The sequence below is a fragment of the Labrus mixtus genome, chromosome 14 (assembly GCF_963584025.1).
Source record: "Labrus mixtus chromosome 14, fLabMix1.1, whole genome shotgun sequence".
Classification (NCBI taxonomy): Eukaryota; Metazoa; Chordata; class Actinopteri; order Labriformes; family Labridae; genus Labrus; species Labrus mixtus.
In genome coordinates, this window is record NC_083625.1 from 19,423,223 (window position 1) to 19,547,460 (window position 124,238).

Below are 124,238 nucleotides of genomic sequence, written 5' to 3' on the forward strand. Positions count from 1 at the left end.
ACAGCATTTCTGTTTTGATGATATTCATTTTCCTGTTCAGGCATCAGCATCAATCGCGGCCTTTTATGTCTGGGTAATGTGATCAGCGCCTTGGGGGATGAAAGCAAGAAAAACACCTTTGTTCCCTACAGAGACTCCAAGCTCACCCGCCTGCTACAAGGTACGCTTTGATTTAGATGTTCAAGAGTTACTTTGTGGTCATGCAGGCTGCTTCAGATACCATTCAAACCCTCAAACATGAGCACAATAATATGTAGAAAGCACAGAGTAGGCATCCTGCTTCCTTACATCTCTTCTGTTGCCACCAAACTAAACTTTAATGCTGATGTGGAGGCTCTAGCTATTGCTAACTTTTAATTCATTGCCACATTGGCAGCATTACTGGTTAAGGCAGATCCAAACAGACAGATGTTCAGAGCAGCAACAAGATGTTGACGAATTTCACTAAATGCTTGTTGTGAACTTGTTTTCTTCTGTTTGTTTCATCAGATTCTTTGGGAGGAAACAGCCACACTCTGATGATTGCCTGCGTCAGTCCTGCAGACTCAAACATGGAGGAGACCATCAACACGCTGCGATACGCCGACAGAGCTCGCAAGATTAAAAACAAACCAATAGTCAATGTTGACCCCAGAGCAGCAGAGATGAACCGACTGAAACAACAGGTACTTGAGTCTATCTCAGACTCCGATCATTAACTGTCTTTGACCATTCAGTTACCCCCTAAAAACTGGATCATAATCTGTATCGACTCGTGGTTACTGATGCAAAGCTCACTTCTGCGATTTATAGAATTTGGTGTATACTATAATATTACGTGGATAAACTTTGTTTAGGTTCAGGAGCTGCAGGTGATGCTGCTTCATGCTCGTGGAGGAGTCGCTCCGGTGCTCTCTGGGTAAGGCATAAAACTCACACAGAGTGTAAGATAAGTGTCCCCTGGGTAAATATAACCCATAACAAAAGGCTTTAACAGTTACTCAGGCCCTGTGTTACAGGCCAGAGTCAACGGAGAAAGTGACTAAGCTGTTGGAAAGGAACCGCGCTCTGCAGGACGAGAACAATAAGCTGAGCCGAGAGCTGAGCGAAGCGGCGGGACAGACGGCCTTCATGTTTGAGAGGATCATTATGGTGAGAGAGACCTGAGCCAGAGAACATTAAGTAATCCTTCTTTACAGTCATTGTTTAGAGCTGATGGGAAAACCGTTACTTTAAGTAATGAGTTCATTCGTAGCATTGGAAAGGGAAAAAGCCCGGAGAATTGTAATTGGCATTTAAATAAAATATGAAGTGAAAAAAAAAGATGTATTAAAAAACCTGTCTAGATTTGTTTCTCTTTTAAATCTTCATTTCACTGTTTGCAATTCTAATGTTTGTCACATTGTTTGTTTTATAGACGGAACAAGCAAATGAGAAACTACAGAGCAAAATGGAACAACTGCGGCACCACGCGGCGTAAGTACACAACTTGATAGATGCGAGCGGGGCTTCAGGGTGAGTCTGAGAAAGCTTAAAGGGGACAAATAATTCTTAGTTCATTACAAACTATCAATAAAAGCTTAAAGACCAGGAGTGCAGTTTGTGGGAAAGGAAAAGAAGGCCGTATCTGTGTCTCTCAGACCACTTGAATTTCAAAATACCAAACGGCTATTATGGGATGTTTGAACAGTGAGCCATAAAAATACAAACAATAACACTTCAAGCTTGAGTTGTGTTCCTGATTCAGTTTTTTCCAGTGTTGACCTCTACAACTGTGATCATATCTCTGTGATGATATGGAGCATCACTCCTTTTGACCCTTCTTACAGCTGTACAGTGGATCTGGAGAAAGTGCTGGAGACATTGGAAGACCAGGAGTTAAAGGAGAATGTTGAGGTGATGAGGAGCCTGCAGGATGTCATCCTGGAGCTCAAGGTACACAAGTCGGCTCATATCAGACTCCAGTTAAATACAGCCGTGTGTTAGAAGGTTCAAAAGCAGTGCACACTCTATTTGAAAATATTTATTCATCAAAAGTCAGTATCAAAAATGTTCAAGACTACTGTAGAAAGAAGAACAAATTTGAATCTAGCACTGTTACTAGATGTCTCGTTTACTTTTTCCCCCCGTCAGAATGAGAGCGCAGGAATCGCTGCTTCCATTGATGCTATGGCTGCGGGCGAGGATGCACCTGATGTGTCTGGGAATGGCAGTAAAAATTCAGAAGATGGGTCCCCATCGGTACGTTGTCAATTTTGCTGTCTTAATGTTTATGAGATAATGGATACAATGTTGTACCCTTCTAAATCAAATAATGATATTCATTGTTTTCAGTTGGATCAAACTGTCTGTAGTGACATCATTCTTCTCCAGCACAGACTAATTGATGAAAGCACAAAGACTGTCCTTCTAATAGCATGTTTCCCACCTCTAACATGTGTAACAGGATGTCACAGCCATGGGTGATAAGGACTCCCCAGAAGCCTTCACGACCCATCATGCACTGCGGCAGGCCCAGCTCTCCAAGGAGCTGATTGAGCTGAACAAAGTGCTGAGCCTGAAGGAAGCTTTTGTTAGGAAAATGTGTGAGAATGACACCCAGCTGGAGCCCATGCAGTCAGAGCACCAGGTAAGAAGGAGATAAAACCATTTGTGACTGACAGTAATTTTAAAGTGCGTAGATTTAATTAATTTAATTACCAGGTAGATGATTCATATTTCAATTTTTGTCATAATTGTTTGGAGATTTGTATTTGTTCTTAACTGGCCGGTTTGTGGTGTTCATGAATATACGGACTTACTGTATGTGTTGAGATACAGTGTGTGTTTGAGAATTGTAAATATTTATTCCCAAGATTTTATTCATTTTTTATTTTTTTGGATAAAAATTTTAAAAAATTAAATTTCATCCAACAGAAAAATGTGAACAGTCTCCAGTCTGCAGTGGATTCGCTGCAGAAGGAGAAAGAAGATCTTGTTTTTGCACTTCAGTCAGCAAAAAAAGACACCAACCATGCAAAGTATGAGCTCTGTTGTCTTTTTGGATATGATCTAGATGTGCTTATAGTAGATTTTTGCCAACTTTTAATGTGAAAATGTTATGAATTTAGAGAAAAATAATCTAATGAGCCTTCGATCTTTCTTCTACATCTGATATACACGGTGTTCTTCTTCAGGCTCAGTGAGCAGCGCAGGAAGAGGCTGCAGGAGCTGGAGGGTCAGCTTGGAGACATGAAGAAGAAACTTCTTGAGCAGTCCAAACTGCTGAAACTCAAAGAGTCCTCCGTCCAGAAAGTTAGCAAGCTGGTGCATGAAATCCAGGTAACCAGGACTTTTCTTTCATCGTGCATGTTAAATGTAAACCTGCTCTTCTACTATTCTAAAGGATATCCACTTTCCTATATCTGTACGGCTATCTTGATTGAGGTTTGAGTTTTGTGTCTTTAAATGTTATATAAATTAATTTCATGATTTTATCACACATGCCTTGGCCCATCATGGGATTATATAACACCTTTCCAAACTATCTGTGTTTACATCACAGCTGATAAATGCACACTTATGTAAAGGAGCAATATGTAAGATAGCTACTGATTTAAATCATGAAATGACCTTACTATATCATCAGACATTAAGGAAACATGCTGTGTTGAAGTGCTGGCTTCTCCGACATCAATGAAGCAGCTAGTATGTCCTCCTAAGTTTCGATTCCGGACTGAAATGGTCTGTATTTGTTTTGACCAGATATGGTAGGTGGTTTTAAGGCACCCCCACACAGCAGTTTTGGATGCCCTTCGGTTTGCCAGGCAAACGACAAACCAGCAGGTGTTGCAGCAACGGAAGAGGGCAAGCGAACTGGTTCAGATAGAAGTGATTCTACCCGAAATAAAAAGCCTCAGCATTTTTCTAAAAAGCTCCCCGAGCGGAAGCGTGGTAAAACTAGGATATTTATTGGAGATGCTTTTAAAATGCAGAGGTTAGAATGGAGAAAGGTTTACACTGAAGCTTCTGTGTCTGTGACATGGCAACCTGCGTGCACATCGACTCTTGGGAGGAGGGGAAAGGGTGAGACGCCTCTCTCCAATGTTTTGAATTTGGACTGCAGTACCAACAGTTAGTTAGTCAGTTACATATCGCTCCTTTAATGTAAACTGCACCATTTAGGTCAAACGACTGTCTCCAAGGCAAATACCCTGCTGAGCTTTAAATACCAGAATTTATCAGAAGATGCAAGTTTATTTAAAAAGGCAAAACATCAAATCATTTTCTTTTTTCACATGGCATCATGTGCACTGAGTTGACCACAGATGCTAAATTGGTGCACAGTAACACTGTTGTTCTCGCAGGCGATGAAGACACAGCGCACACAGCTGATGAGGCAGATGAGGGATGACTCTGAGAAGTTCAGAAACTGGAAGAGCAAGAAGGACCGGGAGGTGCTGCAGCTGAAGGAGAAGGTACTGCAGGACATTTCCTTTATTCATGAGGGCTCACTAAATCAAAGCATGCTGTTAAATCCATTGTAGCTTTTTATGTATTATATTATGTTCTTTGGCATCCTGAACTCCTTAATTCATTTCTGATCTGCTTCACAGGATCGTAAACGCCAGTATGAGCTGCTTAAACTAGAGAGGGATTTCCAGAAACAGGCCAACGTTCTGCGTCGTAAAACTGAGGAGGTGAGGCCTCTTGGTCTTGCTTTGCAATTTCTTTTATGTTATCTGTAACTAAATATTCTTTAAACGTTGCATACATGACACTACATCACAAACCTGAGTCGCCTCCATGTTTCTCAAATGTCAAACTGATCAAGTTAATTGTTGAAATGATGAAAAGTAGCTTGTTTTTTTTATTGTTTTCTCTTACAGGCTGCAGCTGCAAACAAGCGACTGAAAGATGCCCTACAGAAGAGAAGCGAGGTAGCAGATAAACGCAAAGATGTCCACAGTAGAGGAATGGAGGGAGCTGCTGCAAGAGTTAAGGTAGGAAGTTCATTTTGCTGTGAGAAAATATGAAAAACAATCAACAAATGAAAATACCTGATGTAAAAATATCAAAGTACTGTTTTTAAATGAGAATATAGCCATCATGATGAAACACTGATCAGCTGTGATTTGCTCCCTTGACTCTGTGACTGTGTTTCTGTGATCAGACGTGGCTTCTCAATGAAGTGGAGGTGTTGGTCAGCACAGAGGAGGCCAGGCGTCACCTTAATGATCTGCTGGACGACAGAAAGGTTTTAGCTCAGGAGATCAACCACCTCAAACAGCAGATGGAGGCAGGAGAGCGACCTGCTGCCAAAATCAGGGTGAGGTGGAAATTCTCTGTTGTAAACCATGAACAAATGCTAAAATACACACAAACAATAATCAGAAAAGGGGACATCCAGTGTACCAGCAAAAGTAGAAAGGATACAAAGATTCACCTCGTTTCTTTTTGCGTCCTTCTGTGCAGCGCCGGACACTGATCATCTCTGAGCTGGAGAGCCAGGGGGCGCTAGAGACACCTCTGACCAAACAGGTGGAGAACCTGGAGACAGAGATGAGCCTCAGGTGAGTCTGACAACACCGCTCTGACTCTGCCTTTAAATATTCTACAAACATGATCTTAATTTTCAACCAGCACACACTGCTTCTTCTATCAGTTAAAGAACACTCGACACAAGCAGAAACACAACACATATTTTACAGCTAAACTTTCTATCAGATCACTGCTGTGAAAATGTGGTGACTTTTCAAACTGTTATAAAGTGCTGATGAAAGAATGCAGAATAATTAAAGTTTCTGATTGATCTAATCAGGAATGCCCAGATAGCCGACCTGCAGCAGAAGGTTCTTGTCGCAGAGGGCGAGGGCCGTTTGAAGCAGCGTATAGACGCCATCACAAGCATAGTGGATGCAAAGTGTGCCTTAAGGCTCCTCATGTCTGAGGTGAGAAATGCTCATTAGTCGTTTTATATTTACTATTGAGAACTGTTTGAAATGTAAGAGCTGAACTGTTTACACGTTTCCCTTTTCTACCTAGCATGTGTCTGCCAAAACAGCCAACTCAAAGCTGGAGAGCGAGTTGACACAGGAGAAAGGGAACTTACAAGATTTAAGAAAGATGCTGGCTGATGAGAGAACTGTGATGTCCACCATGGACATGGAGCATCAGCAGCAGCTGGTGGAGCTGGAGCAGAGGCATCAAGAGAAGGTGATCAAAGTCTTACCCTCTTCTAAGAAGGATGCATGTTAAAGGCTTAATATGTGATTTTTCACACTTAGATGTAATAGAAATCAAGTTTATCCTCTGAAAATAACTCTGTGAGTCATGACTGTCTACAATGAGTGTAACACCCGAGTCCCGCTGTCTGTTATGCTTTCAGAGCTTTCCTAGCCGTCGCTTCACTTTGTTTACATCACCCGGACAGCCGGCCGGCTCATCCCCTCGCGTATAAAAGGTGTTTAATTGAGGGACTAGATAAAAGAAGAATAACATACTGTACTCACTGCTTAATTGAATGTCACGTAAGCGATTCTAGATTACGGTCGTTTCGGCTAAATTTACAAATAAATAAAGATCGATAGCATTGGCTTAACAATGCAGCGGAAGTTATTTTGGTTTCATGCTGGTGCTCAAGGGCGACATCTGCTGGATCAAAAAAATCGCATATTCTGCCTTTAATGAAATAAACTGTTTTATTGATTTATTTTCATCTTTGCACAGGTCCTTTACCTGCTCAACCAGCTACAGAGCAAACCCATCTGTGAAGAGTCGCACGAGTCAAAGAAAGAAGAGGAGAGTTCTAAAGAGAAGGAGCTGCTGCAGCGCCTCAAACTTCAGGTTCATCCCTTCTCACTAAAAAGATATAAACATTTGATTCCAATGTGTTTCCCTTGTTACAAAATTAACCATTTGTTGATTTTTATTTTTTTTACCATCATTCAGGAAGAGGAGCTTGAAAAGCTGCGGGAATTAAGTGAGCAGAATCAGAAACTGCTGGAGCAGAATGAGCAGTACAGACAGGTAAGCTCATATATTGAGTTTTTTTATTTTTTCTACATTTTGAATTGTAGATGATTTCCATGCTCATACTGCAGCATAATAAACTCCATCATGGCTATGCTTTCCTCCACAGAAACTCTCATTGCTCCAGCTGGCCAGTGGACAAAAAATAATTTTGCCTCCCGTCAATGAAAATAACCAAGATGACTCTTTTGATTATGTTCCTCCAAAGGTTAGTCCTCCTGTTGTTAATCAAAGATATGTAGTTCAGGGCATAAAGTGAAGGACAGCATGGCACCAAGAATAGAGACTCTGTGAACAGTATTCTGATTTGATTAATTACCAAGGCCTCACAGCGTTAATCCTAATAATGACAATTAAGATGCCATTTTCTTGTCTAAGTGTGTAAATGTTTCTTTGTATCCTCCCCCATGAAAGCCTAAAGTGAAGCGAGTCACCACAGCTAAAGCCCCTCTGAATAAGGCCATCAACGTTGAGGAGCTGATGTCTCACAGTGAGGATGAGAATGACGACGAAGCTGATGTGTGGCGTCCTGAGAAACCCGAGAAAGGACGCAGAGTTACAAGGAAACCAAAAGCGACAGGGGTAAGAGTGGGAGAAGGACTGGATTCAGTTTTAGACTGCTCACTGTAGTAAACATGATCATTATATAGTAAAGTTTGAAATGTCTCTAAAGGAAGGTAGGCAATGAACCTGTGTACTGAGTCAAAATAGTCTGTCTTTTTTTTTACCCGAGTCCTGAAGCTGCTTGAACTAGCTGGTAATGTTTTCTTAAGGTTCAGGATGGTTTGATCAGACATGTGAGATAAAACATGTCATATTGAAAACCTCGCTTCTCTTCTTTAGTGTGCATGTAAAGGACGCTGCAGCAACAGGCAGTGCAGATGTCGCAAAGGAAAGATGACGTGTGGAGAGAACTGCCAGTGTGATCATGACAAATGTCGAAACATGGATAACTCGGGGCCTGCTGAGGTAAGATATTGAATCCATCTTAAACAGACACGTCGTACATGTGGGCATGATTTGCTGCTGTGGTCTGTATTTAACTATTACCACACACTTTCATTTATTCACTTTTTACTATGATGTGTTTTTAAAACGTTAAACAGATAGAAACTTTTATTTATAAATATATATAGATTTATTTTTTCTTTTTTTCTTTTTGGAGACTTTGTTGAATGTAATGACTGTGCAGTATAGAGTTATTTCATTTAGAATGAAATGTTCCAACACCTACATTTTGACACTGATTATAAAATTGGTACGATAGGAACTCTGAAATATTTCTCCTTATAGAGTCGGTGTTGTAAACCACAGTAAAGTGACTCTTCAAGCAGATAATTCTGTAATCTGGCCTTAATTAACTCAGACATGTTTGACTGTAGAGTCATATAAGTTTGATGATATTTATTTGTGCAAAAACAAAATACAGACCAAAAACAATTTTGACTTCTTTTTTATTTTATTTATTTCTTTTACTTCATTTCAGGACGCAAGTCAGGCAGAGAGTGTTTCCAGAGAGTCTGTGTCTCTTCAGGACACTACAACCATGAGCCCTGAAAACGCCACCTTCTTCAAGCCACCATCTTGTACACCCACCAAAAAGGTAAGCTGCCTCTAAAGACTGAGCAATAAGGGATGTAGTAATCTATGTTCATATGGGACCTTGAGAATGACTGGCAGACATGCTGAAGATATGCTGTACTTAAGACTTACTAAAACATGCTACATGCTAATTTTGGATCCTTTGCCTTAGTTAAGTTGCTAAAACGCTCACACCATTAGTGCGTAGTGTCAAGTGTATGAGGAATGAAAGTGTTACTGTTAGCAAATATCCTTTAAGCTGGTGTACCGATGTGCTCTATTGTAGGTGCTGAAAGAAATTGGAGACATGGGACATGGCTCTGCAGACCTGAAGTTGGCCAGGAAGCCCGATTTCACAGAGGAAGAGGAGGAGGAGGAATACGATGAGGACAGGACGACAGTCAGCTTCCTCAAGAAGAAGAAGAGAATCCTGACTAGTTTTCAGAACAGTTTTTTCTCCGGGTGCACTCCGATCAGAGAGGAGTCTTAGTCAGGACTGAGAGTAGACTTGAATGTTTTGTCCATGTCTCTTTTATACGTGATCAAACGTTTGTGCACTGTAACTTGAAAGTAACTGTTGATTCTAATGTGCTTTGTTTTCAGGGGAGGGGTAAGATAGGGACTGTGAATAGTATTACATTTTTTACTGGAAGTCACAATGAGATGATCAGGAAGCATGTACATAGTGTTTTAGTTTAATGTAGCTTGTGATTTTTCCCCCATAAAGTAAGACTCAATTTACTTTGATTCTGTTAAATCCTTTTCTCATCTGCAGCCAGAAATTAAACATCACCATTTTTAAACCCACCATTGTAACCTGGGGATTAACCTTTTGGTATTTCAATGTGTTTTTAATGTCAGAGTTGAATAAAGTCTTACAGTCAAATCTGGTTTTTAAAGCACAAACAAAAAATCCCAGTGTGGTTACTTGATCAAAAATAATTTATTTGATTCATTAGTTTAATGGCTCATGTTTTAATCTGACTCACTTCAGCTGTTTTGTTTTTAGCAGCACTGAAGTGGATTTTTTTTCTTTTACAGCTAGTTTAAAAATAAACATTAACATTGCATCAATTTGTTTTCAGTTTGTTCTTTTGGTAGGAGTTACTTTTGTCCCGTCATGAATTGCACTGAGCAGTTTTCAAACTGTTTACATATGTATATAAGAGCAGTATTTCTCAATGCTGAGTAAAACAATTTACAAAACTCATCAGGTTTTGAAACACTTTTTGCTGCTACATTTTTGTGTTTTCATCCTATTATGTGAAATGTAATGGCTGTGAAAGAAGCAGCAGGAAATAAGTCTGAGCCCATGGCCTTGGTTAAAAATGAAAAAAAAAATAGAGACTAATGAGCGCTTCATACTGGAGCAGTTATAACTTGCTTTTTTATAACTTTTTGTGGGTTGTAAATTATAGGATAAAGCTTAAACATCTGAAATCCCCAGTGTCTTCTAGAAATGTTAAAAACAGAAATACAAACTAATGAAGGGAAATGGATTTGAGCTTGTATAGTGTTTTTCTAGTCTTCTGCTACTCAAAGCGTTTTTCAGACACTGCCACAGTGATAAAGTGTCTTTCCCAAGGACACATCAGACATGAAGCTGGGGATCAAAGCCCCAACCTTTGGAATGAGAGACGGCTGACTCTACCACTGAGCCACAGCTGCCCCTTAGTTAGCAGTTGTATCTCATAGCGCCCTGAGATCTTCTTGAAGATGTTGCATTTCTAGCTTCCAGCCTGTACTATATTTTGGAACAATAGATTTCTCGACCTGCTGGCATTTTAAATCACTGCCAGTTCTCCGGATCTTCCCGAAAAACACACACACCTGATTAAGAACACATTACAGTGCTCTGAGCATGGAACCGTTTGGGAACTGATGGCCACGTCCCAAACCTGGAACAAAGAGGTATTGTTTGACTGAACAACTTGTTTATAGATTTCTCAGATTGAACACATTCAGAGTAGGCCACATCCAGACTGGAAGAAAAACATTAGAAATATTTGACCCCTCCAAAAAATATGAAGGTGAAGTAATACATGAGGAAATAATAAAGATTAAAGGAAAAAACATTTATATCTACATGATGAGAAAGCAGCCCGGCATATCTCGTACAAGAGGGGAAAGATGTCATCGGGCCTAAATGAAATTGGTTATGAAAGCTCCCCAGGATTAAAGAAGATATTCATATTGAGGAAATAACAGCATCAGAGCTTTGGCAGGGGGATAAAGGGCAAATGAGAGGTTGTTTTTTTTTAAACAGGAGCGCTGAGCAGACAAAGGCTTTGTTTACCATTTTAATAAAAGTCCCTGTAGAAAGACTACTGCAAAACAAGGGGTCTGCTGCTGTTGTTGCAGGGTATTGTGTTCCCCACTAGAGGGCAAAAGAGGTCAGAATAGTTCTTTCTGTAGGCTGAATCAAATTCATGTTCTGGGCCAGTGATTTTGATTCCCATGTTTGTATTTGTGTTATAAGATCCATGCAGACCCCCTTTGCATCAGTTTGACAGGACTTAATGTGTGGTACAAGTGTTTACATCCAAGAACCCAATAGATTTATTGACAATCAAACTTATATGTATCAGGATAAATAAGCAACTGACTCGAGCAACAATGAGATCATATCAAAAATGAATCAGAGATGATGTCTGAGCGGAGTGGAGCAATGGCTTGGTCCTCACTTTTTCTCATTTGAACGTCTGGACAGGGAAAAGCATCTGAGGCTACTCATTTGTATCAAATTGAATTGAAAATAACATTTCATTGTGAATGTAAAGCTTGCCGTGCTCTTTGTTAATTCATAAAAATGTTAAAGATGTTTCAAATAAACTTCTTTGCATCGTTCCCAAGAGCAACACACACAACAACGTTTCTCATAAAAGTGTTCTTGTATTTTTGTAAACCCACTCAATTTTAGTCAAACAACACAATATCATCAGCATAATGTAAAACCTCGTTTAAACTATTTGATTCTGTTTATAATGCTTCTTTGATTTTCCTAATGTTTTCATGTGAGAATTTGCTCAGTGAGCTTGCAGAATAACATCTGAACCAGTTTCAGACAGTATGGCTTCATCTAACATTTAGACAGACTCAGTAACTCTGTCTTCAGGTAAGGAGAGAGCTGACAGAGCTTCACATGCTTAGCAGGCAGAAGAAATAAAGTCAAGAGAACCCCAATTAGAAAAATACATGTATTTAGAAAATGGAATAGGAAATTAATATCATGAATAGGAATTTCCTTATTTATAAGCAGGTTCTGTTTTACTACGTACATGTTAAATATACAGACCTGAATATTATCAGTCTATATACTTAGCCTCTAATGTAAATCCTTATCATGAGTTAGCCAGTTTGAATAGGTTACATAGAAGCTGCTGTGTGCTGAACTCTAACAGTATAAAGTGTACAAAATGTAAATGTATCGTTTAATCAAGAATATGTTGATAAGTGATGTAAATGAAATGAAACAACATAAATAATGTTAGCGCTCTGCCTCTTTGAGTTTGTGTCGGAAAGTAATCACCATAACAGCAGAGCCATAAAACTAACAAATGGCAGTAAAAAGCTTATCAGACATTCAAGCTACGGAGGCCTATTGCTGCCACTCTGGAATATAAAAATAAGGATTGTCTGATTACGTTATACTATATAACTTGATAATATCTTGTGATAAAAATAAACAAATGATGTTATAATGGAATACCATCTTTATTTTTATATATCCAGAGTGGCGGCACAAAACCGACTGGTCATTCTCCAGGTCTGACGCTTCTGTACTAAAACGACCGAAGACGTTAATAAATGAAATAGAGACTAAAAAGAAATTTACTTTTGTGCTGGGTGGAGAGAAAAGGGCTGTTAGCTAGGTTAGCTTAAAACACTGGGGGCTAATCCTACTAAAAATTATCTTCTTTGGCTAGCTTCCTAAAAAAGCACAATACTCTTATTTAAAATCTCTCTATAAGTTGATAATGGAATTCATATGCTAAACTTTATGCTGCTGAAGCAAACAGATCGAGTAGCCAAAGCTCCTTTGTTAGAAAGCTAAAGCTAACTAAAGTGCAGCATGATCTTCAGTTTCTATTCTTTATGAGCATGTCTCTTGTCTTCATGGACTATGGGAATAATGAGTAAGGTAAGTAAAAGAAATAAGTTTGTGAAATATTAAGTAAATAGTATTTTTGGGGGCTCCTTATAAAAAGTAATGTAGCCTATTATTGGACTGAACACTTAAGCACAGAAATAGACACAAGTCCTTGTTAAGTCCCTAATAAACCACACACTCAGGCCACTGAAAACTCATTTACTTCAGTTTGATATCAATGACTAAATAAGCAACAACATATCCTAGGGTGTTATCTTTTTATTTATTTATGACTATAGCATATCTTAGTTCAAGATTACTTTTTGGGTGTGGTTTGAACAGGTTAGACTGAAGTCATCAGGTTTGATTCACATGTTGCTCAATCCTGATTGGTCCACCACAGCACATAGCATCACCCTTCAGAAAGTGAGCTGCCTACTTTGAACCAATGTTGAGAGTACAGAAAAAACATTTACAGGACTTTATTTGGTAAAACAATCAAAAATGTTTCTAACTTAAGCAGAATGTACGTCTTTATACAGGATAAGTCAAAGATGCTGGTTCAGAAAAGTTGTATTCAGGGCCTTTGACCAACACACACCTCTTATTCTACTGCCTTGTGTTTATTTAAAGTGTATTTATAATAGTATCAACATGTCTGAACATGCAAATCTGTAACAACAAAGACTAAGGTCTAGACCGTGACATATTACTTGTTATTAATCCCAAGATTTGTAATTGTTAAAAAGTGATCAATCACATTTGCAAACTCATGCATGTTTGAAATTGTATTATCTTGTATTTAAAAATGAACATTTCTCTAGGCTTTTATTTTGAATTATTATACTGCCTAGCTAAGAGTACTATTCTTGCTGATTGAATTCAACCCTGCTCTTATTTTGAAATAATTTAAGGACCTTCTAGATTGAAGGTTATGACATTCACTTAAGCACAGAAAAAAGGAACTTGCTATGGATCAAAAGCTCAATGAAAAAGAGCTAAAAGGAACTGTAAAAAAGGGAAATGTTTGATGTAAAAAGGTGGATATTACTTTTGACTCGACAGCCGAGTTGTCTGAGAGTGAAATGTGACATTTAAAGTGTCATTCTCTTCCATCACTGACTACAGGGAGACAGTGTGAAGGCTTATCTACGGTGTGCCTAAAAGGACAAAATACCCGATTTATTTTTTAAATTTCAGAACTTAATTAATTGCGATTTACTAGTTAATGCTGACAGCCCTAATGAAAATAAAACTAAATTATTGAAAATGGACTTGAGCATTAATAAAACATTAGAGCACATCAACTACCTTAGTGTTGGTCATTTCTGAAATTATATTATACTTCAAGATTTGAAGTTTGCGTGTGACCCTGAGCATAAAGATTGTTGTTATCAGATCTGAATTGCAGCAGAAATTATTATGACCTCAATCAACTCTGATTCAAAGCAACAAGACTCCACTTTATCTGTTGGACAGATTAATGTTTTGCACTTATTCTCTCTCTTAGAGACGCTGGACTCTGCACCCAGGTATGCCAAACCCTTAAACCTCCGAGATAAGATAGTCCAAGTTTATGAATAAAAGAGGAGACAGAATGTGAAGAAAAATACTATTACTTATAGGAAAAAGACAAATCTGTATTTAATAAGTTATAAAAGGGGTTGAAATATTTGAAGGGGTTTGTGATGCAGTTGCAATGTTAAAGTATTTATTTGAATGATAACCCTTCTCCTGTTACATTCAGTTTCATTCTGAATCTCTTAAGAAGACGTGCTGCTAAGTGATAGCATATCTTTCCTTTTCCAGGCCCTCCTTTAAAAGGTTATGGAGTTCCTATGTGTCTAAATAAAATCCATGGCAGAAAGGAGTGGCTCCAGAAAGGCACAATGGGAAAATGAAGATTTTGCATCAAAAAATGTGAAGCAATAGATCACAGAAAAAATATATATTGAAAAAATGTTAAAGATATTCTGTGTATTTTCTATGGAAGCCCTAAGAGGACATCCATACATTTTATTCACTCAGACTATCCCCAGACAAACTTACCTCATTAGTGTGGCCAATGGCAGCACGGCATGTGGTGGTCTGGCCCTTCACAGTGACCAGTCGAACACATTAAGAAAAGTTAGTAATCTCAAGTTAATGAGATTCATTCATGAAAAAAACAAGTCCAAAATGACTTTTTATCATGGGAAAATTAAGTAGACAAAACGATTACTGCGTGTCGGCTTTAGAGCTTCTGTAAGGTTATAAGTCAATGCAAATAAGTTCTTAAAGATGAAGCGAACTAAGAAGCAAGAAAGTCGTTTTGGCTAAATCTAATTAACTCAGTTTGGTTCGTAGCTGCAGTTGGGATATGATCATCTGTCATTTGCCCACTCCACCAATCTGACTCATTCTGACTTTATAGGTATTCATATTTAGTTTTAATACCTAAGCTAGCTTTCCTAATCATAACTTTTTCTGTTTTATCCCTAGTTAACACAATGAAATGAAACATATCTTTCATCAGTAAAACTAAAACAACTTGGGCGCCTTAACATGCATTAACCCACTTTGCTTTGTGTGGTTATCTAAACTACCAATCAGATTTTATATATTTTCTTATTTCAATGACAGAATCCGTCTGGTGTATAAACTGTTACAAAAACTGCCTTGAATCATTCGAGTTAGATGTTGCAGAAATCAAACAAACTCGTATTTAAAAGTTGAGTTTTTATGACAAATAAAGAAGAACTTCATACCGTACAGGATTGTTTTATTTTTTCATTGCAGGGTACGTAACATGGAAATATAAAACTGAAGGTAAGAGTCAGCGAAGGAGCTCCTTTGAATCAGTGCAACAGAGAAAAGCCTGACTGTTAATGTCTCTCTTTACTACCTGCACTTTGTGTCACGTGTCTTTTTTACAGCTTTCAAGTTAAAGAATTACATCAGGGTCATTCACAATAACCTCTATAATAAAAAGCATTTTTTGTGCTTAACTCTGATTACTATTTGTCACTTTTCAAGCATCAAAGTGAACAATACCCTGCACCCTCTTAAACACACCATTTAATCAATTGTTTATTGTTCTGCCATTTGCTCTAAGGTCACAGTCTTTTGCTTCCTGCTGTCATATTGCTTCATAGCCTTGAGCTTCCTATCTGCTGGTAACAGTGCGTAGGTGTGTGTATGTGAGAGAGGTGAATGTATATTGGTCTCATGTGCTGAGACATAGCTTTTGTCATGCTGCATTTACAACTTAACTGTAAAAAGCAGAGAAGGGGGGAGGTGTCTTTACACTCTTTTTGTTTGGTCTTCTATCCTGGGCGATGACTATTATTACTCTTCTTTTACAATATGGATCACAAAAAGTATTATGAATGATAACATGAAAGATCTCACAACTCTAGATTTTTTTTCAAATTTAAAAACATGTCTTTCTGTGGGTATTTCTGCAGGCCCCTGTGAGGTGTTCAATATATTTCATGCAGGGGACAAAAGAGATGTGCGTGTGTCGGGCCCTTCCCTCGCTGTCAGTCAGTGGAATCAGGATGTTGGACTGAGGGGCCGGGCGCTGGGCCTGTTAAATATTTACTGCAAGTGTAATAATTAACCTTCCGCCAACTCCTGATCTCTTAAACTGGCTGCTCAAGCCTCGCTGCCATTGCTTCATCCAGCGTTGATGCAGACACTTACATCCAAAGGCTCCTCTTTTAGCTGTTGATCACTGCAACTTTCATCCTCTTAGTCTTCTTATGTCTGTCATTGCTCTATTTAACAATTTTCTGTGTTTTTCCCATCTGCTCCCCCCACCCCCCCTCCGCCCTCGACTTCTCCTCTGCTGCTCAAACCTTTGGCCTCGTCCTGTGAAAGCCAGCGGGCCCTGTTGCATCAAGAGGTGAGTAAGAGCTCTTAAACTGAAGACTGTTTGTGTAATTCACAGGATTAAAGAAATGAACTCTAACAAGGCGTGTTCCTATTTCAAAGAATACCTACAAAGAGATATTAAATAAAAAGACAACCGAGGATTTGGGCCATGTTTTACTACTCTGAAAGGGCTTCATGTAAAATGGCATTGAGTACTGTAAGACAAAATGTTTTCCCCATAATATTCTGAAAACATTAACAAAGTACAATCTTTTTCCTCTTTTCTGATGTTTTAAAAATGTATATGTTTATCAGAGAAATCACATGTATCACAGGTATTGAAGACAACATTCTGATTATAATTATCTTCTAATCAATTCTTTTTAATTTGATATTATGGAAGCAAAAATTGATGGATTGCATTTAATTGGGGTTAAAAAAAAAAGCATCCAAGTACATGCATTGACGCCCTAACAGAGCAGATAATCATGTAATTACTTTATTGTTCTGTTTTTCCTAAGTTTTACTGCCAGTCAAAGTCTACAGAAATATTACAGCGCAGGTTCTGAACAGGGAAGGAAGCAAGAGAACAAAATGTATCACAGAATTTAGAAAACTAACTCCATTAGCTTTTAACTTCAAGAATATCAAAGAATATTAAAACGCTTTATGAGCCAATCTTATTTAAGTTATAATGATGATCTGTGTAAGCAGGAAATGCTTCGCCTGCAGGTACAGAGGTAAGACACACCCTGATATTCACACATTGAAAAGCAGCCTCATGTTGACAGCCGCCATAAAATCTGTGTTATCTACCCGGGCCTCAGCCCTTTGGTCGAGGCTGTTGAAAGAGTGTGAGCAATGATGGCGTCTACTTCAGGCAATAAAACAGGGAGGAGGAAATTGAAGGGTCAAAGTCACCTGCAAATGGAGACTCCTCAGGTACTAAAGCAGCTGTCCTCAGAGTCCATATCCTGAGTGTGACCATGTTGCTATCTCCCGCTCCTTCTCTCCTCTTGCGTTTCCATCGCAGCATGCAATCTACAACAAGAAACTGGAAGTGTGATCTCGTCAAAGGTTTGCTCAACTGTAGCATGACTGGAGAGTGTTGAGCCGTATGGTTCTGGCTGCGTGTAACAGCAACTCCATGTGGAAAATGTTTCTGTTCCAGTGGAGGTGCTGCTACCTGCAGAGAGACACCAAACACAGCAAGGAGCCTGAGCTGTTCTGTTTAATATATATGTTTAATATTTTGTTCTGAGTTATTTTATTTTGAGACAGGTCCGGGAGCTCTCTGTTGAATAAAAGGATTTCTGAGTTGTAGGCTATTTGGAAGGATTTGGGGAGCACTGGGGCACAAGGTGATGACCTATGAATTGACAGCCAGTGATTGAAGCGTCTGCCTGTCAGTTCTGTAGGCCACTGCTGTGTTTGTCCCTCTGAACAGGTGCACATATGAAGCGATACAGAGAAGAAAAAGACGAAGAAGAAGGAGGAGCTTTTGGTTTCACTTGTCTTCAACAGAGCCTATGTGATTTTGAGGCTTTTACATCAACCACAGTTGTTTTGAAGAATTTATTTTTCAATAAATAAAGTCTGACTGTTGCTTTGTGAGTGGATGGTTATTTCATTTTGTCACCTTGAGTGAGAAATCTGAGTGTTAAGCAAACATAAAATGGATATATTCATTTGAACAGGGTCATTAAAGAAATAGCATAGATTATGGTTGAAATAGCATATTTGAATGACACTGAGTATAAGGAAGAGCCAACTCCATCAACTCTCATCAGAGTCATGGAAACAAGTCCACACATTGAGTAGATAATTAGGTTTATTTACAGACACAAATTATATTTTTTAATCTAAGTTATAAACCAAACTGGGAGTACAACTTTCAACATTACGATAATTGACATTTTAATTTTTTCTCTGTGTAACATGTTCTTTATTTTGTTTAATTATATAAAAAACAACATTTTCAAAAGCAACACACTGAACTTGTAATGTGTTTAAGGATTAAAAAAATATACAGAAAAATCCCATAATTTAGTTGCTAGATTGCATCAAAATGTAAGGCTTTGATTGAATCAATGCAATACAAGACTCAGCAGGTTAATGTTTACACTATAGGTTCCTCATAATACAGAGTGAATCAAACATTATGATTCTGTACCACAGACTGTCTTTTAGACGAGGATGTCACATTTTATACGTGGGTAATAAATAAATAAATGACAGTCTAAACAGAAACAGTCTGAGGCACTCTGATGCACTATAAAAATCCTTTATTAACAGAGATGTGTCTACGTGTTTCGACTAAACTAAGTCTTCGTCAGGACATAATTGAAATAGTTTTAAACACAGGGCGCCTCAGGAATGAGTCCTAAAACCCAGAAGTAAGTTAGCATTTGAGCGCCATGGGGTCTATCCTCTCAAAGTCAATGGGGATTTTCAATGGGTTTGTGGTTAGACGACTGAAATAAGGTCTGTGGTTAACACATGTTTAAGAGAAGTTGCCGTTTTGTTAGACATAAACTACATTAGGTAATACCCCCACTTGTGAATTTTGAAGTTTTTTACGCGTCCTTAAAAAGGCGGTTACTAACAAGTGGCTGACATTAAACGGCATTACGTTGGACACAAACGCCAGGAACTCTCTCACCAGTCCGCCTTACAGCCTCTAGTCGTGTTTTTCAGTGCTCTTGCAGATTTATCAATATATAGAATTTTCCAGTTGTAGTTAATTAAGGCAACTATTTGGTTAATAAACAATTTATGAAGCTACGCTTTCGCTAGCTTGTCAAAACAGCTGATCAGCTTATCGGAGATCGTCTGAAGCATAGCGGTAGTGACGTCTAAATCATCATACCGCGGTGTAGTTCGCTTAAGCATAACGTTAGCTTTTTACTTCTGTCGGCTGCATTAACTCTTCAAACATCATAAAAATGGTGTTTGTGAAGATTATGCTGCTGAAAAAAATGCCTACGCATCAGAAACGTGTGTTTGCCACAGAGCTTCTTTTCTGCAAAGATCCAAAATCCAATGCAAAAATCCCATAGGCGAATTCTCAATAGACCCCATGGCGATGATACTTCTGGGTTGGCCTACAAAAATATGTCATTTGGTTTGTTCTCTATTGGCTTCGACTCTGAAGCTTTGAGTTTGTGGAGGTAACCATCTTGTTTTTTTTGAATGAGCCAGCAGTGACCATTCAGACAAAATGATGGCTCATAAGGTAGCCACGCCTTAACGCATGAAGCCTATTATTAAAGGAACGTCATGCTGTATCGAAGAAGACTTGAAAATAGCCCATATAACCATAAAGACTAGCAGTGTGGTCATTATGGTAAGAGACTTCTGGCCATTAGAAAAAAAGTGTTTCACTATTAGTCTCACTTGAACAATGGTGTCATTTTTTAAATAAACCTGCAGTATATAATAATAACTGTATATAGTACTAAAAAAACAGAGTGCTTTACATTTTAAAATATCAAAACTTAGTAAAAACAAATACAAAAAAGAGAAAAGAGAGAAAATAGAAAGAGAAAACAGTCTGCAGAGAGAATGATAGAAACAGAACAGGGACAGTAGAGCCAGGGCGAGAAGACAGTTTAGGGCAGAGCTCACCCCCACCCATAAGAGAAGGCAGAGCCAGGGCGAGAAGACAGTTTAGGTAAACAATTCATGTTCCATATATTGTGTGATGAACATATTAGCACAAAAATGAAAAAAATATATATATGAACTACAAATGAAAACCAACAGAGCTGCCTGTTTGAGGAGACCAGCTAGTAATCAGCTATGCTGGAACATTAGTTGGCTATTATTTACACAATGAGTCAATTTGCTTGCTTTGTTTTGATTAAATGCAAATTTTTATTAGCTCATGCAGCCATTGAAAAAAACCTATAAACCAGGTATTCAGTAAGTCTGCTGTCACCTGGTAAACCACGCAGACATCACAGTACAGACTGTTTGTATTGAGGGCTGATAAGGACATTTTTAGTCTCCTTTTCCACAGTCCGTCATTTTTAATACAAATATTTACATTCACAGTAGTTATAATAAAGCAAGCTGGTATAAAAAAAAATGCTGTTAATAAAATAAATGTATTCTTCATGAGCATCGCTCTTGTGATGGTGGATTTGAAAGCAGTCCTGTAAGGTGACGACAACACCAGTGTGAGTCTGTTTTGAAATAAAAATCTGATCAATTTATTTTCTCTTTGGATAATAACGTTCAAACAGGGACGATTGATGAGAGATTATTTAGCCATTGTTATAACACACCTGCGACTTCAAAAAGTACTGATAAAAGCCAAAAACTTTAGATTGGAAGTTAAATAATTATATTGATAAAATAATAAACAACCTCTTCACAAGCGTGTCTCTTTGCATTACACAGACCTAAACAGATGAACACTGAGCTTTCTGATCAGTCAGCACAAATCTGAAGGCACAGAGCTAAATTGACAAACCGTGACTAGAAAACGCCCTCTGCTGGTCACATGGTGGTGATCACAGAAACATGAAGCTTACAAGCTTTAAACTTTTAGCACACTTATTAATCATCAAACAGCAGGGAAAATAAATTACATTACATTTGGTCTGAGAGGTCAGTGAGAAGTTACTCGTGAAATATTTGAGACATGCCCTTTTATATAGGGCCCAGTTCATTTTAAATGTCAACACGGTTTCAGTTAGCCCCCTACTATTGGCCCGGCTGAATCATTTGGATATTAAAACCTAAAACGTTTTAAGTAAAGACGCTATGTGTGTGAATCTATGATAGTCCTAGTAACCTTACAGCCTCAAATATAACCTATGCAACTGTGTTTGTGGAGTGTGACAGGGCCCAATGGTCAGAGCTGAGTGTAAAACAACTTGTACAGAACTTAACTATTTCACATACAGTGATATTTGTTTAGGTAAAATATGGTTTTGATGAGTATGGATTTGATTTGATTATGGAAGGAGCAAATTGACATGTTAAAGCTCATCATGTACAGTATATTAGGTATTAACCAGAATCAAATGTATTGTATGTATAGTACTCATTAGCCAATCTTATTCTAATTTGTATTTTATTTACAATCATCCCCTTTGTCTCTACACAGGATTGGATTGTAAGTCTTTAAAAGCCTTTAAAGGAGGACTAAAACAACCATGAAGCTGTAAAATAATAATAAAATAAAAAAGTGGGAAACTTGAATAATAATGAATATAATTAATACGTTAATTTTAGTAAAGTATTTGGGATTATATTAACAAATAGTACTCAATACACTAGAATATATTAAGACATGTTTTTCTAGTTTTTCTAGCCTGTTAATTTCTGAATTTCAATAATTACCCTTTTTGACATTACTGAGAGCACATTTGTTAAATATAAGATGACTTAATACATTAAAAACAACCATACATTAAACACACCAGTATTAAAGCTTTTACATTTCTCTCTAATCTAAAGTTATTCCTTCTTTTTTTTTTAAGAATAGCATAAAGACATAAGAAGGAAGACCTCCACCTTGTGGCGAAGCTTTGCACCTGCACTTCCCGTGACGCAGAGAAACGCGGTAAAACGATATTCCGGTTTGCAGAAGGAGGGCAGCAGCATGGCATCCGACAGCAGCACCATGGCTAACGTGAACGGACGGGAGACCGTCTCCTTGAACGGGGAGCCGGTCGTGAAGCGGCCTCGGGAGAGCGCCTCGCAGGTGTCTCACCTCCGGGTCCCGAAGGAGCCTCAGAACAAAGTGACCGTCGTGCTCGGGGCGCAGTGGGGCGACGAGGGCAAAGGAAAAGTTGTGGACTTGCTGGCTATGGATGCGGATATTGTATGCAGGTGTCAGGTACGTTTCTCTACTGTCGATTTTACCTCTCAGTTAACATCCAGACTAACATGTAGTTACGGTGTCGTTGTTATTAAAGCGCCCGCTAAGTGTATAACACCAGGTTGTTGGACGCGTTTAATGGTAGTAGATATTCATGACCTGGGTCCTGACGTCAGCAACCTTGTCTGACCCCCCGGATGTGGAAGTGCTAAGTTAATGCTAGTAAACATTGCTAACCTGTTTCTCACGTTATGGGTTATGGGTTAGGGTTGGTGCTGTATCCTCCACATGACCTCCACATACTTGAAACCTTTTCCCCATGAATGCAGCGTTATGTAAGGCACACACCGCCCGCTGTTAGCCAGCTGTTCCGCCGCCTCTGCAGTCAACACTGTGACATTTAACAGGAATGTAATTATCCCAGCGTTATTACAGAGGCTTAACAGTGTGTCCCTGAAACACGGACAGAGAAGTAGATAGTTTCTGAGTGTTGTGTCATCATAAAACTGCCTGCTTCCTACAGTGTGTTGTTTTGTTTGCAGGGAGGAAACAATGCAGGTCACACTGTGGTTGTGGATTCAGTGGAGTATGATTTCCACCTGCTGCCCAGCGGAGTGCTCAACAAGAAGGCTGTCTCCTTCATTGGTACCTAACCATCCATCCTTCTGTTGTTATTATTATTGTCAGGCTTCGAAGTTGGCGGGAAGATAGCGGTCACAATAAAACAATCAGTCTTCTATGTATGACCGACATCAAAGACACAGCAGACGGCCTTATCAGTTTCAGGGTAGTAAGGAAATGTTGGAGTTTGACCAAAGCAGTTTGTTTTTCGTATATTATGTACACTCTGCTAAAACTCATTTTGGCCTGAACTAAATGCCACCTTTTTGAAACTGTATTTGTAAAAATTCAAGGTTTCTGTAGCGTATTGGCTCAGTATGCCTTATGTTAAACCTCTACAAGCTGCAAAGTTCAACCGTTATCTATCTTAATCATATCGATCAAAACTCAAACAGAATTGCCGTCATAGAGGGACGTCTCATGGAACAGCTGCATTAGTTTGAGCTAGGTCGAAGCATGTGTCAATACATTATTAGAACTTACGGACTGTAAATATTTACATAAATGGTAACAAAAGGTTTAACTAAAGCAAAGGCAAAAAATAATACGTTAAAGCAAATATAACAGTGATGCTTTGTGCACTGTTTGAGATTGTTTCCCCCACTAAACCATTTCCTCTTTTAAGAAGCTATTTCAGTACTATGAAACACGACAAGTGGTTCCAGGAAACATTAACGTGACTCTTGTTAAATGAACATGACAGCTAGCCTGTGGTCTAAATAAAACCTGAAGGGAAATATTTCCAGTCTGTTACTCATAAAAATCGTCTAATGCATCAAGTTATTTCTTACGATGGCTATTAAAGTGTTGTTTTGCATTTCAGGAAATGGTGTGGTGATTCACCTGCCTGGTCTGTTTGAGGAGGCTGAGAAGAACCTGCAGAAAGGCAAAGGTAAAGTTTTATATATTTGGGTGATACTGTGGTGTCAGCATTTTGTCTTGATTAGAAATCAGTGTCACTAAATAGGCCTTTTTTTTCCACTGAAGACGGTTGTGAAAATGAGACTAATGGTAGCCTTTGCTTTAATGTCAGGTTCCTGGTATTGTACACATGTTTGCTCTCTATCACACTGTTACGGCTGCTTTTGTTCTTACTACAATGCTCCGATTAGAAAAGAATGTCAAACATATGAGGTGTGTTTAATTTGCAATGGTAGAGAATTTAATAAATGGTTGTTATTTAGTGATATAAGGAAACACATTGGGTGTTAGTATACTTAACACACCTGTAGTTGTTTCCCCAATACACAGTAAAACTACAAGTCTTCAGAATGGACTCCAACCCGTTAAATAGATGAAGTAATCAGTATATGTATTTGTTGTATAGCCATCATGTTAATGTGTGATCTGTTGTTCTGTGTGCAGGACTACAAGGCTGGGAGGAGAGATTAAAGATTTCTGATCGTGCCCACATTGGTGAGTTAATATGTTCTCTTTATACATTTTTGAATATATATTTAAAATATTCTCTTACTGACTTCCTTCTCTATCTACCTCTAGTGTTTAACTTCCACCAGGCTGTCGATGGCATACAGGAGCAGCAGCGGCAGCAACAAGAAGGGAAAAAGTAAATCTTATAAGATAAAGTATTGTCTTAAATCTTTACTCTGCTGTGGTGGATATCATAATGTGTACTTTTCTGAAGTTGGAGTGGTCATTTTCCATTAAATTAATTGTTTTATGGTTATTAATGCTGTAATTTCATTTGTTCTCCAGTTTGGGAACCACCAAGAAGGGTATCGGTCCTGCCTACTCCTCTAAAGCTGCTCGCAACGGTCTGCGCGTCTGTGACCTCGTCTCAGACTTCAAGGTGTTTGAGGAGAAGTGAGTTATTTTATCATATCTTTTTTGCCATCTTCACACTTTCTAAGAACACCAGTGATCTTAAGATTATAAATTATGAAGAGTGATGATGAATCTTTTAGTCCGGGGACCATTTAATGTCTTACTCTGTTAAAGGGTGGACATGTTTTTATTTCTAAATGATTCAAGTTAATGTTTGAAAACACACCTTTAAGGAATATTAATCCTACAAATGTCTGAGCATTGCATTTTATAGAAGACATTATATCCACACGGGGTTTCCACATTAGTTTTATAATTGTAGGTTCTGTATTTTGGCCTGCCACCAGATGGAGACGTACAGCTGTGGTAAACATGTGGAAACTGCTGACGTCCTGCTTTCATGGAAACATTTCAGTGGCTCGTCTGTCCTGTGTACTGTATCACGCTGGAACGTGAAATCCTGTTGGTGATATTTGCATACAGAGCTGTGCACACATAAATGAACAAACTCTGTCCCCTCACAGGTTTCGAATGTTAGCGGAGCATTTCCTGACGATGTATTCAAACCTGAATGTTGACACTGACAGTGAGCTGGAGCAGCTGAAGGTGAGAACCGTTTCTCATGGAGACACTGACACATGCGCATGAACTCAGTTTCTTTACATTGATTTACAGAACAGAGACCAAACAACACGTGACTGCAGGAAAGTAATGTACTGGTGTAAATGATTAAAAAGATGGTAACGGAAGTTTTTTTTGGTGTTCTTCAAGCTGGCTCATTGTCACCACCTTTAGGAATTTTTACATCAGAAAAATTCCCAGAGGGGAAACTCATCTGAGTAGAATAGTCATCATTTATATCAAAGCAATGTTTTTGCTTTGATTCTATGGCAATTTACAAAGTCTGCCATATTAGGCTCTTACATTTTCTAGGTAGGTTACTATTCAGATAAACATTTTGGTTTATTCATAGTGTTTTAGGAACATATATTATCTAGATCAGTGGTTCTCAACTGGTGGGTCGGGACCAAAAATTGGGTCGTGGAGTCGTTTTCAGTGGGTCGTGAAATGTGTGCCCAGAAATAAGTTGTGTCCAAAAGTCTATGAAGTTTTTTTCAAACATTTGTTCTGTTACTGTTTGAGGTCCTAACTGCACTATTGTTCTTTAAATGCATCTCATTGGTTAAAAATATCTGTAATTTGGGTCGCCATTTCTCATTAAGGAGTTGGTGGTGGGTCCTGAGGCTAGACCAGTTGAGAACCACGGATCTGGATGATTTATTCAGTAGTTGCACATCACAATGGTCTAAAGTGGTTCTCACGTGTATTAAAACACAAGACTGATAAGAGTTGTACCTGATATTTATTACTGATTAGTTTGCAGTGTTTACATTATTCTAGTAAACATTAAGTTGTAGATTCAAACAGCACGTCTGGAGGTTGTCTTATAGTTTGTTGGGTGTCACTGTTTTCAGGGCTTCGCAGAGAGGATGCGTCCTCTGGTGACTGACGGGGTGTACTTCATGCACAAAGCTCTTACTGGACCCAGTAAGAAAATCCTGGTGGAGGGAGCCAATGCTGCTCTGCTGGACATTGACTTTGGTGAGCAACACAGGCTTTGTGGCTTTATAATTGAAACAGAGTTGGGTGTTGAGTTTTTCTTCATCGTAGTAACTGATATTTTTTTTTCTGTCCAGGGACATATCCTTTCGTCACATCCTCCAACTGCACCGTGGGAGGTGTGTGCACCGGTCTTGGCGTGCCTCCATCACACGTCGGCCGAGTATACGGTGTCGTTAAAGCATACACCACCAGGGTGGGTGTGGGTGCTTTCCCAACAGAGCAGGACAACGTGAGTAAAGACAAACATGAATACAGTGTGCCTTTTGAACGTGTTGACGGAGAAGCTGCTAATTACAGATCATTGTTTTTTTAATACTTTTTATTTGATAGTGTTATTACAGATCATTGTAATCAAGATGAGAAGTGGTCGATGTTGTGATCAAAGGATTCAATTCATCACATCGACTTCCCGGGTGCTCAGCAGCAGATCTTTGTTTTAGAGCCAGCACAGTCCGCCTGGTCGGCAGAGATGTGTTATTGTCAGATTAACACACTTTCAGCAGACAGGATGGTTTAACATGGTAGCCATGGAAATGTTTGAGTCATTGTTCCAACATTTAGGGGGAAAAAATGCTGATCAAACCAAGTGACTGTTTTTAGATACTGAAGTTATTTCTGACAGAAATGTTTGTGATTTTGATCAGTGATCTGGTTTAAAGGTTGCCTATGCATTCAAGTTTCTCCTCAATTTGAAAGTTAAACTCATTATGATAGAAATATTCTTTTTAATTGAAATGTGGAACAATATATTCTGAATAATATGTATGGTGTTTGAGGATGTAAGAGGTGTTGCAGAGACATTGAGTGAATCATCTTTCTCCTTTTAAATGTTAGCGCACTTTATTAGCATCAGTATTAAAACGTTCTCAGTCTGTATCCAGCTGTTTCCAATATCAAGACAATGTAGGTGAGACTGCATTGAACAAAAAGGCAGAGTAGTTGAATTTCCCAGTCTCACCTGTCAACATGCCTCTGTGACATCATCAGTTTTTGAGGTGTTGTTTTGGTGAGCTTCAGTCTTGAAGTTTCGGAAGGCCGAGTTGTGGACACGTGTACCTTAGTTCGTAAATGTCGATACAGCCGAAGAAATCTTTTTGAGGAAAAAAGTGTGCCAGGCTTAACACAGTTTACCCACAGCTGCTCAGTGGTGACAGCAGAGGATTGGTTGTGCTGGAAAGCTTCTTCCACAGGATGATTCTCGAAAAGAAAATGATTTTAGCTCACTATCCCATCATAAATAAAGCCATCAAAAGAAGGCCAAACCACAACCAATATATCTTAAAGTTGTTGAATTATCTGCATGATTTAATTAAAATGCTAATATTGTTCATACCAGTTTCCCAGCTGACAGTGTGCACTTGTTCTTGTTTGTCGTTTTTCAGGAGACTGGGGATTTGTTACAGACCAGGGGGAGAGAGTTTGGCGTGACGACAGGCAGGAGGAGGCGCTGTGGTTGGCTCGATCTGATTCTGGTCAGATACGCCCACATGGTCAACGGCTTCTCTGCGTAAGGAACCATCACATTTCAGAATATCATCGTCTGGTTTTAAGAAACACTTTGATTATAATAGGCTTACCTCTAAAAGTGACCAGAGACTTTTGTTTGAACAGAATCGCCCTGACGAAGCTGGACATTTTGGACACTCTGTCTGAGATTAAAGTGGGCGTGTCCTACAAGGTTGATGGAAAACCTCTGCCAAGCTTCCCTGGTAGGTTTTACTACACTGAGATGTTGGAAAGATGTCTGCACATTACAGAAACACTTAGTAATGTTAATGTGATTGATTTCATCACTGAAAGTTGAAAAATACATTTCACATGTGTAGGTACTCAAAGAGGCAGTGACCATTTCTATTGCGTTAAACAAAGTCCACGTGCAGTAGTGTAGCCCTTTCTACATCTATTGTTGCCAGGTGGCGTTTGCAAAGTTCAGCTCTCAGCCTAGGGTTACCATAATATTTGTGAAGTACAGACTCACAGCCCGCAACCAATTTACCCAGAGGCGCACTACCCTCCTCTGGCCACTTGCTATTAAGGAATCTGTTCAATCAAACCAGCACTCAACAAAGTATATTTACTTAACAGCAGACAGGAGTAAGTCACACATGTACAAGTCACAAGCAAGTCTCAAGTCTCAACCTTCAAGTCTCAAGCAAGTCGCAAGTCACTGCGGTGAGAATCAAGCAAGTCAAGTCATGACGTCAGTAAAGACAGCGGTCATCTTTAAGTTGTTCTTATTAATATTAGCTTAATAATGTGGTACACTTGATACCCTTCTGTTTCTTGTACTACAATTTCAGAGATTATAATAATAATAACAATTTATTCAGCATTTTTCCTGTCATTACAACTAATGTTGTCAGGAGGTGCGACCAGGTAAAACAGAAATTCGAAGCAGTTAAGAAAAGGTTAAGGAAAAGGTCTGCACATCTGAGAACAGCACAGAGAACATGACAGCTACAGTACTGACTTTGTGTCTTGTTTTGAGTCATTTTAATCAGATACAGCCATAAATAAAAATAAGAAATGATGCGCAGGTCCGCGTCCGCACAACAGAGAACAACACGGAGAACATGAAAGCTAGATTGTGGCTTTTTTTAGTCATTTTAGACAGATACAGACAGAACACTCCCGGATTTCCCCATCATGAAGGCCTGCGCTCATGCATGAATTGTAACGTGCCGAAGCACACCTCTCTGAAGTGTGCCAGGTAGAGCGATCACACTGGTCAAACGAAATGGACTTCAGGGGTGAAGCGTGCTTATAGGCACGGTACAGATTGCCAGTGTGATCGCGCCCCGAGTGCCTGTTGCATTGACCTAGCCTCTGCTGCTGGTATGCTGCGTGCGCTCCTCCGCATTGCACTTATGATGCCCCCCCCCCACCCCAAAAAAACCCCCAAAAAAACTTAAAAGTAAAATCATTTCAAGTCGTCTAAATCAAGTCTCAAATCATCTGTCTCAAGTCTAAGTCAAGTCTTATCTCACTGTCAGTCAAGCAAGTCTCAAGTCCTCAAATTTGCGACTTGAGTCTGACTCGAGTCAAGTCATGTGACTCGAGTCGTATATAGTATAGTATACCAAGCCCTTTGAATACATAATGTAATAATTGTGTGCATCGCTTTGTATCCCGGCAAACTTTGAGTAGAGGAGCAGCTGCTTCCAATACACAATTAAGTTATGATGAATTTTCAATCGTGTGAAGTTGATCAGTGTATGATGGTGGCTGCACTGACGGTCATGACGTTGCATGTCTCAGCATGTTATACTGGTATATTGGTCACACTGGTTAATAGGATGAGGCCACTTTGTAGATGTACTAAAAACGTATCGTATCAACCAAAGTTAACGATAGCTCACATGTAACTTTGATTTCCTGATCTTTGCTGAGAAACACAGATGTTTTAGAGCCATGCATTCCTCCACAACGTTTTAATGTGTGAAATGTTAATGACAGAAAACACAGGAGAGAGGATCTTTGTTTCAGTGCAGCTACTTAGAAATTTGGTTCCGGGAAAAAAATGAAAAAACCTTGAATGGTCTCCGAGGTCTTATTTCACGTAGGTCAGCTTTTACTTGCAGGAAATGCTACAGCTCTGAGTTTTATAATAGTCTATTTTTTTCTGCAGTCTCAAGGTCCATTTATCTTCAGTAATTTAATGCTTGTATCGCTAAATGAAGCTAATTGAATTGTTAAGCTAATGAAGCAGATGATGATAAAACAGCCTCTCCCTCTAGTTCCGCCTCAGATTACACAGCAGCTGCACTCGACCTGCATGTTAACTGACTTGCCCATTACTTTCATCGTTTAAGTCGCACGCATAGAAGCATGGAACAAAACCTGTTTTAAAAAATGTGATTTCTGCATACAGACCTGAACGGGTAGAAAGTTGTGCAGCATATTGTTTTGTCCCCAGCCTCTTGTAGAATTAATGAATTTAACCCAAAACAAAACCATTTCTCACTCAACCTTCATGTTTCTCTGTTGTAGCAAACATGGATGTGTTGACGCGGGTGTCAGTGGAATACGAGACGTTGCCCGGCTGGTGCTGCAGCACAGAGGACGCCCGGAGCTTCGAGGATCTGCCGTCACAGGCACAGAGTTACATTCGCTTCATTGAGAACTTCCTGCAGGTGCCAGGTCTGTAAAGAAGCACTCTACATTAACAAAGAGACTGCTGCCAAACTGTTGTTCACTTGGCCAAACCTGTCGCTCACCTCTTGTCTGTGTTTTTTCTTTCTCATCTCAGTGAAGTGGGTCGGAGTCGGCAAGTCCAGAGAGAGCATGATCAAACTGTTCTGATCTGGCTACGGACCTGTGTTCATCCTCAACCACGGCTCATAATATAATTTCAGGTTTTTATAGGGTTACTGGAGGAATTTAAAATGCAATTTCCTGATGGAAATTCTTCACCAGCAAGGCTACTTGTGAAACATTGAGTTGCTGCTTGTGCTCCACATTTACAGGAATTCTCCTTAGGTTCAAATAATGCATTCCACATAATGTTTTCTATATTTATAAGGATGTTAATTTTAAAAACCCAGATGATCAATCCTTCTTTATTCCATTCCACAGTGAAGCAGTTTATTATTTTAGCATTAGAGGCTAATTCACCTTCATTAATATCTGTTCACTATTTTAGTGTTTTCTGTGTGTGCGTATTTGAAGAGCCGTTGATGAACAGATTTAGAAGCCTTTATATGAACAGGTGTCACGATAAAGAAAACAAATATTTTCTGGCTACAATAAGAGATGGAGGGGGGGAGGTTGGAAGCCACCATATAATCATTCTGAACTTTTCTATTGAACGGTTTTAAACAACATCTCATTAGTTAGGTGTGTAACTGTATTTTCATGACGAGTTTTGGAATAAACATAGTGCTTTTAAAATCATCCACAAGATAGACAAGTCCACACTGAGAAACTGAGTTGAATAAATGTTCTCTTAATAACTTAAAAAAAAAAAAAAAAAAAGACGTGTATGAATTCTGTTCATGAAGAGACATTGTCTGATATTTGGCAGGTTTGTGTAAATGTAAAGAAATGGCCACAAGGCAAAGTACCTCTCAACATCTTTCTTACACCCATTTTCATTCATCTTGTCAAAATGTCTCTTACTCAGCTTGCTGTTACCAATAAAAGGAAACTGTAACTTTAAGATTTTCGTTGAGTCGTTTCATTACACATTAACTTTGGGCTCTTCAGCCTTTCTAAGTGTAGAAAATGTTTTAAAACACTCATTGTTCCCAGGTGATTATGGGAAATGTAAAGGTACAAATATGACTTAATGTTAAAACATCCGTATCTTGTTAGGGTCCTCTTGATGCTAAGCTACACTGTATTCACTTTTTATTAATATTTGACAGTCCTGGCAGACCAGAAGTAAACTAAGCTTATCATAATGATTACAACAATTGTTCTGCTTATCAATCATGAATGCTCAAATGAACCCGCAACAGAAACAAGTTTAGATCTGTTTTTTACTGATACTTCTGTTTACAAAGGCTCTAGATGGGCAAGGTTAGCTACTAGCTTGTGAACATATTGTAGCATTAAGCAGTTAAAGAGCATAAATGTCTCATGAGATTTTGAACAAAATAACTTAAAGTGTTGCCTTCAATCATTCAATCTGTCTGTCTGTGAAAAGGATCTTAAAGTAACAGATACATTGGGCACCCTGTTGCTCAGGGTTAGAAGCTGACTGATGAATAGTTTGTTTTAGGGTCGCTATTCCTTTAAAAAAGAAAAAATCGAAATAAAATAAAATACCAGGCAGGACATTTTGTAGTTTAATGTCAATGTTTTTTGGAAAATAAACTAAATAATGATGTAACCTTTTTTCTTTGTATTTATAGACTTCATTTAAATGATACTCAGGCAGATATACAGATCACCAAAATGATACATCTAATTTAAACTCAGGTCAGCCAATATGTAAATATATAGATATATATATATAAATATATATATATATATATATATATATATATTTATCCTGTTGGTTTAACTGAGTTAAGAGTTAAGTTTACTGGCTTCAGTGCAGACTACTCAAATATAGAACATTATTCTGAACTCATTTCTGGTGGATTTTGTGTAAAATAGTGGATTATTATCTTCACCTTTTCCCAGCACCTTTACACACCTTTCAGTCCATCAGCATGTGATATGATGCTTTCTCCCCCTCAGTCTTCCTTTACACCCTCTTTAGTTATGCTGACTTCCTCTCATGATTTAAAAGCCTTTCACGATCAGAACGGATCAGATGAAAGTGTAAAGTGGATTTCTTGGCAGATCGATCAGAGGTGTAACAGTGTACTGGAGAGCTTCTTATACTCCAGACTTCATGATGTGTTAAAAAGACCTGCACAGCCACACGGGGGTTTCCATTTATTCAGGTTTGAAGACATACACTCAGCAGAGGTGAATGCACAGAAATGATTGCTTAAGTTCCTTAACAGAGTTAAGAGTAAAACGTTTTTAAGGCATGTAGGCAACAAAAACTACAGAACATTGGAAACACTTGGACACACACCTATCAGAGCTGTGAATCATGGACATGATACTTTACCTTCCAGGTTTAAAGGGCCCGCAACCTTTGTGATCATCTGGCATAATAATTCTCAAATAGACAAGTATGACACGTATTTATTTATTTAATTAATTGTTTTACTTGTCAGGGACAATACATGTAGGCATTGTTACATCTTAAATGTGCCATGTATAAAGGACTTCTAGCCATGAATCATTTGCAGTCCTTGTCCCTGGTTAAGCTTTTAGGAAATGACAAACGTTACAACGACACTGTAAAACAGACACAAGATAAGCAGCGACATAGATGCATAAAAACAAGCAGTAAAGCACACATAGACACGCAGAGTGATGATAATGACTAAGAATAACAATTAAGAACAATAACAACTATGAACAAACAAAAAGAAAAGAGAAGTCAAACATGTTGTGTCATAATAATGTTTGTCATTTAGTAGCTACATATTTGTCATGAGCCTCAGAATGTTTGAATCTGTCTCCTGTCTCAGTATTGTTTCTATCAAGTACTGCACTCTGATTCTATAACTATTGCATAATGCCAGCTCCCTACTTGTTAAACATGTTGGTGCTGATGGATAGTCTGTGCATTTGGATTTTAAAATGCAGGCTGACATACAGAATAAATAGCAATCACTACAGAAGATAAGAATATACATAAATATCCACTCCTCTCAACACGTGAATCTTTATACCATACTTATCTTTAAACATAAGAACCTGCACATCACTTAGATGTTTTCCACCTCTTATTTATTTAAAACCAAACTCGTCTTTCTTCTGCTCCTTCCCTGCAAATAAAAATATGTAATTTTCTCATTTTTTTGCTGCACGTTCAAAGAGCATCTTCCGTTAAATGGTGCAAAGTTGCAGACGTTTGCGAACCAATCAATTTCCAGTCCAAGAAGTCCCTGCATCATCAAAAAGTAGATGCAGGAGGCCCTTAATTGAAAATAAAGTGCTCATAATAGCCGTGTGATCCTCCTCCCCCCTTCACATTTCTGTCTTGTCCCTTCTGCCTCCCTCTCTTTTGTTTACTACCACCTGCCTTGACTTGTAATTGTGAGCACATTTATCATCAGGTCAATCAATTGGAGTCTTCTATCCATGCTTCTCTGTCCACTATCTGCCGCTTGTCTTTATCTACTAGCTGGACTTCAATTAACTTATCTTCAAACTGTTTGCCAACTAAACCCCTTAAATTAGAAGGACACCTGGAATTGAAGCCAAGGATCGACCTATAACAAGTAAGGACTATAATTCCTTTCAATTTCTTTGCATTAGTGACCAAGAGTTAATGGATTTCAAGGTTTGAAGCAGAAGAAACGCTTCCTATGAAGGAAATTATAGACTAATGTGTCTTTTTAATGTTTTCAGCGGTGTTGTCAAAAGATCAAATTATAAGTATTTTCCAATCAGCATGCCTTTCAGTGGAAACTTTGAGGTCATGTGTTTCTGGGTGTTATGAACTATTTAGCAACCATAAAGAGTCAAGAGATTTCCTTACGTTGCAAAAACTTCACAGTTTTTAGCTTTTTCTGCAGTATTCTCTGCTTATGCTTTCCATCTTTATTACCTTTGATCGCTTCAAACCTCTGAATAAATATTCCTTAATTTACACAAACCTTCCTCATACTGCACTGTACCATGATTTAAGCAGCTGGAGCTCTGGGAGAGAGAGAGAGAGAGCTCCGTTTCATTGCAGTTGGACTGTGTTCAGTTTTTCAGAAGAACAAGGAGACAGCAGCTCTCTCACAGATTGAATTGAAGGAGCTAAATGTATTTAACAGTTTCAGTGAGTGCATGAAATAAATCCAATTCTGCGGCTCAGCAAAGATGAAGTGCAGAAGTATTTGCAGGAAAGATGTCTCAAGTTCTGCCTCACTACAGATGCAGCTTCATACATTACACCATGAAGAGCTTGTCTATGGCATTGCTATAATATGCATTGCTATAATATGAAATGTCCTATCCTGCAGTGAAGAAATGTGCTCATGGTGCTTGTCAAACATTTCAGCCAATCAGATGTGACCATCTTTAGATTTTGCATTCAACAGAGAAACAAACTGTGATGGTGTCCTGCTAAAGTAAAGCATAGTATGCTAACAACCTTGCATGTGCAGAAATGTGCATCATACAGAACATTTGAATCTCTTTAAATAGGGTAGGATAGTGCTTTATTGATCCCAAGGGGGGAAATTTGGGCGTTGCAGCAGCAAGACAGAGAAGAAGGTAATGCAAAATTTGCAGAATAGGTAAGATAAATACAAATAAAAATAGCAATGGGAGGTATATACAGAGAAGATAAATGAGGTGAACTGTACAGGACAATTATGAGTTTTGTGCAAGTTAAAGTGACCAGTGATGATTTAAAGTGACTTGTGTGATTAAAGTTTCGAGATATGTAAACAGCAGTTTAAGAGCAGTATATCACAGTATAATTATAATAATAATAACAGTGCAGTTATAAATTATATAATCTAACATGGTATAATATAATAGTATATAATATATATATATAATAATATAATAGTGCAATAAGATACACTATTCTGTTATACAGTGTAATATATAGAATATAATAATATAATAATGTAATATAATATAATATAATATAATAATGTAATATACTGTATATCAATCGTAAATAATATGAATAACGTGGTCTGGCATGATGGGGGTGATGTTAAGACAGACTGTATGTCCCACTGCTGTTATACAGTCTGATAGCTGTGGACCTGGGGGGGATGAGGCGTTGGCCAAAGGAGCTGCCCATCTGCCACAGCTCGTCATGGAGAGGGTGAGAGGAGTTATCCAGGATGGCAATGATGCAGAGCAGGCAATCTTCACCAGGTTGTTTAGCCTGTTTGCTTCCCCAGTCTTGATGCCACCCCACCAGAACACCACAGCAAAGAAGAGGGCACTGGCCACCACAGACTGGTAGAAGGTCTTCAGGAGTCTGTTGCGGACACTGAACGATCTGAGTCTCCTCAGGAAGAACAGCCTGCTCTGTCCTTTCCTGAAGAGGGCGTCAGTGTTGTGAGACCAGTCCAGATCATTGTTTATGTGGACCCCAAGGTACTTGTATGAGTCCACCTCTTCCACTTCCTCACCCTGCATGATGACTGGGGCAGGGAGCCTCCTCTTCCTCTGGTAGTCCACTACCACCTCCTTTGTATGGCTGATGTTGAATTCCAGGTGGTTGCTTTTGTGATGAAGCTCTCTATCAGTCCTGTGTATTCCTCCTCGTCGTCATCAGTGATGCACCCCAAGATGGAGGAGTCGTTGGAAAAAACTTTTGGAGGTGGCAGGAACCAGAGTTAAACCTGATGTGAAGAGAGTGAAGAGAAAAGGCTCCAGAACAGTTCCTTGAGGTACTCCAGTGTTGCCCGTCACCACCTCAGAGACACAGCAGTCCACTCAGCCTGCCCGTGTGGTAGTTGAAGATCCAGGCTGTGGTGTCAACCACAAGAAGTATTGACATATTCCATTTATAGCTTACTGAATCATGCTTAAATTAATGGCATATCAGAATACAAAGATGCTGCAGTGTCTGCTCTTCAAAACACTTCTCCTGTTTACTGTTGTGCGATGAAAAGGGAAAACGATAAATGTTAGTATCTTATCTTATCCTTAATTTTGCATCAAACCATCTGACTGTTGGAGAACTTGTTTTCATACAGCAAAACATTTCTGTAATGTAAATCACATTTGGATGAGGAAGTAAGGTCAACGCTGTATTATTTACTGCTGGTCAGACTGACAAACAGCAGCCTGCTACAGAACACAGGAGCCTCACCCTCTGAACAACAATTATATAACATTTTCCTTTTTTTCCTCATTCTTATCAAACATGAACAGGTGCTTTTCTGTAGATTAAATTGGTGATCCTGAGCTGATTAGCTGATAACAGGCTACACATTCAGTAGCATGTAAATGTTTCTCTGTGTAGATGTTTAATCTTCATTAACCACCAGCAGTAGCAACACTCTATATTTTGTACTTTTTCCAGGGGTGCCCTGCAGAAATATTTATGAAACAGAACATGCCCCTGACATTTAGGATACAGTGCAAGTAGTAATCAGCCTCACAAGATATGGATATGGACAGTTCTCAACACATTTTTCCTTTTTTTAAGTAAAAAAACAACACATGGGCAAGGTGAAAGAAACAGAGGGCAGTGTGCTTCCTCTTTTAAATCAGATGGTTGTTAATGGCTCTGTGGTGGAGTCGGTCGTCTCTCAACTGGAAGGTCAGGGGTTTGATCCCCAGCTCCTGCAGCCACATGTCTGGTGTGTCATTGGGCAAGACACTTAACCCCAAGTTGATTCGTCGGCGAAGTATGAATGTGAATGAATAGGAATAGTTAATAATGATGAACACTTTACATAGCAGCCTCTGCCATCAGTGTGTGAATGGGCGTGAATCATATGTGTAGGTATGACATGCGGTGTAAACATGCTTTGAGTAGTCAGAAGACCAGAAAATAGCTATACAAGCTCAAGTCCATTTACCATTAACTACTTATCTGCTTTTAAATCTGGATAGATGTTAGTTGACAGCTTCAAAATACTAAAAAGCATATTGTGATGATAAAGCAGAAAAGGCTCTCCACCAGACACCATCTCTCACTTCAGGAAAAGTAAAATATAAGACTAAACAATTTGTTTGCAGGACTTTCTCCAACATCTCACAGCTGTCCTCAAACGTCTCTTGTAAACGAGCCCACATCCAGGTTCCTCTCTCCTTACAGCTAAATATATTTCATTGCTGTCTCTGTCTGAGGTGGCTGCCAGGGTAGTGTGCCAGAGTAATATATCAGGCTAACGGGATGAGCTGAGTTATTGTTCAAAGAGAAACTTCAAGGTTGAACAAACAACATAGCAAGGTCGCTGTTAAAGGAATAAACATACAGACAGTAATCATTTAAACATGTTCCATTCACCAGAGTCCCTTAGTGTGGTTGATAATGATATCATTTTCAGTCCTTATCTTTACCAAATTAAAACTTGAAGGATTGTTTGACTAATTATTGTTAAATTACCATCATCTCATCTCCCCCACCCTGCAGCTATTAAGACTCCCCTGTGGTCAGAAACAACATTGATCCTGTCAGGAGGTAACATGAGCATCACTGACAACAGAAGCCATTATCTGTAAAAGCAGTCATTTAAATCCAAAGTTCTGATGCTGACACATGAGCTATTTTTTTTTATGATTTATTACACAGATCAATGTGTTTGGTGGTTATGTGCAATTACAAGATGTGGGAGTCTTTTCAGCATGTATTTCTGTCTGTGTTTTCTTGTTTAGCTGAGTAACAGACATAAAGATTTGATCTACAAAGCCAGGGTTGTTGGCTCTTACTGAACTAGCATTTTGGATATTCGCCCATTTGGCTTTATACTCATGGTTTTCTGTCTGTGCTGACTGTTTGTCTGATAGTCAACTTCAATCTAGCAATTAGTTGTATCACTACTGTTGCACTACAATAGCGATACATTTAGCAAATATTTGGGTGGCAATACAAACTTTTAATGCAACAAAAAAATACATGTATAAAGTTACTGCAAAGTGTTTAAGCATGCAGCTAAAATATTGCTTCACACTTGTAAATGTTGGCACACTAACATGTTAAAATAAAACGACATCCCAAGGCAGAGTTTCTTTTTCATCTGTTTCAAAAGCACTTCTACCATCAGTGTGTGAATGGGTAGGTGTGACCTGCGGTGTAAAAGCGCTTTGAGTAGACAGAAGACTAGAAAATAAGTCTTCTAGATCAAGTCCATTTACCATTTACCATGTTTGTTGTAGATTAAATGAAAGCCCTCTGAAGTCTACCCACCATTGATTTAATTTTGATTGTATTCGGGACCAGCCATATTTGTTTCTCAGCAATTCTCTGGGTTCTTATTCAAGACTGGCTTTTATTGAACTACAGGCAAGTATTTGATGCATTTTTAGCTAAAAATTTAAGAAGAAAAACTAAATTTTGAGAAGTTTACAAGTGGGCCAAAAAGATTGTAGCTCAAGTACAGTTCAATCAAACTACTGTACAGTAAGCTTTTATCAATAAGCAATCAATCGTAGTCTGATTTGACATAATTCAGCTAATTACTCTTTTAAACTTTGAAACCAGGACCAGAAATCTGCAACTGAAATTTCCGTATGCCTTAGTTCACTTCAGTTCTCTGGATCTGTTGAAGAAACCTTTTACACACCCCTGTAAAAATGCACACACACACACACACACACACACACACACACACACACACACACACACACACACACACACACACACACACACACACACTGAAAGAGAGCAGCAGCAGTTCTGTCAGACTGCTTGTGAGAAAGATTGGCCGTAGAGATCAGGGTGTCTGAGTTCTGCAGAGTCTGCAGTGAAACACCAATCAGACCTCTAGGAATCTCATAACATTGATTCCAGAGGAGCAGGGACAACAGATACGACTGCAGCAACAAATGCTGTACAAATATTCAAATACAAATGTTATTCACAATATTAACGTTTCACACTGATCAAATAAAGCTGCATGAGAGTTTGTTTAAAAATGATCTTCTTGTAATCTAGAAATTTGATCTGAAGTCTGAGGAAACTGAATAAACCTTCATCTTCACCTTCACATTAGCATGTGGCTCTCTTTCTCGCTTTCTTTAATTCACTCTCTCACTCCACATAAAGTCACTTTGATTGAGTACCTCTTCCTCTCTTGTGCGCTCAGCAGTAGCCTCCCTCCTCACCCTCACTCAGACACACATTCATGCCCACACAAACACACTCTTTGTAAGCGGCTGCATGAACTCATGAAACACTCTGCATGAGGCGACTGCTGCTCTGGACTCATATGATCCTTCATTTTGAGGTAAGGCTGCCTGGCGCGTCGGTCACTAACAGACATGTTTTGGACCCAGAGGGACTCTATAGGTGGTGATAAAACGAGATCACTTCGGCACAGGCTCGGCTGCTGCAGCAGTGTTGGCACTTAATGCAAGCTACATTACAATTTCCTTTTGTGTGGGGGTTTATTATCTGTCTGGTTTTCTGTGGGGCAGTCTGAGGTACGTTTGTAGGAGATTAACTTCATATTAGATGATTCAGTTTAATGCAGCTTGTTTGGTATATCCTAAAAAATGTTGGATGAGCAGAATGCACTCAAGGATGTTATTTTTACCTTTTTACATGGGCAAGAATATGCTGCTATACATTTTGTCAAAAAAAAGAAATGTTTTAAGAAATTCATGAAGTGCCACTAACTCTTGTGTTTTGTGGTTTTTGTGTTATTTTCGTGAGGTTGTTGTGCTAAGGCAGAAAATATATGAACAAAAAAGGCTTTTATGTGAATCATATGCAACTATAATTATGAGTTTTGCATGCATCACTAAGTTCTGCCTGCAGTGTATTCAATTTGGTAAGTGGACGGTCACTTTGTGTTTCCCAGCAGCTGTTAAACAGTTTGGAAAGCCGTCACCGTGTGACAGTTCATTGCTCTTTTTTTGGATCAAGACCAGCTGACCTGCAGAGTTAAAAGCTGAAGTCACCAAACTTTACAAGATGGGAGGTTTTTTTTGTCCTAATCTTAGCAGTCCTGTGATGCAGAGAGATGATTCAAAAGTTGCAGACCTGCTGTTCAAAAATGATAAAACCCTTCCATCTTAAATCATTCAACAAATTTCCGGGACAAAGGCAGCACCTGACACATCCATCAGTTTTTCGACTGCATTGCATTTTTACAAGCTAGAGATACATCAGAGAGCAGATGAGACTTGGCTTCAGTTTTAAATGAAAATGCCCTCTTGGTTTTAACCAACATCATCACTTTAAACCAGGTTTCACGGCTGGGCATCTTTACTCCGACGCTTCTTAATGGACATTTAAAGTATTATATTATAAGTCTAAATGTACTTAGTAAATGGTAAATGGACTTATAGTGCTTTTCTAGTCTTATGACTACTCAAAGCACTTTTACACCCCAAGTCACACCATCCAATTCACACCCATTCACACACTGATGGTAGAGGCTGCTAGTGAGACCATCAGAAGTAACTAATCCCATTCATACACTTTCATATGCCACTGACGAAGCAGCAGGAGCAATTTGGGGTTGAGTGTCTTGCCCAACGACACATCAGACATGTTGCTGCAGGAGCCGGGGATCGAACCGCCGACCTTCCCCAACACTACCAACTGAGCCACAGCCGCCCCCATATCTGTTGTATTTGGTTTGGCACTTTACTTTTTTTCTGATAACTGCTCAGTAACATCACCTGGAGGACATGGATCTTCATTTTCATCTATGGTTTTAATAGATGTAAGTGGAATATCAAAGTTTAACCGTTTATCACTAACTTAAGGCTTACATGATTTATTAGAGGATGGTTTCAAATCAACAATGCAACAATCAGGACAAAAAAAAACAACAACAGGTGCTTTGGTTTGACAACATGGGCAAGGTATGACGCTGCATCGCCTGAATGCTTGTTGATGAGTATTGACTGTCATCGAGGATTATTTTCACTACAGGCAGTTCTTCTGTTATCTAAACCACGTAAATATCATTATGATTGTAATTGTGTGTGTGTGCATGTGCCTCTGTATGTTTTTTTTTTTTTAAATGTGCTTGTGCTGATACACCTCTGTATTTTTTTTCTTTAAAAGTGTTTTACAAGCCATCCTCTTACCAATACAGAATCTTTCAGACTTTCATGCATTCTGCGGTTCAGGACAGCATGTAATTGAATGTGTAAGATCCCTTCGGTTTAAGATAAACCTTATACTTGTGTGTCTGTTTCTCTGTAGTGCCCCCTCCTTCAGAGTGTGAGGTGGACGGGCTCCCCAGTGGATACGGATCCCGGGATTCGATACTTAAGCCCGGGGAGAAGAGGGAGTGGAACAGACAAAGGCGTGGGCAGCTACAGGCGATTAGCAGGTAAACACAACTATTATTAATGCATTTGTATTCATGACATATTCAAATCTACTAATGCAACCACATGTGTACAAAGTGTCAGGGTAGATGATGAGTGTTCTGTCTTGGATGTTGCATTAACAATGTGGCAGAACTGTGGTGAAGGCCTGAGTACATTTAATGCCTCATGTACAGTCAAGAGTCTGTCTGCAGCAGGCGTGTGTACAGCCGGGTTTGCTTGTCTGGCGTTGTGGTCAGTAGAAATCCCTCGTGCTCATGCGGTTTCTGATGTTTCAGCTGCAGCAGCTGGGATCCCAGTCACACCAGCACAGAGGCTGGCAGAGGGAAGCAGCAGCCTGTGTTTGGACTGGGCGGAGGTTCATCCATGCGTTGCTCTACCCTGTTCGGCATCCTCACCGGGGTGCTCCTGTACCTGGTGCTGGGAGCGGTGGTGTTTCGTGCCCTGGAGACTCCACGAGAGATGGGCAAGCACATGCATCTGCAGGACGCACGCCTGGAGTTCTTGATGAACTTCACCTGCGTGGGCCCTGAGAATCTTCAGTTACTTATAGAGGTACAGCAGATCAACCCTTGTTTAAATGCAAGCCTTTTAGCATTTAAAACAAATATACAGATTACTTTTACAGAAGGAAGCATCACTTGTAGTATCTCTTTAAGACACCTTCCTCTTCCCTCTCCTCTTTCATCTTAAGTGGGCGTGGTTTAGTGGTGTGTAGATCCTCTAAGGTTTTCTGTGTATGACTGTGCTTGAGCATTATAATGGAGTAACACACTTAACTATTTTAGTGGTCATTTTACAAAAACAACGGTTCTCATTTAATTTTAGCTTGTCATCCTTTCAAATGGTCAGAATTCTGATTGCCGTATTATATAAGGAATGAACCCATGACGTGATCTTTATCATAAGTATCATAATTAAATGACTTTCATATATACCTGACAGGGTTGAAGGATTTTGGAAAACCTTCAGGACTTGTGACCTGCATGTTGGGGACACAGACTTAATGTGTACAATTGAATATAAACTTTTAATGGTTTGTAACTACAACATGTGAATAACATCCGTTTTACTGTCATGCAGATTTCAGCTGATTTATTTTTTGGCTGTGCAGACTAATCTAAAGCTACTTTTAGTTATTTCCCCAATAAAACCCCTGAAATACCACACAAAATATCAATATGGAAATCATTTATGCAATATTTTCTTTAAGCACTTATGTTTTGGATACATTTCCCCCTCACTGTTGGTTATGTATTTCTGCTTTTAAGAACAGTCGCAGGTTTGGTTGTTATTGGGGGGCAGCAAAATATTTTTTTGCCTGGTGTCTGACTGAACTGACTAAACAACTTATCATTTTGAATCATGTTTGACGTCCTCGGGGCAACTCTTTAGATGTCTGTGTTTAGTGAAGCTATTTGTGACCTTGTTAATCATGACTGTGGACCAGAGATCAGATGGTTTTATAGGGGCTATGTAAAGAAGGCTCAGCTCTAATGTGTGTCTGCATACATGAAAGCTGATCTATGCATAGGTGGAATGTTGCGAGCGGTTTTAGACTTTTGGACAGTGATGATGATATGTTTGTTTTCGTTCCAGCATAAAGTTGTAAAATACAGTTTTAGCTGCAAAGTGATATGTAGATGTGTTGGCTGACATTTACTAAGAGGTTAAAGGGTCTGAAGGACATGGCAGACGTAAACTGTGTGTCCTCATAAGTCCACATCTATAAGTGTTCAAAGTAAGATGAAAGGAGGCGTAGTTTATTGCTTCTAGTGTTAGCTAACATAGAGTGACCAAAGTAAAAACAAAAAAGTTGTATTTGATTCTCAACATCTGAACATCTGAATTTCAACATTCAAATTTGATTGAAAAACACGTTGAAATCAGATCTAAACATCAAAGACCTCACTTCATTTTTCACCTGGTTAAAATACGGCTATAACATCAGCGGGTCTCAAAAATACATTTTCTCTGAATTTTGATAACTTGTACATTCTAGCATTGTAAGGAGGACATAAATGAATATTTTAACAGCATGTCTTTAATATAATTTTGCAGTGGTGGGTTAAAGCTACGCAAAGACATAATTTTAATGTATTTTAAAGACATCACTAATGCAGTGCTTTATAGGCTCAAGTCTTACATCATAACATTTGTAGCAGTCCATTTTATAAAGAGATCCTAGTGAGAACCTGTCTGCTGTTCAAAAGACGTTCAAAACTAGTTAAAAAATTAACGTTTTCTCAATGTCCATTTGAAGATGTAGACGTTGAAACAATTTTCACTTTTGATCCAGTTTTGAACGTCTTTTCAATGGTGGCCATAGACTTCTTTTAAACGTCTAAAATGCTCACTGGGAAGGACTGCGCCTAGCTAGTACACTAGCTAGCTAGCGAGGTAACACATGCAGCCTTGAGAAGCTAAACAAACAAACACAATTAGATTTCAGTGTCTTTGTCTATCCGTTGTTTTGCTTTGGAGTGTAGAAATTGCAAACGAGTTATGCATTGTCCTTGCTCAAGCAACAATGTGCTAACATTCTAAGTATGATATGATTTAGCTAAATAAAAGGCTGCGGTGAGGAGTTTTCCAAAAGGTGAGAGGGATGGTGACCCCCTGGAACACGTGACAGTATAATGGTTACACAAAGGCAGAAGGCTCATAATGATATTATAAGGTTCTATAGTAAAAAATAGGCAAATAAAATGTAGAAATGTAGGGATTTTTTCAGATAAAGGGTACCATAACAACAGTTATATCAACATAAAAAGCAGAACACGTGTACTTGATGCTACCTTACATCAGACCTGCAGTCGTCAGAATCATGATTGAGGCAGGCAGGTGTCAGAGTCACTTGTCAGATATTGTTCATTTTAACAAGCAGCATTGTGAGTGAGGTCACTGAACCTGTGTCAGCTGATGTTTCAACAGGTCTTAAAAAGTCCCCTCCTACTACAATGTGTTCTCAGCTTCAGTAATGTAAGCCGTCACACTCCATGCAATGCCTCTCTGTACAACTTTTCATTATTTTCTGACTTTTTCACAACTCAATTATTTTCTTTTTTCCACTCTTTTTTTTGTCAAAAACCTTCTTTCAGAAGCCTTCTTTGCGGCACTGGAAAATTTATTTTAGAAATATTCTGTTTGGGTTTTTTTAAAACCTTTTTAGAAACTTTCTTTCAGACATTTTTTGAAATTTTCATTTGACAACTTTTGTGAACTGTCAAAAACTTAATTGACAGAACTATTGGAAACTGTGTATACACCTTCAGGAAGCTTCCTTCCTGAGACTTTGGAAAAGTTATTGTGTGTTAACTGTAATTTTCTTTTTTTTTCAAATGTTGTTTCTGAAACTTTTGGAGAGTGTTATTCTTTTTATCTGAATCTTTGTTCCTTTCTGTCTTCTAAAACTAAGAGGTTGAAATTCTTAAATCCATAGCCATATTTTTTTCAATTGAGGAGTAGAAATTTTTATATATGAGTTGTTTCATCCACAAAGTCAAGTCCCTATTGCCCAGGATCGAATGTGTTCAATGCACCCCTGAAAAACAATGGATCTTTAATCTTTTAATCTTTAGTTTCTTTGGATACAAGTAAAAGTTTATCATCTGCATTGATTTTGCTAAAAACTGACTTCCCAGATTAAAATGCACTCGAACAGCAGCATCGATCCAACAGACACAGCTCTGTAAACATAAACTCATAATTCATTAAAAGTAAACATATCTGCAGAAACCACATTCAATCCAAACGTAATCAAATTCTGCTGAAAATAATTCAGAGTAAACAAATGTGTAAAAAATGGACACAAATCAGGTAATTGGATCAGGTCATGTGATGATCTGTGTTGGCAGCAGTCTGATTCACTCATCACTGAATGAGTTGTCTATTCATTGTCGCTGACTGTCTGATCTGATACAGTGACTGTGCAGTTTGTACAGCACTTCTAACAATACATCAGGGGATGCAATGAATTAAATAATGGCAGGGTTTGATTTGCAGACATATCTGGAGGGGTCAACTTTCACTTTGATTTGATCTGAACATAGGTTCCCTTTCAAGTTGTTCATTTGACTGTAAACAATGCAAAGCACAAAATAGGAAGTCTTGACTAGAAGTTGTTCAATGCTAACTGTTGGCTACATCAGAATTATTGAAAGCTTAGCAATTGTTCCCAGAGATACATATTGTTGTCAGATAATAGACAATGGGTTTCAAGATTTGATATTTTATCAAATAACCTAATTGATTAGTTCATGCATCTATTTTTTGTAAGGTTTAGCGTATTGCTCTTTGGTTTGTTTGTTTGTTGATTCTGAATTAGTTTCTTTCCTGTTTCATAACTATTCTCCATCTGTTCACAGGAAGTGGTGGATGCTATGGGTGCGGGAGTGGATCCCAACAGCAACACCACCTTTGTCAGCCAGTGGGATCTGGCCAGTGCCTTTTTCTTCTCAGGGACGATCATCACAACAATCGGTGAGTGTCCACTTTAAGCTATATAGGCACCAATTATTCATAGATTCTGATGAAATATTTGTGATTGTGTCCTATTAATTATCTGCTCTTTGTCTTCTCAACCTTACATTTCTAGGTTTTGGAAACATCTCACCAAAGACAGAAGGCGGGCAGCTGTTCTGTATATTCTACGCCCTGATGGGAATCCCCATGTTCGGTTTCCTGCTTGCTGGAGTTGGAGACCATCTGGGTACTGGACTGAGGAAAGCTGTCCTCAAAATAGAGACTCTCTTCCGGGTCAGACCCCAAAAAGACTAATAACTCCTTTGCTTTATCTGTACACATGCTTCCCTTGAAATGTCTCATTCTGTTGGGTTTTGTCCTCTTGCTGACAGAAATGGAAAGTCAGTCCGACCATAGTGCGAGTGATCTCCGCTGTCCTTTCCATCCTGCTGGGCTGTCTGCTCTTTGTTGCAGTGCCTATCCTGGTTTTCCAGAGGGTGGAGCAGTGGACTCTTTTGGAGTCGGCCTACTTTGTGGTTATTACCCTGACAACAGTTGGGTTTGGAGACTATGTTGCAGGTAAATTAAAGTTAGCGAGTCAACCGAACGTGTATTTTTTATCATACTCAGACAGTAGCGTGCAGAGTCCACTGCACATATAAGGAACCTTTGTCAGGTATAAGCCCCCAAAGTTAGAGGTCCATGGATGTTTGAAAAGACACTCAAAATTGATATTCCCATTCTCAGAAAATGTATGTGTGTAGTCTTTAATGCATCAAATGCTAAAACAGATCACAGAGATGGCTGTTTCGATACAAAACATTGTTGGGAAAATAAAGTGCCAATTGCAAATTTCTTGAATGTAATTTTGTTTTTTTAAGGTGTAAGCATTGGCAACATCATGTTACTATTAGCTTCCAAATTAATTCTACATCTGCCACACTTTTTCCCTAACATTCAGGAAAACAGCCACAAAGATCAGGAAGGAACATTTGCATTAAAGAAAGGAAAAGAGAGAGAGGAGATAAAGCTACATGCTGGATTCATAAATGTTTTGATCCTCTGTTTTAGAAGGCTAATAGTATTATAATATACACAGTGCACTTATTGTTTTAATGAGCCTAATGACAGAAATATTCATGGTAATTTAGTTATAGTATATAATTGACATGTTAGCAACATTTTAATATTAGGTATGTCAGTATCTGGGGCACAAACCACAGTTTGTCATCAACGGTATGCTAATGTATAAAGTTTATAAAAATTTTTCCATATGAATTGCATTGTTTTTTATATTTGTTCAATTAATCTATCCAAACATGAGTTGCATGTGCAACTTAATTAGTCCTCCATAAATATAACTGTCAGTTATAATGCATTAAGTTCACTTAGCACAGACAATTTTCATTACGTCATACATTATTCAGGGGTTTTTGTCTGGTATGAATTGAATCATTGATGATGTAATCTGGTATAAAGTGTCTCCTGTTGTAAATGTTATACTCCACAGAAAAGAATGGATGAATGTGATACATGAACTCAGTGATACTCTCTGTTTCATGTCAAAGGGGATTCTGGGAACGAAGGCAGTGACCACTGGTACAAGCCTCTCGTTTGGTTCTGGATCTTGCTTGGTCTCGCCTACTTTGCATCAGTCCTTACAATGATTGGTAACTGGCTTAGGGTTTTATCCAAGAAGACAAGAGCTGAGGTGATTCATTTTCTTCTTCTGTGGTATCTGTTCCATCATGAGTTGTTTCCACCACTCCCTGTCAACTATATCTGCTTTCGTCCCTCTCTCTCAGATGGAGGAACTTCGAGCCCATGCCACAGACTGGGGTCAAAACATCCAGAACATGTCGGTGGATTTCCGCATTCCAGGAAAAATCGATGACCCCTTCAAACGCCGTCGGAGGAAGCGTCGTCACGGCCCACGCAGCCATGGTAACAGTGTGGCAGCCAACGGGGCTCCTGAGGGGAACGAAGAGCAGCATGGGAGTCAATCAGAGTCTGGATCGTCCTCTTCATCCTCCTCTAATGAATCAGAGTCTGCATCAGAAGCAGACTCTCAGGCCACGCAGACAGAGCGAGTACCTGAAGAGAAACCTGCAGAGCCTGAAAAGGAGGAGACTCTTCCAGAACCCCATCTGTCTCAGCCTCTGGACTACTTTGGGGAGAACCTTGCATTTATTGATGAGTCTTCAGATACTCAAAGTGTTAAAGTACATTTAGATCCTCTTCTGGATTCCACTCAGTCCAACTCTGGACACTCTCGTCAGGCCAAAAGGAGACGCCACAGAAGACCAGTACCACAGAGAAGCCCCAGAGGCAACCGCTTGAACCCAGACAAGAAGGAACCCAATGGAAACAAAAAAACAGTCCTAGATCTACCACTGAAGCCTCAAGGAGATCACATAAACTCCACTGCACAAGCATAGACTAGAGTTACAAGACCCGTTCCTACTCAGATCAAAAAGAAGCAAGTGATTTGTGAATAAGTTCAGCTTTAGAACAAACATAAAAAAAAAGCTTTAGCCACATGTGGTTTGCATTTGAATGCTCTTACATGATCTTAGCATGCGAGTGTGTTTGCCTTAATCAAAGATGTTGAACTGATTTTACGCCTGTGTTCCCATTACTTTGTGAGGAGTTACTGCTCTCTACTGGACCAGATCAGAAATGCACTACATCTCTCTGATTATGATGGATCCTGCCTTTTACTAATCACTAAACCAAACTAAAAGCCATGTCATGTTGGAGAGAGGTTGATCTGGTCTGAGTCAGTCTCTTCTAAATCCTGCCAACAATAAACGGGTACTAAACAGGCTCATTTTTGGTATGAAAAAAAAAAAGTTTTTTAAACACTGTGTGCTAACCATTATTGCATTTGAATGCCAAATAAAGTAACTCTACTGCACTGCATATATAATAAAGGTTTTGTAACTTAATGCAGCACTGTGTCTTTAAATGACTTAATTCCAGAGGATGCTGGTTAGCCAATCTCTTTCTCGTGGAAAGATGAGAAGTAAACAGCAAACTTTCATCATACCATGTTTGATAATGTGCATGTTGCTGGCCCTGGTACACTGAGAATGACACATCCTCATCTTTTACATGCAAAAGTAGGTCAATATTTTGAACAAAGCTGGAGTCATTTAGCAGATTATCAACTTTCCCTGTAACACTCAAAACATATATACTCAGTAAAAACCTCAGTAGGCAGACGCTGATGAGGAATGACTGTTTATTCATGTGGGTGTTTAAAAGAAAACAACTTTTGGTATCAGCAGGTACTATTTTTTGATAAACTTAACATTAGTACGAGCTGAAGAGCCTACAGACATGCTTGTTTCTTTGTGAGAATGCACAGCTGTGCTTTAAAGCTTCCCTGAGAAACCTCTGATCCCTGTGCACACAAGTAAGCAGTGTTTCTGACAAAACAAATGTCATCCTGCTTTCTTTAACATTAAAATATTTCACTATACTAAATCATTTTTGCCTGAGAAAAATATTTTTAAAAAGGCTGTTTTAGCACAATGCAGTTTCTTATTTAGTCCAATACCTATACCCTGTTGGGGCAGCTTCAGGTAGCCTAATAAAAATAACTACAGAAATAAACAAACTTGTCAATAATGGCCTTATTTACTTTTGTAGGTCATAAAGATGAATCAGTATTCATTTCAGACTATTTCATAATCAAATAAAAACTCATCACAAGAGTTTTAAGCAAAATGCTAACATCGTTATGCTAACAATGCTAACAATGGCCCCCTGATGTAATGTTATACCATCTAAGTAAAGTGTGAAGGCATGCTATTATTTGCAAACTGATAATTGCCAAAAATACACATTACTTCTGAGGCTAATGAGAGAGTCATGTTGGTCATGCTGTTTGGTCAGTAACCAATGTATGAGCAATATTCAGTTTGTCCTGACGATGGCGAAAAAGGACAACAAAGTCATTGAATGAATGAATCCTCTGGGTGCAATAAAGATCTGCTTGTCTGAATTACAAGATAATTCAATAGCCTAAATGATGGGAAGCCCAAATTATGCTAAAAATAAAAAAGAAACTGCTGTGTTCTGTGTTCTTTCTTTAGGGTGGGCTACCTGATCACCTTAAAACATTTCAACACCTCCAGACTGATCAGCAGCTGCAACAAAGGATGTACTGGGAAAGTTGGGAAAATGAGTGCACAAATTTCAAGCTTTAACTAAGCTACTACAGCTAAAATGAGCCATCAACCTCCTCTTAGCTAAATCCACTGTTGGTGTGACATAGTAAACGACATGTTGATTTTTTTATAAAATCAATTGGACAGCTATGTCACATTAGCAACATTAGTAGTCTATGAAACAAACTAGCTAGCATTGCTGTTAATTAAATGAATTCCCTCATATAGCTTGCAACACAATCAAGCTTCAAGAGTATCTTGCAAGTTGTTGAATTCCAACTTTAGTTTTACAAACTAGTGTTTATGAAAAAAACAAACAAACAAGATTTAGCCTACATTTAAATATACATGGCCCTATGTTCTTCCAGATTTCTACAATTGTCTTTTCAGCTGCACATTGAGGCCTATCAAGAAATGGCGAAGTGATAAGGATTGTAAATTAGGCTCCCAGCATATAGCACAAACCTAGAACACAGCATTAACATTATAACAGCATTTGAGGTTTCCAACCTTAAGAAAATGTCTGCCATATTTAGATTGTGAAAAAAATAATCAAAATGAGGGTTAAAATTGATGACAGGCAGTATATCAGTTCTAAGCAGGAGGCTATGTTTTTCAAGTCAAACTGGAAAAAACGGACCTCAATTTTATTCAGAAAACAAGAGGACAACGTCCAACAATTTTATGATGAAGGAGAAGACATTCGTCTGACTTTAAAGCTTATCAGTCTAAGCAGGGCAAAGCAGTACTGAAGGTACAGTATATGAATACCCTACGAGTTGTCAATGTGGCCCTTTAAGCATGTCCTGGCAGTCCTCCGTTGATCCATGTAAGTGATACTCTGCTGGGAACTCTACCTTAGTGTTTCTATCTGAAAATGGCTTCAAGGACAAATATGGTGCAGCAAGAAGCGAGCCGGGGCTGCAGACCTTTAGTTCACTCTTCAGTTTTTATTAAACTGGATTTGATAAAAAATCAGATTTACCTTCATGTCAAAAATCTGACACAAGAACATTGAAGACACTCAGTTACAATAACCCGCCTAAATGATTGCATTTCATCTTTATTATTTTCTCTCTGAACACAACCAGCAGATGGCACACACTGACATGTTTCTGACCCATAACAGCCCCAGCTAACTTACATGTAAAAGTATAGCTATACTTCCATACACCCAAAGACTTCAACTGATATTGACTTGCATATAATAAGTTTATTAGTGACCATCCTATTTTTTGAAATTAGACAAAATGTCAGATTACTTTTATCTGCTGTCCTGTTTATATATACTATCAGGAGACTGTTTTCAAGAGGCACAGATCAGGTGCATAATCCTCTACTGAGTTGAAACCTGAAACTCTCCTGCAATAAATGTAAAAAAATAAATTCTGTGCTCTGGCATTGTGATCAGGAAGTCAGCAGTCAGTGATGATGAGCTGTGGCAGTGGGTGACCTTTTACTGGAGGACACACACTCAGCTGCTCTAACGTCATCAGTATCGACGCTGTAGTTCCACTGTGCTGCCAGAAGGGGGAGAGGAATGGATAGTGTTTGTAGTGCTGATGTAGGCTACACTACTGACCTAGAGACAAAGGGAACAATCAAAAAAAAAAACAAAAAAAAAAAAAAAAAAGAACTGGATGTTATTTCTGCAATTTCCTGCAATACGGGTCTGTGAAGGTATTTTATTTAGAAGAAGATTGAGACGGACTGCAGAGATAGAGTCTTTTTAGAGACAAACACTGAAGCTGTTCATGATGGCGACATTTTTCTGATCATCAAATGGGTGATGCATCCTCATGAGAGAGCTTAAAGAAAACCTCTACATAAATACATACAAACATACACTGAGCCTTTTGTTTGAGGAGGAGCCACATTTGGAGATACTAGACACTCATTAGAATGTAGCACAATCCTGTTTTACTGTTACTTTGCCCTTTGATATAGGCTGTGTAAACATTAAGAGCATGTGTAAATGTAACAACAAAGTAAAGCAGCTTGCGCTAAAAACAATATATTCCCTTGAGTTGACTTTATTACCTGTCACTGTTGTCACCTATTCATCCAGTCTCCTGTTAGGTCAGCTGTGGGCCAGCTGCTCATCATGATGGTAGTTAAGTACTAGAAACTCACGGTATTCGCTCTATTTCAATGCTTGTACTACAATCATATGAAAGAAGAAGGATTTTGATGATAACAGTATTTACACGTGCAGGCCTGAAAATAAAGCCACATGGTGGGTTTTCATGCATGACAGACATCAAATGGATAACAAGAGAAAGTGTCTATAGAGTAATTGCAAAAACATTTTCAATATGGATGTAAAATATTACCATGAAAAAAAAAGCAAAAGCAAAGGAAGCATTGTATTGGCCTAAATATGTTTTAGTTTTTGACAGTATTGATTACTGATAAAGTGTTTTAGCACAAGTGGAGGGTGTTCTCTATCTATGACTCAGTTATGCAGTATCTAATGCTATTCGTGTACTATAGGCACAATGGTTTGTATTCGTGTAACCACTCCGCTGACACCTGTCTGAGGTCACGACCTGCTGTGAGAAGCACCCTGGGGACCCCAGCTGGCATTCACAATATGTTTCTACTGCTCAACCATAGCCGGAACAAACATTCCCAACGACCAAACACTGTCGCAAGGAGGACAGCTGCGTTTATAAAATGGTACAGCAGTGAATGTTAAAACATTTAGAAATCATATTTTCCGCTATTTGAGTGAATCTAATGAATACATCATGACCGCTTTCGCCTCTAACATGACGATAGTGCAGACTCTGCACCAGTGTGATGCAGCCCCGCAGAATTGCAGTGTCTGCAGCAGAGACTGGACGACCTTGCTTCAAGGTCGCAATGACACTGCCGTCAGTTTTTCCTCTCGTGCGCGCACCACAAACCCTGTCCCGAGCCCCGAGCCCGCTCAACGCATGTGACCACATCAAGACGAATACACACACTGCTGTCCTGCACTATACTGACACAGCGCAGGGGGAATAGTGTGGCTATAGCGCTTACTGGTTTAAACAGAGTATACTGAGGTTTATTGGTCTATGATTACAGCACAGCGATCATAGGGGGGAAAGGCTCACTCATCCAACACGCACCGTCTCATCCAACGTCTTGTTTTAAGCCTACTCTTTTTAATTCAAAGACAAGGTTGCCAACTATTCTGTGACAACTTGTCTCCTCTCTGCGCCAGCTGTTAGCCGGTATGTTGGAGTGCGCAGGGCAGTCTATTTCGAGAAGCAGCAGCTACAAAGTTAGACAGAAAAATCATTTTATTGTCCTAATCGGCTTCGTGTAGGCTATTTAAGTTGCATGTATTGGCCTGCAATAGACTCTGACACATGATGAGGCTTCCAACAAACAATTTTCAAGTCTGCTGTTATTTTTTTCAACATAGCCTACCATCCCTTGATTATTTCCCCATTTTATCCCATTGCAGTGATCTCCTGATCTCCTCTTCTCTGGCTCCTGTCCAAAATAGTGTAGTGGTGAAGTGAGCCGGGTTAGTGTCACAAGACCGACAGCATGACTACATTTTCCATAGTGGTGCTGCAGGGGACATGCAGCCTATTCTTTTGATTGTCTATGCAGTAGTCCTTTTAAAGCTTTTATAGTGGCATAACAACCTATAGGCTACAACGATTCTTGCTATATTAAATTGTATAATGTTAAAAAGACCATGAAACACGTACTTCAATAAGCCCATTTCAAACTTACATTTGAATGCATACAATAGCCTACTGTTTAAGTCCCTAATTTTTAATTTTCTGTAGGGGGGGTTCTCCACATTTTGTCCTGCAGATCACACACAGCTGATTTGCAAACAGCTAGTCTTAAAAGTACTTAAATGAATGTACTAGGACCATATTGGGATTACTGGGTCATATTTTTTTTATTCACGAGTTGCAGGCTCTTATTATAATGCTGATGACGCGGGTGGAAGGTGCGTACGGACGTAACGGGGACTCAGCGGACGCAAATCGGGCAGAGGGAGGAGAAAAGGCACGGGATTGAGGCTACGTCACAAAGCTGCATCAAGCTGTCCTAAAAAAGCTGTGCAACAACCGGAAGTTACTGGAAAAAATGAAAACCCCAACTGGTGTTCATTTGAGCATGCAATCAATTATATGATTATTTGAAGTATTTTAATATTCGGGAAGTGTATGGTAGCTCTCTTGTGTCGGACCCGCTTCTCTTTGGGACATTGTTTAACGCGAAACACATTCAAATGTCGATTGAAGTTTTAGTGTGAAACTTCCAACCGGATATTCAGTTTTTCTCCTCGACTTCTTTTTCGCTGGTGAAAATTACAACCTCGACTGTGGCAGCTGAAGACGAAAATTTATAACACCAGGGTACCAAAGCGAACAGGCGGACAAGACAGTGTGTCGCTGGTTGTTGATAACGTCTTATTATCCGGTAACGTGGTGATGCAATGAGAAAACCCGAGCGAGGCTTGGACAGCGCCGCTAAACCGGGTAAACCGACTGTGGACTTGCCAGCCGCAAAGACTTCACTGACTTCAGATTAAAAAAAAAAAAAAAGCAACCCTGAAATGTTTATACATTTCCCAGTAAGTAGCTCTACTTACCTTTCAGTGCGATGCAGAGCAAACAGTGTCCTGCGGCTATATTTGATCATAACCTCCTTTTATTATATATTGTGTAGATGTCAGCTGATGCTGTGTGCATGCACGATTTCTACTGGCAGAGCTAAGTTCGCGTGGCCACGTTATTGGGGGTAGGGGGCACGATCTGCTGGATACATATTTATTACATCGTTTAATAATTTGCTCTACAAGCTCTCTATCCAGGTTGCACCCCTCTTGTGAACCATTATCTGATTCTTTTTAAACATAAATAAACGCTAATACACTTCATGGCATGGCTCTGAAAATGTCCTATAATAAACAGCATGCATGGTCACTTATCGGCTTCATTAAGAATGCAGAGCCGTGCTTGAGTACGATGCAGTGGATAGGATAATAATGTCCTCATATAGCTAACAGCGTGTCATCGTTAAAAAGCCAATCCTGCATGAAGCAATAACGCCCAACACTTCTCCAACTGTACACACTTAAGCTGCAGCTTCTTTTAACATATGCATTTTAACCCCCCTGTGTTACTCTTTCCTTCTCGCCTTAACACACTGAACTCTGCAAGTCTCCGAGCATGCTGGGCCAGGATTGAGGTCAGATCTTAAGGCATAATCCACTATGGCAATTAACCTTTCACCGGTCCGAGATCAGTAGGCAAGGTCACCCCTAGGTGCTGTTCTTGCTGTCTCCACAGTGCGCCGCATGTAAAACCCTCAAACTGAGTTTCATGTTCAGTTAGTGTGATGCAGTATCAGTGACAAAGACTGACTATGCCCCCCTAACATAACTATCACCAGACACCTTTAAAGCCAAAAAGGAAATAGTTTATATGCTCTGCCAGTCAACTTTTTTTTTTTAATGGGGAAAACGTGTATAGAGGAATGCCATTTTCTGTTTCTGTCTCCAATTGTAATTTGCTTGCCATAGTGTATTTGGTGTGAGTGAAAGGTCACTGTAAAACTCGCTTACAAATAATAAAAAAGTTTGTTGCAACATATTAAGATCTTGTTACTTGTAATAGTTGCTCCAAAAAAGTTATTTGGATTTTTAATTTTGTCTACTTTTTAAGACATTTTGTTTCAAGCTAGAGTCATATTTTTACCTGAAAGAGTAACGAGTAATGACGTTTCAAGTAAGGCTTTCTTTATTAATGTTTATTAAATAGGATCTGGTCTTTAATTATTTACAGGGAGTTATCTCTAAACTTCAGCTCATGACTTTGCATGAGTGAGAGACAAGGTGTTGGCTTTACTCTCTCTGTCCTTCAAGCATTCCTGTAACTGTGACCTTTGGAGTCTGTCACGCAGCGTAAGGGGGAGGGTACTCGAGCAGCATGCACAAATCTGGATAGATACAGCGGAATACGTATTTCAGGATGGAAAACTCAGTGTTGTGATTATAAACATTACTTACCACATAGGGAACAAGGTAATTGTCAATATAGAGGCTTACACTAAAACATAGGCACTGCTAATGATCCAATGTATACAACTCGTCCTCAGACTTCAAAGGGCATCGCTAGACATTAGCGACCATTAAAATGACAAATGCAAGGTGGGAACATGAAAGTGACTTTGCTGTGAGATATGTAATGACACTTAAAAACCTCTGCTTACTTTGCAGGTGTCCTGAGAGCTGCAGACTTGAACACCTCATTGAGCCACCACCAGGAGTCACAGATATATAAAGATTTCACACTCCAGCTTAGCAAACAGGTAATCCCTTTCCACTATTCATGCTGATGCAAGCTGACTTGCAGTTCATTCTTGTGATTCTTTTATGGACTATTAGCTGGTACGTGTTCATCAAAATATACCCGCACAGTAGACACCAGAGCAATAGGAAAGGAGAATGGCAGAAAGGAAATTGGAAAATATTTTTTAAGGTTCTCATTTTGCATCCAAAATGTTAAAAGTGGCCAGGGATAGCATGGGCAATGCTATCAGGTTAAGACGGGTTGTGATAGTCCTGCAAACACTAAGGGTATAAATGAAGGACAAATAGTGTATGATAGAGGGGAGGGAGGATTGCGGTATATGTGAGAGTGTCTAATATCCTGTGTGAGGACAAAAGAACGACCTATGGATCGGTCCTAAATTGAAATTTGAATGTCTTTGTTTTGGATGTTTTTTATGGGGTGGGGGGAAGTGTCCTGCAGCACTTTCTGTCATTCAGAAATAAAACTTGCAGCAGGCACAAGTGTTCTTTTGACGTGTGCATTATTTATTATTAAAAAACAAAGAGTAAGGTGTTTTACCTGCTTTTTGTCAAGTGTCTCGAGATAACACTTGTTATGAATTGTCACTATACAAAAGAAGATTGATAGATTGATTACTATGGTCCAACTTTACAAAGTGCCTCTGATACAAAACACAACAACATTAAATTAATACAAAAAAACGGTAGGATATAAGTGAGGTATACCTGGAACAAAACTTCCAAGAGATAGCTGCAAATGACAATGTCAGAGATTTTGAAAATGTAGGCTAAATGTAAAATTAGGAATAAAGATATGTCTCCAATTTAAACCACCATCATATGAGTTTTTTTCCCCAAAACTCTGAACTTCTCAATGCAAAATAAGATATTTGAGCCTAAAAATAACAAAGGTTTAGACCATTTGTTAGATAATTACAAGAAAAACAGATACCAGTGTCAGACTGTGTCCACAGTGCGTCTTGAACTAATGTGTTTTATCTACAGTACAGCCATCCATAATCATCTACCAGCTGTTAGAGAAAGCCGATTGTAGCCCGGCCCATCAACACACGCGCGCGCACATACACACAGACACACACGCGCACGCACACTCACACACAACACGAGCTAGCAGCCACTGGCAGTCTGGAGACCGATTTTCAGTCAAACTTGTGCCATGATATCACACCGTCAGTAGGCTTAAGTGCTGTACTAGTCACCGTTATCAGGTAAGATGCAGCCTAGTCCGGGTTAGAGGGACAGAAATAACCACGGTGAGTAGAGGACGGGAGAGCTGTTCAGTCAGGATTAACGCGAGCTACTACCGCTAGCCGATTTAGCATAGTGAGCTAACCTGCAGCCATCACAATGTGTTAGCTGGGGGTTTAAGCTAATGCTAACGCTACTCAAAACATGCTTAGTTTACAGTACACACGACATGCGGCAAAGGAGAGTTGTGTACATAACAAAGCATTTTCGCCAACCTCGTGTGGTTTTCTTGTTTTTCTGCAGCTCTAACCTGCTTTTATGTTACAAATAGTAACTTTATAGAGGTTGTAACATTTTCTAAGCCCGATGTTCCTCCTTTACAAAAGCAGATGTGGGGCTGGCCAGCTGTGCACATGGTAGATTTATACTTGTTGGTGTGAATCACATCGTTGGTTATCGCTGCTGAATCAACAATTCGGTAAAAGTAGGGTAAACTTTAAACAGGCTAGGTTTGCTGTGCCCCCCTTTGCTGTTTCCAAACAGTCATACAATCAAGTACAGAGGGGGCAAACTCCAAAGACAGTGTGGACTTGCCAGCTTATATAGGAGTGCATTATCTGCTGTAGCTGTCGATATGATAAAGGCATACTTTGTTTGTGATATAGTTTCTCATTTAAAGCCTGAATGTTAGATAAAACAAGTTATCTACAATCATACTTTCTATTAGTCAAGATTAAATGTTCACATGTAAAGCATGAACACTGTCAAAGTGTTTAAATCATCCTTCATCCTATCATCAATTTGAGCTGAATCCCTGTTCTTCTTTTCTCAGTGGGTCTTGTAGTTTATAGGGAAATCATTGAACAGCGATGATCAAGTCCAAACGCCATTTTCATGGAACAGGAACTGTGATAATAGAGGAACATTTTTTGAGGATGTCAGAATGTCAATTTGCTTATACTTACTAACAATTGTATAATCATATGTTATGATTATGCACATATCCTTTTGAAACAGTCAATTGTTATGAGGTTAAATTTAACATGAAGTGACTCTATTTTTCATCAATGAAGGCACACATATGTGCGACTTCCTGGAGACTCACTACCTGAACAGGTGGAGGCTATCAAGAAGCTGGGTGACTACATTTCCAAACCCGAGTTAACCAATGTTAATGTTAAAGTAGTACTTTAATGTTTGATGCTACAGGGACTGTGATAAACCTTAAATCATACAAATCCCACTGACATGACTGTGCAAAAACATTTAACTTTTTTTACTCAAATTTATTACGTATAATGGTTTATTGGTCTATACCTTTAAAGTTTTCTGGTATTAGATTAAAAAAAACATGCAATATATCGTCTTGCCTTCTGAATAGCACTTTAGTGATCTATTGAATTGTAACCCTTTTGTTTAGCAGACAAGTAGAAACACATTGTCTTATCAGTAGTGTGTTCTAGGAATTTGGTAAAGGAATTCCTGGTGTCCTAGAGTCATATCCAAAAGATAGACAAAATGTAAAGACATTAGAGGCACAATCATTATAGATGTCTTGGGAAGTGTAATACGATGTATATTCGTCCTGCAGATTGATATTTAAACAGCGCACACCGCAGGTTAGGACTGAGCTCTTATTAATTATATGTCATAAACATACAGATTGTTGCCAATACTTTGAGGTGCTGTGATAGTAAATAAGACCTTTGCAACTATATTACTTTACAGTAAGTGTAGTCATCGTACTTTATTACACAAGTGTTTAGTTGTCCCCCCCCAAAAAACAAAACAACAACAGCAAAAATAATGCCACCAAGTACCCATTACTTTTATGAATTAGACCAGGAACACAGAATATATTTCAACACTTTTTAATGTAGTGGTAACAACTGGATTTTAAATTATCTTATGAACCAAAGGGAGAAAATGGTTCATAGTAATAGACTATTGATTTGCAGGAATATATATTCATAATGAGAAAATCACATGTCAATTTGAGGTCTTAAGTTGAATGAGGCTGTTAAGGCTGCAGCGCTCGTATCTCATCAAGTGGATCTGCATTTATGTATCAATCATGAGAGGAAACTCAGAGACAAATATGGCACAAACTGGATCACAGGTCCCCTTTTAACCCATTTGTCTGATCCCTGAAGGACGTGCTGTTAATAATGTCCATTTAACCTCAGCAGAAAATACTTTTTTTGTCATTATGAATGAGTCTAATGTATAATATTTTTTATTTTTTGTTGTTATCCTCGGAGTATACTGAGTCTTCTTACAGTGCTGTAATATAGGAGTTATAGACTTCTGAATTGAAGGAATGATCTCTAAATTTGGGCAGGGCAGGCCGTAGTCATTTGTGGTGCACATTTGATATTACCACTTTGTGTTTTCGAGGAGATCAGACAGCTTTTAGGGTAATTATTGTATTTATAATTGATGCATTAAGAACTAAGTTACAGGAAGCTGCTTCAGAGCTTAAAAGCATACGACCAGTTTTCTCATGGTGGTCAAACCTCTCTATTTAGGGTGGCATTTGATGGTAGGAGAAGGACACATTTGTAAACTCTTACAAATATTCACAATATGATAAATCCATAGCTATGGGAAAGGGAGTGCTTGGAGACTTCTCTCTCTCCTCTTCCCAGTTCGTTCTAAAGCATTTGTTTTTCTTATTAAACAAAATAATGGGTTCAATTTATTTTGACCCTAATTTTGGACCCAGTGGCCTTTTTGTGTTTAAATGAATGCACATACATTTAGTTTCATGGCCATGCATGGCATATTTATCATGTCTGCTCGTGTAATTACATTGAGTACTACAGACAGCCGTTGGCAGGCACACAGGTTGCTGCAGTGCTCTTACTGCCATACTTGAACATAAGTTATGTGTCTGCTCTGTTCATAAGCAAAGCGACCTTCATTCACTCACCTTGGCTATTTTAATGCCTACAAAGTCAGAGACAAAGACTTTACACTTTGGGGATGATCTGAGGGCTGCAGTGTTGTAGTCATACGTCAAGCGTTCTGGTTTGGTGAGTTTACTGGCTTCTTTTTTTCACTGGGAAACAATGTCACAAACAGGGGCATTACTGCTGAAGGGAACATTTTGTTGTGTTGTAGTATACTACTGATAATAAAAAACAAGATGCTTGTGCCAGTCGATGGACCCGTAGATGATATTGACCATTATCCTAATGTAAAGTGAAAACTGGTTAATTGATAATCAGCCTGTTTCCTTCCATTTCCTGTGTTTACACTCAACCATCCTACATGGACAACCTAAAAATGTTTGCAAACAGGACTGATCATTAGTGTTTGGTGCAAAGGCTTGGAGACAACGGCACAGTCAGTAACAGGATTCTTTGGCTCATGATTGGTCATTAGAGACAGGCCCTGTCTTTTCACTTGATATATTGATTTGATATGAATGAACGTATTTACCCGGGTATTTAGCAACTGTTCTCGGTTGAAAACTGTTTCAGTTCACATTTTGAGATTCAGATTTGCTTGCGTTAGCTAATATATATATTTTTCCCTTGGCAGGTTATAACAGATTATGTCATTGTTCCAACAATATAACAAGTGCTTATTCTACATTCTGCTGTACATTACACAATGCATTGTGTTTTTTTTTTTTAGATTACGTAGACAATTCTGATAATGAAAATGCTAATATGTGCTTTGATTCCATGTGATTACATTTTTATGGATGATATTTTATTTCATTAAGATTAAAAATCAAAAACTATATATCCTATATGTCTTTATTTTGTTACATGGGGGCATAAAGGAAGTAACAAAGATGTAGGCAAAAGGTTGTACGCCCTTATTTACCTCGACCTTTCTTTGTTGTCTATTTTTTTCCCCTTCAGACATCATGTCTTCCAGGGAACGTCGGTCAGATGTCTACATAAAGGCAGAACCAAGCAGTCCAGAGGGAGGCGGGGGAGGTCGGACCAGCCCCGGCGGGGCCTCCTCAGACTCCTCTCAAAGTGGAGGTGGAGGAACCAGAGGAGACAGCGTTAAACGTTACTCCCCGCCGCTCTACACGCCCGCTCTGCGCTGTAACTTCAAAGACGAGGGCGGAGACGGGGCAGAGGAGGGCTCCACTGGAAATGGAGCAGGGCGATGCAAGTACGCCCTGAGCACGTTACCCAAGAGGCTGTGTTTAGTATGCGGAGATGTGGCGTCGGGTTACCACTACGGTGTGGCGTCATGTGAGGCCTGTAAAGCATTCTTCAAGAGAACTATCCAAGGTGGGTGCCGTGGTCAAGTTGTCTGCACAGCAGAACAAGCAATGAGTTTGTTCTGACACCTTTCTAACCATAACCCCAAAACTTAACAAGTTTACATGTTTTACAAAATGATATTCCGAGTCTTTGGCTCATATTTATATTTTCTACACACAGTATTCTAGTATTCCATTCAAACCATTTCACTTTGAAACATAAGAGGACTGTTAAAACTATAATAATAAAGTAAGTAGTAGACATCTTTGACATTTATTTTAATGTTATTATTGTCAATAGGCTGCGTTTCTGTGAGAATCTGGCAATGTAAAACGATTGCTGGTTATAATTCAATATACTACACTTTGTTGTGATATTTTTAACAGGTTGTTTTTTTTGTCTTTATGCTGCTAAAAAGTGGGATCTGAATTTGTTTTTATCACAGTGCTGCTAACATCCAACATTTGAGCCCTGCTATTTGTGCAGTCTGAGCAAGAGAATCAAGATTGGATTTTATCACTTACAGAAAATACCCTTTAAATTCAATTTGTTTATTAGGAATTGATAGTGTTTTATGAATTGTAACAGAATCACGAAAGATGATGACATAATGATAATTTTAATTTATATAATGAAAAGAAAATGTTACTTTGCTCAGTGTCATCAGAACCCTTTTCTTACTATCACTGGATTATAAAGGAGAGAAGCAGGACTTCTATCCACCTGTTTGAGGGCTCGTATAGTCGTAGTCAAAATAAACAAGCGGTTAAATTATTAGATCAAAAAAATATGTTTAAATTATTATTTTTTTAATTCCATTCTGGGACAGTCATAGAGGACACACATCAGGTATTCATGCTTTTATTGTTAAACATGCCTGAGTACATTATCTCCACCACCATCCCATCTGGTTTGAACTGGTCTGTAAAAACCATGAACACATGGAAGCTATTGTGCTGTATGTGTGCTGGGAATCTTGGGAAAGCTAGAAAGGAAGTTAGGACTAAATCTTTAAAGCCAATGACCATTCATGTTTGTATATTTTATTGAATTTTAATATCTAACAGGTGATGTTTTCTGTTCTTCCAAACAGGAAACATTGAATACAGCTGTCCAGCATCGAATGAGTGTGAGATCACCAAAAGGCGTAGAAAGGCCTGTCAGGCATGCCGCTTCACCAAGTGCCTCAAAGTAGGCATGCTAAAAGAGGGTGAGTGTTCATTTTATATCTGAAGAGTTTTTGTGCTTATCTTTTAAATACCATGCATGTTTTCTCAGTGTTTTCCTGCTACAAACTTGAATTGATTTTTTTCCCTTTCCCAGGAGTTCGTCTTGATAGGGTCAGAGGTGGAAGGCAGAAATACAAAAGGCGCCCAGAAGTGGAGAATGCAACATACCAGAGTGCCCCTCTACCACTAACAAAGGAGAGTGAAAAAGGTGGGATTAATATTCCTGTTATATTACTTGATTTTTAGTCCTGCAACATGCAACATGCTCCATTACTGTTACCATAATCCATTTGTGCAAATGAGATCAAAGTGGCTCAGTTACACAGCAGACATTAACATCTGGATTGTGGGTGCCACATGTCACGGTCCCAAACCGTAAAGGTGTAATCAGTCCACACTACCGCTATATATATTTGGTAACTTCTAAAACCGAGATGCTCAGAGTGTTCCTCCAGCAAATGCAGTATATTCTGGATGTGTCACACAAGAGATGCCTAGAGTAAACAAGCAGCACACAATTTGCCTTCGACATATATTATATGATGAGTAAACAGCACCCTCTACTGCCAGTTATGGTTCAGTGTGATTCCATTTTCAGTCAGGAATACAAATAATGTTAACTGTGCTTCTTTATTCACTTACATTTGCCTAATGAGTTTAGCAAGTTTAATAAAAAAATCTGTCCCATATTCTAATAAAAATAAGAATGTGTGTTTGTCAAAAATACATGAGTTTGCAATCTATAGTCTACATGTGAATATGGGATATTGAAACGTGTTAGTGTTTTATATTTTACATTTAAGAGCAGCACAGTTATATACATTAGTTCCTTTTACAGAGTTGATATTTTGTGTGTCTCTGAATGTTCACTGCTGATTTTCTTTGTGCGTTATACTGTAGTAATCCATTTGTTTCTTGTCTATGTCATCAAATAGGATCTTCCAACATCATTGTGTCCCACCTCCTAGTGGCAGAGCCAGAAAAGTTATTTGCCATGCCTGACCCTCTGCAGCCCGATACAGCCCAGCGCACACTCACCACCCTGTGTGACCTCGCTGACCGTGAGCTGGTCGTCATCATCGGCTGGGCCAAACACATTCCTGGTAAGAGATGGCGAGGGTACAAGAAGTCTAGAACAGAATAGGTTGTATAACGATGAAATGTATGAACTACTATGGGACGTAGTGATTCAATGTTTACAGCAAAAATTTGAACACATTGTCAGTTTTTCCACTCCGCATTTAAATGTCTGTGTGTGTGTGTTCCCCTGCAGGCTTCCTGTCTCTATCCCTAGCAGACCAGATGTCTGTGCTGCAGTCGGTGTGGCTGGAGGTGCTGGTGCTGGGCGTAGCGTACCGCTCGCTTGGCTGTGAGGACGAGGTGGTGTTCGCTGAGGATTTTGTCCTTGACGAGGAGATGTCACGTGTTGCGGGACTGACAGAGCTAAATGCAGCAATTAGTCAACTCGCTCGCCGTTTCCGTGCACTAAATGTGGACCGGGAGGAATTTGTCATGCTAAAAGCCATCGCCCTCACTAACTCAGGTACTTTTATTTTTGTTATGCAGACATGGAAACTGTCCAACCCATTTTGATTTGATAGGACCTGTATTACATAAACAATACAGAACGTTAGACGTTATGTTCCAGGTTTTTGCATCCCGAAAACTGAAAGTGCACATAAGCCTTCTCTAGTGGTGTCATTGAATGCATAAGTTTCTCTGTAGCCTTTATTGCCAGAGGCTCCAAATATGACCTGGAATCAGGAGTCCCTGTTATTTTAAACTCAAATTGTATGATATATAATAATGGCCTTATAAATTGACAGTGCTTAAAACCCTGCATATAGTGGATTATTTATCTTATTAGATACAGTGGTAGGTAGTTTAGAATTTACAATAATTCCTGTCCATTACAACAGAGCTACAATAAACAAATGAAGGTTATACTCCTGAGAGGTGTTTATTCAATCAACTCTCATCATTTTTAAAGCTTTGTTTTGCATGTATATCTTTTTCATCATCATTAATATAGTGTCACATAATGGAGTTTAACAGCATCTCCAATTACTACCACAGTAAAATGACTACCCCTCTAAAACAGCATAAACAAAAATATAACATAACACCCTTCATGAAGTGAGCTTTTATTGCAGGTTGGTTGTAAGCACACAGTTTAGCTATGAGTCATTATTGTACGAGTGTGCCTTCTTTTTTTCTTTGATTAGTCATCTCAGCACGCTAACGCATTCTGTGTTAGAAACACAGTTTTCAATCAGTTTGATACAAGCAATGTGGGGTCAATAAATGTGGGTTAGTATGTCCTTCCAAATGTACAAAGCTGGTTAACCCATTTAATCAGTCCTCATCTAACCGCTAAATGTAGCAACAACAGTGGATTAGGTGGAAGTGGTACGGTCAATGTCAATTGTCCAGCTTTTTATCTTGATGAGATTATGTGCATGTCTGCAGCCAAAGGTCTGGGACAGCAGCAGACAGGTCTGGTATTGCTAATGATTGGTGCAGTGAATGCAACTACTACAAAAAATAGAAGACAATATTTGTTTATTTGGAGGCTCTCTCAGTCATGCAGGTCATGGTGATTAATGCTTGATTAAAGCGTCAACCAAGTCAAGATGCCCTTTTGGATCAAGCATTGAAAGAATATTTATAATTATATGTTATAGTTATGGCAAGTTAACAAGTCATAATCTATTTTTACAAACAGCCCTTAAAGATTCAGTGAATACTTCAAATTTAGCTTTTCCTATCTTTACAGAGATCCACTATTTTTGTACACAAAGCCTTTCATAACTTTTCAATTGGCTACACGTGCTGTATTTCTGTTGAAAAAGCTGGGGGAAAAAAAAGACTCTGTTCCTTACCATGTTCTCCCTGGTCTTCTGTCAGACTCTGTTTACATTGAGGACATGGAGGCCGTGCAGAAGCTGCGGGACCTCCTCCACCAGGCCCTGCTGGAGCTGGAATGTCAGCGGCGCCCAGATGACCCCCAGAGGGCAGGACGCCTCCTTTTAACATTGCCCCTCCTCCGACAGACTGCTGGTCGTGCTCTGACCACTTTTTACAGCATCAAGACCCGTGGTGGTGTACCCATGCACAAACTATTCCTGGAGATGCTGGAAGCCATGATGGACTCTCCCTAGAGCAGAAAAGGGCTGAATCAGAGAGGATGCAGTGAGAGGAAAGACCCAACAGAGATCCAGACTTGATGAGTGGTTTGTGAGAGATGAAGATTTTATTTCAAAATAATAATAAGGGAAATTTCCCTTGTTCCCTTTTTTCAAGGGTACACAAACTAAGGAAAATAATATGAGAAAAGAAAAACCTCATGTATTCATGTCCCTGAGTGGGAATTGGTTATTTACAGTGAGATGTAACTGCCAAACTACAGTAAGAGGCTGCAAGAGTGCAAACATCGAAGACAAATGCCAGGAAACGGCTCCGTTTCAACTATTTCATGATGTGTTTCACCACAGCATTGATCTGCAGTTTTATCAGCACCGAAGAAGAACGATATTTAGGTACCTGAGAACAGACTGCAATCACGTGGCTTTTGGACTTTTTTTTAATTAATGCAACATCTACTCATGAAAGCCATAGTAACATATCTGGGGTAAGACTCAAGGGTCCAGTTAAGGGTCTGATTGACATGCACATGGAGGGCTTGTATTTACTATAGTTTAGTCGTAGGCAAATCCATAGGAATTACTTGCAATATGTTAAAAGCAATATTATGACTCGATTATTGTCTGTCACATTTAAAATGTGGATAAAAAGGAGAGACATCTAGTTGTGCGTTTGTATATCAGTAGTTCTCCACTCCATGGACCCTGAAGTGTTGATTTTCTGTCCAGTCTAGCTCCCAGGAGGGTCTGGATTGGGCCAGAAAGGAACTACCAACACTGTCAGAGTAAAATCCTGGAGTTGGAACGTACTGAAGTACACAGCAGGTGCAGGATTCTTTATAAAAGGTTGTGCAATTGTTTTGCAGTCCAGGAGAAGATTCTGTGGGTTAAAAAAAGTTCTCCACTTGGAAAGTAAATGCAGTGTTGTATTTTAAGTGTCACACATAAAACTTGCTTCCATACAAGTAAGCAAGTATGTTTGTGTGCAGACATAAGCCTGATTTATACTTCTGCTTCCAATCTACGCTGAAGCTATGCCATAGTGGCCTACACCACCGTGAGCACTACACATTAGTGCTTTGTTGTCTGCGTAGCTCTGCAATACTCCGCCTTCAAACGAAGTGCACTTGAGATATATTCAGATGGTAACTAAGTACAATTGATGAAGTGCTGTAGCTATTTAACTCGCACCAGAGTTCACACACACAGTACCCAACGATACTACCCAGCAGACCAATCACAGAGCTTGCAGTCTGCGTTGTTTCAACGCATAGTTTCATTTTTGAGGAGGTGCACGTCAGGCTTCATACGCAGGCCTATGTGTAGGAACAGGGCTATGGGAACCTTCGGAGTATGCCACAACCTAGGTTTGACACAGAAGTATAAATCAGGCTTAACACATTGGGCTGCACCGAGATCAGGGAAGAACACAACTATTTGACATGAAAGCCAGTGTGGCAACAACAGTGCTTAGAAAAGAAATGCATATAACTCATCTGCTTTTTTATTCTATTCCCCTTCTTCTACCACTATTTTTGACTTCAGCAGCTGTGCTGTTAAAAAAATATCCGTCTGACCTTCTGATTTTCTATAACTTATAATGCTAACCCAAAATGACTGATAGGTGTATGATGAGAGTCTGCTGTATTTTTTTTTTGCGGCATGGAAGAACGTAGCATAAAAGATAAGAGTTGTTTCAATGTGAGATCTGTCCTTTGTGTCTTTACATCTGCCTAACTCCAATTTGAAAGTGCCCGTGATGGGCTCGGGACAGGAAATGAAACGTATACATCATCTTCCTTTTGGATGTTGAAATGTTGTTTGACAACATCCTGACAGTCGTACTCTCTGTTCAGCAGGTCTGTATACTTACAGTAGAAATTATCAATACATTAAGCTTCAAATGCAAGGCTACAGTATCTGATGGCACAATCAGATCAAAACTAACATTTAGTGGCCAAACGGTTAACAATCCTTTAGCCTGGTACAGTTCCATTTCAAGAAACAGTAACATGCCATTTATAGTTAAAGATAATAAAGCCAGCAAATGTGATGCAAATTCCCCATTAAAATTCTATTTGTGCAGCTTACAGTGTTCTGAAATTTGTAAAGACTTGAAACTTGATTTTTCATACATTTTTCTTTTTAGGATTTAAGGGTATTTTATTTACATTGTGACACTGTTGTGGGTTTGGTATTAAATGAAGCTTTCCATTCAGGACGTTATGAATACTAACTGTTTTTATTTTAATGTGAGCGATGGTGTGTTTTCTGAAGCGGATTGTCGTTTTAGGGATCAATGGCTATCTAGATTTAGCAGCATGGTGAAGTTACAGAGGGCTACCTCAGGAGGCACAGTGAGCCAGATGGCCAAAAGCTGTGGAGACAAATGTAATGGTTGATCATTGAATTCGCTGATTTGATTATTGGGTTTTATTGAATGTCTTGCAGTCGCGCAAATACCTGAGATTTATTCTGTCTTAGTTTTGATCTCTTTAAGGTCTACATGGCTCATTAATCAAGCTTTAGAAGATGCCCTGTGGTACAAAGTGACTGTTGCTGGTTTTACAGGAATAATGATGCAGCTAGAAAACACTGGAGGTCATTTTACAACAGTTCATAATGAAAATATTCACACAGATGATACTAAGTACAGCCAGCGCTCTGGAGCAGGAAGTGATACCTCTGACTCACCTGCTTTTATTTCATGGTTACAACATAAACATTACCGTCATCTCAAAAATGTTTTTGTCTCTGATGTGTTTACTAACCGACATTCTGAAACAGTAACCAACTTTGAAGTAAACTAGCCTGGGTCAGCTTAGAGCTGTGAACGCTTCTTTATATTCACCTGGTCACGTACACAAAGGTCCTATTTTCATTGGCAAACAAATCTGATTTAGGTACGGGGGTTAGGGTAAAGGCAGGGTTATTTGCAGTGTCTCTGATGAAATGATCAAGTCATTTGTAGTTTTATTAAATATGTGCGCATTAATACAAATGAGCAATACAATAAATTACCAAACCTCACACATTTCCTTGTATAGCCACGATGTACATTTAACATTGCCAGTTATAATGAAGAATAGCTACTAAACGTTCTATTATTTAGAAGTTCAAATCAATGTTTGTATTTAAAAAAAACTATTTAAATGATTAAATTCTATTTTTTACTCAATTTTCTGTTGTTTGTTGACCCTGCTTTATTTTTGTGTGCGATATTGGCTGTGAATTTCTGTGTGTAGGCTCTTTTTCTTTCTGTTTAATTTAGATAAACCAGTTTGATGTCCTTGTCTAAACATGTCCACATAAAAATCACTGTGAAAAAAGTGAGCTCTTCCACTGTCTGATGCAACAGGGAGTGGATTATTGTAGGTGCTTTGTGTTGTGTAATAAACGGACACACCACCACCACCACATATCGCTGGCCTCATCTCTCGCTGTGTCTATTAATGTGTGTGTATACTGTATGTGTGTGCTTGTGTGTTTTTCTTAAAAGGGAGCCAGTGTGATGGAGACTACCGTCAACTTCATGATTAATTTAAGTAATCATGGGGTGCAAATATTCCATTTGCACATACTTTCAAATGATGGTAGTCCTGCAAAGGTTGTTTCTGACAAGTTTTGTTTGCAGTTAAACAGAATGTGGAAAGCTATTATTTACCTAACCATACAACCAAGACTATTGAATCATGTTTCACAAAATCATGTTTCACAATTATAAGCTGATATGATGCAATATATTGCAATACTATGACAAAATTAGATGTAATGCAAATTCACAATCTAATTGTATAAAGACCATTTTTGTATATATATATATGTATGTATAAAAACTGGCCAAAATGTTTTACTTTTAGTGCAATCGGAACAATGAGAGCAAAACAATACTAGAGTGAGTTCTTTTGTACTGAAAGCTGATGTTCAGTACAAGATCACAACATTGATAGTGACACTGCGTGGTATATAGAGATCATGTTTTTGTTTATAGTCATTAACTTTGCTACACCAGCATGACTAGTTCCACAACTTGACTGAAACTGAACTATTAACAAGCAACCCTAGCAATCCTTTTTTTTTTAACACATCTGCTACTTTGTGTATGTCTGCCCGTTGTTGTCACACACCAGCTACATTGTATTTATTTGTAAGTATCTACATAATGTAGCCAGAAAAATGGGAGTCTTATGACAGTTTATTTGGTAGCCTGTGCTTTAATGGGCATTCTGAGCAAAATGAATTTAGCCTATATCAATGCAATTTTAAAAAATCTGTGCATGTTATCAATAAATTAAAAATTAGGTTTTATTTTGAATTAATACAGTATCACAAAGCATAATCTTGCAATACTCAAGTGCAAGGATTTCTTTACACTCCTACATAGTACTAAAAGCAAAAGCCTCTATATGTTTGAGTACATTTTTGCTGACTTCCTGCACTAGTCTGACTATAATTGTCAATAAGTTTAGAGAGAGCCAACAAAGGTTACTGCGAATATCAGTAACTGTAATAGGTAGGCCAACTCCCCACCTTATTCCATTTATGGTTATAAATAAAGAAGCCATGAAAAGTTATTTTTCTACATGTGAATTGTCATGGCTCAACATGCAGCAATCAGGCTTACAAATGAACCAATCGGCTTGACATATTACATTAGACATCTAGCTTCTTGCTAGCAGATGGCGCAGTAAATAAAGATTTAGTAGGCCCAGTTCTGGATGTTAGGTTTAATCCCGACAGCCACACTCTGTGTGGGACACTGCTGGGGGGTTAACACCGCTGTTAGTTAGTTAGTTGGCGTAGCAGCAGCGCTCGGGCAGGTTGTGTTGTGCCTGAAACCTCAAACGCAACACCCCACAAACCCTACAGCGCTACCGCAGCATATTACCCAACGCTGCAATGCTCTCTATCACATCCTCCCTAATCAAGAGCAGCCGTGTCGTCCAGTGCGTCAGGCTGCTACACACTTCTCCTATCGCCGAAATGCCGATACAGGTGAGGATTTAGTGCGTTAATGGCGTTGTTGTTGTCAGCGCTGGCTGTCCATGCTAAATCGCTAATTCAAAGAGTGATGTTGTATATTGCAGAGAATCTGTTCACTGTGTCTCTGTAGCTCTCTATGCTAACGGTCCCGTTAAACCCCGTCGCCATGACAGCAGTTACCGAGCAGTGATCGAGTTTGTGTGTTTTTATCCTCTCCGTACTTTACAGCTACTTCCTTCTGCAGAGGTGGATTTGAACGCATCATAATGAAAACTGTCAATAAATATAAAAGTGCTGTCTCACTTGTCTGGCGGATTTTAAAAATGGACATTCTGCAAAAAAAGAGAGATTTCCTACTCTAGGACGACTTACTTATTAAGTTCACTTGTCTTGTATTTGCTTTATTAAATATAGCGTCAGTGATACTTTTACCTTTGGAGTAAGCTATAAGGTTACAACCAGCTATCCGACCGTGTGCCTGTAACCACCCCGCTGCTCGACGTACACCTATAATATTATCTAAAGTATTTAAGCTCACCACATTAATGTCTTTTAATTTAAAGTTTATAGCTCATTGTGAAGGGTTTTGTTATTGTGTCAAATAGAAGTTGGTCAATGTCATGCTTAAATTTAAGCATTCGGCCATCTTAACATGTGACACGCACCTGTATGTGGGGATTTGTCGCCCTCCAGTGGTCTCTAAAACAAATGACCACCAATGAATTTCACATTTCAATCCTGTGATTATCATCTATTCTATATTTTCAACCCAGCCGGCTCTAATCTGAGTGTTAGTGAGAGTTTTAGATAAGGACTGGTTTGGATTGATAATGTTGTTTAATAAGTGTTCAGTGAAAAAATAGTTTTTTCATATATGTAATTCTTCCTTTATTTGTAACATTATTATATTGTCTTCTACTTCCTCAACAGGTTGGTGAACCTCTCCCCTCAGTGGAGGTCCAGGAAGGGGAGCCAGGGAATAAGGTTTCTATGGATCAACTCTTCAAGGGGAAGAAGGGAGTCCTCTTTGCTGTACCTGGAGCTTTCACCCCTGGTTGTTCAAAGGTTGAGCGCACACTCTCAAACTCTGTTTCTTGTTCACAATAATCTTTGCATCAGCTGACGTTGCCTCTTGTTTCCTTTCAGACTCACCTCCCAGGTTTTGTGCAGCAGGCAGCGGACTTGAAGGGTAAAGGCATACAGGAGGTTGCTTGTATATCTGTCAATGATGCATTTGTCATGGCTGCCTGGGGGAAGGAGCACGGCACAGATGGCAAGGTAAGGATTACTTTTTCTTTCTTTTTTTTTAAATGTTGCCAATTTCTGTAGCAACCTGCACCAATTTAAATCTTGATACAAAAGCTGAGCACACATCATCATCTATAGAAGAAAATAAGCAATCACAGATCTTAAATGTTAAACAGCTTTGCACCATTACTGTCCGGCCTCTTTATGACTAAAGTAATAATGTAAAGCCTATTTGGCATCTATCTGTGGTGGATTTGACCATTCGGTAATCACAGCAATCTGCTAAACATTAGAGCGATAGGCTGTGTGCACAACCTTTTGATATAGTGCTGACGGGAGACGAACAAAGAAAAATTAGATGACTGATGACTCTTATGTCAGTGAGCTCATATTCTAAAATAATATTTGTAGTAATTTCTTAAGTCATTGATTAAGAATAGAGAAGTTGATGACACAGCAGACCTCCCTAAAGTCACTGAGGAGTTTCTCACTGAATTAAAAAAACAGCTTCAGTGTTATACTGGTGCCACTTTATAATCTACATCGTATAATGAGGCTATCAGCGACAAAATAGGCTGTTTCTTTATACTTAATTTCAGACCCTCCAGTTGGGTCTGAATCTCTCTCGAAAAAAGGAAAGATTCACAGTAATTAACATATATGCTTATTGGGTATTGTGTGACATTGCGCTAAGTGGCTATGGACAGGACTTGGTGTTTATGCTGCTTTTTGAGATGAAAGAGTAAAACTGAGTGCTCATTCAGATTATTCTTGTTAGATTAGAGCACAGCTCATTACACCGGGGCTGTGACTGGTTATGTCACACCTGCACTTCTGGTCACCTTTTGTGAGCTAAGTAATGGTACTTAGTAGGGCTGGGTAATTAAAGGAAACTTAATCGAAACCGACGTTCAGAGACTCTAACCGACGTAATCTTGCCCATGTCAATTATTTCGATTATTTTCAGGGCAGAGTCACGTGACGACACGTCCAATCCGCGTCATGGAAGCAATTTCCGTCGTTTGGACGCATTTTGTCTTTAGGGAAGACGACAGCGAACAAAAGGAAGTCAAATGTAAACACTGCTGAGAAACTGTTGGCAAGTTATTTATTTTCTACAGAAGTTAATTTCTAATTTAAAACTAAAATGTGTTGTTTTCATTTTCAAGCGATGCTTTGATTTCAAGTTGGAAATATTCAATAAATAACCATAAAATAGTTCATCAGTTATGCATTCTTTCATTAGAAAACATATCCCAGCTTTAATAGTTGAGCATATTTAGAGTAGAGACCATGTCAGTGAACAATGAGGGCAAAAAACAAAATAATCGTTCATTAATGGTGATGGAGGTAAAATGTTCAATAATCGTGATGTTGATTTGAGGTAACATCGCCCAGCCCTAGACTTAGCTAATCAGAGTTTACGAAGTTTAGTCGTTGTCACGTTACAGAACATAAATCTTACGTAGCCACAAATATATACATTACCTCACCGCTCTGCATCCTGCAAAACTTTGTGTTTGAAAAAGAGAAGTGGTTTTATAAAGAAGATCTGTATGCCATTCATTCGCTTCAACAACAAAGGCCAGAGTGAGCGAGAGTACTATCTTTACGACACCGTGGGTGATAAGGCTCATGGGAACTGCAGTCTTCATCCAGGAAAAACACTCCAGAGTTTGTCTGCAGATGTAATTTAAATCAACCTCAAGCGAAAGTTCCTCACTGTGCCTTTAAAGACACACAACATGCAGAATCAGAATCAGATTTATTGGTCAGTTATGCTTACACACACAAGGAATGTAACTTGGGTGAACTGTGCTCTCTTATGTACAGGTACAACATTAAATATCAACAATAAACATAATAAGAAAAGACTAATATTTACATGACTGAATATGAAACAGTGCAGTGGTGAATAATGCACTATTCAGTTTCAGATATTGATCAGATTAAGATGACTTCTACTTTCATCTGCAGGTTCGCATGCTTGCTGATCCTACTGGAGCTTTCACAAAGGTAAATCAAAATGTCTGATACGTTTAACTTTAATTTTGTTTCACAGCGAGTAGTAATCTCTCTTTCTTTCTCTCTCAGGCGGTCGACCTGTTACTCGACAGTGATCAGATTGTTCAGGTGCTTGGGAACAAGCGATCCAAGAGGTAATGACCCTTTTTACATGTTTATGTTTAATAATAGTGTTCATTTATTCCCTTTTTTTAAATACATTAAAGGAAGAATATATGACTTTTTGATCTAGTAGATGTCGCCCTTGAGCACCAGCATGAAACCAAAACAACTCCTGCTGCTTTGTTGTGTTAGCATGCTAATGCTAGCGCTCTTTATTTTGCTCGTATCTTCACACTGCATGTAAATTTACACGAAATGACTGATCTAAAAATGCTTACTTGACATTCAAATAAGCAGTGAGTACAGTATGTTATTATTTTTTTCTCTGGTCCCTCAATTAAACAACTTTTATACACGAGGGGATGAGCCGGATAAGCCGGCCGGCCATCCCATCCATGTAAACACGCTGTGGAAAGCATCACAGACAGCGGGACTCGTGTGTCCCACTCGTTGTAGACAGTCATGATTCACTGAGTTATTTTCAGAGGATAAACTTGATTTCTGCTACATTAAAGTGTGAAAAATCACATATTCTTCCTTTAAAAGCAATGTTAAGTAATGATGGTGTTGGAAATCAAGCCTGATGTTTATTAACAGCTGATGTATTAATTCTCTACCCTATTTTTATTGAAGCTGTGAATCTGGAACTGTTCTCTGCAATAGTTCAGTGTACTGTGTCCATGTTCACTGCTTTTTTTCCGAAAATACCAGATAACAGATTTTTAAAACTGCAATGGTGAAAAGATTTCAGCTGTTTGATTCCTAAACAAGTGAGAGTTCAGTGTGTTAAATCTCCATTTATTACCTTTTATACAGAGTGAACTGTCGAGAAGAGAGTAACACTAAGTGACCGTTATATGTTTGAAAGGAGGGATTTGATTTCAAACACTAGATGTTAAACCACTTTTTCTGTGTTTAAGAACATAGATACACACAGGTGTATGTACTGTAAGCAAGAAAGGGTTCCTGATCCTCTGCCATTAGACTTTTTTTTCATGGAGCATTTTGTAAAATATACTAAGAAAACAACAACATCTTGGTTTCAAGATTTTGGTCACAATTTACTTAATAATTAACTGTCAGGATAATACTCAAAAATACGTATTTAATATATTTAATTGAGTGAGTCATTTTAGTAGGTTAATCAGAGTAAGAGTTTACACATTTCAAGTTCATAGTTATAAATCAGTGTGTTCTTTATCCTGTGTTTCAGGTATGCCATGTTGGTGGAAGATGGCGTTGTGAAGAAGATCAATGTGGAGCCTGATGGCACTGGACTGACCTGCAGCCTGGCCTCAAACATTCTGTCTGATCTGTAGATTTGTTTAGAGCTTCTTCACCTGAATTACATGCACTTACAGGGTAAAAGTTGCACTTACAAAGCCCAGTACAAACCTTTTCCACCTTTCCTTAAGACTTATGCAAACGTCCAAAATGAAGCCAGACGGTTATTAATGCGCACAACTTTGACATTAATGGAAATCCAAAGGAACTGTCCCCTCTGTATACTGTTACTCCTGAAAAAATAAAACTCCCCCTGAAAGCAATAATCACCTCTCATCAAAGTCATTTCTGTTTGGCTGTTGTGTGTGACTTAATGCATTTTAATGCTTAACCATGTACAAATATGTTGCATCATAAATGCTACAAGAGTGATGTTTTATATTATGATAAAAAGTACAAACAAGACCTTTCAACTCAAAATAAACATACACTGCAATAAAGGTTTAAGTGTTGGTAGACAGTGACCATCTGAAAGTTGGATCTTTAACTAAAAACATTAAAAAAAAGAACTGAAGATTGACTAACATGTGCCAGATAAACACCTGTCACATGAACAAAATGTAATCTTTCATATGTGGAAAATATTTTTGTTTCAAACTGAACTACAAGGGATGTAGCCTCCTCTTTCTGTAAAGGATGTATGACTAGAAAAAAAAGGTAGGCCTATCTTAAGAGTGTCACAAATGTGTGTTAAATACGAGTAAGAGTAAAAGCAAAATGAGTATACTATCACATGTTTAATGAAGATATTAAGATTCCTTTAGGGTCAGCCAGCTTTAATTTAACGTAAGGTTTACTTTGTATGCAACCTTTTAATTCAAAGTTAGTAAAAATACAACTACTTTGCTTGGTAGTCACTTAGACTTGATGAAATAAATTCATGTTGAAGCTTCATGCTAGAATCACTGCTGATGTAGTAATAATAATAATAATAATAATGTATAATGATGTACCTGTATTATCCAAATATGGTGTAATTCGTTCACATGTATACCCATTGTTAATCTTTTACATTGACTTTCAAAGCCTTAATGGTCAAAAGGGGTAATGAGTGGATTATTAATCCTGTGATTAGTCAGTGTTGCCAGGTCCGCTTGTTATAAGCGACTTTGGGCTTGTTTTTCTGTAAAGTCGCTTGCAAATATCGTCAGTCGCGGGTTGTGGGTTTTTGGGCTTGTTTTCTAAAGTGTAGTTGTTTGTTTGGGCTTTGCTCCCTGTATGAACCTCTACTGATTCTCTCCCAACTCTCCACAATAAAGCCAAACACGATCGCGATAGTTTGTCCATTTCCAGGATACCGTCCACAACCCTGTTTCTTTGGTTAGCCCGCCCACCCGATCTGGTGACCTCTCTTTTAAACTATGTGGTAGGTTAGGTGACCTGTTTGGCTTCATTTTATTTATTTGAGGAGCCAGGTCGCTTGTTTTTGGGATTGTTTCCATAGAGCTGGTTGCTTGTTTCTCTCGCGAGATCTGGCAACACTGGAACAAATCTTGTGTGGCCTCCCCCGTGACGTAAGGGCGCAAGACGCAGGCGCAGGCGCAGTGCATTGTGGTCGCCGGTGCATGGATAGAAACAAAACTGATCAGTGAATCAGTAAATAACTGATTGAACTACGGCGATATTCAGCCTAGACGCGACATTAAGAGGTGAGTTATAAGGGAACGATGTATTGTGTGAAGGCCACGATCTTAACTATGAATCAAGCAAATAACGTGCGTGTGAAATAAAAAGCAGGTTATAGTTTAGACTCATTATCTAGCTCGTTAGCTTTCGGCTAAGTTAGCCTCCAGTTAAAATGAAGGCGCCTAAATTCTTAGCAACTAGCTATCGTTGCGTTTCTTATAAACTACACTACAACTGCGAGGAATACTGTAAGACCACGACGTGCTTTTTAAAAATGAGAACACATCTTCTAGTAAACGGTATCTGTGTTTGTTCAATAAGCTTTAATGCAGAGTAAATCTAGAGACATGAGAACATGTGCTAAAGCTGTTAGCACTGACTTCTGGTTATTTATCAGTGTTGTTAATCAGAAGAGAGGAAACATTGTTACTGTGTCTCTATGCGTTCAATTGTTTGAATATGGGAAGATGTAAACATTTACAATAAAATAAACTGTAGTTGCAGCATTTTGAAATTACACAGTTTCACTTTCAGTTGTTAAGAAACGTGATCTCTCCTGTTTTATAAACATTCATCTGATTGTTCTGTTTTATAAACATTCATCTGATTACTTTTGTGAATCTCTCACTTGGGATAAGATGTGTATGCTGTTATTCCTTTCATTTGCAGTCATTTTAAACCTTTTATTGTCGAATTTGTGTTTTTTCCTCAACATTTATCACTATATAATTTTGTCTTTGTGTAAACATATGTGTCATGTCTTTTTCTCTTCCTATTTATTACATTGAAAATGAGCGTTGCCTTATATAAGGGTGCTTGGTTCAAGGTTCAAGGTTGTCTTTGTTATCCCTGCGAGAGGGCAATTTGTTTTGCATTCAGCAGTAAAACACACACATACATACATACAGCCCGAAATGAGCAAACAACATAGAAAGGACAGTAAATAAATACAATAGATAAGAAACAGAGGCGACACAGTTAGTGGTATAAAAAGGTGATGGCAGCAGGAACAAATGAGTTTCTCAGCCTCTTTGTCCTGAATCTGCAGTCTGACGGCAGCAACAGATTGGTGTCTCTGATACTGTATACCCTGTTGTCAGGGAGAAGTGATGTGTATTCAATTGTTAAGTGTTATTATTAAGGATATGCTAAGTTTATATAGAGCTACAGTAATGCTACAGTGCTCATCTAATGTGAATGAAAATACTTAAAGCTGACGGTCACTTGTTAAATGCGGTTACCTACTTCCCGGAGTTCATTCAGATACACATTTTGGAAACGTAGCGAAGGGGGAAACTATATGGTTGAGAACATTTAACTGATGTGGTTACAATAATATGTGGAGTATTTTTACTATATAGTAATATCTTTTGCACTGTCTGCGTTTCAGTTACAAGCTGTTGATTTGATACCTCCTACACACACCAGCCATGTCGTCCACATCCCAAAAGCATAAAGACTTTGTGGCAGAGCCCATGGGCGAGAAGCCTGTGATGGCTCTGGCAGGCATTGGAGAAGCTCTTGGCAAAAGACTGGAGAGTAAGGGCTTTGATAAGGTGAGATATATTTGAATTCTTTCCCTTGCTGTACAGTATGATCAAACAAAATGAACTGCCAGGAAGGTGCTCATCCTTACTGTGATCATTTTATTGTAAGTGTTTTTGTTGTTGTCTTAAAGCCAATAACAAGTAATGAATGAAACAATTTAGAAGCATACATTTCAGTGGATTTTGGCAGGTATTTATTTGTGCCATAATTTTGACCAATTCATCCTTTATATAAAAGTATCATTAAAAGTTCCGGTTCATTTGATTTTGTGTGATTTACAGAGCTGACACAAAATACCGTCCTGTGAACTTTTCACAGATTCATATTTAAACTTCAGCTACGTGTCAACGGGATCATTGATGTAACGACTTTCTTACTAGCATTCCTGTCTTCATTAGATTTTATGTGCTCACCTCCTCCTCCCCCACAGGCGTACGTTGTCCTCGGGCAGTTCCTGGTGCTAAAGAAAGATGAGGAGCTCTTCCGGGACTGGCTTAAAGACACATGTGGAGCAAACAGTAAACAACAAGGTGACTGCTATGGCTGTCTGAAAGAATGGTGTGACGCCTTCTTATAAAGCATTACGCTTTGTTTTTTGTTTTTTTACTTCTGAAGTCGACACCATACATAACCTCTTCACTGATCTTGATTCAATTCTGCTGCACCATGTTTGGACCGACACTGTACACACAAAGGAGGTTTTTGAAGTACACTGGCAACCATTTGTGAATTTCTGAAATCCCCCCAATTTTGGCTACAATTAATATAGACCTTGATGTAATTTTAATAATTGTTAAATCGATGCGTTGCTGACATCTTGACATGTCAAAGCAGTAAGACCACAGGTGTAGCTAACATTATTATTGATGGCTTGTTTCCATCAGGGTTTACTCGTGCTGTAACCTTTGGTATCATTAGTACACCTGTGTTTGACAAGCTCACGTCTGCTGTCTACTAAGGAGCTTCATCATATATCACATGTGCTGTCTGTTAGAAGCTGAGTTTTAAACGTGTGGTTTATGCATTGTCTGTCACTTCCTGAGATTTTACTGTTGAACCATTACACAGCTAGTTTGTTCTGTGTTAAACCTTTTGTTTTATTTTAAATGTGATGTATCCGTACAATCCAGACTAATATTCACACTCACATTTAACTCTTGGCTCTCTTGCTGTTTTTTATTTTTATTTTTTTTAAAGCCATTGGAAAGTTGATGTAAGTTTTATTTTTCTAACGAGCATATTTTATCACAGTTTAGTATCATGCTCTACTAGTGCACCATCATTTCAATGATGAGGTGTCTTGCAGTGGATATTACTTATGTGTGACACAAAAAACTTAACCTTTAAACTAATGTGACGCCATCTAAGCAGGAAGGTTTTTTTATACAACAAGTTTTAACGCTAAAGGAACAAGGCCCTCCGGTCTGCTAAAGCTTGTTCAACTTGAAGTTGGAAATGTGTGTAAATAAAGATGCAAACAATACAAACAAAGTCAATGCTGTCAGTCTATTGCTGATGAGAGGGATGCTGACTTTACATTACTGATGTCTCCCAGATAAGTGTATTTTTTTTAAAGCATTTTGTTCACGCCTGACGTGCCGAGAGTAAAGCGTTCAGATTGGTTTAACTTGTTGGTGTAACAATGAGGAGAAACTAGCTTTGTTTTGAGTTTCAGATTAATGGCAGCCATCTGAATCAAACTTTACCCACTTTTGTTATGAACACCGAAGAGATAGACTGTATATGACGCTTCATAAGAAGTGTGTGTGTTACTCTTCTAATTAAAATCCAAAAACCTCCAAATGATAAATCCCTGACTTTTAAATGGATCTGGAAACCTCCTCGTCAGGTCTTCGTAGCTGAGTTGACGTGTGTCTTTTTAAACATTAAATGCCTTAATGCATGCTCGTGTCATTCAATTCAGAGGAATTATAAAATCAGCAGAAGTGCATTTCCAGATTGTGTCACGTACATTTCTCATCACCAGCTGTTTAAAGATGTTATTACTGTGTAGCAGCTTCTTGTTAAAACAAATACTCACTGATGTGTTTGCATTTTACTGTGAAACCTCTCAGCTTTTATAAATACTGCTAAAACAATATGGAAAAAAAAAGCAAGCATCACATTTGGACATGCATAATTGTTTTTTTGTTTTTCACATGTTCAAATAAAATCACAAATGACAAAGGACACTTGGTAACAGGATTTTTTTTTTTATTTCAATGCATGATATTCTATGTTTACTTTTTCACCAAAGCTCCTAATTTCACATTGGCAAGATACTGAAAACCCATTGATTACGCTTCCGAACGTTTCAGAGTGGGGGGGGGGTTCCATGACATTTATAATGTCAGCGATAACATGAAGATAATATGTGAGAGCCGAACTCAAGTGTTGCCTGAACTCTAGATGGAGAAAATGGGAATTAAAATTCTCACGTCCTTCCTGCCCCTCCTCCTGAATGAGAAGAGACGTTAGGCTGCTTCATATTTCCTGGGAACCTCTGCTCTGGAGACCCTCTGATTGGTTCAAATGATGATGTTACACCGACATTGTAACGACTGATTTTGCCTTTTAAGAAATAGAAAACTGTTCCTATGACAGACTCCTAAACCAAATTGCTTTCATTGAGCTTGAATGGCTTTGATTCTACATTTATTGTCTCTAACCCTTGGAATGTGTTTTTTTCCTAAGTATGGGTTTGTGTTCTATAAAATCTTGATTAACAGTGATCAGATGATCCGAATCAATGCTTCACAGTAGCACCTATGCACACACACACACACACACACACGTTCACATTCTCACTACAGCAACAGTATAGAAATGAGACACTTAAATAAATAAATAAACTTGTATGATCATTATCCACTCGCTAGCAGCTTGTAGAAGAAACTGCCAAAACAGGACCAACAAGAGTTAACAAAGAGTAGAAAATAATGGATGGGGTGTAGCACTGGAGGGAGATCTAAATGCTATTCATCAACTCCTACAAATGGAAACACTGTCAATTAGAGAATATGAAGTAGTTGATTACATAACATAGGCTTGTCTTGTCTCAGTTTTCAGATCGACCCAGTTAGAGCAAAATTGGTAGCACCACCACAATCCAAAACCCTCCACACGACTCTGTTAAGACACTTGATGATGCTCAAGCTATTCCTTTCTGGCAGTTACCTATAATATATAAATGAGCATGAAATGTATGTATCATGAAAGCTGTTTTTTTTAAATATCTTTTGGATACTTGGAGTCTTTATTTGATTAAATGTTAAGGTTTTGTTTCAAATCCCTACGCTGTTTTTTGCTCTATCCCTCTAACTCTGAGACAGACGCTAGCACTTCAAGAATTTGGATCTAGACGTTTTGTTGTAATTGATGATCTACTGTACATCGGCAGCTTTTATGCAAGGTTACTATAGTACATGGACGTCTTATTTGAATTGGAAGTACATGTACACACTGTACATACATGTACACACTGTACAGCTGTACTTGAAATCACAACAATCCCTGATTGGTCTCAAAGCAGAGCGCAGAAGAATTTCTTCTCCCTGAAAGGGTTCTCTGAGGTGGGCACGGGGGTGATCAGGGGGTCATCACAGGAGTGTGCGTCGCAGTACGCCATCAGGTCGGCTGCGGCCTTTGATACCTGTAGATGATGAGGAGGATTGGATGAAGGGAGAATCATGCATACGATCAAAATGTTTTCAAACATTAGTCTATTACACAAATGAAATAAAGGCCATCCTTTGATGAATCCACCACGCTCAGTCTAAGTGTTATAGGTTGTGGTAGAGACAGCAGATAGTTTAAGCTATTCACTGAGAAACTCTAATATATTGTTTTTCTTACTAATAACTAGACTTGAGTTTTGGCCATCAAGAAAATAAACACATTTACATATTCAAATCTATGTACAACTAACCCTTAATGGATGTGAAATGATATCTATCGTTGTATGGCCTGGTTCAGTATTCTAAATTCTAACCTAAAAATAGGCAGAGCACCAAAAACAGGCTAAAAATAAGCTAGCATTAGCCACAGCTCAGCTTGCAACCCCCTTTTGACATTCTGTGAGTGTTGAGAAATCCTAAAACATTTGGCATGAAACTACTTCCTTTACGTTTTTTGGGGTAATATTTGTTTATAGCTGACAATAACTTCACACACAGCTCTACACTGTGATTTATTTCATACTCCTGAAACATTTCTTCAGCCTCTTGAGCTTACCATAATATATCTGTGTGTGTGTGTGTGTGTGTGTGTGTGTGTAATAAATAATCGTTTTGTGTTTGTTCATTGACTGGCCGACTTTTCTCTGCATTTTAAGCATAATCGGAGATATTCCTGATTGGCTCCTGGCCTTGGTATCTGAATGACTTTGGTGTCCATCCTATAAAGATATTTACAAGTGAGGCGCCCTCATTTTGGTTATTTTTCTGATATGACAACCTCCTGTTTGGACCAATATTCCTCAGGACTGAAGGACAATGTTGATTATTTACCAGCAGACTATTAAAACATAAGGTGTAAGAAAAGTCATACAGATTAAATTTGTCTCTATTGCTCGTATTAAGAAAATGAGGGTTTGGTCTTACAGTGAAAATAAATGATATTGTGCCCTACTTGAATTCTTCAGAATACATTTTTTCAGTATGTTATGGCACCACATGGCTCGAGAAAAAATATTTCATCCACTGTTTTGATCTAATTTCTACGAGCATTGTTTTTTATTTTCATTTCAGTTTTCATGATGAATATATAAAATGAGTGGAGGTCAACCCCTCACAACATATCTTCCGCTAGTTTGTGAAGTGTATTTTATTTTTAAACCGGATGTTTGTTGTATCATGATACATCCGTGAAGAGAGGAATCAGAGACCATGAGCAAAAAAACGAGGAAACAACAAAGGTAATATCAGCAGAAAACGAAATAAAGAGAGAAAGTAAATTAGTCATTTTATAAATACTAAAAAAAGCATGAATATTGTTAATATGTTTTAAAATAGAAAACATTTAATGCATGCTTACTGCATCCTCTTTCAGTCCTACAACACAGTATGTTTAGCCTCATGGTGTATCTATTTTCAAAGGATTTAAAGGTTCTCAATAAAGCATTTTTCACACATGATCTACTGAACCTTTTTAGTTCACGCTGAAACCTTCCTGAGTTTGCTTTTCACAGATGAACCTAATAGTGGGAGACTTCTCCTGTCAGACAGGAGGGGGCGGGGTCTCAGGAAGCTGCACATGACGTAAAAAGGACAACGCTGAAATGTTGGACAAAGCGTCAGAGTCAGACGCTTGTATGACAGCTTTGATTACCAAGTGTAAGTGGACCTATTCTCAGTTTCAACAAATGAGTACTAAAGAACCTACTTGTAAACAGAAAGGGGTATGAAGCAGCTTCACTATACGTGCAAGACGATCACACAGGTCGCTCTACGGTCCCGTCAGATAAACATCATCTCCTGCATATCTGCTGCATTCACACATCACACAGACATTTCTTTAGGGGGCTGGCAGGAAACATTCCTTGTAGAGTCTGAAGTGAAACTTTATCTGTTTCCATCCACACTTGCAGCCCCCAACATGTGCCAGTGTTACAAGGTAGGTACTACAGGGCGAAATATTCTGTGAACACATCTGTCCAGACTATTCTTAAAATTATGCATTTCCAGAAGTAGCATGAGCTGAAAAGTGTAAAACATTTTAACATAAATGATAGAGTTATGTTAGTCTCCTCTTTATGTGATGTTCTTTTCTTAAGGAGCTGCTTTTTTGAGCAGCTTTTGACGCGCTATGGAAGAAAATACCCCTTGGTAACTCTCCAACAGGAAGCGTTGGCTTTAATTAGCTTTGAGAAGGTCACAGCCTCCTTCCTTGATGTGTAAAGCAGACTGGATTATTCAAGTCTGTCAAATTATTCCCTGTGCCTTTCAGCTTTGATTTAAGGCTTTATGTGTAAAAAAAAAAAAAGAAAAAAGAAAAAGGAGCCACATCAAAGTCAAACTTTGTCTTTTTTTATCTGATGCAAAGTTTGACTTGTGCAGTGCTATTGCTAATGTAATACAAACAGCATAGTACTATTATGCTTTGTATTGACATGAACTACCTGACCTGAAGCAACACAAGAAAATAAGAGTTGAGTGTTTTGACAGTAAACGATCTTGACTTGTGTTTTAGAAGCTTTTCTGGAAGTCAAATGACATTTGACAGCGTCCTTTAATTCTCTGTATTGATTGAATCAGTTGCCTCTATCATGCCGTGTTTTTTAAATGTGAGGCGTTCAGATTGTCTTACCTTTATCCTGCAGAAACTAGCCTCTATCTTCAGTTGCTCCACCAGCTTCCTTGCCTGACCGACACTCATGGTGCTGTTCACTGGGGTGTCTCCTTTCATTCTAGCAAACACACGCACAAACACAGCAACATGTCAAACATTTTGGGCTTGAAATTGCATGAAATTATACCCTTTATATTTTCCTAAATGGGAAATGACTGATCCAGAAATCCTACACAAAAACAAAACTCAGATTACATGTATTTAGAAGCAATGATTAGGTTCTAATAATGTTTACAAGGCACTGGATCGATACGTCTTTAATGCACTGTTCTGTTTGTTTGACTAAATAAAAGAAACTGCGTGACCTGAGATTTCAGATAATTCACAATAAAGCTTTTTTTGTCTATTAACATTAAAATAAATACTCAAAAATGAAAGAACATAATTTCCTACTCATTGATCTTTCCTAATCTAAAGGATTTGGAAAGATTTGGCCACCATCAAAGTGAGCATGAAACAAGTCAATCTCCAGTAATGAAACACAGATATTTATCAATATGTGGTCGAACTGGCACAGCTGCTACATCATGTCATCTTTTACGGCATTAAAGGCATTTATACATGTTATCAAATGCAGACACAACATGTAAACTGGGCCAAATGGTCAGCTTGATTCACCATGGCCCACAGATTCTTCCACCACGAGCAAGATTAACCACCTGATATCAAAAGGAGAATGAAATCAGCGCTGCAGCAACACTGAAATTCATGAATTGGTGAATAATGGTGTACATGAATGAAAGAAAAAATTCACAGATGGAAAAAAAATCCTTTAGGATGAATTGTCAACAGGAGGGGAAAAAAAGGCGAGCAGCGAATCTGTGTGAAACATTCTGGACCTTTCCCCATTGTCTTTTTTTCTTCTCCCTCCATCCACCCCCTTTCCTCCTTACCCGTTTTATATTCCTCTTCAGGTGCAGTCTTCCCCCCTCTTCTCTCTTTTTTTCCTCCCTTTTTCTGCCTCTCTGTGTCCCCTCTGTGAGCTTGTGTTTGGTGGTATCAGTGTAGCCGGACCCCACCCCTCACAGACAACAGCCTGGATGGTACCCTGCTCTGTACAGTCCGGTGCACTGCAATTCTGCCACAATGAGCTCTAGATTTGTGGTGGTTGACTAGGAACACCCCCTCTGTGCTGAGTGGTACCTGCCAGACAGGGGGAGGGGGGACCATTTGTGAGGGTTTTCTTATGAGGGTGGGTTGTACCACTTTCTTACTCAGGAAAAAAGGGTCCAACTGGAATCTCTCAGGTTTCAATCTCAATAACAAAAAGGATCATCTATGTGGTCTGTGGTTCTGGTTTTTAGTGCTAAAGAGTATTCAGCATGTGATGTGACCTCCAGAGACCTGACTCATTAAGTGACTCTGTGCTTTTTGTGATGCCCACCCTCTCCTCTGTTGCTATGGGGACTGCTGCAGGTTGGCTAAGTGGTTTACATCACAGTTTCAATTGTGTAATTTCTACTCCTAATCAATCTGTTAAAGTGCTACAGATAAGAGGATCATTTGATTTCTTACATATAAGGGTAATGGGAAGAAAAGTGGATTTAAAAAAAAGGAAAAGCAGACTATATTTGGTCGCTCTTATGATGCTCTCAGATCAAAGAGCTCGTCAAGTAAAGAGAAGTGTACCTTTAGTAGCCCTGTCGAAAATAGCAACGCTACTTAAACAGATAAGAACCATTGTATGTTTTCAACTCTAATGTCCGAGATAATTTTACATTATAGCGAATTTGATTAATATTTTTCCTCGTGATTTCATTATAAGGGACTCGAGCAGACAAGCAAACGATAACGCGCTGCTGAAAATCAACAACACGTCCAGAAGCCATCTTTGCAAAACTAGCTTTACTCCACTTTAATGGCGCTGTCATTACGTCCCTCAACTCTTTTATTGGCGGTGACTTATCTTGTAGTTGTACCATCTCTGTTTGCTTGAGACTGTTTTACGTTCTGGGTCTTTTGTCCTTCGCGCTTGCCGTCGTTTGAGAACTGGACTTAAATACAATTTACTCTTTTTACTTAGCCTATTTAACTTGCCAAATAGAGGCTATTTGTTCCCTTGAATAGTTTTCTTAAGTTAGTTATTTCACTTAATAAATTCTGTCTACTAGTAACCTGTATGAGGCTTCTCGATGTAGAAAAAATAGCCTGGCTTTCCACTGTTGCTACTTTATCCAATATCATAAGATCCGGCCATACAGTGAATGCCATAGTCCTAATGTTACAACAAGATTATTATTGATATGACGCTCACTTTGTAGAAGGATTTGTACACGGCTGCAGCTAAAAATAATGGTTATTAATGCAAATTATTTGATTTATTCGTCATTGTATTGTTTGGGTGCCCTAATCCTAACCCATGAAAATGAATAGACTCACAATAATCATAGCCTGAAGAGACACCATTTCAACTTTTTGTTGTCCAAATAACCAGACAAACCTTCAAATGATTACAACTAGGCTTACAGGTATCTACCTTAATGATTAAAATGGTTGAAAGTAAAAAAAAAAAAAGAAACAAATCAAAGCAATCTACTCAATAGCGGTAATAGCTCAAATATTAGAACATTACAGAAAGATGTTTGACTTCCTTGTATTTTCCTTTTACTCATTGTTATTATTATTTTCAGGAGTTTGGCAATAACTTATCTCATGTTATCTTACCGCTTCTAATGTAACCTGTGTTTTATTTTTGGTAAGGTTTAATTGTAAATCTGATTCCAGTAAAAATACAAAACAAATATTGAGTATGTGTGAAGAGCAAATAAAAAAAAAAAACAGCCTGCCTAGAAATTGTAATAAATTCATGACATACGTTGTTAGATGGTGGCTTTGATGAACATGTCTGAGCAAAGTGCAAAGATTTTCACACACACTGTTTTAGATGTCAACACCAAGCTTTTATCTTGTTTGAAATGACTGATTTTAGTCTTCATTATCCTGCTTCTGGGACTGCAGACTTACGTCATGAGGACAGAGTGAACAGTTTATTTGGATTTATCAGCTGCAGTTTAAGGACTCCATCTGCTGGATGACGCTGGCAGAGATGACTGCATCATTGATCTGCAAAAAGCCGGCAGGGTCACGTCTAACCTCCCAGCTCTTCTGAGGTAAATCAAATTTAGGTTTAAAAAAAAAAAAAGCCCAATAAGAACTTGGTTTAGACAAACACATGGAAATAAATAAATTACTTACAAAAAAAAAGTGTAGAAAGATATTAGCGTGCTTTTTCGATCAAGTGTACCTCAGCCTTTTTAATGAGTTAAACCTTATTTATTGTCACAGATAAGATGTCTCTTAAGGGAAATAACCCAGTGATTTTACTTTGATATTTTGAACAGATGAACTAACTTGACTTTTTTCAAACGAGATAAAGATCCCTTCACTCTGATTGTGTCCTAAATACTGTCTTTTCTTGTAGCCAACATATAAATACCCTGATACTGCACAGGTTAAATTAATAACATCATTATATTAAATATCTGATGATGAAGCAACAAAGCAGGAGGCGAAAGTACAGAAATCTTCAGGAAACAGAAACATCATGATTCGATCAAGCAAACCTTTTTCACATGGAGCAGTCCGGCTTTTAACTTCTTTGTTTTTCATCATGTCGTTCAGATCTGAGACTCCAACCTGCTAAACCATGACGCCCTCTTACTGCAAACAGCACCACTTTAATGTTATTTTAAACCTCAGAAAAATAACAAACATTTAATGTTTCTTTCACTCCACTAAATCATTCAAATAAGAACCAAAAACTTTATGATTAATTGTAACTCCTTGTTCATAAGTAACAGTCAGTGTGTTTGCAGTTAATAATAGTAATACTAATATTAGCTGCAGATATTTATGTTTCTCTGAACAAGTATTTTTTTTATGTACAACTATAACTCCCCCACCTTCATAAAACATCAGAAAACAGCTTTCATAATAGTAAATGATAAGTCATTCTGAGTTCAATACACTCATAGTTTGACAAAAACATTCTTGGAGCTTTTTGTTGAGTTTTCAACCTCTACAGGATTGATTAGACATTTCTCACCACAGCTCAGACAGTTAGAAGCTAAAAAAGAAGTTAAGTGGTGAGTAAGTTTAATGTATAGACCCACATAAATGATTTGCACAAACCACTAAACCTAAACTAACAATACATTGGTAATTAAAAACTTTAGAAACCAACAACTCACTTAAGAAATGTTGGTCCCAAAACTGAGTATAGATATGCTAAAGCAAAAACTTTGATTATGATTGAGTTCTAACTTTTGTTAATGAATGTGTTAACATGGAAAATGTGCAGCCATGCGTCACTTGTTTGATATATATCCCTATATAATGTTGTCTTGTCTGTACATGTACAGTATAGAGTGGCTGTTTCTGCTTTATAATGTACTTCTTCTCTGTGTGTTGATCTATTGAAACATATTTAAACAGGTTTTAAGGAAACACAAATACAGTTTAAACCCCCATTTGAATTAAGTATGGACTTGGCAACATTACTTGTATAGTTTCAGAACCAGTTGTAATCCTTATGAACCTTTTTCTGTCCTGGCTCTATATCTCTAAAAGAAACAGTGACAGCAGGTGCAAACCTGAGCATGACTGTATAGGGCCGTGTCTTTAACACTCACCAGATGGTCCACGAGAGCTCCCGGTTCATCTCTGCAGGTGCTCTGCTGCATTCAGCGTGTTTAGTTAACATGTTGGCCACCAAATAAGTCATTAAATAAGAAGCCTGCATAATAATAGTAATAATAATAACAACATTGTCACATCACAGCGACGCACAGTGAGCCCTGGGAAGGCATTCATTATGGAAATGCAAGATAGGTCGACTAAAATTCATACCACAGGAGTCAAGCCATGTTTTCAACAAAGAACAAACTTTGTAAGTTCCTTGAGTTTTCAATTAGCTATTATACTATAAATATGAAATGAATTAACTCTTGATCCATTTTTACTTAATTTTTTATCCTTAATTAATTGGAACTTAATTACTGTTCTGGTTCACTGGAGCCTTCATGTCTGGAGACCTCAGAGCTTAGGAGCACCCTGAGACTTCTCACTTGATTTCTCACTCTTTCTTTTTTTTTTGCACTGGGCTAAATTCGACAGGTTTTAGTGACTTAAAAACTTTGATGAGTCTCGTAGTATAAATAGAAGTCATAATGAGGCATTTTAGCTGTCTTCTCAGTGCCATGCTGTCAGATTGTCTGAGCCCTCTCAGATAGAACATGTGTGACCCAGACGATACGTGGTTGACATTATGATTTGAGTCCATGCAGCAGATAGTGCCGTTGTCTGCCTCGAGGTTGATGTCAATAAATATTGAAACAATGTTGGTAAATGATTTTCATTTCAAACCATTTGGGTTATTGATTGCATGACTGAAGCGGATGGCTGACTGACACTGAAAAGCTTAAAGTGTTTCAAACTCAGTGCAGTGTTCATATTGGCGTGCAAAATGCACAATGCATTATCCGTGTAGATCTGAGTGTTGACCAATGAGGATTGGGAGCTTTTTAAAACCAATGACATATCTAAACATTCTCCACAATGAGCTGGGTCTCTGCATTAGTAACCACAGCCAAATTACAACAATACAGATGGTTATATGTTTCAGACATTCATCGCCCGATGCCCTCTTATTGTTTCAATAAATTCTACATGAATATCCTGTTTGTATTATATTAGTGATTTCCTGTAAATTCCATTGTTTTGTTAACATTAAAAACATATATTTAAATTGTTCTGACCGATGTTTATATATATACTTAATGTTCCTGAAAAGCTATCTCTGCAGTTTACAGATATGTTCTAGTTGCAACTTTATACTTTTGGTACAATTATTGAAAAAGTTATTAAAATGTCAAAAACAAATCCATTCATCTGGTTTTCTTCCCTGCTGCTTCACTGATGTTATATTTAAAAAAAACAAAAACGACAGATCTGAGCTGTTTTCAAACATTAAGCTCACATTATGATATAAAGCATGTTATGAGTATTTTCACCGTCTTGTAGTAGAATAGCAGCATGTTAGACATTTGTAACTGGCACTGAACACAAAGGCTACAGGCTAATGGGAACGTCATTGGCTAACTGGTGAAATTACTTTTTTTGACCTGATGGTGGAGCTAGATGAAAAGTGAAGGGATTACAATGTTTCCTGAGGGGAACATTGATGTCTGTACCAATATTCAGGGCTATCATTGGGAAGGTTTTAGAATAATTTCAGTCTGGACTTTATTGTTGAACAAGGACATATCCTTATAAGGACATATCGCCGGAGCAGCCTCTGGCACAGATACAAATAGAAGCAGGTTTAGATTTAAGTCTGAAAGTTGTTGTCACATTTAGAGGAGTCGTCATGAAATATATTCTTATAGTCATAGCGGTTCAAATCAGATCGGTCCTGGCACACACTGATCATGCTTTTAATTCTAAGAACGTATTGCAGGCAGACAGAGAGTTTGCTTTAACCTCTCTCACTGATCGATCCACCCCCGGGTGCTCGATCACACAGCTGTGAATCCAAACCAGCTCTTATGTAACGATGAGCAAAGCAGATCTGGGTGGGGTGATCATCTGAATCATCAATTGCAATTGGTTGTTTGTATTGACGGTAATGTAACTGCTCGATACTTTCCAAATAGACACTCCTGGCTTCATTCATGGAGTTGTGCTGATCAGTGGGCAGCAGTGAACTTTAGCCTATCACAGTGCACCGTTTGATTGGATGTTCACTAACCCTTTTCAGCACGGTCACAGATGAAAATGGCAATAAATGAATAAATAAATACGACATATACTCTCCAAAATGATAACAATTCAGTTTTTTTTATTAAAAGAGCCAGTTCCAGTGTTTTAACTAGAAATGAACATGGAGAACAACTTCACAATCCAGCCATCAGGTTCTGAACAGCACACTGTGGGATGCTTTAAGGTAACATTATCATATTCAGCTCAAAACAACATAAAAGAAGACAAGACAGCAATGGAAATCACTTGATAGGAAATCAAGCCCACACAGGGACTGGTTTTATCTGCTGCTGCAGCTGCTGCTAAACAGACATGGAAGAAATGGAAGAGAAAGTACAGGTGTGAACTGAGGTTGTTACTCACACAGAGCAGTAAGTATATCGTTTCTTGTAGAAGGAGGCAAATGAATCCAGCTCTGAATAGTTAGCATTGGCTGTTTCACAGTTAAATTTCTCTTTCTAAAAGGTACGGGATAAAACCTTTGTGTCACGGACATTTGAACAGCATTATTGTTGTCATGTATTCACTTTGTCGATCTAGTTTCAACAACAGATGCATTTGACTTTAGACTAAATGTTTTTGTCCAATGAATGAAATATTTCTGTCTGGTAGATTGTTGATTGTGTATCTTTATGAAAATAAAGCAGTGTTATATGACTGGGCTAAACTCAAATGAACATTTCCCGACTGAAACATGCAGGCTACAGGTTGTGTGTGTACATTTGTACAGATTTGTGTCATGGAAATGTTAATTTACATGTTAGAATTCATTGACAGAAGCACATTATAACACTGTACAACCGATCTGGATGTACACAGCGGTGCTTAGAGCTGAATACTGATGTCAGCATGCTAACATGTGCACAGCGGTGATGATAGCACTTTGATGTTAAGCCAGTATTTACTGTTATAGTTATAATTAGTGTTAGCATGCTAACATTAGCAAATTAGTTAAAAAAAAAAAAAAAAGAGCTAAAGGCTAATAGGGATGTCAATAGTTTCGCAGGTAAAATCTGTAGGTGACACCAGACAGTAGATCAGAAGAATTAAGTTTTTGAACTCAACCTCTTTGGATCATGAATGTCTTTACAAAAATGTTTTTCCAACCCATCCACAAGTTGTCAAGATTATTGAATGAAAAATAAAAGTCAACCTCATGATGTTGCAACAGGAATAGACAGGAAGTCATCTTGGACTGTAGGATTATACTCTAATGTTGTAAATCTCTCCAATGGTTGAGGCATTTCAGTCAGGAGTCAACCAACAAACAACCATTGGCATCCCTATAGAGCCGTGTCGTTAGTGTTGTTTACATTTCTTTAAATGATTTAGGAGTTGTATTGAAGTTATGATTTGAACCTTAAAGCAGACATTAGTAAGCTGCACATGTATTCCCTGTAGCATATACACATGCACTTTTTCAATAGTTACAGGATTCATGTTTAAACTGTTTTGTCACTTCAGGACAAAGTGTAGATTGGGTTTTAAAATGTCCCATATTTGCTGTTTATATGTCATATACTGTGTTTAACTTACACCAAGTATTAAACTCTAAACAAGGACAATTCTGCCGAATTACCAATTGAAAGAAAAAGCAACTCCACTGCTTTATTGAACCACAGTGAGTAATCAGATGGTCTTTTGAACAAATGCTTCTGCTACATTTTGCCTCATTTCTATCAGCTTCTAGAGCAAGACCTACAGGAGCAGCTCAAGGTCCCACACAGTTTACTCTGAGATTAAAAACACTGCAGAGGAAGCACAATAAAGTCTGGATTGAATTGAAAACAATGTAAGCACGGCTACTGAATTCAAGCCCACTTTGTATCAGTCACCCATAGCGATATATCACCCCTTTGCGTCAGCTTTAGACGTACAAAACAAAAGTCTTTGTGATATAGCAGCATTGTATTAGTCACAGTGCGTGAAAGGTAAAAACTTTGTCTAGATACAAAGTACAGTTACTACAATATGAAAATACTGGATTCACTTAAGAGAAACAATCCATTATGAAAAGGAAGAGGACAGCAGGAGAGCATCACAGGTTAGATTACATGAGTTTTTTGGGTCTCTGGAGGAGGCGAGGCGGCAGGGTGAAACAGCACAGCTTTACAACGAGAATCATACCTGAAGAGTTCTTACCCCCCAATAGAAAGGAAGGAGGTGATCTGCTTTTTTTTCATCATTCCTATGAATCCTACAGTTCAATATTTGGTACAGGGGATAACACAATGTTTAAAAATGAGCAATAAAATTCAAACAGGAATAACTCAGGTCCCACAAATAAGCAATGCACACATATACAATGTCCTCTTCATTAATACAGTTCTTCTCAAGTGTAAAACACAGGCAGAAGATTTTTTTAAACACACTCACAGAGACACTGGCCCTTCAGTTTATAGGAGTTCAAGAGAAAATGTTCCGTTTCTTTCGATGTGTCTCTCAAGTACAAACGACTTGAGTCGGCACTGACTCAACTGCACAGCAGATCGGCACAGTGTGGAGTTAAAGAGAACCTTTAACAGCCAGTTTGCATATAAAGTCTGTATAAAAATCAAGGAGCAATAACAACAGGCCCTCTTCAAAGGTTAATTCTACACCTACTGTGACCGGAGCTGGAGAGGCTGGAGGAGTGAACAGCATGTTTGCTTCTCCAGCTGAAATGAAGGCGAGGAACAGGAGTACGGTATGTTGACCCTGTGAGGTCTGATAACAGTGAAACTGTATGCGATGTACAGCACAGCTGAATATTCCTATTATCACTGCACCGTTGGAAGATGTCATTCTGCCCATGTGGGCTTTCATACAAAACAAAGCTCCATGTAAAAAAAAAAAAAAAAAAAAAAAATCTGCATATACACAGTTTCTACAGTAGTATCTGTGCATCCTAACACGATGAAGAAGTCTGATTGTAGAAAAATATATAACCTTTATCAAAGTCACTCAGCCAGAAAATTAACCCAGAGAGCAAAATTCAAAATCATTTAACTTTATATGGCACCAAGGGAGGATCAAACGACACAAGGCTAAACTGAAGGCATTTCGGTTGTAGAAACAGGTTTTTTTTTTAAATCAGGACTCAAAATGTGGAAAGGGGCAATTTTGACACGAAACATAAAAAAAAAAAGAAAATACTAACAAAGCTTGTCATCTCTAGCTCAGATTTATTCAGCTACATGTACTCTGAATTTGTTCGGATTTGAGTGGGCATATACAGTACCTCCCCTCTTCACTGTGTGCTGAATCTCTGCACTAGTAACACGCCCTCTCAGACTGCACAACCATATATTTGAAAAAAACAAAAATAACACAAATGTGTCCCCCCCCCTTACAACACTCTTGCATACAGTAACTGAATCTTTCTTTACAAATATGTCATTTTTAGCTGTTGCTAACTCATGCATATTTAAACAGTATGTTACAAAATGTGCAAAAAAAAGGTCTCCATCTGACACATAACAAAACATCAGTTCTCCATAAATCATTGATTCTTTCCCACACAGTGAATTCACTGATATATAAGGAACAGAAAGGTTGGATGCACTGAAAATCCTGCAAGCCAAAGCAAGATCACACATTGTTTTACAGACACAAATACGAGAGCTTGTTGTCTCACAACAAAGATCACACTCTGCTCTGACTTTGCACACATCAGAACTGATTTATGAGCCTCTAGTGCAGAAAGAAGTCTAGCAATATTCATATTGTAGGTATCTTTTGAATGCTTTAAATGAGGTGTTTGCACATCCAACTGTTTCATGAACTATAGCCTTGAAAAGAGAGAAGAGAAAAGAGCACACTTGACAAAGGTCCAGAGGGACCAAAACATTGTGTTTTTTTTAATCTAATAACTAGTGATGCTAAGCAAGTGTAATGCACAGGATTTTCTCTCTTCAAGTATCTCCCTCACCCTAGTGATGACCTTCAGATGTAACTTATTGTGTACTAAGTGGAGAGTTCACAGTGAATCATGTGTCCTTTTCTAATCGAACAAAAGCCTTCATTTGAAAACGAATGCATAGTCATGAGGGCCACAGTTCAGGAGTTTAGTAAAGACAATAAGGCAAAAGAACGGTTAGGGGTAAAGACCTTGAATTATTCACTTTAACATCATCATCTCTGAAAAACGGTTGTTTTCCAACTCCTTCAAAAAGTATCAAAATGATTAAATATAAAGTTTGCCAAGTCAAATTGGGCCAAATTGGGCCTTGGTTCACAGGCCATTTTGATATCATGGGGAACAACATCATTCTTTCATGAGAGGTAAAACATAAACAAAATCAAAGCTTTTAGTTTGACACAATGTCTACACCCAAAAAAATGAAGAGTAGTTTGTCTCTGTGTTTCCAGAAAGGGTTAAACAGGATGTGAAATGTAACGGTGTCATCTCTAATCAATCAAACCATCATGTGCCCTTTAAATGTCAGGACGTTTCTGTCTGTGCACCTGTACAGGACTGATACATGCTAAACACCAAACAAGAACAAGATTATTACACAAAATTGCATAAAAAAATCATCAATTTTCTTTCTGAATTAGGCAGAAAATAAATGATGCACAGTTGGAGAAGGTCTGTTGTTTTGCTTCCCCCAATCCTCTGGTTGAATACTGTTAATCATAGTGTGCATAAAAACAATCTCTGACGGTATTGATGAGTTATTGTTTCAGTTTTGCAGTAAAAATCTGAATCAGAGCCTCAACCTGCAGTTTGAAAAAAATAGACGGAAGTTTTTGTACTGTGAGTGCCTAACTCATAAAAAGGTGCACAGAATGATCAAACCTTTTCTTGGTCCATTTAAAGGATTGCTTCCCTGAAATAAACCCAGCTGTTTGTCACTTTTGTAAAACCAGGGTAAATGCTACTCAATTTATGCTACCAACAACTAGGTCCATGCTTCTCTATTGCACAGCTTCAAACACACACACACACACACACACACACACACACACACACACACACACACACACACACACACACACACACACACACACATGATAATAGTAACCCAAACAGTAACTGAGGTCTGTGTGACAAATTCTTCACATCTTAACAGATTTATGGTATTTAAAGTGCATTGTTATAACCTGTGTGTTTGCTACATATGGCAGGAACTTGAGAGAGTTGTTGTAGATAAAGTAGAACATTAACAGTGATCCGCTCGCTGTTTGCGTTCCTGTGCTGCATGCATCGATGTAATGTCTGTGTGCTGCTGTGAATGTAAACAACACGGACCAAAAGGATGAGGCATTACAAAAAAAAGAAATGGTATACAGTATATGAGAGTGATGTTAGGTCTATTCAAAATATTGGCACATTATCTTATAAACAGTTTACTGGATGAAGCTCTTGTTGTCTAAGAGTTACTACTTATACTAACGACACATCCAGTCTTTGTCTCGTATTTCACAGTATTAAAAGTGCACTAATTGCCAAACCAGTTTTCCAGTTGTGAGATTTCTCATCATGTCTGTCTTCGGAAAATGTGCTACACTTCTTAATGCCACTTAAACCTTGTGTGTCTCGATCTGTGGTACAACCTGCATGCACCTGATTGCTGACCTCTCTCACACCTGCGTCTCGACGCCATTAAGTTTAGGCATCAGGATCCGAGGAGTCACGCCCGAGTTGAGGTCCCTCTCGAACTCCAAGAGCTGGCCCATGAAGTTGAGATTGGGGGACACCACTGGGCGCCGGCTTCGCACGTATTTGTAGGCATCTGTCATTGTCATGAGGGTGTGCTTCATAAGGTAGGCGATGACGATGGTTGCAGAACGGGACACGCCGGCCTGGCAGTGCACCAGCACTCCCTGTCCACTCTGATATGCCTCCTCTGTGGACGACAACAACAAACTGATGAGCTCAAAGTTTAACTTGCTTATTTGAATACAATGGAGTTTTTATTAGTGCAAACTGTTTTAAATAAATAGATCCACAGATCCATACACAGATCCACAAATGGATCCACAGATCTACAAATGTGTACATAGTAGATCTGCACACTGATCTGCAAATGCATCTACATATTTTCAAATGCATACACACGCCTGCAAATATGTTAACCCTTTTTATAATGACAATCAGATTTATTAAGAGCTAAAAAGTATCATACATTTTGCTCTAAGATCTTAAAGACATCTGTTTCACATAATTGTAGATCTCTGTACGCATTTGTGGATTCATTCACGTATTTACAGTTTTGAACCATTAGTGTTTCCTGTTTAACATTAAACCTCATTTGCCATCTTTTATTATACTTATAAAACAATCAGTCCACCAGCCAGTCAATAAACCTTTCTGAAAGTGAAGTTCTTAAAGTGCAGTATGGGCGGCATGAGCAGTGTCTAAAAACATAATTAAAGGCAGTAACACCACAGTGAGTGCGACAGCTTTGAAAGAAAAAAAAACAATTGGTGTCAAGAGCTAGTCAGGCAGGGGCGCAGATGACCTAGCGGTTAGGTTGCACCCCATGTGGGGAGGCTGTGGTCCTTCAGGCGGCGACCCGGGTTCGGGTCCGGCCCCAGGGCTCTTTTCTCTGGGCCACTCTCTCGCCCCTATTTCAACTCTATCCACTGTGCTATCAAATAAAGGCAAAGAGCCCCCCCAAAAAAATCTTTAAAAAACCCCAAAAACTATGGGTGCACATGCCCCATGTATGGAGGCTGTAGTCCTTCAGGTGGGTGGCCAGGGTTCGAATCCCACCTGTGGCTCCTTTCCTGCATGTCATTCCCCACTCTCTCTCTCCCTGATTTCCGACTCTATCCACTGTCCTATCTCTCCATTAAAGGCACAAAAAGCCCAAACTAATCATTTGGTTATCTTTCCATGAATAGATTATGCACCCTGTTGTGCAACTTCTGGCTCTGAAAAACAAGACGGCAATATCCAAATTGTTGAACTTAAAGCAAACCATTGACTGACAACAGCATGGCTGTGTCCAGTTCTGCTAGTTCAAGCTTTTACCCCCATATATGGGCAGAGACATTCTGGATTAATAACTGTACCGAGCACACAGAAAATGATCTACCATTCAATAAATTCCTGGTGAGAAGGCAAACAGGGCAAGCACCGAGTTGTCACAGTAACAGACGATTACTGGTATCTGTGACTTTATCTCAGTTATGCATTACAACAGAATATCATATGCTCACACACACACAAGTACAACAATATATCAGAGGGAGAGCCTCACCAATGAACTCAAAAACCTCCTCAAAGTACTGTCGAAGGTTTTGCTTGCTGTTGTCAGTGGCAGGCAGCCGTTTGTAGCGAAGTCCAGAGTTGACGTGATAGAGGGGCAGGTGAGTAGTCACATTAACCACGTAGCCGATGTTGAGGCGCATCAGCAGGTCCAGGTCCTGGGCGTCCCTCTCGTTCCCCAGAAACAGGAAGGGTAGGATGGCACTAACCACGGCGTTCTCTGCGTCGGGAGTCATCAAACTCTCGTCAGACAGAGAAGCTGGCAACGACGAGGAGAGCGGCAGAGACAAGTGCACTGAAAGTAGACGGAACCAACAGAAAGAGTTTAGAGGCATCGTTTTTAGCGTGTGAAGAACAAAAAAAAGTACAAAATCACAATTTAAGAACATGCGAAGGAGTCACAAAAACAAACAGAATCCATTATCTGAGAGCTAATAGGCAGTATTTATTCTCTATGAAAGATGCACTGTGTATATCTTTAGAATTAAAATGCAATAACTTGCTGAGATCCAAAAAGGCTAATGTGTGTGCAACAGTTAAATCCACAACCAAATGATTTAACACATAGAGGGCTACGAGGTCAGAGTCACGACAGCTTAATGCCAAACTCTAACAAGTTACTCTCCATAAAAGAAACCTCACGCAAGGATTCTTTTTTGATGTACAACCTTAGTACATAACAGGTCGTAAAATATTGTTTAATCCCCGTGATTGAAAACATCCTTACTTCTGCTGTTCTCCTCATCTTGCTCTCTGTTCAAGGAGTTGAGGGCCAGGTGAAGAGACTGAGCCGTTGGCAGCGAGTGTCCTCCCTCCCTGTCTCTCTGCCAAGGTTTCGGTTTGATGAGTGTGCTTGGGGCTGATGGTGGAGGCGAAAAGGACACAGGTGAAGGCGGGGAGGCAGAGCGAGGAGAGGGGGAACGTGGATATGCTGCATCGCCGTCTTGCTCGTGACTGTCCCCCATTCCTAAATCTTCAGCTTTATTCAAGAGCCGCTTGAGCGAGTTTCTGCCTTCGTCGTACCCTGATCCTGACCTGCGATTCACAAAGTCGAGGGCGGCCATTTTTCCCTGCTGAAGGCGCCGTCTGCCAGCGTGGTCGATTAGCTGAGACTGCGGATATTCCTGGAGGTTTTGACAGTCCAGCAGGACGAGGCCTGCTCCGTTGCTGCCATTTTGTGCCTGGCTGGAGCAGGTCTTCCCAACGCCGACTCCCATTCCAGCACAGTGATTCTTCTGGGCTTTAGAGTGGGTCATCTTCTTGGCCAGCTCTTCAGGCCAGATAGTACGCACGCTATAGTCATCATCATCAGCTTGGAACATACCCATTCGTTGAGCTCCTCCGACGCCTCTTCCTGGGGGCTTGCCTCGCCGAGGGTTGAACGTCACCACGATGGGGTCGCTGCTGCAATAGCTGCAGGTGGAGCTGCCTGTCTGAGAGGCTTTGGGGTTGCAGCCCGTGACACAGCTCTGAATGGCACGGAGAGGGGCTGAAGAGGACAACGGGGTACAGGGTAGACATCCTCCAACCAGTTTTTTGCGTAGGATAGCAGGACTCTCGAAGTTTCTGGCCTCACCAGAGCAGGAGGCACAACGGAGAGGTTTGAAGAGGCCTGCTCGGCAGTCAGACACCGTGCTGTTAGAAGAAGACGTGTTGGAGGTGGAGGCGTTGGAGAGACACCCCCCGAGATTTCTAAGGCCCATTTCTTTGCCTCCTCTTTTCACTGCTCCGACATTGTGACCACAGGAAAATGAGGTGGAAGAGCTTCCTCCACCTCCCTGACAGCTAGCCGAGTGACCCTTATACCCTCTGCATCTTACCAGCCGCCAGCAGCCACAACTGAAAGGATGGGTGCAGTCGATAGTGCAAGTATGGTCAGGGCTGGGGAAGCCTCCAGCGTGGGAGGAGCAGGGGGAAATGGGTAGACCATGCAGGATGTGAGGGCGGTGATCCCTCCTGTGGGACAGGTGGGGGTGGCCGAGTTGCTGGAATGAGACAGGGACATGGGCAGGTTGGGAGGGAGGGGATGAGGGATAGTTGGAGTTTAGGATGGCGGCATGGGGCACAGGGACGGAGTTTTGGTGATAGGGCAGAGTGTGACTGTTATGGCTTTGATGGGCAGTTCCCAGTTTGGAATTTTTCTTGTGACCTTGAGAGTGAAACTCCTGGTCGCCCCTGTTGAGGAAACTAGCGTTTTCTTTTTCTTTTTCACTCCTGAATCTGTGAGCCTGAGCTGGGACAAACTGTAGGACTCCTCCAGGGGTAGACGGAAGCAGACTATGGTTACTTCGCTGTGCCTTGTGTTCTGCTCCACCTGGCTTACCAGCAGTTCTCTCACACTGCCCTTGATCCCAGTGTGAAGTGACGCATTTCCCTCTGTTACCCTTTACTGTTCCACTGCGCCCTAACGAGTTGCTATATCCTCCTCCCCGTCCACCTTTGTCCACTGTCACCCTGATATCAATAGTATGTGTGTGGGAGGGCAGCCGTGGGCCAAGAGTTACTGTGCCATTGCTGTGGCAGTGGCTAGGGTTATGTCTGACACCGGCTGGGACTGCAGGCTGGTCGCCCTTGAATTTCTGCACGCGAGTTGATCTGCGCTTGCATTCCAGAGTCAGAGCTTTACATGAGGGCGAGTAGAAATGGGACTGAGAGGGGTGGAGGTGAGGAGGGTGGGCCACTTGTCCATTGGTAGAGGCTGATAGTTGAGAGGCGTGCTGAGGGATGCTCTGCGGGGAGGACTCACACAGGACTAAGTTTTTAGGGCGCTGAATGACCACTATGCGCTCATCAAGAGGGAGGGGAGGCATCTGGGTTTATGCAACGCTGCGTAATGAAGAGGGAGAGAGAAAGAGACACACAGAAAGAGAGCAGTCAGACTAGTTGCTATAATCACACAAACACTGGAAATGTGGGCCACCCTTTACATTTCATCAGTTTAGACACAAATAGAACAGGCTGATGCCAAATAATGAACATGGCCTTGCAGCTATGAAATATTAAGATGATACTGTGCATAAATTGGAGCACATTTCAATTTAATTGAATAATTAATTAAAGTACTACAAAACTAAATACAAAAAAAATTGTTAAATTATGAAATGTAAAGTTAAACCCCAAATTCTCACCAAAAATGACAACACATATTTACAACAAACACACAAAGGTTTTTATGTTTTGCATATTCAGGTAAGTCATCTCAAGGTGTCTTGTATACCAAAACATATCAGGAACAAATACACCAAAGATTTTGCAGCTAAGTTTGGACCACAAACACGTCACAACTTTTCATTTTCATCTCTGCTGCAAACCAAAGACAAATTCTCATTAAGGGTACATCATGTTTTATTAATGGATACCACTGTAACATCAGAGAAATCCATGTAAACATGCACATCAAACATCTTCTGTTATCTGATTATACCAGGCTCCCTGCTGGGCATTTAATGCTCATCAATATCTGTTGTAGTTGGATGTTCTGATTTTTTTCTGTTTCATAGTGATACCCCTCCTGATAGGTTATACAAATTCTGAATCCAATCTGATCTCTAGTACAAGGGTGTGCACCTGTTTGCTGTCTGCAGCATCTAATCCGAGCTAATCCTAATGGCAGCATGGCTTCTTAAAAGCTCTGTCACAAAAGTTGAATCAAATGAGCTGCATCAACCTTCATCCCTCTCACGAGTCTTCAGTCTTGATGCAGTGCTGCACAATTAAAATGGTCATATAGGCTTGCAATGAAAACTGGCAATGCAAGTTTAGCCATAATCATATTTTTTTTAACTACAAGCCAATTCATGTGAATGTTTATTTGCTCTGTTATTTCACATAAAATCTAAACCAAGAAATGAACTAAAAGCTCCCTGGGCTCTCTCTCCGTGTAATACTAGAGAGCCATGAGATTTTTTGTGGAATGAAACACTTCCTGCTCCCAGCCATGTTCACTCTGCCTCTTGAATAAATTACATCAACCGAATCCTTTGGGCCAATTAGAGACGAGCATTTGTCCAGGCCATGGTATAAACAGAAGGTCACCACGTGCACAACACCATAACTCAGCTTTAGAGAGAGCTTTCTCACCATGACACAGCAAAAAGAGAGTATCACACTGTACTTCATGAATATGCACTTTGAATATAAATAGATATAGAAGCTTTTTTTATATTGTATCTATAAATTGCTTTTATGATTTATGATTAACAGGACGGTGCAGTGACTACAGGAGGACATTGTATTTTTACATTTATTCGGTACATTCATTATAAAGCTGCTCTAAAACTTTAAGATGAAAATCATCGTGGTTAAAGGAAAAATCCTCCCTCTCTTACATACACTGCTAAATACAATCAATCTGACGTTTACGTCACCTAGGAGGTGTTGGGTTGATGAAATACTTTAATTTGTTTTTACCACACAAGCAGCATGGCTCTAGGGAAAGCTAAGAGGTCAAACAGAGGGATTTTAGCAATACAGGGGGACATTAAGCTGAAAAACACCGCTGAGCCTTAAGTTGAGGGGTTTGCTTAAGTTAACACTAGATGCAGTTGCCCATTCTGCTGAATAATGCAGAAATTTAATGCAGACAGTTTCCTTGTTTGACTGTTATTATCTCTAGCTTTATTTTCAATAGATTTCTCCCCTTGTGGTTGTAAGTAGTTGGCATTAAACTGATGAGGCACTTGCATTCGTTTTCTTTGGGTTTTACCTAATTACTAAAATTACAAGGTAAAAAAACTGCATATTTTTAACGAGGCAACATGTCGGTCAACTTTTGGTAAGATTTTATGTGAGTTTAATGGTGTTTTATGTTGTTTGAACCTCTAACCAAAGGTACGTTTCTGTCACTATGTGATATACAATACAATAAAAAACATTTTTTTCCAAATGAAATGGTCAGTTTGCTATAAACGTATTTTTTTTTAAATGCACAAACCCTGTTGACATGTTTATCTGCCCAGGTTATGAGAGATATGTTGTTTCTGCTGCGACTCCAAACATGTCTTGAGATTACACAGTAAATTATTTTTTAACTTTCTATAAAGTAGTAGGCCCAGTGCAAATGACTGACCTCATAGTTGACAGTCTCCATTGTATTTGGATGGATGAAGGAATTTCAGTAACAGATATCTCAAAACCCAGACAAATAAAGCACAGAATATCTGAATAACTATAGATTAGATTTGGATTATCATTGTTTTAAAATGAAAACGTAGGTTGAAGAGTACAAAGCTAAATGCTTGAATCCAGCCAACAACCTAGTGTGTAATTACATTAATCTGTACATATAGCTGTTTAAATTAGTTTGGTCAATTTCTAGTTTGACCTTTAACTATTTTTTCTAATATTCATAGAAAATCTCTCCGGGGGGGGGGGGGGGGGGGGGGGGGGGGGGGGGAAGACCATAAAGGTTAAAAGGGGGACTGGGAGGAACAGCTACAGAGGACAACACTATCTGACAGAAACAGAGTGGGTATAAAGAGAAAATACAGGGGGACAGATTATAATGTGACACCATGAAGGACAGAGCGCAGGAGAGGAAGGAACACGTCAGAATAATGTTGGGATGCCTTCACTCCCAACACAACACAGATACCAACCCATCGAGAGAGCAAACCCCGCTCCAGTGTCCCCATGCTTAAATCCAGAGTCTGGTGATGGTATCGTCATCTTTTTTTTTTTTTTTTTTCCTTTTTCAGCCTTGCCTGTGGTGGAGGGGGTGGGGGGTTACATTGACCCAGTTTATCATGGTGGAAGTCACTATCACTCTGATCACTTTTCTCTCACACACTGCAAACTACAGGCTGGCGAGTGGCCTCTTCACTCACTCAGTCAAAGCTTCAGCAGACAGTGAGGGCCGCAGAGAGATGGAAAACACTACATTATAGTACAGCAGTGATGCCTCTTAAATATTCACAGATGCATGTAGAAAGTATAGATACACATGTACAATACACAACAAAACAGACTGCAGTGACTGTAGTTATTTCTAGAAACATTACGTCACATTGGCCAATTTTGTCTGACAATAAATGTTCTGAGCTGGCAAAACACATTTTTTTTCCATCAACACAAATCAGAGTTGGGAAGATTTAAAAGAAAAGGATAAGCATTTATTATTACATAGTATTATCTGCTTTTTCGTTTCTTGAGCGCCCATTTTATAATGAGTTTCAGCAAAATAAGGAATTTAATTAGTAATTTCACGTTGAACTGAAGGGTTTGAGTCCTTTTTCCACCACATCTGTTTTTGCCGGACGTTTACTTGTTATTTTTGACAGAAAAAGCCAAATGCAGTAGTGTATTCAAATCTCTGTGCCTTTTTCAATCTGGACCTGAGGGCTTAACGCTGCCTGAGGACCATTACCGACAGGATCCACCTTTCAAAAATAAAGCTGTAAAATATTGTGAGCAAAGCTGATCAAGCAGTTAACTGAAATTGTGTTCAGTGTTTATGTGAAATCGCTTCAGTAGTCGGTGAAAGGCTGATGAAAGCTGCTCTGTCAACACTGAACATGCTGAGTGCTGTCATGTGTCTGATTGTCATTCTAAAGCGAGCCGACTCAATCTGCTTCACATGGATGTTACAGACAAAAAACTGCATAGATTGGTTTGATGCTTGGCAAATGAGGAAGATGTTGCTCGCATGAGCAGAGAAACAGACTTGTTCTTTTAATTTGTGATTTGACAGTTTTCCATTATTGGCCCCTTCTTAATAGCTCCAATTGACAGACCTGAGAATTGCAGTGGCAGCTTTTCCGACAGCTCTGAAATAAACACAACAGAGAGTAGAGCAGAGCGGAGCAGAGGGACAAGAAGGACTGACTCATTACTGACTGGCAAGAACATAAAAAATACATAGGACAAAGACAATCTGTAATGTATAACAGCCCCTCCAGGAAGTTGCGATGTTGCAATTCAGCAGATTGACGCATATTCAATCAAGCCCTTAACTTTATTTTTACGGCCTTGCAATTTTGGCCAATCTCTGCAACTTTTCTGCAAATTGGCACAGCCACCCTGTTTATCCCACAGGCATCAGCATGTATGTCACCAAATTTACTTCTTTGAGATTCCAAGTAATGATCCCCCTAGGTCTGCAATGGTCTATCAACGTCAGAGGGTATGGTATACTGTGCCTGTAATATCCCTGAAACGCTGCATGCTAGAGACTAAATTTAAAATGTGAATCAGACAGCTGTGCCAGTCTAATAAACCTTGAACAGTACTATCCTCATGGACACTCTGGTTATTAATCCATGTTTAAAAACTGTTAGCTGTCCACTTGGCCACTTCCTCGTGCCTTGTGTTGGATCTATTGGCCAATCAGAGACTGTGTTCCAAAATTTCGATTAACCAGAGGCTTTGTTGAGTCATTGCTGATCTCATACAGTGTTTGTACAGTGAGATAGTAACCCACTAGCTCTAACAAATTGTTTTATATCAGCGCAACACCCCAAAATACAAGTAGAACCAGATCAATCTAATAAATGATGTATAGATAATTATTTGCACACAGTTTTTAAACATTGAAATGAGGATGCGCAATGTGAAATTAGTGTTCCATGGTGACCTACTACTGACCAGAAGTGATGTAAAAAGACGGACAGCTAGCTCAGCCAATAGATGTCCTTTAGTGGAGCAAGTCACTCACAATTATTTTGTTCCAAAAAAACAACAAAAAAAGGCCCTCCAAAAATCGCAACTTGCATCGCACCCTTTTTCATAAACCTGTCCCACATTAGGTATTTTAGGCTGCAGCAATCAAACGAAAGACCTGTGAAAATCCTGAGGGACTGATATGCACTGTGTAAATGTATCATACTGTAGGCTATAGCCAGGCTTAAATTGAGCCCCATAATACACTCCTAAACCTATGTGTTTAGGTGTTGACATATTTATGTAGCAAGTGAAAGACTGGGAGAATTTCTACTCATTTCTGTGTGAGAGATTGCATAATACATCTACTAAGCAAATATTTCTTCAAAAGCCGACAGTAAAGAGTGAAGAAGTAATGAGCTGCTTGCAGAAGAGCCACAGAGTATCCTATATGAAATCTTTGACAGAGTTAGCTACTTATGCTTGTCTGAATAAACAAATGTCACAGGAAGGATCAAGGAGTGAAGAGGCTAAATGTATGTGCATGATTAGTATTTAAGGCTAACGTATGCTAAGCTGTACAAACACGTTAGCTGCTTCAGACTTCAGACGCATAAAAGTGTGACGAGTTGAACTAAGAACTCACATAGATCAAAAGAAAAGAGAAAAAAAAAAAGATGAAGGCGAGCTAGTTAGAGCTGCAGGAGACTACGTGGGAGATGATGACGCCCTCTCCCAAGCTCTGCCACCCCACCAGCAGAATTAAGATAACAGCTTTACAGTCACAGGTATAAGAGGAGAGCATGCTAATGTGTTCCAGATGCTTTAACTCTTTCCCAATTACCTGAGCAAACCTGCAGCATCATGAACCGTTACAATATGTTGCAAAGCATCTCTGAACTGTGTAATATTTGGTAAAACTAAATTCTTTATTCTACGGGTGATATTGGAAAATTATATTCACAATAGATTTTTCTACATTGTTCAACCTAGATTGCTGGAAATATAATTTTGATCATGCTGCCAGTGCAATACTACACTTATGAACGAGACTGTGATGGTTGCCTAGAAACACCAGAGTTAATTAGTTAAAAGAGGAGGTTAACATTGTTTTTAATTATTTAAGGTTCAATCCTTTTATATTGAAAGTAAGTAATGCTTAAAATGCTATGAACACCAGAATGCAGCAGTCTTGAGTTAAAACCAGTGTCTCTTTGATGCTCTTCTGTTGACACTGCATGTCCAGGACCATTTTGCCTACGTTAGCTAAATTTACAGGAGCTAAGCTAATTTATGCTAGGGTTCCTTCATTGATCACAGTTTACTGGGTTTTTCAATGGTAACCAAATTATAAGCAGAAGTTACCTCCTCTCAATGGACGTGGTATGTTAAACCAGTAAAAACACTAATAAAGCTTTTAAAATATCATCTCCAACACTCTTAAACAGACAGGACATCAGGAGGAGTTGCAAATCGAGCCGAAGCTAAAGTCGTCTCAGGCGGTTTACTAGTTGGAGCTTAGCTTGTTTTGGGTTATTACTTCAGTTTGTTCAAGATATTTTAGCAGAAGCCTATAGTCCAATTAAGTCTCATTCTCTAAAAGAAAGGACCAAGTAATTAAAACCAATCGAGCAGGTTTCAGGTTATACATTTGTGTCTCTGCAACCATCAGTGTCACATGAGAGGGCTGCTAGCTGAGCTGACGCTAACATTATGCTAAGTTTTTTAATCAACAATCATCTTTGTAGGATGAGTTGCCCTTCACTTTGGTTCTTCAGTTGTTTTTTCTGTTATACCGCAGACACTAGTTTTCTTCACAAGCAGGTCAACCAATGATCAACAGTGGGGAATTGTCCTAACATGTGTAAAAAAATGAACAATTTACTGTATATTGTAGCTCTTTCTGCTCTGTCATAGGCTGTTTGGTCTTATGATTAAAAAATGCCCAAAGTTTGTCAATGTTTTTCACTTACATTTAATTAATAGTACTAAGCCAAGATGTTGTATTTTCTATCCTTGATTCACTTTAATTCACTATTGCAATATTGCAATTTTAAGGTTTATATACAAAATAAACATATTAATTTTCTTTTCACAAGAGAACAGGAATGGGCCTCACATACAGGGCAGGATGACAGCCCTTGATTTAAAGAAGAGATGAGGCCATAAAGAAGTGAAGTCTCTAGGCAGCATGGTGTATGCTGCGTCTCCAGCCGCAGAGTTGATGCAGTGAGCATTTTTGGGAACAAATTATTGAGGGGGCTGGTGTTTTTGGGAGCAGATGGCTGTCTGGTGGTGCAAGATTGATGGCGTGCTCTCTGCTCCCCTCCTTCATCCCAGCTTTCTGCAGCTCTTTCATCAAAAGGCCCCTGACTGACAGCCAAACACCCACGCATCAAGAGTGGACAAGAGAAAAGCCAATAATGTGAGCATGTGCTGACCAATTACTGCTTCTTAATAATGCCCGGGGTTCAATAATCTCTTCCTCTGCTGCATGAATAAGATTCTTTTTTCTCCCCACAGTAAAAAAAAGCTTCTCAAGATAGTGGATGGCAGTAAAATTAGTCATCTGAGTCACTTTGTTTCCAGAGGCTGATGAGCAGGCCGTTTCTGTCAGAGGACAATCCACAGCTCCACGTTTATGCTCGTGTGAAGCTCTGAGCTGGCACAAAATGACAGGAGGCAGTACACTTCTCTCTTTATATGGTTGTCCTCACACATAACCAAACTGACAGAGCTATGGGCGCTGTGCAGGAAGGAGAAGAAAACTCCAGGATGTTCACAGAAATACACCGTTCAGCATGGGGGGGCCACACAGTTGTGTTAGAGGTTTTTACATCCACACACAGATGCTGGAGGTTTGCTGTGGAGCTGCTGATGTGACAGAAAATCAATGAACATGTTTACTAGATGGCTAAATAAATGTCGGACCACATTGTCACAACAGTGCTGTCCTTTTGGTGTTTACACAAGCTACAACAACTTGATATTCAAGGAACAGTTTTTTGGGGCTATCTGTTTACTTGCTCTCATTCCAAAGTACATCGAAGATCAATTTCAGTTTGCAGCAGGACTATTTCTAAGCACAGCGCAGTGACTTTCCCAAAAATCATGCTAAAACAAAACCTTTTACAGTTCAAGGTGGGACTTTTACACCTCTGCTACATCTCACCAATGAATCATTCAATGTAAAAGGTAACGTTGGGGAAGTCATTAAGCCACTGCAACATCAGAGGTAGTAACAGAGGCGTAACAGAGGTGAGACAACTTTTAAAACTAAAGACATAGAATAGAATAGAATAGAATTACTTTATTGATCCCAAACTGGGAAATTGTGGCGTTACAGCAGCAGGTTATCCAAACACACAATATGAGTAAAAAAGCACAATGTTAGCAAATCTAAACACAATATAATATTAAATACAAAGTAAATAAGCACTAAACATATCAAAACTAAGAATGTCAATATATACAACCAGGATTTAACTAAGCATTACTAGTCTTAAATTAAATATGGAAGATTAAATGTAAATGTGCAAAAACAGAGTCATAAATGTATAGTATTGACATAAGTTAAAGTGCATAGGGTGTTATTTTGTTTTCTGCTAGCTTAAGGATAGAAGGTAGTCTCTCTTTTTTATAACCTGTGGACATAGCCTGGGTAGTTTTCACCCCTGCTTTCAGTCTTCAGTTGAAGCTAAGCTAACAGTTTACTAGCTAGCTGTAGCTTGAACTTAAAAATGAGAGAGCCATCAATCTTATACATACCAAAATGCTAAACGTCACATTTAAAATAAGATAAGAAAGGAAAACATGGCTTTGATTCTCTTTATATTCAGTTTTTATTTACACTGAATGTTTTCCCTTCCTCTGTTGTTGGTCAAATACAGAGGGTGATCATGACTTTGAGGCTTGAAGCTTGAATCACTGAACACAAATTCTTATGCTAAAATATAGCCTACTGCTAGTTAGTTTCTGTTTGTTGTGTGAAAATGCTGCTTGCTTGCAAACCAGCCAGACAAATATAGGGCTTTCACACTTCCTGAAAAACTCTTGATATTTCCAGGAGGAGCAAACAGCTGAATTTTTCGCTCAGACTTCACCCGGAGTTTCTCCTGCCAGACCACTAGTATTTTTTCTGCAGCAAGTCTGAGGGAGCTGATGTGAGAATGCAGCAGGATATTATCAGGAGAATTCACCTCGAGCCAACAGGAGGGGGAAGTGACGTGAACTGTAACTGCTGCACAGTGCATAGAGTGTCTGCACTCGACCGCTACGATCTCCGTGCACGTATTGATTGGGATGCTGCCTCCTTACATTTCATCCATGTTAGTCTGGTCTTCTGGAGTGCATTTCACACGATCAAATGACTGGCTTACACTGCAGGTTCCTCGAGCTCATTCTGAGCTTGGAAGATCTGCTTTCGGCTTCTTTGCACCATTAGCTTGGAATTTGCTACAAGGCACTTTAAAAATCAAAGCCCTGGTCTCTTATGGCCATTTTAGATCTTTAATTATGAACTCCCTTACCTCTGATTGCACATGTTTTAATTGATTTTGATTTTAATACTTCTTATTATCTGTTTGTCGGTTTTGTTATTTTTCATTGTTTATCCTGCTCGACGTCCTTGTAAATGAGGGCTATGCTCTCAATGATTTTAAATAAATAAAGACATAATAATTGAACAGCTGCATTATGTTTTCTGTTTGTCAGTATGTTGTTCTTCGCTCTTTAGTTTATAATGTGATTCAATTAAACTACATGTAGCATTGATATAACAGCAAATATTATCATTAAAGCATTGTATAGCAAACGTATAGCGGACTGTCAGTTCGTCCGCTGCTTCCTCCTGAGGTAAGACGTGTCGTAAAAAAAACGACACTTCTTACCTCAGGAGACCCCCCCCGTCTGACAGGGATAGTCTCCCGCTGCGATGTGCATATGTGGACAGCCAGGTCAGGAAAATATCTGGTGCAGTACTCCTGAAATGATCTAGCTATTTTCAGGAGTGCATATGTGAAAAATGGCTCTAGAAAACATAATTTTCTTCTCAGTCTCAAACCTGACGACTGGATTAACAATGTGGACATAAAAGGGAAACTAAATCAAAGCTGTTTCCCTCTGGTTTTCCTATGGGATTGTAAAGTCCACCATCTTAATTTAAGACTATGTTGAGTCATGAGGCAGAATTACAAGTCCTTGTGCGAGTTATGATGGAAGTTAAAGAGGTCTCAGCTGTAAGCAAATGTTGATCCAATCAATGAAACAAAGACATGCACTGGCCCGTAAGGATGTTGAAATGAGAGAACAAGATTATACATCAATCCGCATGGAAGCAGGGATTTATCAAGCTACTCAGGGTTTAAATACCCAAGCGTGATTCGGCATCCTATTTGAACAACGAATCATCAGATAACATACTCTCTAATCCATCGCTGATACATTTTGCTGACCACAAAAGCTTTCAGAGTAGCATTTAATTCAGCAACCTACACACAAACAAGGTTAGGGTCTCCTTTTACACACAGTCATTACAGCGTGCCCTGACCGCAGTGTCACAGCTTAATGTGAGACTCTTCTCTTTGACGTCCACCTGTGTTAAAATGGTAATTTTAGCTACAGCAGAATGGGTTGTAGATGAGGAAAAGCAGCCGAGGGTGAAGCACCTCATGCCTCTTGCAAATACCAAATGTATGGTAATGATCACTAAATGACTACTAAAGCATCTGGCACAGATGGCTGCTTCTAAAACAGGGGAGGGAACAAATCCACTTTTAATGAGATTCATAACCAACAACTTCTATGACATGAGCCATCCGGTTAAACTGTAAAGATGTAGTTAGCAGCACACACATAAGTTATTGTGAGAGTGTTGAGTGTTTGGAGAGACAAGTCCATGAGTTTTATCCATATACAGTTTAAATAATTCAATCGGATACACACTGAGGATCTCACATGGATGCTATCACAAAGCCTTGAAAACAAATTCAATCCTAAGATTCTTTAACAAATTCACAATTATTTTATATTTTTTTACCACCTAAGACATATTTTATATTGAAGGCTTTATGTCAGGTTGCTCTTGAATAACTCTGAAGGAAAGGTTTGAAATAATTTGAAGACGGTTGCGCGTACAAATAAAGTGAAACTTGAGTAAAACTGTCCAAGTGTGAGCGTAACACCAGATAATAAAGAACCATATAAAGTTAAGAAGAACTGGTCTTAATCCGTTGAAACAGATAAGGAGGAATGAAGTCATTATGACTCACACTCTGATCAGGCTTAACTCACACGTCTAATGACGGGAGATTAACTAGAAACAAAGACAATCACTTCCAACCTGAAATCCTGCTGCGTATAATGACTCGTTTGTGACTCAGAGGCTTTAATGAGAGTGTGTTTTGCCAACAAAGGCAAGATAATGGTACAATAATGACACACAGGGATGAGCCTGCTGTTGATTAGTAAGCAGACTTAAATCTTTCAAGCCTATATGCCTATATTACTGATCCTGTTGTTTGACTTACTTGGATCCTTATAACAACACTACACTGCATTAATCCTAAATGACTTAGAAAGACAATTACATCGTTATCTTTACAGCTAATCTGTTTTGCTAATTTAGCTTTCCACTGTAATCTGCTGTGTTTGACTGTCTCATCAGAGCTCACACCACTACAGGCTAACTGATGAAGTCAGAATAATTACATCAGCTTTATCTCTGCTGTCAGCGGGTAGAAAGTAATGGAAGAAACTGCACGGAACTGGCCAATCAGAGGGCAGTATGATGGGACGCCAAACAGATTTAACTCTAAGACGAATACCTGACTTTCATGACATAGTAAAACAAAATCCAAGAACATCCAAGACATATTTTTTTTCTGAAATTATTCATACTGACCTTTTCTGTGCTAATATTTCAATGGAAGAAGAAGTCAATGTTAATTAGTTTTGAACAAGCCCTCTATTAGCACAAGAATGTCAACTAAAGCTCAAAGAAAAAGCCTTGCCAGCACAATGAAGTGGCACATTTTAAAGTCAGAAGATGAGATGGAAGTTTTTACTTTTGGAACAAAAAAGAAAAGACTACCTAAAATAGACAACTAAGAATAGAAACTGACAGAATCAGCTTGGAGAAAGGGTTTCGTGCTTGGTTGGGATTTGAGCCCTCTGTCACACCATGATAAGAAGAACAGTAATATGCCTTGAGTATAATTTTAAATCTTTTGAAGTGTTATCTCTTTAAAAAAGATGTCATGGTAAGTGGTTGGAACTATTATCTGCCAATGTTGGAAATCCTAGATCCGAACATCAACATTATGTGGTCTGATTATGCCCACTGCACATTTCTGTCTTCCCAAACTGTGACTTCCTGACATACTGGATCTTCAAACAGACTGATGGACGTGAAAAACAGAATCATTCAGATAATTTGGCCGCAGCTTTTCAACGAATATGGTCTAATATAACACAATGAGAGTGTGATTTGAACTGAAACAGGGAATATCCACAGCTGGATGAGATATTTAATGCATAGAAACGTGTTGGATCATGAATGCTTAGGGCCACAGTACCAAACCACGTTGTTTCCTACAGGCCTTTAAACTCGAACAAAACAAAAAGAAGACCCCAACAGCAACAGCTGCTAGTGTCAGTGTGGTAACCACAGACTGCTTTTGTTCCCCCTACGTAATTCATGCTGGACCATCTTCATATCCTCAAACTAAACCCCAAGAACAGAAAGACGGTGCATCACGATAACAATAAAAACAGCAAACCTGGAGGCTGGCACAGCCTCATCTGTGTAACAGTGCCTGCAGCATCAACATTCAAAAGATGGGAAGTTAAGGAAATTATCATTAATAAAAGGAGTGATTCTAGCTCTGCTTTGGAAGAAAGTTTGAGTGTCTCTATGCATATTTTAACACTGGAGAGCCTGTAAAGCAGCTTCTTGGCCTGTTGTAAAACCATTTGCTTTGTTGCGGTACATACTGCTACCTTTTCCCATTTTTACATAGAAAAAAACAACTTGTGTTTTAAATTGTCCTTACTGATACAATTTGGGGATAGTATGTGATAAAACTATTTTTAAGATTCTCTTATATTCACAAAGATGCAATGCAACTCTTCCCTTATGCAGATGACACTTTACACATCAGATGTAGTAAAAACAAAGTTTCTACAAACCCACGTCGTTTATTTTAAAACATGAATGAAAAATAGTCCTCACTCGCTATGCAAAACCAATCATTGTAATTTCAGCTACTATGCAACAAAGAGCTGAACTTTTCTACACCCTACATTAAAAAGAAATTCCTCTACTTCTTACTCGCTGTGCCCTGTTCAAAGTACCAGAGGATATCCCAGCATGCACTGAGTAAAAAGCAGGTACAGGACAGGTCCCAGACACACATGGCTAAAACATGAACAAACATATTTCACATCTGTCAGCGGTTTCTGCTCTTTTTGGCTGGAGTTCCTGGACTGTGGGAGGAAACTGGAGCACCGGGAGAACAGAGCAGAGTATGCAAACTAGAGCTGAAATAATTAGTTGATTGACAGAAAATAAATCGGTCACTATTTTGATAAACGTTTGGTGGAGTTAATTTTCAAGCAGCAGTGTCAAACATTTTGATGTTTTAAAGAATGAAGATTTTTGATAATAAAAAAAAACAATTTAGAAAGTGTCCTTGGGGAACTATGATGGATAATGTTCTCTTTCTTGTACAGTTATATGGAGCACACTACACACAATTATAAATAAATTGTGTAATTGCCTGCAGATTGAGATTTTGACAATTGTTGCTGAACGGAGTTGAACCTCTGAGTTGTGCTATTCCATGGCCTTTATCTTCACTTTGAATAAAGTTAATATCATAACTTCAAAGTGGTGGTCATGGCTCTATATTGCTTTCATGAAACGTTCAGGTTTAGTCATTTCCTCTTCCTATACAATCCTTTAGTTTCTTTAAAGATAGATGTCACATTGAATATATGTTGAGTTCATCTGTTTAGCTGTTGTTTTAAATGGTGCTTCTGCAGCTATGTAGAAGTCAGATCTGAAGATACACTGTGTCTTTCCTGAGAGATTCAAAGTCAACTGAATTATTGTTCCACTGAAACATTACACTGCACCGGTAATGGCTGCCTATGGTTTGATACGTGGGATTAATGGAAACATTGAGTCACCTCTATAGTTTCTATACTAGAGAAACAAGAAACCCCATACGTGAACTGAAGGAGCTTCAAACTGTGAGCTGCAGAGTTTGATAATTAATCTCAGTGGGGGCGGTCACTAGGAGCCACAGGCGCCTTATTAAGATAACAAATATTGCTTAATGCAGGTGTAGTCTTTTAATTGGTTTGAATAAATCTCTTCATTGCTCAGTCTCCCTCGCAAATGCACTGCATTGACTCTTCTCCTTATGTCTTTTCACATGAACAATCATGATCACAGTTAATGTCTGGAGTTTTTCTACCTTTTAATCGAATAAACAAGCAAATACACGTTGATTTGTAAATGCAGTCATCCAAATATAGCTCTCTATAGTGAGTTACTCATGTGTGTGTGAATCTGCTCCTTCATCTCTGTAGGCACATCCTGTATACTTCCTTTTGTTCCTGCTGCATTTGTCAACATCTGAAACAGAGACTATGACTGAAATATACAATGTGCTCACACGCTGCTGCACATTTCCCCTCTGTCTCTTATCAAATCCACCACAAGCAGACATAAAACATATTGTTATTTACATTATTGTCTCTGCATTGTTGTTTATTTGGCTGTTTGCAGGCCAGTAATGGAAAATCCATCAGTTCGTGTTTACACAATCGCTAGGTGGCGCACTGCTTAATTTATCAGTATTTTAAAAAAAATGCATCTTCTTTTCTTTGAACCTTTACAAAGGTGTAGCTGATGTGGGGACATGACCTAAACCAGCAGGCCTCTGTGTACCTTTGTACCTCCGCTCATGTGCGGACATGTTTAATTAGGGCTCATTAAAACATGGCTGCAGTTCTTTCTTTATCTCTGTAAATAAAAACAGCTCATTGTGGCAATCATGCAGTTGACCTCCTTCGCACAGCGGTGAATAACACGAGGATGCTTTCGGTTTCTTTGACATGAGGCATCACTCTGACTGTATATTTAAACACACAGGGATCATAAAGACATAGAGTAAGCGATGTTTCTGTGCTGTAAGCTAACCTGACCCTCACGCAGCGCTGTGACAGCCGCTGCTCTGCACACATCCCGCTGATGAAGGGGGCTCACAGGCGACACAGGCCGACCCGGACCCGCGATGAGTAACATTAGCAGAAAAGAAAAACATCACTTACATCAAGCGTGCCAGTGCTGTGGTGTGTTCATCACTGATGCGCAGCGGAGTGAGGGCTCCTCATGTCTGTATAGTGGCCCGAGCAGAGCCGACGCGTTGGTATGATCCAGATGTGTAACACCTTCCCTGCCAGCCCGCTTCTTCATATACTTAACTATAAAAAAAAACGCTTTTCTTAAAAGGAAAGAAAGCACCCTGGTTAGAGTGTAAGACGCACAGCTCTGCCGGGCTCCAGAGACAAAGAGTTAAATAAATAAAATGTGATGCAGAGTGCTTGGCTCACTCAGCTGGCGTCACGTCTGAGCGTGTGTCACTCTGAGTTGCGGTGCGTGTGTGAGGACACACTGACGGGGAGGTGGGCTCTATTGTCTCCTCTCTGGATGACATCATCCCAGACCAATGGCGAAACACACGAGATGAAGAGCTCAGGGGCGAGCACGGAGCACGTGCGGGCTGGTGAAGGAGGAAGAACAAGTGGGGGAAGAGGAGGGGATGTTGTTGAACAAGAAAAACAAATTAGGCTACTATTTAAAGAAAAACTATAGAAATGAAAAAAGATACACTTTTTGTTATTCTTTAGAAGGCATGAATGGGGTGAAAGATCAGCTCATTGTGAAGAAGTAGGGACGTAATCTGCAGCAAGACTTTATTTACTTGACACGTTTTGATTATTTTCTTAATCTGGTTGTTCTATTTTTTTTTTTTTTACATTTATGTAAATTTTACTTAAATTTATGACTTCGAAGAAACAAATGACCTGCAAACAAACAAATGTTTACTTTAACAGCTTTAATTATTCGATTTTGTTATATTTATCATTAGGTAGGCCTAGAACCAGCTACTACATTAAAGTCCTTTTTAGCCTTTACAAAATGTCATATAAGATATTATTGATACTAATGATTATGAATTGGCGCTATACAAATAATGATTGATTGATTGATTAAGTGAGAATAACAATATTGAACATATAGGGTAACGCAATAACACCCACAGGGGCCATCCTTCTGCATGAGGAGTATTTTGATTTTGACGCTATAATATAAATAATAAGAAGAAGACGTACTTTATTTATCCCAAGAGGGGAAATTCAATTTGACACTGTTATTGAACATCCTACACATACAGCCTGAAAGACACACAAATGCACAAACAACATCCTATGGACATGCACTTATGAAGAGTTATGTGAGGAGGTCGCCCACAGCGAGCACTCCCCGGCTGGTGGAGTGGGTGGGGGGGGGGGGGGGGGGGGGGGGGGGGGGCCTTGCTCAAGGGCTCCTAGGCAGTGCTCAGGAAGTGAACTGGCCCGTTTCTAGCTACCAGACCAATCTCCAGATTTGGTTATGCTCCTGGACTTGAACCAGCAACCCTCTGGTTCTCAACCCAAGTCGGTACGGACTGAGCTACTGAGGTCCCACTGAATAATATTTTTATTAAATATTATTATATGTTGTGCTTTCCAAAATTCATCACAAGGGAAATTAGTATAGATTTTATAAATAAGTTAAGAGTATATCAAATATTTTAAAATTGTTACGTTGTTTTGAATGATGTTTTGCACTATGGATGCACCATGTTCGTCATAAATAAACATATTATTATTTTAATTGTAATAGTATAACTGATGGAATAACATTTGATAACTATCTTATTCTTTTGCTGGGTGATACACTTTAATCATAACTGACAACAGACCAAGGATACACAAACATTGTGTTTATTTTAAAAGATGCATTACATTTATTTGGAATATGCCTTTAATATTATCAATCAAATAAAAAGCATAACTCTTCTTTTTTTTTTTTTTTCAAGATTTATTTTTGGGCTTTTTTTTGCCTTTAATGCAGAGATAGGACAGTGGATAGGGTTGGAAATCAGGGAGAGAGAGAGTGGGGAATGACATGCGGGAAAGGAACCACAGGTTGGATTCAAACCCGGGCCGCCCGCTTGGAGGACTATAGCCTCCATACATGGGGCGCGCGCTCTAACCACTGTGGCACCAGCGCCCCGAAAAGTTATGTTTTTTAGTCATTTGATATCTATTTAAAGTTTGCTGAAAATATACACACAGAAATGTTTGCAAATTCAAGGACACACACCATACAGTCACATCATTATCTCTGTCAGTGTGTTATTTCTGGCTAAGCTACTTAGCTTGAACAGAGAAATCCACTTTCCTCTCATCTGGAGGAGAGAGGATGATTGACGTGGATGTTATTTTGACCAGGAAATTATTTTCTCATTGTGTGAAATCATGAAATGAAGTGGAGCTAACAGTCCCACACTAAGTTGAGCAGTAAAGAACTGGCCTAGAAAATGAAAGATATTAACCTTGGTTAGCTTAAAATATATTTGTTAGTTCCTTCATCCCTTGAGGCTTTTCTACTGCTTTTAGAGTCATGATAACAAAGTCTGTTGGCCTTGAATCTGCACTGTTCCAGTCGAATCACATTTTTTTAGCCCTCAATAAAAAGCTTTTTTTTTAAAGATTCCCATAGATCCTCCTCTGCTTTAACAAAGACATCACCATCTGTAGCCAAACAGAAATTTGGCACAAGCAGAAGCTCACCAGACGGCACTTTGATGGCCTGAACCCATTAGCAGCCCTGGATAAAAGCCTTGGCTGAGGGTCCTTTGAGCTGGCCCACCCTGTATAAACTTCTGAAACGACTCCTCTGATCACACATGCTTGGTCGAGATTAGAGGAATTACAATAGAGCAGTGGTAAAAACTCTACCAATCCACCCGAATTACATCAACCTTTCATCTACTGAAATTCCAATATGTGTCTCTCGGCCTCGACAGAGAAGAAATCACAGCTTGTCCTCCTTGTATGCTACTGTTACAAACACTTCTCCTTGATACATTGTCTCCATCTGCAAACACTGGAGACACTTCACCCACCAGTGCTAGTTTAGGCCCATTCACAGCTGTGCCTGTTCTGTTTTCTGATTCACAAACTAGCAGTACAGACCAGATCGCATCCCAGTGGATATGTTAGAGATAAGCTTGAACATGTAAATCTGTCCATGAGAAATATAACATTTGACGCCTGAACTGTAAAGACAATATGAGCATACGTTTGCAATGTCTGCAAATCAATTAATCTGTTACAATTAAACACTGTAGTAATGGCAATAAGCCAGAGGAAATTACACAATTACACAAAGAGCTGTATCCCTGAAATTCTCTAACATCGCCCAAAGATCTGTATTGTGTCCTCAAAATTTCATTAAATGGGGTTCATATTTGCATAGTTCTCCATCATTTCAGAGCAGCAGGCATGCAGTATTGCATTTTAATGGGCTTGTCTAACCTCTTTGAATCTGTTTAAGAGTTTACCTGAAGGTGATAAGTGTCAGCTCCTGTTAAAGTAGCAAAACGGACCCTGTACTGACAATATTAAAATATGATCTATGTGCTAATTGGAGGGAAAATGACACATTGACTGAGTGAAAATCATGAATTTGTGCAGCAGTCTTTTATTGACTTGTGATTTGTTCGCCTGCTCGAGGGATCTTACCTACAGTATGGTGCCCATAAGAAGGAGGCTGCTCTGGATGATTGTGCAATAATTCTTGGCAACTTTGTAACGCTAAACCTGTATGACCTTTCCCGTTCATGTTGGAATAAATTGACATTTTCAAAAATATGCTTGCTTACTGTCTTGCCAAAGAAGATTGATGTCAAAATGTTCTTCTCTCAGCACCTGATTATCTTAGCACAAAGGGGGAACAGATTCGAGAGGTTTATTGTCACTTCGGATATACAAGTACAATTGTGTGAAATTCTTAAGCTGAGAGGCTCCATTTAACAGGGTCAATATTGAATATAAAAGACATATCAAATATGATAATATACATCAACAAGCAGAAGAAGTGGTGCTTCAAAATTATACTTCTATTACAGAGAATATCAACATTAGAGAATCATGTAAATGTGAGAATAAATACATTTATTGCACTAAGTAGGTAGATTTCACTTGTGTTTGTAAAGTTTTTTTAAATTTAAGTGGTTCATGGCCTGGAGGACGAAGCTGTTTCTCGGTCCGTTGGTGTGTATTTTTGCTGTCTTGTGCCTCCGAAAAGGTCAGAGGTACTACTTGGGCAGTAGTGAGAGCAGGCTGTTGAGTGGATGAGTGGAGTCCTTGATGTCCCTCGGGGACTGCAGGCCGGGCTCACACCCGGTGATTTGTCGGGCTGCGTGAACCACCCTATCGAACACTTGACGATCCATGCTGGCGTAGCTGCCTTACCAGGTGGCGAAGCAGCCGGACAGGAGGCCATCCATGGTGCCCTGATAGAAGTCCCTGAGCATTAAGGGCCGCAGGCCAAACTTCTTTAGGCTTCTGATGCTGTACTTTGTCGGGCTGTTTATAACAATCAAAGCGGTGTGGTGAGCCCATGTTAAGTCCTTGTGGATGTTCACTTCACCCCCTAGCACTTGAAACTGCCCACTATCTTCACAGCTGTCACACTGTCGGGGATATGGGGAGTGAGCAGGGAGTGAGTGCCTCCCCTCCTCCTGTAATCCACAATGATTGCCTTGGTTCTTGGATTTGTTCAGGGAGAGGAGGTTGTCCTTACATCACTGTGCCAGCGTGTTCTCCTCCCTTAGACCATCTGGTAAAACGGCTCACGCTTCTTGTCAAAAGGTAACAAAATTCACCTACTAGTTATTATAATCTCACTGAGCAGCATGAAATATCCAGTTTGATTCAATTTTAGTAAGAAAAAACATCAAGGTGAACAACAACAACAGAATTTGGTTTTTATAGGGCATTATGAAAATGTAATTATTATCTGGCACAGGAGGCTTACCAGCTTGTCACCAAGAATGACCATAAACATTATTTCATATTTTTCTTTTTTATTGTACTTCCATGGCTTAACTTGTGCCGGATGGTGCCGGAACAAGATCCGGCACCTCCCACATCAGGACCGGCACCTATTTGATTGGATCCAGCATCTCTTTTGTCACTATCAAAATCTCTCACTAAATTTGGAGCAATATTTAATGTTATCTGTTCTGATGTTCCTTTTTTAAAATTAACAGCACTCTCTGGCGTGTTCCGGGACCTCAGGGTTTACAAATTAAGCACTGTGTACTTCTAGACTTCACAAAAGAGACATAACATTACTTTGGATGTTTCTGTGTTGAACAGAGCGAGGCAGCTGTTCCCTTGTTTTTGGTGTTGAACTAACCTGAGCTAAAGTAAGATAAGCTAAGCTAACTGCCAGCTGTAGTTTTTTACTGTGCAAACAGAGAAAAACTAAGCATATTCCCCAAATTATCAAATGTAATCTAAGTTTGAGTTTCTTGATTCCAAATGTACTTAGATGGATTTTCTTATAAATTGGGGACAGCACAACAAGCTGAAACACCAACATGTTTTCATTTTTAGGTTGCTTTTGGCTAACCTCTAAGGAAACAGTTGTCTACCTACTCACCCAGCAGACACAGAAACCTTCATGTGGAGTCATATTTTTGATAACTTGATTCATAAAGCAGCAACCCATTATCAGCTCTACTTCGTGCGATGATTTTAGCCTCCACTGACTCCTGAGGGAAATATCTGGCTCGTTAGCTGCTAAATGCTTCACTATGTTCACCAGCGGCTTGCTAACTTTGTTATTTGGTGCTGAGCCGGTTGTCCACAGTGAGCTTATTTGCTGAAAACAGCGGCCTGCTGCTGCTGGAAGAAACAATCACAAGAGCAGTGATATTAAACCAAAGGAGCTGAGCGAAACTGCAGAGTAAGGGGATGACTGTTGGTAAGTGAAACCTCTCACATGTGCATTTTTGATGTCAAAATATTACGTGGTTCTGCTTTAAATGACAAACAGATTTGGTGGATCAGAAAACTTTTATATACACTTTTTACACACGTTTTTTTACACAGGTCATCGTGAGAGTAGAGACAAGTATCAGTCCCATTATCTGTTCTTTATCAGCCATCGTCTTTATCTGCTTGTTCCTCCTCAGGGGCTGCAGCACAACATGCTTTTGACAAGGATCAAACCCATCCAGCCTCAGCATGTGTGCAAGTTCATGGCTCATTTCAAATGGTATCGAGCTCTGAAATAACAAAAAAAAGATCCAATATGTGTATGTCTCAATTACTTTAATAGTTTTAGACCAGCCAGCATTTACTGAATTAATTGCTTCATTCAACCTTTATTGTATAATTGTTATTATGAACAAATAAAATATAAAATAATCTTAGAAAAGTAAAAATATAAAAGTTCATGCATAAAATAATGCAGTTCATGTAAAAAATAAAACAAAGTGGTTCTGCCTATATATATATATATATATATATATATATAGATATATGCACAGCAGTGCAGGTACTGCTATTAAAATCAAGTTTGCACAATAGCTTCTTAATATTGTTGAACCAGAAGTTCTGCACCCTCATCTGATCAGTGTTCATATACAAAGAGTGACCTTTAATGCAAACCCATTCAGAGAGATTGAACTGTTTTCCTTTTTTAAAGAATCCTTAAATAAAATATTCTCTTTTCTTTCAACTATAGAGCAAAG

The 124,238-nt window shown here is 39.0% G+C and overlaps 7 protein-coding genes and 1 long non-coding RNA gene across 11 annotated transcripts in view; 6 read left to right on the forward strand and 2 right to left on the reverse strand.

The window, feature by feature from the left end:
• kif4 (kinesin family member 4) overlaps positions 1-9,561 on the forward strand; it is an 11,955-nt gene extending 2,394 nt beyond the window's left edge. Inside the window, exons 7-30 of the mRNA XM_061055646.1 lie at positions 41-160; positions 490-665; positions 837-898; positions 999-1,131; positions 1,397-1,455; positions 1,809-1,914; positions 2,113-2,220; positions 2,426-2,608; positions 2,896-2,999; positions 3,156-3,300; positions 4,326-4,436; positions 4,575-4,658; positions 4,848-4,961; positions 5,132-5,287; positions 5,434-5,531; positions 5,780-5,909; positions 6,004-6,174; positions 6,688-6,804; positions 6,910-6,987; positions 7,100-7,198; positions 7,405-7,572; positions 7,834-7,959; positions 8,477-8,593; positions 8,858-9,561. Coding sequence (XP_060911629.1) covers positions 41-160; positions 490-665; positions 837-898; positions 999-1,131; positions 1,397-1,455; positions 1,809-1,914; positions 2,113-2,220; positions 2,426-2,608; positions 2,896-2,999; positions 3,156-3,300; positions 4,326-4,436; positions 4,575-4,658; positions 4,848-4,961; positions 5,132-5,287; positions 5,434-5,531; positions 5,780-5,909; positions 6,004-6,174; positions 6,688-6,804; positions 6,910-6,987; positions 7,100-7,198; positions 7,405-7,572; positions 7,834-7,959; positions 8,477-8,593; positions 8,858-9,061 — 2,969 coding nt within the window. The 3' untranslated portion in view covers positions 9,062-9,561. The remainder of the gene's footprint in view (positions 1-40; positions 161-489; positions 666-836; positions 899-998; positions 1,132-1,396; positions 1,456-1,808; positions 1,915-2,112; positions 2,221-2,425; positions 2,609-2,895; positions 3,000-3,155; positions 3,301-4,325; positions 4,437-4,574; positions 4,659-4,847; positions 4,962-5,131; positions 5,288-5,433; positions 5,532-5,779; positions 5,910-6,003; positions 6,175-6,687; positions 6,805-6,909; positions 6,988-7,099; positions 7,199-7,404; positions 7,573-7,833; positions 7,960-8,476; positions 8,594-8,857) is intronic.
• Positions 9,562-22,080: 12,519 nt separating this feature from the next.
• Positions 22,081-31,536, forward strand: adssl (adenylosuccinate synthase, like). Its single transcript, XM_061055652.1, has 13 exons — positions 22,081-22,367; positions 22,892-22,994; positions 23,794-23,862; positions 24,336-24,386; positions 24,471-24,537; positions 24,687-24,794; positions 25,280-25,361; positions 26,231-26,357; positions 26,453-26,607; positions 27,761-27,885; positions 27,990-28,087; positions 30,369-30,518; positions 30,628-31,536. Exons 1-13 carry the CDS (start codon positions 22,131-22,133, stop codon positions 30,678-30,680), a joined length of 1,425 nt encoding a protein of 474 aa, XP_060911635.1. The 5' UTR covers positions 22,081-22,130; the 3' UTR covers positions 30,681-31,536.
• An 8,068-nt stretch (positions 31,537-39,604) lies between these two features.
• LOC132988324 (potassium channel subfamily K member 4) lies at positions 39,605-49,525 on the forward strand. 3 transcript variants are annotated; one of them, XM_061055659.1, is made up of 8 exons: positions 39,605-39,808; positions 41,743-41,872; positions 42,149-42,425; positions 46,238-46,352; positions 46,468-46,628; positions 46,727-46,913; positions 47,903-48,045; positions 48,140-49,525. In XM_061055659.1, the coding sequence occupies exons 3-8, from the start codon at positions 42,237-42,239 to the stop codon at positions 48,770-48,772; spliced, it is 1,428 nt and encodes a 475-aa protein (XP_060911642.1). In that variant the 5' UTR covers positions 39,605-39,808; positions 41,743-41,872; positions 42,149-42,236; the 3' UTR covers positions 48,773-49,525. The 3 variants fall into 3 exon arrangements, with proteins under 3 accessions (XP_060911642.1, XP_060911643.1, XP_060911644.1); XM_061055660.1 differs by lacking the exon at positions 39,605-39,808 and adding an exon at positions 39,822-40,004; XM_061055661.1 differs by lacking the exon at positions 39,605-39,808 and adding an exon at positions 40,940-41,254.
• Positions 49,526-54,836: 5,311 nt separating this feature from the next.
• esrra (estrogen-related receptor alpha) lies at positions 54,837-70,054 on the forward strand. Of its 2 annotated transcripts, XM_061055677.1 has the most exons (8): positions 54,837-55,100; positions 56,748-56,839; positions 61,907-62,290; positions 63,357-63,473; positions 63,587-63,700; positions 64,428-64,595; positions 64,766-65,035; positions 66,400-70,054. In XM_061055677.1, the coding sequence occupies exons 3-8, from the start codon at positions 61,912-61,914 to the stop codon at positions 66,651-66,653; spliced, it is 1,302 nt and encodes a 433-aa protein (XP_060911660.1). In that variant the 5' UTR covers positions 54,837-55,100; positions 56,748-56,839; positions 61,907-61,911; the 3' UTR covers positions 66,654-70,054. The 2 variants fall into 2 exon arrangements, with proteins under 2 accessions (XP_060911660.1, XP_060911659.1); XM_061055676.1 differs by lacking the exons at positions 54,837-55,100; positions 56,748-56,839 and adding an exon at positions 57,897-58,051.
• LOC132988338 (uncharacterized) lies at positions 62,867-66,511 on the reverse strand. The gene is made up of 2 exons (XR_009675801.1): positions 66,375-66,511; positions 62,867-64,592 (listed from the first exon to the last, which is right to left on the reverse strand). It is a non-coding gene; the product is annotated as an uncharacterized LOC132988338 (long non-coding RNA).
• Positions 70,055-71,471: 1,417 nt separating the features above from the next.
• prdx5 (peroxiredoxin 5) lies at positions 71,472-76,543 on the forward strand. The gene is made up of 6 exons (XM_061055662.1): positions 71,472-71,630; positions 72,549-72,683; positions 72,765-72,896; positions 74,844-74,882; positions 74,961-75,025; positions 76,207-76,543. The coding sequence occupies exons 1-6, from the start codon at positions 71,535-71,537 to the stop codon at positions 76,310-76,312; spliced, it is 573 nt and encodes a 190-aa protein (XP_060911645.1). The 5' UTR covers positions 71,472-71,534; the 3' UTR covers positions 76,313-76,543.
• A 1,330-nt stretch (positions 76,544-77,873) lies between these two features.
• Positions 77,874-80,558, forward strand: banf1 (BAF nuclear assembly factor 1). Its single transcript, XM_061055663.1, has 3 exons — positions 77,874-77,926; positions 79,294-79,459; positions 79,882-80,558. The coding sequence occupies exons 2-3, from the start codon at positions 79,334-79,336 to the stop codon at positions 80,026-80,028; spliced, it is 273 nt and encodes a 90-aa protein (XP_060911646.1). The 5' UTR covers positions 77,874-77,926; positions 79,294-79,333; the 3' UTR covers positions 80,029-80,558.
• Positions 80,559-82,468: 1,910 nt separating this feature from the next.
• si:dkey-175m17.7 (uncharacterized) lies at positions 82,469-117,983 on the reverse strand. Its single transcript, XM_061056317.1, has 7 exons — positions 117,691-117,983; positions 100,484-102,582; positions 99,749-100,051; positions 98,127-98,389; positions 97,005-97,024; positions 85,758-85,857; positions 82,469-83,103 (listed from the first exon to the last, which is right to left on the reverse strand). The coding sequence occupies exons 2-7, from the start codon at positions 102,564-102,566 to the stop codon at positions 82,975-82,977; spliced, it is 2,898 nt and encodes a 965-aa protein (XP_060912300.1). The 5' UTR covers positions 102,567-102,582; positions 117,691-117,983; the 3' UTR covers positions 82,469-82,974.
• Between the last annotated feature and the right edge of the window lie 6,255 nt (positions 117,984-124,238).

Bases quoted from the DNA above. Each gene is read 5' to 3' on its own strand.
- adssl (XM_061055652.1), top strand. From the start codon at position 22,131: ATGGCATCCGACAGCAGCACCATGGCTAACGTGAACGGACGGGAGACC. The intron at 22,995-23,793 runs GTACCTAACCAT...TTTGCATTTCAG, and splicing joins GAAGGCTGTCTCCTTCATTG to GAAATGGTGTGGTGATTCAC. The intron at 23,863-24,335 runs GTAAAGTTTTAT...TTCTGTGTGCAG, and splicing joins GAACCTGCAGAAAGGCAAAG to GACTACAAGGCTGGGAGGAG.
- LOC132988324 (XM_061055659.1), top strand. From the start codon at position 42,237: ATGCGTTGCTCTACCCTGTTCGGCATCCTCACCGGGGTGCTCCTGTAC. The intron at 46,353-46,467 runs GTGAGTGTCCAC...TTACATTTCTAG, and splicing joins GACGATCATCACAACAATCG to GTTTTGGAAACATCTCACCA. The intron at 46,629-46,726 runs GTCAGACCCCAA...TCTTGCTGACAG, and splicing joins AAATAGAGACTCTCTTCCGG to AAATGGAAAGTCAGTCCGAC.
- esrra (XM_061055677.1), top strand. From the start codon at position 61,912: ATGTCTTCCAGGGAACGTCGGTCAGATGTCTACATAAAGGCAGAACCA. The intron at 63,474-63,586 runs GTGAGTGTTCAT...TCCCTTTCCCAG, and splicing joins AGTAGGCATGCTAAAAGAGG to GAGTTCGTCTTGATAGGGTC. The intron at 65,036-66,399 runs GTACTTTTATTT...GTCTTCTGTCAG, and splicing joins CATCGCCCTCACTAACTCAG to ACTCTGTTTACATTGAGGAC.
- prdx5 (XM_061055662.1), top strand. From the start codon at position 71,535: ATGCTCTCTATCACATCCTCCCTAATCAAGAGCAGCCGTGTCGTCCAG. The intron at 72,897-74,843 runs GTAAGGATTACT...TTTCATCTGCAG, and splicing joins AGCACGGCACAGATGGCAAG to GTTCGCATGCTTGCTGATCC. The intron at 74,883-74,960 runs GTAAATCAAAAT...TTTCTCTCTCAG, and splicing joins CTACTGGAGCTTTCACAAAG to GCGGTCGACCTGTTACTCGA.
- banf1 (XM_061055663.1), top strand. From the start codon at position 79,334: ATGTCGTCCACATCCCAAAAGCATAAAGACTTTGTGGCAGAGCCCATG. The intron at 79,460-79,881 runs GTGAGATATATT...CCTCCCCCACAG, and splicing joins AGAGTAAGGGCTTTGATAAG to GCGTACGTTGTCCTCGGGCA.
- si:dkey-175m17.7 (XM_061056317.1), bottom strand. From the start codon at position 102,566: ATGCCTCCCCTCCCTCTTGATGAGCGCATAGTGGTCATTCAGCGCCCT. The intron at 98,390-99,748 runs GTGAGGCTCTCC...TGTCGTCCACAG, and splicing joins GGAGGTTTTTGAGTTCATTG to AGGAGGCATATCAGAGTGGA. The intron at 97,025-98,126 runs TGAGAGAGGTCA...TTTGGTGTTTAG, and splicing joins ATGGCGTCGAGACGCAGGTG to CATGTATCAGTCCTGTACAG.